The 102,500-nt window shown below is 43.6% G+C and overlaps 2 protein-coding genes across 2 annotated transcripts in view; one reads left to right on the plus strand and one right to left on the minus strand.

The window, feature by feature from the left end:
- itpka (inositol-trisphosphate 3-kinase A) overlaps positions 1-17,194 on the plus strand; it is a 22,192-nt gene extending 4,998 nt beyond the window's left edge. Inside the window, exons 2-7 of the mRNA XM_083634397.1 lie at positions 7,821-7,920; positions 8,078-8,291; positions 11,418-11,622; positions 11,759-11,860; positions 16,720-16,791; positions 16,889-17,194. Of these exons, the coding sequence (XP_083490523.1) occupies positions 7,821-7,920; positions 8,078-8,291; positions 11,418-11,622; positions 11,759-11,860; positions 16,720-16,791; positions 16,889-17,161 (966 nt within the window). The 3' untranslated portion in view covers positions 17,162-17,194. The remainder of the gene's footprint in view (positions 1-7,820; positions 7,921-8,077; positions 8,292-11,417; positions 11,623-11,758; positions 11,861-16,719; positions 16,792-16,888) is intronic.
- A 3,919-nt stretch (positions 17,195-21,113) lies between these two features.
- Positions 21,114-92,145, minus strand: ltk (leukocyte receptor tyrosine kinase; the record flags this gene model as incomplete). The annotated part of the gene is made up of 29 exons (XM_083632984.1): positions 21,114-22,181; positions 22,399-22,489; positions 23,169-23,303; positions 23,498-23,599; positions 23,870-23,962; positions 24,981-25,078; positions 25,240-25,369; positions 28,410-28,474; positions 29,194-29,284; positions 29,442-29,628; positions 34,800-34,937; positions 36,045-36,197; positions 41,464-41,562; positions 41,704-41,889; positions 45,341-45,497; positions 46,138-46,266; positions 46,435-46,585; positions 47,873-48,047; positions 50,266-50,367; positions 53,560-53,654; positions 53,892-54,052; positions 54,434-54,534; positions 55,334-55,483; positions 56,964-57,098; positions 59,602-59,741; positions 64,681-64,909; positions 65,657-65,809; positions 66,626-66,724; positions 92,094-92,145. 29 exons carry the CDS (start codon positions 92,143-92,145, stop codon positions 21,114-21,116), a joined length of 4,665 nt encoding a protein of 1,554 aa, XP_083489110.1.
- Between the last annotated feature and the right edge of the window lie 10,355 nt (positions 92,146-102,500).

Raw genomic sequence — 102,500 nt, forward strand, 5'->3', positions numbered from 1 at the left:
ACACACAACAGTCATGACACTACAGGGTTCAAGACAGTCTATACACACAACAGTCATGATACTACAGGGTTCAAGACAGTCTATACACAACAGTCATGATACTACAGGGTTCAAGACAGTCTATACACACAACAGTCATGCTACTACAGGGTTCAAGACAGTCTATACACACAACAGTCATGATACTACAGGGTTCAAGACAGTCTATACACACAACAGTCATGATACTACAGGGTTCAAGACAGTCTATACACACAACAGTCATGATACTACAGGGTTCAAGACAGTCTATACACACAACAGTCATGACACTACAGGGTTCAAGACAGTCTATACACACAACAGTCATGATACTACAGGGTTCAAGACAGTCTATACACACAACAGTCATGATACTACAGGGTTCAAGACAGTCTATACACACAACAGTCATGCTACTACAGGGTTCAAGACAGTCTATACACACAACAGTCATGATACTACAGGGTTCAAGACAGTCTATATACACAACAGTCATGATACTACAGGGTTCAAGACAGTCTATACACACAACAGTCATGATACTACAGGGTTCAAGACAGTCTATACACACAACCGTCATGACACTACAGGGTTCAAGACAGTCTATACACACAACAGTCATGATACTACAGGGTTCAAGACAGTCTATACACACAACAGTCATGATACTACAGGGTTCAAGACAGTCTATACACACAACAGTCATGATACTACAGGGTTCAAGACAGTCTATACACACAACAGTCATGCTACTACAGGGTTCAAGACAGTCTATACACACAACAGTCATGATACTACAGGGTTCAAGACAGTCTATACACACAACAGTCATGATACTACAGGGTTCAAGACAGTCTATACACACAACAGTCATGATACTACAGGGTTCAAGACAGTCTATACACACAACAGTCATGCTACTACAGGGTTCAAGACAGTCTATACACACAACAGTCATGCTACTACAGGGTTCAAGACAGTCTATACACACAACAGTCATGATACTACAGGGTTCAAGACAGTCTATACACACAACAGTCATGACACTACAGGGTTCAAGACAGTCTATACACACAACAGTCATGCTACTACAGGGTTCAAGACAGTCTATACACACAACAGTCATGACACTACAGGGTTCAAGACAGTCTATACACACAACAGTCATGATACTACAGGGTTCAAGACAGTCTATACACACAACAGTCATGACACTACAGGGTTCCATATTCAAGATTTTTATTGTCACTCCGTGTGAAATTCCTATGCTGTGGGCTCCATTACAGACAAGGTGCAGTAGGTAAATAGGTGCAAAATCACAGCAGACAACAAATACAGTAGGGCACAACATCACAGCAAACAACAAATAGGGCAATAAGGCAACAGTTAAATAGGGCAAACCATGTAACAGTGTATGTAAAGGCAAATAAGGCAAACAGTAAAAATAAGAAAGGTGATAAAGTATGAAGTAATAAAATATTAAAATAGAATAAGATAGAATAAATATGAAAAAGTGTTCACAGTGTCCAAAAGTGTCCACTTGTCAGTGTAAGTGTGCAAATGACAATAACACAGCCACACAGGTTTATTGCACTGTGTGTGTGTGTGTGTGTGTGTGTGTGTGTGTGTGTGTGTGTGTGTGTGTGTGTGTGTGTGTGTGTGTGTGTGTGTGTGTGTGTGTGTGTGTGTGTTTATTTATTGAGGAGTCTCGTGGCCTGTGGAAAGAAACTATTCCGCAGACGGTTTGTGCGTGCTTTCGGGGACCCTGTATCTTCTCCCTGAGGGCAACAGGGGGAACAGGCTGTTGTTGGGGTGGGTCATGTCCTTGATGATCTTCCGGGACTTCCTGAGGTACTGCTGAGTGTACAGATCTTGCCGTTTTGGCAGCTCACATCCTGTCATGTGCTGGGCTGCGCGCCTCACCCTTCTCCCTTCGCCTTGGGGTCCATGGTGGTGCAGTTCCCGTACCAGGTAGTGAAACAGCCGGTCAGCAGGCTCTCAATGGTGCCTCTGTAGAAGTCCCTGAGGATTTTGGTCCTCAGGCCAAATTTCTTTAGTCTGAGTCTGTGTAGTCACTGTTGGGCTTTTTTGACGACAGTGGTGGTGTGGCTGGCCCACGTCAGATCCTGGTGGATGTTGACTCCCAGGTACTTGAAGCTGTCCACCGTTGATGGTGACTGGGGGGTAAGTCCCCCTCCCCTTCCTGTAATCCACAATGACCTCCTTGGTCTTGGAGACGTTCAGGGAGAGGTGGTTGTCCTGGCACCACTGTTCTAGGGCATCCACCTCTTTCCTGTAGGCCGTCTCATCGCCATTGTCATTGGCAAACTTAACGATGGTCTTTGAAGTCTGTGTCGCCACGCAGTTGTGGGTGTACATGTAAAGGTCGCACCAGAAGGGGCTGCAGACGCAGCCCTGGTCAGTGGGGTGGAGGTGCGGTGGCCAAATCTCACCACTTGTTTTGGCGGTCCGTCAGGAAGTCCAGGATCCAGTCGCACAGTGCTGTGTTCAGGCCCAGATGCTTGAGCTTGCTGACCAACCTGGAGGGCACTATGGTGTTGAACGCTGAGCTGTAGTCCACTGTTAGGTGTCCCTGACAGAGTACGTGTGTACACACCAAGTGCAGGGTGCTTATAAGACACCAGCCAAAAAACAAGCATTATTTATCTAAAAAATGTGTTTCTTGCAAGTCTGTCAGAGTGTGAGAGTCCAGAAAACTTTAAGCACTTTGTTTTTTCCCTTCCCCCCGTGTACCGTACTATGCTTTTAGTCTTTATTCAGACACATATTGATAGTATTCTGTTACATCACCACACGGCCATCTTGGTAGGAAAATAACAGTTGATTGTAATCAATTAACAGGGGATTACAATCAAGTGACACAAACAGCCAATGAGCTGTGTGTATTGTAGCGCTATATTGGTAGGAAAAAGCCTGTGACATCATGGGGATACTATGAATAAGCAGTCTGTTAAAGAGCGTGGTGTAGGTGAAAAAAATAATAATTTACAGTTAGGACTCAAGATTCTTATCTTACCCCAAAAAAACAAAAACAAAAGAGAATCCTAATTGCTACATAAAAGTCCCACATATTAATGCAAAGTGGTGTCTAACCTGCACCCATGCTCTTTAACGTATGTCTTTAACTCAAGTTTTACATAGGCCATAGAGAGGGTGAGAACAGTATTCTTCCAAGTGTTATCAGTTTAAACTCTTGTGGTTTGTGTCATCAAGGCTGGTCATGACTTTGGCATTTGAACAAATACATGCTGTTTCAAAATCAGATTATGTATGAAAAATATAAATGTTGGTCACATTTTAGTAGAGAGCTGCATGGCTATTATGTTTACATCAAAGCTCAGTCCTCAGATAATAGTTTCCATTCTCTCACACCCACTGTGTCGATAAGACACGACCACACCTGTAAGAGAGTAAACAAGGGAGATAGGCACAATATATTAGCTATATAATCTCTAAAGTCTAAAGACAATCAACATAATCACAGGATCAGGGACATGCACAGATAGGTGGTGCCTCAGGCGGTGCCCAAGCACCTGCCCTTTTGCCCTCTGAAGGGTAAGTGCCCTTTTTGCAAGACACATCCGCGGCCGACATTACTGTGTTTCAGAGGCTCTAGCGCAGGGATCCTCAACTTGCTTTGCCCGGGGGCCAGTTTTGCAAAATGACAGGAGGCCAGGGGCCAGTTAATAAACAAACAAACACTAATATTCTTTTTTCTGTAGCGGATTGTAGGTTTTTGGGGTGTTAGCCGGAGTTTAGTCTGACAATTTTGTGCTTAGGTTAAGTTAACTTAGTTACCGTAAATTCCGGACCATAAGGCGCACCGGTATATAAGCCGCAGCAGCAAAATTGACTGTTTTTTACATATATAAGCCGCACCGGACTATAAGCCGCGGGCGTTTTGATGTTTAATTACCATATGTAAGGGTTCGTACACAGAGGGGATTGTCGGGAAAGAGATGGCTGTTTGGGGAAGCTCCCATTTATTAACATTTCAACAAAACAAAACAAAAGTCAGGTCACTAATCCCCAGACAAAATCACACAACAATAGGCTATATGTGCAGCAAACGGCTGTAACCAGAGAAGTCAAGTCACTAATCCTCGTCTTCCTCTTCTTCCTGCGTACTGAAACCACCAAAGTCCTCATCTTCAGTGTCGGAAACGAACAGGTTCAGGGTGGCTTCGTCAACCACTCTCCTCTCTCCTTCATTGTCACTCAAAACCAACGAACTCCTCTTCGATTGTGATTGTGGATGTTTTCACACTCCTATAATATTCCGTGATCTTCCTTTGTGTGAATTCGCCGAAGTTTGTGATTTTCTCCTGGTAGTCGGGAGGGAGTTGTTCAGTAGTTCTCGCCCGGACGGACAGTCCCTTTCGTCTCATGAATCGGAAGCACCAAGATGGGCCACCTATGAAATGTTCAATTTTCATTTCGGTGGCGACTGTTTTGGCCTTCAGTCGGATCTGCACCGTGGAAACGCCTCGGCCGTCTGCTCTCTGGGTCAACACCCAATCTTCAAGGGAATCTTCAAGTTCGGGCCATCTGCTTTTATGACCTCTGAAGGACTTTTTGGTCTTCTTGCACTGAGACAGTTCCTCCTGCTGCACCTTCCAACGCCTCACCATTGACTCGTCGATGCCCAGGTTACGCGCTGCTGCTCTATTTCCCTCTTTTAATGCGAGATTGACTGCTTTCAACTTGAAAGCTGCGTCGTGTGAATTTCTGCGTACCTTCCCCATGGTAAGTGAGAGAGAGTTGCTTCTACTGCTCGTCTTGTTGTGATTCCGGGCTGCTGATGAACTTTGAACCGGTAGGAGTAACCGGTTGATTTCCGCCAATGATGTCAAATCTTTCATACACAAAGGCAATTCAAGGTGCTTTACAAAAAAATAATCGAAAAAACAAGCAGCAAAGCAATGCACATAAAATGTGCTGATGAAGCTGTGTAACCTGTAAAATCCATCGATTTTGGAGGTCACCGAGTGGCCGTTTGCTTACCGTAATTACCATATGTAAGGGTTCACGCACAGAGGGGATTGTTGGCTGTTTGAGGAAGCTCCCATTTACCGTATTACCGTAACATTTCAACAAAACAACATAACACAACACCACCTTTGTTTATTTTTACAGTGCACACAGTGTCCGCGGTGTGGTGAAAAGAGGGCAAGAGAGGAAATTAAAACAGAAGTGGATTTATAGTTAGAAAGAGTGCTAAAAAAGAGAGATTTTATTTGTATTTTTTTTTTTTTTTTCTGAAAAAATCCATAGATAAGCCGCACCGTTATATAAGCTGCAGGGCCAAAAAACGGGGAAAAAGCCGCGGCTTATAGTCCGGAATTTACGGTAGGTTAAGTTAAGTTGGTTAACTACATATAAGTGCCTGGGCGGTGATATTTTACAATTTAGCTGGAGCTCAGTCAAACTTTATTTAACATTGGTTTTCATTGTGACTTAGAAAATGGTCGGGGGTACTCTGCACCCTATATCGCGGGCCGCATCTGGCCCCCGGGCCGCAAGTTGAGTATCACTTTTCGAGCTGACCCATTTTTAAAGCTAGAGTGAAGATACTGATATTCTCCGAACTAGAATGCCTACTGCATCAGCTATCTCATGCTAGCCTGGGTAAACCCATCCCCCACGTGACCTGCTCTCAGACCTGTTCTCAGTCTGGGAACTGAGAGAGCAGGTCACGTGGGGGCTGGGTTTACCTAGGCTAATCTCATGCTACCTTGTCGGGAAGGGGGCTAAATAATGCTCCAAAGTTAGGCTAAATTTTGATGAAGGAAAAATTGGCATGGCCATTTTCAAAAGGGCCCCTTGATCTCTTACCTCCAGATATCTGAATGAGAATGGGTTCTATGGGTACCCATGAGTCTCCCCTTTACAGACATGCCCACTTTATAGTAATCCCATGCAGTTTTTTTGGGGGTGGGGACATGCCATTTTATTTGCATGCAGTAACCTATACATTTGTTAGTTTTGCCTTCTATTTGAATATTTCTGCCTATGGGGTCCGTAACAAGTCTTGGAATTACATAATTTGGGTGACTGGAAAGCCGAGACTCTTGTGGATTCAATGAGCCCAATTGTATGAATCTGTGATGATGTTAGTCCCCATAGTAGCCTTTTTATTTTAGTGAGATCATTTATCGAAACTTTTGTTTCTATTGTTTTATTTACTACATTGTGTCTTACATGTTTCTGTAGTATGTGTGTTGACCCGGTACCTACTTTAGCAATAAGTTCATGCAAGTGGCCTTGCAATGGTCTTTATTGCTATAGTAATTACATTTTTTACATGTAAATTGGAAGTAGGTGGGAACTTTAAGTGTGGTCACCCAGGGACACCACACCGTATTTTTTTAATATAAATAATTATGAGAGGGGTGCCCTTTTTCTCACTTGACCACCTGCCCCCCCAAAATGTCTGTGCATGCCACTGCACAGGATTACTCACAGCATTTCACTCAAATCCTATTCAAATGAGTTGATAAATCTGTTGATAACATTGTGAAAGTATTGATGAGTACCATAAGTAACTTATTACCTACCTACCTATTGTATGATAAGCCAATAGAGTTAATGATCTAATAAAACAAATGTTGTGTGGAAGTCAACACCTACACAGTGAGATATTATGGGTAAACATTGTGGGCCAGTTAAGCCACAGTAGCAGCAAGTGGAGCGTATCAGCTGACATTTCAGAGAATCTTGGCTGGCTACAGAGTTCTGCTATTCATACGGACGGCCAACAGAAGACCAGAGTCCATGTTTCACTTCCTGTTTCAATCAGAGCGTGCAGAATAAAAGGACCCCTCACTCACTATAGGGCCTCCAAGCCTCTCACTATACGAGAACTGATCCTTTTCCTTTCCCAGTGACCGGGAATTAGTTTAACAAAGGGTTTTTTCCCCCATTTTGAGAAATATAATCATGTCAAAGGTAAGTAAGTGGTATTTGAGATGTGCTCAAATTTCTTGGAAGGAATACAGCAGACAGTTCTGTATCATCTCCTAAGTGTGAAGCATTTCAGTGTCTCTGTGAAACACACAAGCTGTCACTGTGTGTGTGTGTGTGTGTGTGTGTGTGTGTGTGTGTGTGTGTGTGTGTGTGTGTGCGTGCGTGCGTGCGTGCGTGCGTGCGTGCGTGCGTGCGTGTGTGTGTGTGTGTGTGTGTTTGATTTGCTGTAAGTATAGTCTCAAAAACATCAGTGAAATCTAGACACCACTGATGGAAATTGAATAGGAGTTGCAGGGTCAAAAGCAACAGGTTTAAACATTTGAATGATTATTTGGCATAAAACTTTACTCAAGATACTTTAAGGTGATTTGACCAAGAATGACAAATTATACATGGTTGTACCTTTGACTCCCATCCATTCAACAGGAGTGTGTCTAGATTCTAAAGCAGGGTATTCCCTTTATGGCTGGACGAGGTCTGCAGCTGTAAACTCATGGTCATGATAATGATTCGTGTTGCTTTTAGAAGACTTGTATTGGCCTGGCGACTGTCACCCCCCCCCCCCCCAACCCCCCCACCCCACCCCCGCTACACCTAGCTGGAGGTGCTGAGTGGAGATGTTGAGTGGAGATATGAGGTTCCACAGAAATGGCATTTAACTGACCTAGATTGCAATGGAGAGTCAAGGCATGTCATCAGTTTTACAGTTTCGGGATGCTTATGTGAGCAATTCGCATTCAGAGTGACTATGAATTTAGTTTCTATCTGACCTACGTATCTGTTCTATTCTATTCTATTCTATCCTATTCTAGCACAGCAAGCCCTGGTGGAAGTTAAAGACGGTCGTCCACTGGCCCTTCACTGCCTCCCAGAGAAGAAGACTAAACTGGGTTCAGCTCGCTGGACATAAAGGTTTGGCCTGCTTTCCATGACGGATCACAATCAAAACCCTGCTATCACATAGTTTTTTCTGATATGCTCTAGATTCCCCTCAAAGCGGTCTTTCCATGCCAAAATGCTTGAAATCGTGAATCCAAAATATTGGTCTGTGTCTGTGTCTCATCTCCAGGTAATTTCAAGGCAGCAGACGAGGGAACTATTCTGAAGAAGTTCTCTGAAATCGAGATGCAGTGTTTCGAGCGGCTGCAGGGGGATGCGCTGCTACCGTATGTGCCGGATTACCACGGCGTGGTGGAAAAAGACGGAGAATCTTTCCTCCACATGACCGACCTGCTGGTGAACTTTGACCTCCCCAATGTCATGGACTGCAAGATGGGAGTGAGGTAATGTAATGAAGTGAGCAGTGTTAGCGAAGCATACATCAGGCTTTGTCAGCAGAACAGTCATAAACCGCTGCGCCCAAGAAAAACATTTAGTGAATTCTTCAGTTTGTTTGTTTTTAAGAAAAGAGAAGAAAATAAAATAAAAGCCAAACACATGTTCTAGCACTGTAATATTTGACCCTCAGAACTTACCCAGAATGCATTATTCCATGTGTTTTATGCACCAAGCTGTTATTGCCAAATAACAGATTATAATCTGTAAAGTACAGTTTGGAGACTTTCCATCATGAAAGGAAACCATTATTGCCTGGGTGGGTCCAGACCTTTGAATCCACCCACTCCACGGAGTTGAGTTTGTCACGAGTTGACAATTTAGTCTGATATCAGGCTAAAAGCATTAGTCATTAGAAATTGCCAACAAAATCAGTGTTTTGAATATTAAGTTGTGTGGGAATTGCAAGACCACCTGCTATCATAATATCATTACTGTGATTCTTAATATTTTGCTGTGCACATTTTCTTCATTTTGATAGTGCCATACAGTATATGAAATTATTCAAATGTTCATTTGAAGTTCCAATGTCCTGTTCCAATTCCATAGTCTTTCTTTCTCCTTTTCTTCTTCAACATTCATGCACAATTTCCTCATTTATAATTATGTGATTTTCAAAAATACATCACTTAATATCAACAAATCAATACACTAGTGTGTAGGAAACAATTGCAATTTCATGCTATAAAGATCCCCCCCAGTAGTGTGTAATAACACTCTTAAGTTAAGAGTGAAACACTTCCGATGACCTCAGAGTTTCCTGCCACAGTAAGTTGTGACTCTGATGACATCAGATAATGACGGTGTATTTATATTTTCATATGTTGTGTGAACACGAGACATGCTAATCTTGTGTTGGGATACAGTAGATGATGTGATGGTCTGCAGTCTGCAGTCAGACACAGTGCTGTGCTGCTTTAATGTTATGTTCGCTCTACAAGGGAACACCTGTTGTAACTGCAGCCTGTAGGCTTGGCTTCCTGCCACAGCGGGCGGGGTGCCTCACTGTATCACACACGCACACACGCGCACGCACGTACGCACGCACGCACACACACACGCACACACACACACACACACACACACACACACACGCGCGCACACACACACACACACACACACACACACACACACACTCACATCTCAGAGCTTTATTTTCCGTTTAAACAATCACACTCACAATCACACTCAGACACAAAGGCACAGACACCAACATACACACGCGCACGTGCACACGCACGCACACACACGCGCACGCACACACACACAACTGATTGCAGTGTCTGCTCAATGTTTGTGTGTGCCTTTACTGTATATTTCTGAAGACACACACACACATACACACTTGTTGATATACTTTGTATACACACACACACTTGTTGATATACTTTGTATACACGCATGCACGCATGCGCGCACGCACGCACACACACACACACACACACACACACACACACACACACACACACACGCACGCTTTGACACAGGGTGTCCCTGGAGAATCCCCTTTGTCAAAACACACACACACACGACCACAAAGCTGCAGTCGAGCGTTGACACAGTGAAGGTGCAGCCACTGCTTGCTCTGGAGCACAGAGGAAGTTCAGCTCAGAAAGTGAAACTGAAATTCACATCTGTTGGCCCGTCATGCTCACTATGAATATGCCAAGCGTCTGTACTGTGCAAGAAGAACCTTCACAGTGATGCTAACACAGTATACAGTATGTTGTTCTCTTCAGTCAGTTCAGCTCAGCAACAGTATTTTATGCATTGGTCATTTCACAGCACACAGTTACTGTAGCTCTTCTGTCTGGAGCAAAGGGAAATGTGTGCTCTGCAATTCACAATCTAGTTAGTGAGAAGAGACCTTTGAAGAGGAGAGTCATTTGTAAGTTATTGCTCTAAAGCAGGGGTGCCCAAACTTTTTTAGGATGAGAGCTACTTACAAAAAATAAAACTAGTCGCAAGCTACTTCTTTTCCCCCGTGCCCAACAAGTACATTTAGCACATTTTAACAGTATTATTATTTATTTAACATTATTTAATAATGTTATCATGTTACATACTGTAGATACTGAGTTCGCAATGAGTGGGATTTAGTTTATAATTAAAAATTAAATTAAATAAAAATTATAATTTTTGGGTTAGGGTTAGGGGTTAGGGTTTCTTTGCCCTTTGGCAAGATACTTATTGATGGCCTGAGATCTACCGGTAGATCACGACTAGGGTTGGGTACCGAAATTGGGACTTTTAAGGGTGCCGACCGAATTACATTGGTACTAGAGACTGAGTACCTATTCAAGTAAAATCTATCGGTACCTCATTTTGGTAAAATTGTGTGTAAAATGTTCTAAATAAATAATGTTGACGTTGATAAGTTTGGGCTTATGTTTTTACAACTGAAAATAGATGATGTTTGTAATTACGGAAAAAAGGTACCGTTGGGTCCCGGTACCGAATTACAAGTACCGGTATCGGTTCAAATGTGAACGGTACCCAACTCTAATCACGACGCCTACTCTAAGGTTTTGCTTCTGATATTGACAAAGTCTTTCTAGATTCTAACATACAACTATACATAAGTGATTTAGGCTTCACAGAAAGAACAGTATGAGTTTCCCATATTACTGTAATGCCGCCATTCCCAACCTGTGGGCCGCAAAGGGAAAAAAAATAATTTGCAAAACATTACGATCTTTATGGGGGGGGGAATAATTGTTATTATGTATGAGAATGCATTCCATTGTTGAATGAGACCATTATTTTACCTTGTAATCAATTATTCATTAATTAGGCTGTTGCAGACAGCCCCTCACTTTTAGTTTCTGATTTATGTGTGGTGCTGATGGACAGCTCATTTTATCATTAAAATAAAACCTGCTCTGACATTTTCGAGTGGGCCATGAGTGGAAAAAGGTTGGGAAGCGCTGCTGTAGTGCAACATCCCCTCAAAGTCCACAGCCTCTACTATCTTTAGCTGCAAATGCAGACTTTTAGTTAATGACTTGAAATCCTCAATCATGTGAAAACAGAAACGTCTCCATCTGATGGATTCTCTCACCCTGCTGTTTCAGGACATACTTAGAGGAAGAGCTGGTTCGGGCGCGGGAGCGTCCCAAGCTGAGGAAGGACCTGTACGAGAAGATGGTGGAGGTGGACAACGACGGGCCGACCCCCCAGGAGCATTCTCAACGTGCCGTCACCAAGCCCCGCTACATGAAGTGGAGGGAGACCATGAGCTCCACACACACTCTAGGCTTCAGGATTGAGGGGATCAAGGTAGAGGGAGACAGATAACAGACACACACGCGCACACACACACACACTGCAGACAAACCACAGAATGAATGCCCAATAGAAGTCATTATATTCAATATTGTGTGATCCTCTTATGCAGTCCCTCTCTCCTCTCTAGAAATCTGATGGAACGTGTCGAACGGACTTCAAGAAAACCCGGTCGAAGGAGGATGTCACGCAGGTGTTCACAGACTTTGTAGGAGGGAACGGCAACATCATGGTATGTGACAGTCAGCTAGCTACTGTACACGTCACACATGCTGAGACGTAGACACATTATGTAATGTGTACAAGGCAAGCACACATTACCTCAAAGATGACACCAACTACAAACACACCTGTTCTGTCAGCTCTCACATCCGTGTACATTCATGTTTCACCTGAAAGGACTGATTGTACAATAATAATGATGCTTAGTCCTTCTCACATTTGAAAAGGTCAAACCCAGTCTCAGGATAAGCTTTCAGATGTTTGAGTTGCATGAACTACAAATAGAGTAAATCCAGCACAGGGTACAAAGTAAATGTGCACACCTGTACACTGTTTGAGTCTTTATGGCAGGAGGCACCTGGACCTGCGCTGTGAATGTCACATTATATGAGAACTGTATCTACTTTGGTGAGTAGGAGGCAGACATTCAGAGTAAAAACTATTTAAAGGTATACTATGCAACTACCTCATAGGAAAAAAAAATATATATATATATACAAAAGTTTCCCCGCAAAACGATCACTTCTGGCTCATATAATAGTGTGGCTGTCAGATATGTAGAGGTGTGTGACTGTGGACCCAAATGCAGACACAGGAAAGCAGCCAGACAACAGACGAGGTTCAGGTGCAAAACAAGACTTTACTGGAACTTTAAAATACAAAAATAACAAAAAACCACTAGCTCACAGCTAGGCCAAAAGCAAGGTAAGACAGAGGGTAACAAATCACATACCATAGACAGAGAAGTCAATATTAGGGAGTTTAAGCAACCACGGCTTGGAGCAACGGCAACGGCATCGAGACCGACTTTGCGCATGCGTGATTCTATCTAGCCACCTCCCCCCGTTGTAGCCCAGCTGTAGACTACGGGAGAAGGAGTAGTTTGACGTACCCCACAGTGCGCCGAGCTGTTAGCAGGTAAATTACAAGTTTTCACAACATCAACAACACAAACTCCTCGTGTGATATTAAATTGTCCTCTAAGCATATTCCAAATGCTCTCGGGCCACTTTCAGAGACCTTTTAGCCTAAATGTTCAGAGCAGCAACGGTTTCAATGAGCTTCTGTGCTCTGTCAAGTAGCCGTGTGTTTTGGTGTCGCATGGCTTACTGATATGTGCTCCTGGGACTACAGCAACCCAGTTGGAACCCTGTCGCCGTCCTTAAAACGTCACTGCTTAAACTCCCTAATGATGCGACAAGGGCTACAGACAGACTGAGACAATATATTCACCTTATCATTTGCCCATATCAGGACACTTCTGCATAACGTCATTTTGTAATCGTTATTTGGACATTTTTAATGAACAGCGAGGACTGAGAGCGCTGGCTGTGTGACCGGTCGGACTATCTAGTATCTGTCAACCCCTACTGTACTGGAAGTGAGAAAACACTGTCGACGTGCTTTTGTAACTAACGTTAAATGCCGACCGGGTACAGCCATCGGCTCCTCGCAGCAGTATGAGCATGTAACTGAATGTTGCCAAACTTCATTCATAGTTTACAGTTTACAATGCAACCGGCTGGCCGGCTAACGCTGAACCGGAAGAACAAATACAATTGCGTCTAACACGGAAGATAAAAAGTGGGCGTGGCAACATAAGGTGAATAGACACAGGTAACTAATGAAACATGAGGGACAGCTGGGAAGGCAGGAACACAGAGGGCAAAATGGGAGAACTGATTGGTGGGGAGAACTCAGGTAGATGGCAGACAAACGAGGGAACATGGGCAACAGGTGGGGGGACAGGCAGACTAACGAGGGAACATGGGCAACAGGTGGGGGGACAGGCAGACTAACGCACAAGGAATATACGTAAGGGATAATGTATATTGAGGCGGTGATTACGGGGGAAATAATGACCGACAGGTGGATTGAGCCCGACGCGTAGCGGAGGGCTTAATCGTTCACCTGAAGGTCATTATTTCCCAGTAATCACCGCCTCAATATACATTATCCCGCTTAGAACACGGTCTACAACTAAATCATTCAATAATCTGACAAAAATAATTATTCAAATATATTTTTTATTAGCGTTTTCAACGACAAAGCGGTTTCATTCGTAATTGGCACACAAGACACCACAGCTGCAACTGGTTGGCCTAATTAGTAGTGGCTTGCTGACAAAAGGCTCTTATCAACTGATTAATCCAGGTGTGGCAGAGCAGCGGTCGGTTGTCGAGAAATAATGACCGGTGAATATTGTTGATTGACCAATCAGAATCGAGTATTCAAGAGAGCCGTGTTCTAAATAAGAACAATCACCTTCCTCTACAGTATGATTAAAGGTCCACTGAGTCTTGTGTCAACATGCACTGACAGTTTGTTTCGGACACAATGTACCCAGAGGCCCGCATCTATCCCAGCTCCTATGGAATTACACACAGGATGACAGAGGGTGTTACAGTGGCAGTGTGTTTATGTTGAGAGACACTGCACTCTGTGTGTATTTTAGTGATGGGGCATTGTTGTTGTGTTCTGTGTTTATGTGGTCGAGCGAGGTTGTGTTTATGTGATTCAAGATTCAATACTTTATTGCCATGTCAACAGAGTTGATAAGAATTTGTTTCAGTGCAGCTCTAAAAATAGACATACATAACATAGAAAAAGACATAGGTGATCAAAAAGAAATAAGAACAGCAAGTTATATAAACATACCAATATGGTGAGAGCCGTTATAAAGTGCATTCTGCTACAGCATACATTAAGGTGGGTGTTGCATACATGAAGGTGTGTGTTGCTTTGTGCAGCTGCTGTCTGCAATCGAAGTGCAGGTTTATGTGGAGAGAGAGAGCGAGCGCCGGTAAACCGTTCAAACGCAGGGATTAACGTTATTCTCTGATAGTTTCACAGCGGTTATGCTATAAAAACACAAATAAACACACATACCTTCAAACCATCGAGGGATGAACGCCAAACAGCTCTATTTCCTGGTTTTAGTCTGCGCTGACTCTGCTCTTCTTGGGGATTCCTCTGAGAACATCTTAGCGATGCTATTGGCTGGCTGTGAGCGATGTTATTGGCTGGGCGTTATACAGCTCCCACGTGGACCTCGACACAATGTATCCACCCAAAAACATCCCGGAAAAACAAAACATTGTCAAAAAGGGGCAGATGGCACTGTCCCTCCATGTAAAAACACCCCCACACAATTCCAATGGGCCATAAGTGATGATTGATAGGGGAAACTTTTGTATGCATGTATATTTTGTTTTTTGATGAAATAGTTGCATAGTATACCTTTAAAATTAAATACTTTACCAGTCAAAAGGATGGACACACCTGCTTGAATGTACAATGTTTTTCATTATCCTCAAGTGATTTTGATCTAAAGGCTTATGCTTAAATGTTTGAAATGTTTTTTTTGTGTGACAAATATAAATAGTGAAGTCGATGCCGATGTACAAATTTCTTTCCAAAGCAAAAGGCGGCTTTAATGCATCAAAAATATAAGATTGTTATGATTTTGTGTGTGTGTGTGTGTGTGTGTGTGTGTGTGTGTGTGTATATATATATATATATATATATATATATATATATATATATATATATATATATATATATATATATAGTATGGTATGGTATGGTATGGTATGGTATGGTATGGTATGGTGTTTATTCTTCATCCCCGAGGGGAAACATGGTTTGCCACCAGAGCGAGTACAGATACACAAACAGGAAACAGTAACATACAGTACAATACGAGTTACATAACACAGTAGAAAGAGAGCCTCACAATGCAGAGCTAGCAGTGTTCATTAAAGAATTTTACAGCAGCAGGAACAAAGGACCTTCTCAATCGCTCAGTAGAGCACCGAGGCATCAGAAGCCGATCACTAAACGAGCTTCGCAGAGCATCAAATACATTATACAAAGGATGGCCTTCAAAAGAAAGAATAGAGTTCAGTTTCGTCCTTGTTCTCTTGGCTATAGTGATCTCCAAGGAATCAGTGGGGGAAGGCATATACAGATCCTTTCCAAAAAATTTGAATATCACGGAAAAGTTCGTTTTTTTCAATAATTCCTTTCAAAAAGTGAAACTTTCATAGATTATAGATTCATTACACATAAAGTGAAATATGTCTAGCCTTTATTTGTTTCATTTTTCATAATTTTGGCCTACAGCTCCAGAAAACCCCCAAAACAGTATTTCAAGAAATTAGAATAGTGTGAAGAAAATCAGCAGTTACTTCTCAGTTTCTTCCCATTGTTATCCCCCATTAGTGCTAATTTTAATTTATTTATCCTGGTTGCTGCTCCACCCTCTGCCGATCTGGGGAGAGCCGAAATTGGCTCCAGGCTTCCTCCGAGACATGGGCAGTAGCCAGCCGCTTCTTTTCACCTGACAGGGGGAAGTTACTTCTCAGTTATGACTGACTTCAACCTGAGTCCACTCCTTCTGAATCTCCGCAAAAAAAAAAAATCGTCTTTGCTTGACAATCCGCTGAAGCCCATGGTTATCCATGTTATTTCCATGATATTCTAATTTTTTGGAAGGGATCTGTATATATATATATATATATATATATATATATATATATATATATATACACATGTATCCTTTATTTAACCAAGTGAATCCCATTGAGATTTTCATTTCTTTTACAAGGGAGCCCTGGCCAAGAAAACAGCAGACAGAAGTTACAGCAATACAACACAAAACCACAAAATAAAATAATGAGGAATACATGCAATTATACAAATTACACAGTGTACAACCTCAAGTAAAACAGCTGCAAACTTTTCAAAGTTTTTAGAGACTGCATCAGACTTTTAAAACCACCCAGAGGGATGAAGCGAGCAGTGTTCATAGTCTTGGTAATCTCAGTATTTTAACATAGATATTCATCTGTTTTGCTTGTCATACAGAAGTCCTACCTGAGCAGGCTGACGGAGATCGAACAGGCCCTGAAGATGTCAGAGTTTTTCATGAGACACGAGGTGAGATCGCTGGAGTCCGGATGGATCAAGAGATGGACAACAGGCGAGGAAAGCAAGACAAAGGCTAATAATAACACATCCTTCTGCTTTTCTCTAGGTCATCGGCAGCTCTCTCCTTTTTATCCACGACCACACGGGTCACGCTCAGGTCTGGCTCATTGACTTTGGCAAGACCACGGCGTTACCAGAGGGTCAAACGCTGAACCATGCCATTCCCTGGCAGGAGGGCAACCGGGAGGATGGCTACCTTTGGGGGCTGGACAACCTCATCCACACTCTGGAGTCTGTGAGCAATGACGGGACGGGGGAAGCAACCTGTACCTCAGTCACCACAGAAAATAGCATAACTAGGGAAATAGATGGCGAATGACTGTCGACTTGTTACAGGAACTCAAACTATTTATACTTGACCCTAAATGAGGTCTAGTATCGGTCAATTTATTTTGGGAACTTTGGGAGTGGTGATAAAATGAGTAAAGCACTGCTGGAGGAAAGAAGCCATGAACGTGTTGTGTCGCCCAAGAACTAGGTTCCAGAGCTACCATTCTAAACAGTAAGTGAAAATGTTGAAATGCTTTGATATTGACACTGACTAGGGCTGGGTATCGGTACTCCACTCAATACCTTTCAAGCCAGGTATCGACTGAAATAACCCAGTACCAAGTAGTATTGAAACTTCTCCAGTCAAACGATATTCAGTCCTTTTTGTACACAGATCTGGATAAAAAGTGTATGGTTTTGCTCGCAGCCAATCACTGCAAGTGTTCTTCAATTGAATGGGATGTGTGATTGGCCCACTACCGCAGCAGCTACAACCCATACAGTCTGTGGTGGTGTATGTGAGCGAGCTGGCAGTTCAGCATGCCGAGATACTACCAAACGTTCAAAAGTATGGCCAAAAAAAAGAGAGTATCGAACGAAGTACTCTATTGGTATCGGTATCAATTTAAGGGTACTGGTATTGATACTGGTATTGATACTGGTATTGTCATTTTTTAAACGATACCCAGCCCTAACACTGACACAAATCAGAGATGGACATTGAACAGAGGGAGCCGGGGTCAATGAGTCTGACACTAATGCCACTTCATATTAAATGAACAGAAGTTGAAAGTGTGGGAGTTCTACATTTTACTTTCAGGGATGTGATGTTAGATGTGGAGGAAATGCTCATAAAATGGATAATAAAAGAGTGAAAGTGAGCAGCCAGTCACAGGTCAGGTCACAAACTCAATCTCATATATACATTATTGACTTTTTAATGTCGCATCCCTGTGAGTTAAACGTTAAAGGAGAAATTCTGTCCAGCATGAAAACTTTGACTGGGTCAATACTGCATATACACTGACGAGTGTACTGTATTGTGTCACCACAGTTCATGAGTCTGACACTTGTCTTTCAATGTACAGTATATCATCATCATGTATAGCCCATTTCAATCACCGAATGACATTTTAATTCCTTTAATCAAACTTGTAATGATAGTTACAATCTTGTGCTCTGTTTCAAAACCTGTTGGACAAAGATGCTGCACTGTATGTTTCTGGGTCTTATTGTTCCTCAAAATCTGACATGCCAAATGTGTCATGTAAATGAAATGAACGAAACATATAAGTATATGTATATGTATAGGGTATAAGGAATTAAATGGGAAGATACTTAAAAAAGTAAAACACTATTGCAGTTCCTATTCATTCCTATTAGAAGGGCTGGGATGTTCACTGGGATATCAAACAATAAAAAACATTTAGATCACTGTGATTCACTCGTTTTCTTTTTCTGTCATTAGGACGATACACAATTATGGCTTATTATACAATAGGCTATAATTTGAATTATTCTTAATAGTTGGCTTAAAGATATTTAACTGACAGCTGTTTAACTGGGTGCAGCAAACTTGAGCCAACTACTGTAAAGCAAATCCAGAAACACAGTCATACCAACACAGTTGCACTTGATCATTCATGTAATGAGGCTTAGAATTGATCCAAACACACAAAGATCAATATATGTTCATTTATTTGGGACACAATGAGGGTAGATGGAAATGTGAAATGAAGTATATTGCATAGAGTTGATAGTCTTAGATTGAGGCGTAACAACTTGGGCTACACAAGGGATGCAGTTTTCAGTAAATGTGAAATAAAATGCATTAAAAAAAACTTCATTGTGAACAAGACAAGCAAGTGGATGGGGTCAGCAAGAATGTTTCAGTCCATGCAAATTGTGTACAAGAAATGTCACAGTATAACAACTAATATTTCTAATATCACACACATCAAGGCAAAAAAAAAAAAAAAAGTCTTCAGGAAACTGTGAGCCTTTTGGTTATTTATTTATCTTTAAGACGTACAGAGGTTTAACTACTGTAAAGTAACAACCAAAGTAAACACTTGTAATATAAATAGGCCATAAAAACATACAGTAAGCCTACACAACCCTTATCCAAATTTAACCATTTAACAACTTCTCAACTATTAACATACCGGTATTTAGGTTTAAAAAAAATCTAATACAGCTACCAAATGGATTAAATTAGAATAATCTCAATAGAGAATAGAGATTTCCACTATTTATTCTTTGATTATAAGGTACCTGCAGCAACCTGTTTGGTATTTCAAATGTGAATACCTCCCCCTGCTGAGTAAACATAGGTACTACCAGCACTACATCTGAGTAGATGCAGTGTTGGTGTATCTAATGGCAGTGATCAACTACAAACGGATCCATTATAAACACAGAGATTAACAGAAATACATAATAAATGGAACAGTCAAATAGCTACAAATGCTATAGGTTAGTCCAGTGTAAGGAAGTGTATACAAAAATAGCAAAAAACAAACAAAAAACATAGCTTATATCCTTCTATGAGCTTTTCTTATGATACCTGCAGTCAAAAGTAAACACTAGGACATGAGGAAAGAGACATGTTAGTAATTTCATATATGCAAAGCCAAGAAAGGGGGAAATTAATAAAAAGAACAACAAAACAAAAATAATTTCCCAAAAAATATGCTGGAAACAAGTTGGATGTGATTGTGTTAATCACATAATTTGAAATTGGGGTGAAAGCAAATCAGTTAAGTATGAGCAGATTTACTCCCATAATTATGAATTAAGAAGCTCCAAAATCATAAAACTATTAATGAATAAAATGCTGCATTCTTCATTGGTGATTCAGAGTCACTACATGGATTTAGTTTATCTGATAAGGGCCATGAAATTTGGAAAACTTTATATCACTCAAGTTCAACCACAAAGTTATATTTCACAGTAAAGTAAAGCACGCATGTGAAGATTCTCTTACCCTCGGTTCACACCAGGTGCTATGCAGAAGCAGCGCTTAACAGAAGCTGAGTGCCACGCTAAACCGGTCACACCAGAAGCATTCTGTTTTCCTCAGGGCCTCGCTCGGTGCTGAACTCCCCCGCTCACAACTTGCATTGACTTCATGCCTGGCAGCTCGGGTGCAGCGCACTGCACACTTTAAAAAATAGAACAGAAGCTGAAACTATCGCTGCAGCATGGCTTCAGCGTGGTGTGGCGTGCGGCTGGTGTGAACGGTCTCACCTGTTAACAAGGACGCCGAAATGAAACTGCCATAGTGCTGCGTAGCTTCAGCGTGGCTTCGGTGTATGGTGTGAACGAGGGCTTAGCGATGGCTCTAACTAGAGCAGTTCTTTATGGCAACAATCTCCAGTGAGGTGGACATTTAGAAAGCCATCTCCAGTGAGGTGGACATTTAGAAAGCCATCTCCAGTGAAGTGAACATTTAGAAAGCCATCTCCAGTGAAGTGAACATTTAGAAAGCCATCTCCAGTGAGGTGGACATTTAGAAAGCGCAGTGAGTGTTTCAGTGTTCTGCTACCAGTGTACTTGAAGCCCAGCAATGGGCTTCGGCTCCAGTGTCGGCTTTTCCAATCACAGTGTTGAGGAGCGTTTGTGTGTGTGCATGTGTGTGTCTGTCTGTGTATGTGCGGTCAAGTAAGTGTGCGTGTGTGTGTGTGTGTGTGTGTGTGTGTGTGTGTGTGTGTGTGTGTGTGTGTGTGTGCGCACATGCGTGCGTGCGCACATGCGTCCCAGCATTCTAGGAACTCTATTATTTAATGCTGTGGTTCTTCCACTATGGGAGAACCTTGTGGACACATTCTGTGTTCCAGAACTCCAAACGAGTGTTTCAAAACTCCAGATGAGTGTTCCGGGACTCCAGAACTCCAGTTTTGGTTTGTGTGTTTGTTAGAATCCAGAGTCCCACAGTGAAAGGGAGCTCCAGACACTATTCCAGAGTTTTAATCTAAATAAGAATCCCTGTTAGCTGGTTGTCAGACCGGCGTGACGCTGAGGTCTTCAGACAGAGAAAAGCCAGAGTCTCGGTCACGCGTGGGTTTCTCAGCTTTGGTGTGTCTCCTCACATCCTCATGTCCATAGCTGGCGTGGCGCTTCAGCAGCAGCTTGGGCATACAAGAGGAGGAGGTATGGAGGCCAAGTCCCATGCCAAGTCCCAGGATAGACCCTGAGGAGAAGCTGGGGGCAGAGCTGGTGCTTGTGCTTCTGGCTTCCGGGGCTTTTGGCATAACTAAGGGCAAGCTCTCTGCCTCGTAGCTTTGCTCGTCATAGGCATAGTTGACGTTGCCGCAGGGGAAGCTCTGGAGCTTAGCCAGGTCCATACTGGCTGCCGGGGCTCCAGTGGTGGTGCCCCCTGGTGTGGTCTTATGGGAGGACGTGCCTGAGGCAGGTTGAGCCTGGCAGGAAGGGGATGGAGAGGAGGAAGAGCAGAGGGCAGAAGGGCTGACATGGGTGCTGTTGGCACTATCGCACCCAGCGTCAGTGCATTCTGAGGTTGGGCTGCAAGAAACCTGGATGTTGGAGGTGGTGGAGGAAGTAGAGCTTGAGAGAGGCATGGACTGAGTGTGAGCCAGTGTTTTCTTCCCCCTGCTGAAGCTGTCCAAGACCCATGAGCCGTAGGTGGGGTTCCACAGGTTCTTAGTCTTGTTCTTCAGCCTCTGGCTCCCTGAGGAGGAGCTGTTTCTGGAGCAAGGTCGGTGGTGGAGAGGCTCGGGGTGGAGCCAGGAGCCTGCTGCACACACTCCTGTCGCCGACAAACCAGGGGCGGGAACAGGCTCAGCCCAAGATGGCTCCAATGCCTCACGGTATGACGTCACTTCCTGGTGGATGGGTTGGGTTCTCTGGAGGAGCAGACGGGGTTTGGTGGGCTGTGGGGGTAGTGGGGTGGGACCCAGGCCCACAGAAGAGGGACCCAGCTGGGATGAGGGGTCCTGGGACACCAGGAGTGGAGTGATGTGATCAGAGGGACGGATTACTGGGCCACCGTCCTCCTCCATGGTGGGGCTGTATTCCACTGGCAGGGGAGTGTTGATCACGTCTGGGTCCTGTTAAACAGAGAAGATAATTAAAAGAACAACAGAAGGAAGGATGGAAAAAAACAGGAAAAACTAAGGAAAGAAGGGCATGAGGAGGAACAGAAGGAAGGCAGCAATGAAGGAGGAACATAAAATGTATTTGAACAATAAAATGTATAGAACACAGATGGGAAATGTAGACCTGTGTAGAAATGTGTAGACCTGTGAAGTGTGCAGTGTACAGTACCTGAGTGCAGTAGTTGATTCTCTCAAGGATAGTGGAGAAGTTGGGCCTGTGCTCTGGACAGTGCTGCCAACACTGGGTCATGATCCGATAGCTACACACAGGTGAAGAGATACAGGGCATGGCTATTTAAACTGCACTGTAAAAGTAATACCCTGAAACAAATTGCATTATCATGGTATGATCATAACTGTCCTTGTTCTCACTGCTGAGAAATTGGGAATTAGGTTAGTTAGAACCACATTTTTCCTCAGTCATTAGTCACGACCCACATTTCTGAATCCCCCCCTCACAAAAAACAGTGCAGTTATACACAATTTCTTCATGCACTGTTAAAAACATTAAATAAACAAAAAAGTGAAACAAAAAATATACTGGTGATGTTCATCAAGTTTCAATAATCTGAATTATTTCACTAAAACAAGTCAAGACAACAACATTTAGGGATTCCCCCCCCCGGACCACGTTTGGGCCCCGAGCCACCAGTTGAGGAACCCTGAGTTATTGGAAGGTTTATGATCCATTTTGCATCATTACGGCATTCTATCTTGGGGTGAGGAGGAGCTCCCATGGTTGTCTAATTCACTATGGTGTATACTCTAATACACTCACATAACTCTGCTGAGACTGTGAAGATATCTCAAGTGAAGTAACGGTGCAACTCAGCCGGGCCTAGTCTAGCTCAAACCAGCCCGGTTCTGCCGTGCCTGGATTACATCCACTCATCCAGGCCCATTTCACTTGATTCATTCCCAATATGTGCCAGTACTCACACAGGCCCTGGGCAGCCTTTGGGTGGGTCCATCCTGCCGCCACTGGTGACAAACTCCAGCACCTCCTGGTTGGTCTTGCAGGGATACGGCATGTATCCCAGGGAAAGGATCTCCCACAGCAGCACTCCAAATGACCTGCAGAGGGAGACACAGATTGAGGAACAGAATTTACAGTAGAATCTTACAGTAAGAAGGATGCACTAGTCTAGTATGGTTGTTCTACTTCTTAACAAATATTGTTAACTATGATTTTAGCTCAGTCCTACTTCTTAAACCACCATCAGTTACAACAATCTGTATTTATCTCATGCAGTCTGCATCATTTATACCAAGTGTCAGTCTTGCAGGTGAAGATGCCTTCCATGAAGGCTTCAGGTGGCATCCATTTGACTGGCAGCATGGCACGGCCCCCTTTCCTATAATAGCTAGCCCTGGAGAAGAAGAGCAATGCTATCATTATTAGGAAAAGACATTTATTATCCGTTTAGAAGAAGAGGTAAATATCACAAGGCCATGAACTCTCTAAGTAAATTTAGAATCTAACCCCATGGAGGAAAACTAGATAGCATTTCATCTGCTCACCCATTTACCATAAACAATCCATTGTTGATCCTGTCTTTCTGAGACACATAATCATAAACTATACTTGAAGGATTTACTGTGTGGATTGGCAGTATGATGTTGCAGACTTAGCTACACACCTGTATATGTCCCGTGCCATACCAAAGTCTCCAATTTTGGCCACTCTGTTCGGCCCAGGGCAGGTCAGCAGGCAATTCCTGGCAGCAATGTCTCTGAAATACACAGTATCTGTTACATCGATCCACTAGGCTCTATGGCACCAAACTCTTAAAGCAGCTACGAGCAAGATTTTCGATTGTTATTAAACAGTATAATTACAATATTGATGCATCACATCTTACCTATAATAGTAGCTGAGACCAAAGCCGTGTGAATCGGAGATTGCTCTCTTGATGCTTATAGAGTCTGTGTCTGTCTAACCTTGCGTCACCAGGGGGCTCTCTCTCTCTATCTGTCTACCGGCGGGCCGGATAAACCCGGAAGTGAAACGAAACGGTTCACGTCAGCTGCCTGCCTTCCGCCGTTTCGCTCTGCCTAGCAACAGACCATAAACAAGAAGAACGCCATGCAGGGGCTTGCTACTCTCGCGAACATCTCTCGTTATATTCTAACAGGTTTTTTGGAAGTTATTTTGTGGTTATGGCCGAAGTGACTGCTGCAAACCGTTTCATTTCAGTTCCTGATCTGCCCTGGCCACAGACAGACTAACACTGGCCGATTCACTCGGGGTTCAAGCGAGACTACTCCGCGTTGGTCTCGTCTACTATTAGAGGTAAGATGTGATGCATCGATATTAAATTTAGACTGTTTAATAACAATCGAAAATCTTGCTCGTAGCTGCTTTAAGACCCACCAAATTAATTTATGGCATGATATGAAGTGTTTTTGCCATTGTAGCAGTGGCATCAGCTCCAAATATCCTCAGAGCCAGCATTTGACAATAGTCAGGGTTCCCATGGGCTTAAAAAATCCTTGAAAGTTTTGAAAATTAATAATTGCCTTGAAATATTTCACCAGGATTTCTTAACTTGACAAGACTAAAAGATGATATGATGTCTAATTTTGACCAATGTCATGTCTTACACCAGAACATGCTGATTTGGAGTCCTTGAATTTCACTAAACAACAAATTGAAAGTCATGGAAAAGTCCTAGAATTTGATCCTCAAGTGTGTGCGTGAGTCCTGTTGGTGCTTGGCAGCAGTGAGAGTGTGCGGCGCCGGCATTGCACCTGTGTATGAAGTGATTTTCCTCCAGGTAGCGGCAGCCAAAGGCGATGTCTCTGGCCATGTGCAGCAGCTCCAGCATGGTGAGAGATGTGGCCTGGCCCTGAACACAGCACAGCATGTATTAGCATTCGAAACACACACAGACACACGCACACACGCACGCACGCGCACGCACGCACGCACGCACACACACACACACACACACACACACACACACACACACACACACACACACACACACACACACACACACACACATACAGCTCGTGGTCTGTTCTGTCTCAGGAAGCTTTTCAGGTCTCCGCCCGTCATGAGCTCCAGCAGGATGAATCGGGGCAGGATGTGCAGACTGACTCCGATGCAGCGCACAATGTTCTGGTGGCTGAACTTACTGCACGGACAAACAACAACAACACAACAACAAGTCAACAACACACGGGTTAGCATCCCTACACTGCTCTGTGTACATTTTGTACAAGTGTGTTTGTGTGTGTTTGTGTCTGTGTGGCAGTGTTGCAGTCAAGTCACTATATCTCAAGGCCGAGTTGAGTCTGGTGTCCCCAGTGTTCGAGTCCGAGTCTGAGTCACCAAAGAAGAGTCCAAGTCAAGTCCCCATTACCTGAGTCCAAGTTACTGAATCTATGTAGGTGGAACAAACGTTTGTTCCTTCCCTTGCATGAAATTGAATAATGTCACAGTATTCAAACTGTATAGCTATAATATCCTATGGCAAATTATTAGGGCCTATTAAAAAAACACAAAGTAACAGTGTTTATCAAGTCCAAGTCCTCGTCTCCAACTTCCGAGTCCGAATGCATGAATGCTCGAGTCCAAGTCCAAGTCGAGTCACGAGTCCTGAAAATGAGAGTCCGAGTTGTGGATTTGAATATTACAACAATATTACAACACTGCTGTGTGGAAGTGTGGGTCCACATTATTCATGTCCTTGTGGTTATTTTTGTGCTTTTGCGTGTGTCTGCATGTGTAAACATGTTTGCATGTGCTTGATACTATTATAGCCTACAACTGCCAGTGAAGCAGGGTTTGGAACAGAAGGGACAAAAACATTGAGCAATTGTGTATCAAGGAGTTGCCACAGCACATTAAAGCTGTGTTTCAAGCCAGCTTTCCAGACACGGATTAAGTCTTGTCTAGACTAAAAAGATCTCTCATCAAAGAAAAACTCCTCACAGATGTGTGGAAATATTATGAATACTATCACTCAATTCATACAGTAAACCTGAATTAACTGAATTACAGTCTATCTGACTTAGGAACATAACCCAAAATACATCCCTGCACATGACTGTCTTGTGTTGTCCACTAGTAAACCTAGCTGGGTTGTGTCTTGGCTTGAGAGCTATGATGCTACATTTTGTCACTGCTTTGATTTCTAGTGAGGAGTAGGGGAGAGTGGGGTGAGTTGTGCCACTTTTTACTTGAGGTGTCTTTAAAGTGAGGGCATGACAGTAATGCCTCCAACTACAATATGTACATATATTTCAGGATGTTGTGCACCACTGGGAACACTCCCTTTGGATCTTAAATAAACTGTTAAAAAAATATGGCTTTCTTAAAAAAGTGGTCTCTTGGCACAACTTGCCCCCGGTGCGGGGTAAGTTGTGCCTTTGGAGAGAATACGTTGGGGTAAATTGTGCCATTGATTACTGAAGTAAAACAGAACATTTTCATCTCATATACTGTAATGCTATATCAAAGCAAGACAAAATAAAGATAACACTAAAGTCCAGTGTACTATAACAGGGTTAAACAAGGCTAAACGGTAGCAGCAGTTGACCTACATATTTAACATTTTCAGAAATAAAAATGATGTTCAAAATGAACAAAATCAACTATCATAGAGCCAGGCTACACTTGCCAATACTGCAATATTTCACTAAATCAACTGCAACTGCACTGGCACAAGTTAACCCAGGCCTTTTGGCACAAATCACCCCATCCCCACCATTTTAACAAACTTGTATCATATAGCTGGTTTGGAGCTAACATCATGCTAACAGTATAGCCTCATATTGTAGCTTACTAAAACACTAACACATGTGTGAAATGTTTTCAAGCTTGTCTATAATTGTTCAGACACAACAATCAATAAACCTTGATCATAAAAAATGTACTTTGAGAGGCAAAAAACAGTTTTTTGAACTTAAATGTGCTTAGCTCTTGTGCCATCTGCCTCCCTTCTTTGCAGAGTGAGTAAAATGGATGCCTCTTCAAAAATGTGTGGTCACATGACCAATTTCTTCTATGGTTTTCTAGATACAAGGGGTGGCACAACTTCCCCCCTGGCACAACTCACCCCACTCTCCCCTATCCCCACAACCAGCTCCAGCTGTCACACTCCCCTCTCCCCTGACAGACACAGACACACACACACACACACACACACACACACACACACACACACACACACACACACACACACACACAAACATGCGGTGAATTAGCTAACTCGTCATAACAGAAAGCAGCTGTAGGATGGTTACCAAAACAAGCAGCCCAAGGAGAAGAACGTGTCTAACTGTGAAGCCAGCTGAGCCGGTTGACCGACGATGCATTTGTGTTTGTTTGTGTCTTGTCTGCGGGGCCTGCAGCTTCGCACATGTGAGGGGTGTGTTGGGAATCGGGATGCCTGAACTGATTGTGTGAACCTGCAGAGAAGTGCTACTCAACCTTGATTCTATTGTGTGAACCTGCAGAGAAGTGCTACTCAACCTTGATTCTATTGTGTGAACCTGCAGAGAAGTGCTACTCAACCTTGATTCTATTGTGTGAACCTGCAGAGAAGTGCTACTCAACCTTGCCTACTCAGGAGCCACATTGACACCAAAAACTTGCTGCAAGAGCCGCAATCCACAAAATTCCCTTTCCTACTTTTTTTTTTTTTTTTTTTAGATTTTTATTTATTTTAAGTAGGACTTAAAAGAGCCACAACTACCCATAAAGGAGCCGCATGTGGCTGTAGAGCCTCGGGTTGAGTATCACTGCATGTAGAGTGAATGATGTGTGAGTGCGGTGTGATGTGAGTGTATGATATGGGGTCTGGTGTGATGTGAGTGTATGATATAGGGCCTGGTGTGATGTGAGTGTATGATATGGGGCCTGGTGTGATGTGAGTGTATGATATGGGGTCTGGTGTGATGTGAGTGTATGATATGGGGCCTGGTGTGATGTGAGTGTATGATATGGGGCCTGGTGTGATGTGAGTGTATGATATGGGGCCTGGTGTGATGTGAGTGTATGATATGGGGCCTGGTGTGATGTGAGTGTATGATATGGGGCCTGGTGTGATGTGAGTGTATGATATGGGGCCTGGTGTGATGTGAGTGTATGATATGGGGCCTGGTGTGATGTGAGTGTATGATATGGGGCCTGGTGTGGGGCCATGGGGTGTTCCAGCCCGGCCGGCGCACCTCATAATCAGCGCCTCCATCAGAAAATCCATCTCGTCCTGCTCAGAGCAGATTTCCGGAAGAGTCTGTGGAGCAGAAAGAAACAGAAAAGGAGAGGTAGGTGTGTGTGTGTGTGTGTGTGTGTGTGTGTGTGTGTGTGTGTGTGTGTGTGTGTGTGTGTGTGTGTGTGTGTGTGTGTGTGTGTGTGTGTGTGTGTGTGTGTGTGTGTGTGTGTGTGTGAAAACGGCTGTGAACACTACAAATTGCTCGAGAGCTAAGGTTGGGTCATGGGCTAATCAACAGGCTATTGGAAAGCAGGCAGACCCATGTGGAGCAATCGGCAGCTTTCTCTTTCTCTAGTATCGTTTTTATGCAGTTGTCAGAGGATACTGACTTAGCAAGTTTGCACTGCTGTTATATTTATTATATATATATATATATATATATGATTTAGTATAATCATGATGATGCTGCAGTGCATTATTCCACCTTTGGTATGATGTTAAGTTATTACACAACAAACCATATCACATTTTCTGCTGGGATAATCAGATTGAAGCCAACAAAGCATCATTGTGGAAGTTGAAGCATTAGAAAACCTTGTCATCGGAAATCCACCATGAGAGCATGACCTTTAGATAAAGCAGTGAGAGTGCTCCTGTGGATAATGAACATGACTCAGAGTGAGATGCTCTCAGCCAGCATTTAGGTTTGTCTTCCTGTGTGTGTGTGTGTGTGTGTGTGTGTGTGTGTGTGTGTGTGTGTGTGTGTGTGTGTGTGTGTGTGTGTGTGTGTGAGAGCTGACCTTTATGGCCACGTGCATGACACTGTTATCACCGTTCATCCCCAGAACCTGTCCTTCATAGACTTCACCAAAGGCACCGTGGCCAAGAGCCCTGCAAAAAACACAGAATAAAAGCAGGAAAAAAAAATCAAAAATCACTACTTTCATACTAAGTGGGTGTAATAAACAGCACTGACAAAGCATTATGCTCTTATGCAAGAGAGCCAACAGAGCCCAGAGCTCATACTCTGTGTAGCTTTCCGGTGTACCTGAGAAGTGTGATGTTTTTGCGTGGCACTTCCTTCAGTTCACTGAGCGAGGCGGCCTTGCCTGCAAAGCAGTAGTTGGGGTTGTAGTCGGTCATGATGGTGGAGGAGCGGATCTTACTCAGCTTGTACTCTGGACTCTGCAGACGCACCCTCACTGCATGGAGCTGGTTCTTCTTACGGTAGTAAACTGGAGGGGAAAAAAGACCAGACGAAGACGGAGAGAAAAAGCTTATTTCACTTCGTAGTTTCGTACCTTTTAAAAATCATAACCCTAACTGTGAACCGTGACCCCGTACCTGCATGTAACCTCTAGAACAGCCATTCCCAACCTGTGGGCCGGGGGCCCACTGGTGGGTCGCGAAGGTATTGCAAGTGGGTCACCAAATCATTTTCAAAACATTATGATCTTCGTGACAAAAAAATAAGAATTATTAATATGTATGAGAATGCATTTCTCCATTATTGAATGATACGGTTATTTAATTTGCAATCAAGTATTCTTTCATTAGCCTATTGCAGGCAGCCCCTCACTTTTAGTTTCTGGTTTCTGTGTGGACAGGTCCTTTTATTGTTCAAATAAAACGTGCTCTGAGAACGCATTATTTGGCCTCCGTACTGTTTATGGTCAGATGTGAGCCATGAACATTTTTAAGATTTTCTATGAGTCAGAAAAGTTTGGGAACCCTTTCTCTAGAAGCATCTTATGTGCTACTGTAGGAGCGGTAACACAAGGAGGGGTCAAGCAGCATCATGTTGGTGGATGCTTTTGAATGTAAAATACATTCATGTGGTGGAGTGCTCTGATGTGGGAGAATAATAATTTATGCTGGAAATTGAGACTGTAAAGTGTATTTGAACTGTCTTCATTTCTACAAAAAGATTTGTACAACAGAAAGTTTTGACTGGCAAACCTGTCAAACCTGGCTCACAGGCATTCGTGACAGATACGGATATGGATGTCCATTAATTTGGACTGTGATTCAGGTCTCAAGAAGAGGCATCCCTCCACATAAAACACAAGGCTTTGTGAGATACATAGCGATGGCTGTTTTCCTCTCCTTGGTTACTGCTCCTAGACTATCTGTGCCAGTGAGTTTGGACTCACCCGCCGCAGAGGCAGCCCGCGTCCCCGATGCAGGTTGGTAGTCTGCCAGGGAGGGGGCGTTGCGTGCAGGTAAGAGGTGCCGACGAGCCATCGCCCGGTGCAGATGCTAGGGACTAGGTGGGGGGGGGGGGGGGGGGGGGGGGGATGCGGGTGAGACAGGGGAGGAAGCTGGAGGAGGAGAAAAGGGAGGGCGAAGGGGAGCAGGAGATGGGGCACCCAGGGAACAGACTACCTCCCTGCATGGGGGAGAGCTCAGGTGAAGAGACACCGTTAACCTGTACGCTGGGGATGTGTGTGTGTGTGTGTGTGTGTGTGTGTGTGTGTTCTGCATGCAATCCTGTTATTAAAAGCCCCAATATGAAAGTATTTTACCTTAAAACACCTTAATAATTTTGATGGTACAATGACTTGTAATAATTATGGAGAATGACACCTATATCATTCCCACACTCCTTCACACATCTTCTCACACACTCGGAGCAACGAAGTTCCTTGGATATAACTCCATTTCCTGCTGCATCTCCTTCATATTAAAAGCTTTCCGCTGACAAACTAACGAGATGCATTATTGTGAAGAACGAATGGGAAGTGGAAAAGCTTATTGCTCTGAGTTAGCTAGCTTGACTAGCAGCGCTATTCTGGGATAAAACATGTCGACACAACATTTGTGGATATTTGGAGTCCCCCTCCCCAGCGAATCAGTTATGAACACTGCAGAAAGGTTAGGAAAGTAGAGTGAACAAGCAGAAACAGTCAAATAAAGCTGATATGTGAACGTACAAACAGGAAAGTAAGTAGCATAGTTAGCAACTGTAATTGCAACTTGTGGCAGCAGAGGCCGCTGTTGCTGCTACTCAACAGATGTCTACATATTGGGGCATGAGAACCTATGTAGATGAATCTGAAAGACAACATCTTCCTTTGAAGAGAACGAAAGCTACATGCAGGTAATACACCATTGTAACATTGAGTAATCAGTCTTTGTTTTACTATTTGATTTATTCAAAACTGGCAAATTAACACAGAGTTACACTCAATGCAGTTAGTGCATGTATCACTTTGTCATAAAATGGAGGTGGGCACCTGTCCAATGTGAATGTTCTGCATGAAGGTCAGTTCAGTTGCACAACATAATTATGTGTTTGCAAGGAAGACCATTTCAGGCAGCTACCGTACACTCTAGCTGTTTGTTCATGACTGACTGTAAGTAATAGAGTAAACAGAAATCTTATTATCAGCAACTAATATCATTGAGAATCTGCTGATTACAGTAAACAGAGTGAATCCCTGTTTAACTATATCTAGCATGACATTTTTGTTTTGTTTGTCTACCATTCTTTTGTCCAAAGCTTCATGCAGATACCATCTTTTCTCCCAAAAGCCCAATTAATAAGTTCTAAAACCTGTCCTCCACTTTAATGCATTTCTAATTTTTCCCATTGACAGACATGTCATTGAAATATGAGAGGTTCTTTCTACTTCATCATCTTTCATCTCACAGCAGGAGACTGCTCTCCTACAGCATGATGTGAGTTCTGTTTGCATTGTATGCGTGATCTCTTAGCAGGACGGACATGTTTTCAACATATTCTATTGTTTATACAGTTGTAAAGAACTTAACAATAACAATAACAATAACAATATACATTAGACTCATTGATATTAGCAAAGCGATCACAACCGATATCACTATCATATTTCAAGTGGCGCTCAGTACCAGCATACACATAGATACAGCTGATACATCTGATTGAACAAGATTCAAATCTCAACAGCATCTCCGTATTGAATATAATTCTCCTATAATTTGTTAGACCTTACATCACATGCATTTTAATGAGTTAATTGTATTAGTCCAATCAAAACACCCTAAACTGTTTTGTTATGACCAATCTTCTTCTCAGACAGTGTACATGCCCAGAGAGTTGAAAATATAATTGATATTTTACAGAAAGGCTGTTCAGATCCAGCCAGAGGCTCTTAAACAAAGTATGGATTCACCAAAGCTGTGGGAATGGGAGTCTGCCCACAACTGAACTCCACTTCATATTCAGCACTCTCGAATTCAGTGAATTGAAAGAGACGAAGTTAAGGAGAAGTTGACGAGAGAGGGGACAACAAAAGAAGAGAGAGAGAGAGACACAGAGAGAGAGACACAGAGAGAGAGACAGAGAGAGAGAGACAGAGAGAGAGACAGAGAGAGAGACAGAGAGAGAGATGGCGCGAGAGAGAGAAAGAGAGAGATCGGAATTCAAATAGGGTCACCTGAAATTTCTATAAAAAAAAGACACCACACCACACACAATTTAAAACTACTGAAGATGATTAAGGTAATTTGCAATATTTTCTCTCTCTCTCTCTCTGTTTACAGTGATAATCTCTAAGATTTCAGTTTTGTTCTCTTGGGTGACACCTATGGCGAGGAGTGGTAATTGCAGGTGAGATCCAAACAGTGTTGCCTTATGTGACAAGACTGCAAAGGCTTCCATCAATGGGCCATAGCCTCAATCACCATCGTGTGATAGAATTCTGAGTTTAATGTCAGATTTTTTTTTTTTTTTTAAGTCTGAATTTTTAGATTAAGTCAGGATTCTCGGATTAAAGTCAAAATTCTGAGGGAAAAAATAAGTTACATGTGACATCACTGATGATGTCACTGATGATATTATTGATGGTGTACTGGAAATTTTGTGACATCAAAATCGGGTCACGAGCCAAAAAAAGGTTGGGAACCCCTGGATTAGTGGCTCGACTGAAATCTCAGGATTCCCTTCCCATTTCTCCGCAGGCAGCCGATGGTTGTCAAAAAAGGTGACAAGGGTGCAAAACAAAGATAATATTAGCTGTATAATCCCTCACTGTCCTATATTGCTGCAACAAAATCCATATATTCATCTCAAGTGTCTGCGGTTAATAAGGCCAATGATGGTTTAGTAAATCAACATTAAATACAGTATATTACATAGCAGCTTTTATACGATACTAATCTTCTTGAGACCAAGTTAAATACTAATGCCATTACTGTGATACCATCACATAATATTGTAATATAATCATAAATTAAATCATGGCTCTCTCTTATCCCTCAATTATCTTCCTTTCCTAGAGCATGATTACCTTTGAGTAGTAAATTAAATGTATAAAAAGTGGTTAATTGTTAATTCCCTAATTATTCCTTGTTTAAGCCATTTTATTTGTGCAAGAATCAGCATTAAATCGTTTTATAGCATTTTAGATTAGAGTATAATTTGAAACTAATGCAAATAATGCCTAGGTGTGAGAGGACACTAATGACAATATGTGTATGTTACAAACCACCAAAATCCCCCCCCCCCCCCCCTTCCCCCCACCACTTTCACAAATATATCACAGTGTGTTTGAGCAAGACCTATAGTGTGTGGCTGGAAAGTGTCACATACCAAATCTTGCTTTTCCCTCGAGCAAACACCTCTTTATAACACACACATGCTCAGAGAATCAATCAAAGTCTATCTCCTCTATCCTAAGATGGTCATGTTAGAGAATCCATGCCCGTCGGTTCAGATAAACCCGCGTTTGTCACTGTCCATTTCCCGAGTTGAGCGAAAGGCTGATCTTTCATGTTCTCTTGGCTCTATTATGTTCCCTGAATCGTCGACATCTACGCTTCTGTATAATCACGATCACTTCTGTCTTTTCAAAGCCATCTCTGAACAGCTGGATCATACAGTATGGTCTGCCATCCTCTCCCTTCTCATCTCATTTATCATGATTACACGTCTCCTGCTGAGAGAATGCTTTGAAACCTGCCAAGTAAATGTCAAACCCTTCTGCCTGTCCTTTTTATAGCCCTTGTTAAAGCACTCCAAATGCATACTGTACACAACATCCTCCACGTCTTCTCGGGAATATAGCATATAAACAATATCATGTTTAACTGTAATTACTTACTTTATCGCATTTCACATCTCTATCTTGTTTCACATTCTTTGGCACAAAAACAGTTCAGATGCAGCCAGTGGCAGGAGAACACGGCCTGACATAAGTGCTTGTAATCAAACTGTTCATAATGTCGCTCTCTAAATTTGCCAGTGTCCCACCACAGCGCCTCCTATCCTGCAGTTCCCTTAATCATCTGGTTGTCAGCCAGTGAAAGCGACATTGACGGAGCGAGTTGACGGTACTGGTGTCAGTGTCTGTGTACGGGGGCTGAGCTCACAGCCGGTGGAAGGTGGAGGGCACAGACTGCACACAGAGCTGGAAGAGTCTCTTACTGAGCGTGAGGCTGGCACAGGTCAGGACGATGCCCGTCACCACGGTGGACGCCACTACGGCCAGGATCAACGACAGCGATAGCTGGCCCTCCGGAGCCGGGCCCTGAGGAGCTGCTGAGAGAGAGAGAGAGAGAGAGAGAGAGAGAGAGAGAGAGAGAGAGAGAGAGAGAGAGAGAGAGAGAGAGAGAGAGAGAGGTGAGCCAGAGACAGAGGTGCACTTTGACTTTCACTGCAAAGAAAATATGGAAGTACAGTATAAGAAGGGCATATTTTTGACCTATTTATTTTTAGGTGAAATGCAGTTCCTGAATTTGATCAAAAAGCCTACCTGAAAATCATCAATTAGAATTAGTTCTAGGTGACAGAAAGACTGCAAAGTACAGGCTGTTCTCCTTTTGTTGGGATATTGTATCTGTTTGTCATAAAGTTCAACTTTATGGTGGGAAAACTATTCTATGGCAGGACATAAAAATGATGCACACATCCAAAAAGGTGAATCATAGGTGCTGGACCGGAGTACAAGTGAAAAGTGAGCACACTAGATACTGCTCCCATGAGGAACATTTATTGGTATACGACCACGTTTGATGTTTCGGGCACAAGCCCTTCTTCAGACATGAAACAGATGCAGAGACACACCGTACAAATACTCGTCTCATTCATATGATTATACAATGGTGAACCAAAAAGACAAATAAATACATAGTGGGCCCTGTAAATATGTACAATAAACCCTGTATGTACACAATATTCTAAACCACCTAGATATCCTATAACAGAATCATCAGGTGACTAAACCATCATACTTTTTTATACAGAGGAGAAAACATACTCAACACGTAGTAAACCATATAATGCGTCACACGTGGTGGTATATCAATAAATGTTCATGGGAGCAGTAGTGTGCAGACTCTATTTTTCTATATAGGACATACAAATTAACCAATAGCTAATAATTATCTTCAGGGCTGTAGTGGTAAATACAGAGGTGGGTAAACGATCCAAGGTGAGTAGTTTACTGTACCCACCTCCTTTCCCCTCATTGATTGATACAGAATTACAGATGATCTGAAAATAGTTGAGCAAATTATCAGCCTAATTTCAAAAAGGTGGATAAACTGCATTTACTTGCGTTTACCCTCCATTACGCCCTTGCATACTGAAAGCTATTGTCCAAAACATCTAACGGGCGGAAACGTTGTCATCGTTGTTGTTGCAGTTTGTCTGGGGCGTTTCCATAGCTACCTGTGCATGTGACGTTGTCGCTGGCCAGCACTTCCTCGTTGTGGCAGAGGCAGAGGATGAGGCGGGTTTCCTCGTCCCGGGTGCAGCTCTGCGTCTGGCAGTGACTGCAGTTCAGCTGCACCTTGATCTCACACTCACCATGACTCTCCATTGCTGAGGGGGACAATGCACACCACACATTAGCACAGGCATGCAAAAGACACGTGTACAAACACACTCATACGCACACACCAGGAGATATGTATTTTTCATTAACTTTTACATTCTTGCTAAAATAAGCTTAAACAGCACTGAGTCTCCCTTTGAACACATAACATATTGTCTCAAACCTGATTTCTGTTCTAGTACATGTGATAAAGTATAGTCTATAAAGCACAATACCAGGCTGCTCTTTGGAATCTTTTGCTTTTTTATTAAATTACTAATAACCATTTTGTGCTAATTCATCACAAGTGTAACCTTCTGAGTGTACTACAACGTACAGACACCTCAAACCTTCCGAGCATTGTACTTTAGAGTAGACACCTGATTTGATTTGTTGATTTCTGTACCAAACGTTTGTTTTTATTCCTCACTCGCTCTGTTTTTATGTCCCTTGCTTTTATATTGTGTTTTATATTTTGTAATTGTTGTTTTAATTTTTGTTAAGCACTCTGTACATCCGTGTTGAGAAGGGTGCTATATAAATAAAGTTTTACTTACTTACCTCAAACCCCATGAAAGTCATCACATTTGATTAATGGCTATGCTAACCTCTGTTCCTTGACGCAACATGTGAGTAGAGGGAAGAGAACGCTTGTCCCATGCCATACATTACAGTAAACATCATGATGGAGTTAAAGATGAGAAGATATTTGATAACTACATAGCAGCAGTCTTAAAACTCAATTTTCATCATTTTTATCACTCAATCAAGCACTTTTTTTTTTAACTCATGTCAGCTCAGATCTAGCTGTGTTTCTCTGTCTGAACATGACAGAGGCAGCTGTTAGGAAGCGACTGCAACCGTGAGCGACAATCTTGCACGAGAGAATGGAGCTGTCCGACATCAGCGGGAAGGAAAAACGCTGTGGCGCCAAAGGCAACAAGTTCCATGAGGCTGTGAATGAGTTCAATGCCTTTCTATTCTCCCTCTGTCTAAATAATGAGAATCAGATGGCAGGTGCTCTCACAAACACACAAAACACAACTACACACAGATAAAGTCACTGACACACACACAAACACACCCTCACATACACTGGAGTAATTGGTCAGATAACACATTGCATACAAATCCAGGCTTGAATCTTCAGGATGATAATGCCTTTGCTGTGGGAATAACACGGTCACTGAATTTGAGGCAACTTGTTTGTGGAGTGAATCAGGGCAATGATGCAACTTCAGCTTGTTCAGTATGGCTCAGAAATAGGCAGCAAATGTCCTAGTTTTCCTTTAATGATGGGCAAAATCCCCCCAAAATGAAATTACCATGAATGAAAGTAATGTTACTAATGAATGAAAGTAATCTGTTACTAGCTGTTACTTGCTGTGGATGTCCAAGTTTTGTTTTTCACTGTTTTATTTTAATTTTTATAAAAGCGCCTGTATTTTTGCAATTCTAGCCATCTTGTTTGTCATTTTTTCTGAAGAGTTTTTGAACCATCGTTTTCTTGACCATTATGGAAAAACTACTGGTTAAATTTTCATGAAACTTTTGGCCCAGGAAGAACCCATTAAATGTTGAAGCAGATCCGTATACGAATCATGAACAAGCAATAATAGCACAAACCTTGGTGGAGGCTGCGCTCTTCAAGTGCCCTTCTGGACTTCCACTGTTACACTGATGACACTCAGATATACCTCTGGACCAAATCCCCCCACAACCCACCCATCTCTCACATCAACTCCTGCCTGTCTGCAATAAAAGTCTGGATGCAACACAATTTTCTATAATTCAACAGTGACAAAACAGAACTCATCGGCTCCAAGTCCACCCTCAGTAAAATCAACAACCCCATACTCATGATTGATGGCACAACTTTTCCCCCGTCCTCCCACGCAACCATGGCGTTATCCTTGACCCCACCCTTTCTCTTGAGCCCCACATCCGCCAAACTGTCAAATCCTCCTCCTTCCACCTCCGTAATATTACAAAGATTTGGTCCTCTCTCACGCGCCCCTCTGCTGAAACACTCATCCATGCCTTCATCTCCTCCCGTCTCGACTACTGTAACTCACTCCTCCACGGCGTCAACGCCAGCCACATCAACAGACTCCAGCTGGTGCAGAACGCAGCCACCCGACTTCTCACCCACACCAAATCTTGGCACCACATCACCCCAGTTTTAAAATAACTTCACTGGCTTCCCGTCGCCGCATTAGTGTGTAATGTGTTAAGTGATTTTAAGTTCTAGAAAAGCACTATATAAATGCCATGTATTATTATTATTATTATTATTATTATTATTATTATTATTATTATTATTATTATTATTATTATTATTATTATTATTATTATTTATTTTCATTAAACTTTGTGGAAGGTTGCAACATGGGCCAACCAGGAACCCATAACATTGTGGCATCCGATAACACGAACACGCAATAATAACACAAACCTTGGCGGAGGTCTGCACTCTTCAAGTGCACTTCTAGTTTTTTATTGTTTTATTTCATTCCTTTATTTTTGCTACATTAATGTTCATCTATGATGAAGAAGGATGATCTTATTGATTTATCATTGTTGTTGTTGAGGTCATTATTCCAGAAGAAACACTCGACAGAGTGAAAATGAAAATGAAGTGAGAGAGAAGCCATGAGAGGTCAGTTGGCCAGTGTTCCCTCACAAGAGGCTGAATCACTTCTGACACCTACTCAAAATGCTCAGAGGGAGTTTCATTAGTATTTATTAGTCAGCTGTGGTTTTCACATGCAATATTCTATTCTGAAAAAGACTAAGGGCCCTATCTGAGCAAAAGCGGTAATTTAGCTGCTACGCTAAATGCCTGTGCGCTCAGTGCTAAAGCCTCAAATGGGCGTTGCAGCTTTTAATTGATGCAATTCGGATTCTTTGGTTGACTGGTAAATAGAAACGTGTTTGCCATGAAGAAACAGGGACATTTGATTGACAAAAATAATTTTGCAAGTATAGGCTATACAATGTCTTGTGCATTCTGCAGAGTTTAAATGCTGGTTTCTCAATTCATTTTCCACTCCCTCTTTGTATTTGCTCCTGCTTGTTTTCAGAGCACATCTGACAGGTTTCATCTCTCTCTCTCTCTCTCTCTCTCTCTCTCTCTCTATCTGGCAGAAAAAAAAGATACTGACAATTCTCTAATGAATTGCTGGACGAAACAGGTCGGATTTAATGTAAATAAATCTATAGAGAGTATGCACGTACGTCACTTTCCCACTGGAACACGCCCCCTCAATCAGGACTGAGTGGCAAAACCTATATGGGCAAAACATTCAGCAGGTTCCTCTCTGTTGTTTGCAGCAGCATGTGTCATTCATCTAGGCTGATTACTGCATTCAAAACCAGTCTTGCTGCCACTCAGTGGGCGTGACCACGCAGTGACTTCTGCTTCTGTGACATCACGTGCATACCCTCTATATATATATATTAAAAAAAAAGAGAGCTGATAATGAAAATTGGTGCTGGTTGAAAGACATCAAAGAGCGGCTGCTGTGTAATTATTATTTAGTTATTTATTTATTTATTTATTTATTTATTTATTTATTTATTAATATTGATTGCTTTTTTTTTTTTTTCTCCTCTATGCCATTCTAAACTATTTTCTTCTATTCTATTCTAATCTAATCTACTGTAATCTAATCTAATCTAATCTAATCTATTTTATTCTATTCTCCCCTCTTCGTTAAAGGAATTCACAATAGTTTGTGGGTTGGGTGTTGGGTTGAGAAATCTAATCCAAGAATCGCAAATGCGTGTGTCCTGGCCACTCCGAGGCAACGGTAATGGTGAACTCAAGCACAGTGGGGGTTTTTAGCGCTAAGAGGTGCTTTTCAGATGTTTTAGCGCAAAGAATACCATAAGGCATGCATTTTGTGGGGAAACGTCTGTTTTTTTTTGCATAAGAGACACCCACAGCAGCATTAGCGCACAGACCCCGGTGCAAAACTGAATGGTATCGTCACCGGCCTGCAAATTACCTGCGTGTGGTGGCCGATCACATAAAACCCGCTTTAGGACACGCAAAAAAGCAAATAGCGCTTGTATGACGATAGGGCCCTCTATATTCATATATTCATATTATATTCATTCATATCCATAATTTCAGTCATGTTAATATTCATGTTACTAACAGCATGAAGTCATGTATATTGATTGTTTAGACACTAGGATTTTCTTTTATTTCTGTATTTGATATGTACTATGTGCGCACAGGACTCTGTGCGCCCAGGGACTACAGATGCAAATTAGCTCTTAGCTATCTCTGGTGCAATATGTTTATTGTGTACTGTCCCTGTTCAAATAAACAATAAAGATAAAGATAAAGAAGACGTGAAATGTATTCCAAACAGTGTATGTTCCCCCTCCTCGCCCCGAAAAGACGATAATGTTATTGTTCATTTTTACTGAGCTCTTGACAGACACTTTCTTTTAAATAAATCTGTTTATTGAGGGAGTGAAGCAGTGACATTAGTATAGAGAGTGAAACAGATCTCCATTTTCTTTGAAAAAAACCAGCAACAACAAAGAAAGGAAAATATGACAAAAATAAGCGCAGCGAGCCCGCGCAGCCGGCGAGCCTAGGAATCGAGTGCGCATAGCGCGCGAGATGCCTAGTACAATTAAAGCAAACAGCACATCAGTACTCATATCCACTCAGAGGAATCAACAATTAAATAAGCCTGCCAGTACGCAAACATGACCAGAACCTCAACCAAACATTAAAAGTCCGGATAAACCCAACAATAGCAGCAAATAGCAAAAGGGGTTCCAGTTTCACTTCTCAGATTTTCAAAATATGTTATGAAAGGTTGCCACTTTGAATAAAAACTTTTGATTGACCCTCTTACCGTGAATTTGATGTTTTCAAGCTTAAGAAAAGATATACCGTCTTTTAGCCAGGTGGCCACAGACGGGGGAGTGGAAGACGACGGGCAAGAAGTGACATAAAAGCAATAATATCAGATTTATTCTGAGTTACTGTTAGGATCTTGTCTGGGATACCGAATATTGTGATTAAAGGGCAGGGTAGTAGTTCCATTTCGAGGACCTCAGACAGTGTCTCAAAAACAGATGACCAGTATTGGTTCAGTTGAGGACAGGACCAAAACAGATACTTTTTACAGATTAAATTAGTAACTTCTATTCTATTCTATTCTATTCTATTCTATTCTATTCTATTCTATTCTATCATCAGTGCCATCACATCTTTATGATATTATGTGATGTGTAAATCAGTCTCACCTGCCAGTGGCTGCAGAAAAATCTCACTCATTGGATGGACAAATGAGATTCCATCCTGACCGTCAGCTGTGATGTCATCAGTCAGCGCAGCATCACCTCCTGGGAGTCAGATGAAAGTCAGATATCACAGTCATTACTAGAAATGAGGATGTAAGGAACACGATCTGTGGACAGACCTACACACACAGAGAAACACATAAATCGAGAATGGATGACAGCGTACTGTGACAACCACTTTACCTCTGTACCCTCCTCCGCCTCCTCCGGCTGTGCAGGCCCCACCTCCGCCCCCGAAGCCCCCATAGGTGGCCCAGCTGAGTTTGGACAGGGCCAAGGGACACGAGGAACCCCCCTCGGCACCTTCCACCAGAGACCTGCCTGCCGTTGGGTAAGGACTGGGGCTGTCCTTCCAGCCGCCACCTCCACCTTCCGGAGGAGATAAACATGAACCCACGATTACACACATTTACATTGCACATTTTAGGCAACATAACCAATAGCAGGGAGTGAAAGGGTCTGGGCTGTGGTAGGACTCCAGTGACCACTGAATGGTCACGTATGAGAGAAGTGATAATCAGAGTGAAGGACAGAGGAAAAATTGATTTGTTGAGAGCAATTAGAGTGGAGTTGAGAGGGAATATGATTGAGTGTTAGAGGAAATTATTGAACAGATGTGTTTGCAGCACATGGAGTGCCTCTGCCGTTCCCACTGAAATGAAATGAAGTTCATTCCGCCGTCAGGGAGCGAGGAGGAGATGATGATGACTGCGCCACAGGGAAGGGAGAGCGAAACGGCCAGCAGCGGCAGAACGCAGAGGGCGGGCTGGTTGTGTAGGGGCTGGACCGCATCTTGCAGATCCCTTTGCTGCCTTGTACACCAGGTTTCTTAATTCAATGCAAGCAGCCACAGGAAGCCAGCGGAGGAAGCGCAGAGTGTGTTGAGTGACAGGGAAGAATTCGGGTGAGTTTGAACATGAGGCGGGCTGCCGCGCTCTACATGAGTTTAAGGGGCTGCAGAGAATGTCTCGGGCTGCCGGCCAAAGAGTTGAAGTAGTGCAGACGGGAGACTGCTTCAGCTTGAACAAGGCGCTGGCCTGAGTCCCTACTGTGCAAGGTTTTGACATATGTTGTCGAGCCCAAACCTGCAGGATCGGGTTGTAGCTGCGATGTGAGCATCTGATGATAGTTGGGAAGCAAGCACAGAGGTCTTGTCAAAAGTGATGGAGAGGTTTTGTAGAGAGCAGGATGTTCCATGGAAAGAGAGGAGCCCAGTCTTGTTGAGATTGATTTTGATGTAGTGAGCAGAAATACAACTTACACAGATGTCAGCAAAACAAGCAGATAATGTACAACTTGAGGGTCAAAGGATGGAAAAGACAGAGTAAGAGAAAAATACATAAAAGTAGAGTCGAGTGTCGTCAGCATATGGGAGAAGTTGCGCGTTGACAGGGCCAAGTGATTTAAGAGGGAGAAGAGGAGGGTGTCCAGGACTGAACACCATGTTCAATGGGAAGATGTAGTAGACCATGAGACACCCATGTCTCATCTGATTAGCAGATAAAATCCATTTCAACTGGTTGACTAAAGCACTATAAAGAATAAAGAGCAATTCCAGGCACAACACCTAAGCCCCAGCGCTATTCAAAAACTGTTACTTATTTTCCAAGTGACAGAAGCTTTGCTAATTCCAAGAAACACACACATCCTTATAGCCTTGGAGCCAAGCTTGCAAACTGAAATCCTTTCGTGTGAGCCAGCAGTAGAACGATAACATACTAGTTCTAGTCTCATGTGATGGCCGACCAGAAAGAGGCTTGTGATCCATTTTTGTTCCCAACCCACACTTTAAACATTGCCAGACACAGTACATAAATGCGTGCAGATATTATTCTCACACACGTAGGCCACACACACACGCGCACACACACACACACACACACACACACACACACACACACACACACACACACACACACACACACACACACACACACACACACACACACACACACACACTTCTAGCGCGAAGAGGCACATATTACCCCCCACTCTCAGATTTTTATCTAAACAATCTCACAGTGGTTTCAATAAGATGAGCTGGTGTATGTTGAGTCTCTGTTGGTCAAGGAGGATTTACTGAGAGCGTTTCTTGGAAAAGCAGAGAGACCTTCTGCGTTATATGTCCTCTTCTCAAAGGTCAAAAAATGTGCGTGTGTGTGTGTGAGTGTGTGTGTGTGACAAGCTAATCCACTCCTGGCCTTCACCTACTTTACCATGTTTGTGTGAGCACATTTTAACGCTACCTTTGAGAGAAATGAAAGCCATGCATAGCAGGTATCACACAGCAAGCAGCTCGAGCTCTTTCACTTTCAAGGGTAAAAAGGTGTGGGGTTAAAATAGAGAAGTAGTAGCCCATCATGTATGTTGTATGTTGTATGTTTAATTAGGTATATGCTATTTGCACCTGTATGTCAAATACGTCGAATTTAAAATGTTTAAGCACGTCTAAAGTATGCACATGACATGTGCACCTATGTGCAGTGAATATGCCACTGTCTCTGACTTGTCTTATCACTCTACTGCCTTATTGCTGTCCTGCTCTGAAAACAAGCAGGAGCAAATACAAAGAGGGAGTGGAAAATGAATTGAGAAACCAGCATTTAAACTCTGCAGAATGCACAAGACATTGTATAGCCTATACTTGCAAAATTATTTTTGTCAATCAAATGTCCCTGTTTCTTCATGGCAAACACGTTTCTATTTACCAGTCAACCTAATACTGCTGCATTAACCCACTCTGCTAACATGTTGCTTTAATCTTGAAACACGACGTGAAACACTAAGTGAAAGTAAAAACCTCTCGCCCCATGCAGATGAGCAGCGTTTGTCAGCACGGGTGGCGGAGAAATTCAAGGCAGATTTTCCACTCCCTGGCAGGTCGTAACGTTCAGCTGACAGCCCCACACACAAGCGCCTTCCACATGGATTCTACTGAAAATATCATTTTCAGTAGAATCCATGTGGAAGACGCTTGATCTGTCTAAACACTGAGCGAACGTAAAAGTGAAATGCTTGTTATATTTCCATGACATGAATGCACTCGTGGGAGGAGGCACAGGCGCGGGTCCCTGTCATCATGAATGCTGCCTGCAGCTGCTGCTGTTGCTCCGCCTCGCTCGTCCTCGTCACAGTAGGCTACACCGTTTTTTGTTGTTATTTTGTAAAATTAATGAAGAGGCAAGGGCGAATGTAATCCCGCCTGTAACGTCGTTACTATACCCCCGTTACTGTAATCTAGATTACACATTTTAAAATGTACTGTGACAGATTACAGTTACCGTTTTTTTGTAATCAGATTACGTAACGGCGTTACATGTAATCCGTTACTCCCCAACCCTATATGTTGTGCTGTTCTGTTCTACTCCATTATATTCTTTTTTTCTCACCCCAAAAATCGTCAGTAGAATGTGTTGCAGCAATCGAGACGTATCCTATCTGTTCTCAAACATAACATAACCATCAACAACAACAACAACAGCAACAACAACAACAACAACCACCCTGCATAGGGAAAACTGCAGTTATTCTCTTCTCTTCTGAAGCATTTTTCTAAACCTTAACTTGGGGTCACAATATTAGAATAAATAATGGAATCTGTAAAAAAAAAAAAAAAAACTAATCTCAAATCTCTCATTTCAAATGTTCTTTACATCTTTGTAATAAATGCCCTTTCTTGTGAGTATTTGCAGACCTCATCGCTTGCTTATTCCAATACTGAATCATCACTTTATTTTTAGGGGGGACATGAGTCAAAAAGATTGAGACCCTCTAATCTAAACCATTACCTACAGTATAGAACTATATTACACTATAGTACCTCCAGCACCGGTCCGACCGCTGGTGCTGGCTGCTACGGTGTCGTTTTCGTACTGCTCCAGTGGTAGCTGGTCCAGACTGGACTCGGGGTCCTCCAGGTAGGCTTTTCCTCCTCCACCAGCCGCGATCAGCAGGGGAACCAGCTCGCCACTTTCCATCTAAGACAAAAAAATATATATACAGTATATTTTTTGTTATAAAATAAAAATCAACAAATGCTATTTATTCCTTTTGAAAGTCTTAGCTGATAAAGACTGTGATGCACAGTTGGTTTCTCTACTGTTTACAAAACTATTGTAAGTCGCTTTGGACAAAAGCGTCTGCTAATGTTAATGTAATGCTAATGTAATGTACTGTAACAGTGTCACAGAAACACTCACACACCCAAGGTTTCTTTGACACCACACCCACATACTCAACATTTCAGTGCAAATAGAACAGAATTAGTTCCCCCCCGCCCCCATAGCGCAAAACACTTGAAAAACTGACATTTTATTACAGAAGGAAAGATCTGAAAGCAGAATACAACTACAGGGGCAAGTTAACATTCTTTTCATGCCAATTCTGTGATACGATGGCCTTCTGACCTCTTGTATGTATCTTATCTATATGTAAACCCGTGGATTCTCAAGCTGTGCTAAATTGTTTCAGCATGCCTGTGGACATTTTTTGATGTTTATCGGTAGCCTATGTACGCTTAATCTGCTGGAGCTATAGCCGCCTTGCTGCCGTAACTGTATCACACGGACCCTCGGCACACAAAATGTAAACACAACTGCAGTGTATTTTAACTGTCACCTTAAAGATGTAGGTGGCTCCTCCGCCTCCGCCTCCTCCGCCGGCCCACTCGGCAGGCCCCTCCCCTCTGAGGTCGTTTTCAATGACCGACGACTCGCCCAGGCAGATCTGCTGGGTGAGGGGGTTTCTCTGCACCCCAGGGAAGAGAGGTCAAAGAAAGAGATGTGGGGGGGGAGAGAGAGAGAGAGACAGAGAGAGAGAGAGAGAAGTCAGTTCCAGTCCCCCTCGTCTCCCCTCTCGCTCCCAGTAGGACATCACATACATCAAAAAGGCTGTCCTTCCTCTCCTCCTACTCACCCCTGGGCATGCATCCTCTCCCTGGTGGCCTACCAGGATGTAAAGGATATCTCCTTTCTCCAGAGGAAATATGGCGGATATGAAGACCCCATGCGAGCGCTTGTTGTGGTTTTTCGCTCCTTTCCCTCCTGCGGCCCCATAGGCGGAGATCCTGAGAGCGACACACAGTTCAGCGTGAGCCAGTAAAGCCAGAAGTATCATTACAACCACCAACCAACACTGTGTGACTGAAAGAAATGGTTTCTGGCTAAATACCATATTGGACAGACTGCAATACGGATATAGATTTCCTTCAGAACATACAGTATGAACCAGTAGACACTCTATGCTCAGTCACCTGTGGTTGTATGTAGATTTGCTCTTACAAACAAATTCTGTGTTGATAATGTTGTTGGGGGGGGGGGGGGGGGCTGTTGTGTATATTTTAGCACAAGTAGTACTGTAATACCATATAAATCCAATCATCTATTCCCGCCACCTCCCTCCTCCTCTCCCCCCATCTCTTTACCAGCCCATGTCGGGGGCGTGATATTGAAGTCCCATGACTGGCTCCACAAATGCAATATAAAACAGCTCTGAGTCTGGATCTGGCAGGCCCGCAGCTGGTTACACTGAGGACAGCGACAATAATCGAGTCTCCAAGCACACGCTCACACCTCTCTATTCTCACTCAGCCCTGCTTGCTGAGTCACGCATATATCAACACATGTGGATGAATGTTGTTTCCTCAATTACTGACCTCCTGGGATTTGGGAACCACGGATAACAGTGGGAAAACATCCTCTGTGTATAATAATTGACTGGCCTCTGATATTGATGTGCAACCACAGGAAATCTCTGGAAAAACGCACGGCTCAGATCTTCCGCTTTACATCTTCAGCCCGAGGCGCCCACATTAGCACAGAAGAGCCTGAGAACCACCCCCTCTATCACTTACATGTATCTGTTAGTAGAACCACCCCCTCTATCACTTACATGTATCTGTTAGTAGAACCACCCCCTCTATCACTTACATGTATCTGTTAGTAGAACCACCCCCTCTATCACTTACATGTATCTGTTAGTAGAACCACCCCCTCTATCACTTACATGTATCTGTTAGTAGAACCACCCCCTCTATCACTTACATGTATCTGTTAGTAGAACCACCCCCTCTATCACTTACATGTATCTGTTAGTAGAACCACCCCCTCTATCACTTACATGTATCTGTTAGTAGAACCACCCCCTCTATCACTTACATGTATCTGTTAGTAGAACCACCCCCTCTATCACTTACATGTATCTGTTAGTAGAACCACCCCCTCTATCACTTACGTACATGTATCTGTTAGTAGAACCACCCCCTCTATCACTTACATGTATCTGTTAGTAGCAGAACCACCCCCTCTATCACTTACATGTATCTGTTAGTAGAACCACCCCCTCTATCACTTACATGTATCTGTTAGTAGCAGGGACCCTCCACATTTGGACTCCTTTAAAGGGGCTGTCCTTCCCCACGGTGACGCTGACATTGGTGTTCCTGTAAGCGCTGTCGCACTGGGCCTGGGTCGGGCCCCGGGGCCCGCTGGCACCACAGGACGTAAACCACCATGTCATCAAAGAGACCTCTGCAAAGATGGAAAATAAATGGGGACATGAGGAGGACGAATGGGATTGAAGGATTGTTGAGCGTGTCGGTGAGTGTGGGCGCATTCATATAGATAAAGGAGTTAAAGAAGGAAGGAGGAAAGGAAGCAAAGAAGGAAGGAAAGAAAGAAAGAAAGAAAGAAGAGCAGAAGGAAAGAGAAAATCTGATACAATCAGAAAGGTAAAGTAAGGTTGCAACATATGGGACGACATCATCTGCTTGGAGAATCAAAGGAAATTACATAAATGTACCGACACAGCACCTGAGGGTGTTTAAATATTGTGTGGAGAACAGATTAAAAGTGTTCTGTTTTCAAATCGAAACAACGCAATCCTCCATCCTTCTCTCGCTGGGTCAGAGATGTCATGTATTTCTTAAAGCTAGAGAAAATGTAATATACACTTCCTGAAATGAATGACTCTCTGCAGGAACCCCTGGATAAAAAGTAGGGTTAGGGTGGGTAGGGAACACATAATGTAAGTCCTGTTACAGTAGGGTTAGGGTAGGGAACACATAATGTAAGTCCTGTTACAGTAGGGTTAGGGTAGGGAACACATACTGTAAGTCCTGTTACAGTAGGGTTAGGGTAGGGAACACATACTGTAAGTCCTGTTACAGTAGGGTTAGGGTAGGGAACACATACTGTAAGTCCTGTTACAGTAGGGTTAGGGTAGGGAACACATACTGTAAGTCCTGTTACAGTAGGGTTAGGGTAGGGAACACATACTGTAAGTCCTGTTACAGTAGGGTTAGGGTAGGGAACACATAATGTAAGTCCTGTTACAGTAGGGTTAGGGTAGGGAACACATACTGTAAGTCCTGTTACAGTAGGGTTAGGGTAGGGAACACATACTGTAAGTCCTGTTACAGTAGGGTTAGGGTAGGGAACACATACTGTAAGTCCTGTTACAGTAGGGTTAGGGTAGGGAACACATACTGTAAGTCATGTTACAGTAGGGTTAGGGTAGGGAACATATACTGTAAGTCCTGTTACAGTAGGGTTAGGGTGGGTAGGGAACACATACTGTAAGTCATGTTACAGTAGGGTTAGGGTAGGGAACACATACTGTAAGTCCTGTTACAGTAGGGTTAGGGTAGGGAACACATACTGTAAGTCCTGTTACAGTAGGGTTAGGGTAGGGAACACATACTGTAAGTCCTGTTACAGTAGGGTTAGGGTAGGGAACATATACTGTAAGTCCTGTTACAGTAGGGTTAGGGTGGGTAGGGAACACATACTGTAAGTCCTGTTACAGTAGGGTTAGGGTAGGGAACACATACTGTAAGTCATGTTACAGTAGGGTTAGGGTAGGGAACACATACTTTAAGTCCTGTTACAGTAGGGTTAGGGTAGGGAACACATACTGTAAGTCCTGTTACAGTAGGGTTAGGGTAGGGAACACATACAGTCCTGTTACAGTAGGGTTAGGGTAGGGAACACATACTGTAAGTCCTGTTACAGTAGGGTTAGGGTAGGGAACACATACTGTAAGTCCTGTTACAGTAGGGTTAGGGTGGGTAGGGAACACATACTGTAAGTCCTGTTACAGTAGGGTTAGGGTAGGGAACACATACTGTAAGTCCTGTTACAGTAGGGTTAGGGTAGGGAACACATACTGTAAGTCCTGTTACAGTAGGGTTAGGGTGGGTAGGGAACACATACTGTAAGTCATGTTACAGTAGTGAGCATTCTTCCATAACTCCAACATTTCCTTTTAGTTTTTCTGCTTTCTTTTCCTCTCCCTTCATCTTTTTCTCTGCGTAATTTATATGATTATTCAATTGTCTTAGTATAATTGTCAATTCTTCACCTACATGTACTCCAGAACCTGTAACCCTATGGGTGGGTGGGTGGGTGGGTGGGTGGGGTGCTAGGGATGGGAATTGGGAATTTAATTTGTCGACATAATGATGTCTAGGGCTTCTTTGTATTTGAGAAATGAATAGGTGTACTGAAGTCAAATATACGTTTTGTATTGTATTTTATATTCCTCAAGTGGGATGTAAACTTGGAAAATCAATTATATATGGTATATATATACGCACGCATGCACGCGCGCACACACGCACACACACCTACACACACACACACACACACACACGCACACACACACATACACAGTGTTCTGTTCAAGTGATACGGCAGATAAAAGGATGCTCTGGAAATTCTCCAGGTATCCACAGTGGCCGCACGGTACCTGAGGCCGAAGGCTCTGGGAGAGGGCTGAAGAAATCCTCCAAGTCCCCCATGGACTCCATGCTGTGGAAGAATCTGTGGCTGAGCAGCAGGGAGTTGAGATCTGAGAGAGACAGAGAGAGAGAGACAGAGAGACACAGACAGAGACAGAGAGAGATAGACAGAGAGACACAGACACAGACACAGACAGAGACAGAGAGACAGAGGGAGGAGAGAGAGAGACTCATCCATCATGCAGAAAGTAGACCCTACATTTCTTTGGATTTTGGGTTTGATTTATTGGGCATTCAAAGCAAATACAAATACAAATACAAATACAAATACAAATACACATCAAATATAAAAATACGTGATAAGAGGCACGGAGATCACAAGAGATGAATGCCTGGATAGCCCATGAAGTTGGTAAACACCTGCTTATTTTCAATGGGCCATAGAAACTTTTACAAAAAGGAAAATAGACTAGACAAGACAAGACCGTAGACTGAGTAGGATAAGGTGAGAGTTAAAGGAGACAAGTTTAAGATGTGTTATGGCTTACAGGAGGTCCAAACGAACATAAACCACAGCTCTGGGAGCCTGGAAGGACCCTAATATCGACTAGCAATTCTCGTTCCAGCTGGCGCCGAGTATCTGCGACATGACCGCCGCAGTCTGTCATCACTGTGCTTCTCTCCAGGCATTCAGACCCCCCCCCCCCAACTCACCCGCAACCACACACAAACAAAAACCCAAAGACAGACAGACTCCCATTTGTCAACCGATGCAGTGAAGAAGTTGATCAAATTTACTCTGTATGAGGTCTATACATTACATTACATTATGTCATTTTTTAGCAGACACTTTCATCCAAAGCGATTTACAATATCACATTTTGTCAAGAGTACAGAAATCAACTATGCAACAGTCACTGACAGCTAAGACCTTTGATGGACTAGAGTAACACGTTGTAGAATGTCATAAAGAGTAGTAGTAGTTTGAGATGGAATAAGTAAATTTTTCTTTAGTTTTTTTTTAGAAGAGGGAGAAAGATGTTCAAGAAGGGCCCAGGTGTAGCCTGAAAAGGTGAGTTTTTAGTTTCCGCCGAAAGATGTGCAGAGTATGGGCAGAGTACAGTATCACACTAGAATTCACCATGGTGGATGTATAGGGCAGAGCAATAAAAGACATATTGTAATGGTGCTGGCTCTGACTTTTTGGCACATGTTTTTATTGTCAGTTTGCGGCGCTGCCTCTGCAGCAGAGTATTCCCCATCGGTTAGCCTCCACTCACAACTAATCAAGGAAAGGCTGCATCAAGGCAGCAACAGGAGACCACTCCAGCTCCTAGCAAACAACAGCGCTTAGCGCTGTGTCAGTCCTCCGCATGTCATCCATAAGGGGTTTAGGGATTCTATGAAGCTGACGAATAATTGCAGTCTAATATGGTAGTCTTCAACTGTGGCATGCAAAAATCATGAGTGATGAGAAAACACAGCGCTGTATATCTGGAGCGCCGATCCTGAGCAGAATGCATCATTCATATAGTATAGTAGCTTATCTTGTAATGCCGTAGAATTGAACCATCAATTTGTCCTGGGTGCAACTGTTATGATAGCAATGATGAGGATGCAACTGATGTCTAAAATTAATCTCTTTGCTACTTCTTCCCTCTATTGAAAAGACAGAGTGGTTCCACACATATACAGAAGCTGCAGCCTGCCTAGAAGATTTTAAATAGCTTACAATGGGCAGCTTTGGACTGAGGCAGTCTAAAAGCTGAATAAAAGTCCTTAATGTCAAGAAGAACCTACAGGGAAAATTACAGCAAAGAGGCAGTGGTTTACAGTGATTGGTGAATCAGAATATAGCTGTTGTAAAACAGCTATATTCTAAGCACGTACAAGGGCTTAGAATGGCACGCCCCGCACACTGGAGCCCTGCACACTGGAGCCCTGCACACTGGAGCCCTGCACACTGGAGCCCTGCACACTGGAGCCCCGCACACTGGAGCCCCGCACACTGGAGCCCCGCACACTGGAGCCGTGCACACTGGAGCCGTGCACACTGGAGCCCTGCACACTGGAGCCCTGCACACTGGAGCCCTGCACACTGGAGCCTGTCAGTGAACCTCAGAGATCTCTGACTGTACCCAGAGAGGCAAGTTGAGGAATGAGAATTGGTACAACAAATGCAAATTGGTTGTATCCGTCCGATCCTAATACACCCATTCATTCCAGTCTGTGCTATCAAAATGGAAGTCATGGCATCATCAAAAGGTAGAGGGCTCTATTTTCCCCCTGGCCTTAAATTTGCGTTTATGGCTGGGCGCAGCGCTATTAGTGGGTGTGGTCACGCGCATTACCCACATTTTTCCTTGGCGCTAAAAGCCAGAGTGTGCGGCACTAACCATTTAACCACGCCTTTTTAAGCCTAGATTTATTCACAACTGTGGCCATTGGTGATCTCCAGTAAACCAATCACATTCTTCCCTTCCAAGCTCCGATCCACGGAGCGACTCCAGTCCGGTTGCAATCAGTCAGGCAGAGGAGCAAACAGATCAGACAGCTTGAAGAAATAACGGCATCTCGGCTCACATAAGTGGGCATCTGGTCATCTTCCAATTGCCAACCAGAGAGAATGTGAGATATGTTAAGTGGAGGCAGAGGGCTGAGGTGATCATTGTCTGGGTAAGAAAAGCCCTAGAAACAAAATCATGTAAGTCAGGAGGGGATCAGAAGATGACTGGGAAAGATGTGAAAGAGAGAGCGAGAGAGGGGGAGAGAGTGAGAGAGAGCGAGAGAGGGGGAGAGAGTGAGACAGAGACACAGAGAGAGAGGGAGTGAGAGAGAGTGCAAGTGAGTGAGAGAGAGAGAGAGAGAGAGAGAGAGAGAGAGGGAGAAGTCTGTATCAGACAAGCATGCAGACACAACTGAGAGTTGCTTTGGAAAGGCATGTCCGCAAAATAGGATAACGCCGTGGGTGCATCCCCGGCGCACTGAATAAGGCCTGGTTTTGAAAAGCATTAACCACAATATTAACGCACGTTGGGAAGATCGCTTTAGGCTGGTATTTAAGGCCGAAACGCCCATTCTGGCCTATTCTGGTACTGCGCCACGCCTCTTCAGCGTAAATCGCATTTCGGGGTGTAAAAACATGACGGTATCTTCCCGAGTGAGTAGTAGGCAGGCGTAAAGCGTGTTTTTTGTGTTTAAGGCCAGTTTAGCGGCTAAGGCCACTTTAAGGCCAGGGGGAAAATAGAGCCCAGAGTCTCTGTTACGGTCTCTAGTATCTCGTGATGTCATCAACACTTTACCTGTGTCAAAGCAGGCTGCCCCAACTGCAATGTCATCAAGAGCAATGTCAGCGTTGGAGCCTCTTCCCCACAGAGCCGTCACCTTGAGGTGGAACCTGGAGCAAAGCACAGATCTTTGCTTTAGGGACAAATTGCATCCAACTACTGAAGATGGTCCTTATGTGACAGGAAGCAGCAGTCCAATCATACAGTATGGGTACAAAAATAGCTTGTAGGAAAGAATAATTCACACAAAATTCCAGGTGCAAAAATCGATTTTCCTCTTTGTTCTCATCATCAGCCATTGTCCTCCTCATCATCATTACAATCACCACCCTTCCTCCTCCTCTTACTGATGATGAAGGCCGGCCAGCTGCAGGGTTACGTCCTGCCAGTTGTCTGTCCACTGACTGTTCTTCTCCCACACCAGAACAGAGGCGGTGGTTCCATTCTCCTCTATAGCCACCAGCACCGTCCCGTTAAACTCCCCAAACAGGTACAGAGAGAAACGCAGCTGTGTTGACACAAGCAATGTAAGATAAGGAAGAATTTGAAATAATCAACATTTGATTAACTGACTGACTGATTGATTGACTGTGATTGACTGATCCACTGCTAAACACGTATGAATCAAAACTTTATTAGAGACCCCGTGAGATTGCATATGTCCTGGATTTGATGCATTCAAAAGTCTAAACCAACAGAATATGAGTGAGGGAGAGAAAGGGAGGGGTAAAGAGGGGCAGGATTGTACAAAAAACGGATGGTTTTTATTAATTCAAAGTTTATATTTACAGCATGAGGTCACCATTAAAGAGACTGCGTTTAAAAGCAATGGGATTCCATTTCATGGGGACTTTAAGCAACTGTCTATCTAAGTAACTGGTTAACTGACCTGACAGGCATTGGTAGAGACAGGAGGAGGGAAAGAAGTGCTCTGGATGGACGCCTCCTGAAGGGAATAACTCTGTCTGACCCGCAGGAAGAGGAAGTGTCCTGTGGGTGAACAATACAGTATGTGACACAGCAGAAAGGGACATAGAGTGGGTGTCAACAAGAGAGTGGATGTCAGCATTAGGGGTGGGGGGGTGGGGGGGGGGGGGATGGTTGAGCCTCTTTAGTCCTATACTCACTGAAGCTATAAATTCAGAATATCAATTTAGTGCTTAAGGAATGTTGGACCAGAACCAGCAAGCCATAAAATATAAGCTCTGTCCACATTGGCTGGGAATCAGTTTAGTAACAGTAGCTTTAATATAAAGCCACTTTGAGCCGCTGCTTGATTAGCATTCAGATGTTCTGCAGCTGGATTCAAACCATCTAATGTTATATGAACTCTTCAAAGTCATGTCATTTCATATGGCACTAATCTCACAAGGCATTCCTGCTCTAATCCTTCAGGCATATCATTAACGTTCAGAAAATATAAATATCAACGCAAAGCCTGGCTTGGGACATAAAAGAAAATAATGGCTTTTGACACTCAGCAATGTGAGAATCGTGGAAAGTTTTTTTTTTTTTTTTTACATCCATCTCTAACACGGCCCAACAATTCTTCACAATGGCACTGTATGGAAAGAGGACACCCAAGACAATATATACTTATCAGGAAAACACAAGTCCAGTGATAAAATCAGGTTATGATGTCTGCATATGCTCGTTTTTGCACGTAAGTATTAAGCGCACACACACACACACACACACACACACACACACACACACACACACACACACACACACACACACACACACGCACACACGCACGCACGCACGCACACACACGCACACAAACAACCTGGTGTGCTCTGTAGCGTGATGCCCTGCGTGACTTCTCTCTCCGTCAGCTCGTCTCCGGCGACCCTCCTCCAGGCTGACGGCTGGCTGGACACGGACCAGCCGCACGCGTCACGCTCAAACGAGCAGTGTGCGCCCAACGGAAGAGCATCTGGGGGAGAGGGAGACTTCTACGTTATCATATCACACTGGTGGAAATATATAGAACATTTTGCTTGCTAAGGAGTCCATCTTTGCCGTTCTCCCAGTCTTTCTCCTCCAATCTGGAGACAATGGAGACAAAGAGAGAGGAAAAACCACCCCAACAACCCACTCAGGATTTAATAGCAGATATGGTATTTTACAGGCGGTTATAGCACAGAATTTACCAATGTTGCCACTCAAGATATTACACCTCCACTGTGGCCCGCCTCCATTCCCCCAGGGAGCCACAGTTCAAGGCCTGTAAATAGCTCTGAGTCCATTGATCCCATTACTGAGGGAAGCGGGACCAGCTAGTTCTCCGCCTGAGGTAATATTTTTCTTTGCACTGAATGATTGATGTTTTGAGAGAGAGGGAGGGAGAGAAAATTGAAGAGTACGGCTCGTCACATTTGAGCTCGCAAAGTGGATGGAAATGATAACCAGTGATTGACTGTCTTAAAAACACACACATTTTCTCCACTGTGTGTTTTCAAAGCTGGGCCTTTAAAACACGAATCAAGCCCTAAGGAATGCATTATTTTGTAATAAATCGTTAAACTATCTCAAGTTCGCACAATTTGACAGCATGATTTCAAGACGAATACTGTAAAAACAGGATATCAAATTCCTCAAAATACTGTCTAGGAATTTCTGGCTAATGAAATGGAAATGTAGCTGAGGAAAAGACCTTGGTGCAAGTCAAGCACAGAAGCTGCACTCAGCACATCAGGCTCCACAGTGTAAATGTCAATGACACAGTGACTCTCTCACACACAGTGTAGTGGAGGCACTTGGCTGCTTGGCTAATCTGGTGCCTCCAGTCAAGGGATTAACAATTGATCCTGGCCTTAAACTTTAATACCGCTAATGCTGCAGATGGAAGCCAGCCTGCCAGTAGCTCCACTTCCTGTCCTTGTGGACTGCAGTACACCTCTCCAGCCACAGTCACACAAACTAAAGCACTCACACTTACACTTCTACCTAATTGCTTTTTGTTCTTCTCACACGCTGTCTGTCACGGTCTCTCTAATGGTGCAAATTTATAGCGGGCCAAGTCAAATTTGAAATGGTTTCTTCGTTGTATGAGGGACACTTGGGTAAAAATTCGGTAGTCAACTTCAAAAGTGCATTTTCATGAACAGCATTATTAAGGATCAAATTTCATTTCTATGAATGGACTGGACTGTTGTATAGAATACTTTAAAATGCCCTTTAAAATGAATACCTCCCATTTACCCATTCCCACTCACATTCATATACCGACGGCAGCATTTAGGGGTTCAGTGTCTTGCTCAGGGACACACTGCTGGAGGAGCCAGCCTCAAAACGGGAACCTTCCGATTCCCAGGCGGCAGCTCTACCTCTTGAGCTTCTGCCGCCCCTAAAATCTAAATAAGAATCTCACCACAGATAGAGCCCTCGTCCTCTCCTAACAAACAGAATCTCACCACAGATAAAGCCTTCGTCCTCTCCTAACGGACAGTCGGTGTGAAAGTCACAGACTCGGCTCTGGTCGACGCAGCCTCCGCTCTCACAGTGGAAATCGTCTCCACACTCTGCGCTCGGCTCTGCATCCTGGGGTCCTGCATCACAGCAAACACACAGCAATTATTCAACATTTACACAACATTTATACACAACTACTACCATGCTGAACCAATAATTACAACACTGTTGTTAGATAATCTACTATCTTCACAGTCAATTAAGTTAGTTATTGATATTGATCATCTTACAAAGAAACTGAGGAGGCAAATCGTTTTTTGTACAGAAACAAATCCTGTTTTTCATCTCGTACCAGAAACAATCCCTATTGTCTGTCCTTGATTACGGACATGTTGTGTATGATGCATGCATGCCTCATCCAGCATCCTGAAGACGGTTGATGCCGTGTATCACAGCGCTCTGCGTTTCACGCCGCTGTCTTTTGTATGAAAAGGTGGGCTGGCCCTCCCTGACAGCTAGAAGAGAGCTACAGTACACTGTCTCTTATTTATTTACAACACTCTGATTGGACAGCTTCCTCTGTATTTGTCCTCACTTTTTATTCACATCAATAACACTAGTTATCACACACGCTCACGGTCTCACATTAGATTGTCTATCCCACGTGTGAGGTCTGAACAGGGACTGCATTCTCTTTCTATGCCCACGACAAATGGAACAGGCTCCAGGACACTTTCAAATTGGAGCAATTGATCTCTCTGGAGTCGTTTAGACTAGAGTACTCATAGAGGGTACGAGTGTTCGTGTTTTACCTAAAATGTTTTTATCATCTGTTCTTACTGTTTGTTCTTATCTTGTCTGTCTGTAAATTTGTAACTTTTATAGATGTTCTTCTGTAACAGGGTGCTCTTGTAAATGAGAGCTCGCTCTCAAGGGCCATCCCTGTATAAATAAAGGCAAAATAAAATAAAATAAAATAATAAAATAAAATATTTTTCTACATGGAATTACCACCTGTTTTCATACATTTTTTAAAAAGACAAAGAGTGAATATGAAAAAAGGGGGGGAGGGGACCCATAAAAAGCATCCATGCTGCTCACCTGGCGTAATCCAAGTCTCCACATTATTTACACCCTGTTTTTAGCTGAAATATAGCCTATGTGCAGCTGGAAGTGCTCGAATTCTTCCTCGAGCTCCTGGCAACAGTGCAGATTTGAGCTAAAAACAGGGTGTAACTTACATCAAGTCAACTTGGCATCTCAGGGCTTGTGGAGACTTGGATTACGCCAGGTGGGCAGAATGGAAGCATTTTATGTTTTTTTTCCTGTTGTTCACAACAGAAAATGCCCGTTCACACTCAACAGACAAAGACAGCTCTACTTGCCACTGACTGGTGGCAAGTACATCATACAACCCCACAACAAAAAATCCGAACTATCCCTTTAAGGTTATTTTGCAGTGTACTGTATACTCAAAGAGAAGCAATTTGAGACGTGCAATCTGATTGGACAAACTGTCTTTTAAATAGCAACTTCCACAGAATTACAGCACCTTTCACTGGCTACATTTACATGCATGGAGTAGGCTAACTCAGCTATTTGCCATATTCCAGTTAAGCTTTTTACATGAACCTTTGATACCTTGTGATAGAATATGTCTGTTGTCATCAATAAAGCAATTCACAGAAACTTCCTGTCCACCTGTGGTGTCCAGCTACCCCTCCCCCTTTGAATCCATAATAGGTTACTTCTAATACATGGGCAAGAAATAATGATCCTAGCTTGTGTGTGATCTTTGTGACTCTGCAGACAGGCTGTAATACTTTAGCCAAATTATTCATCAAAATGTACACACAATGGAATTGGGTTGTCTTGCAATGCATTGGAGAGCAGAGCAATGGAGAGGGGGCATAAAAAAGGAGCAGAGAATAGTAGGACAACATGTATTTGGAAGCTGAATAACTGCGTATGTATATGTATACTCTGTGTATGTAAACAAAGCCAGTGTTTCCTCTTGTATCATATAGCTGGCTTGTCCATCCTGTTTGGAATGGGCCATTCATTTATACTGGTTTCTGTGGTGAGTTTTAGTGCCATATTATGGTTTCGAAGAAATTTCCACATAATGTGAAAACACTCATGTCAAATGCTCTAAAACTGAATTGTGACAAAGAATGTTTTAATCCCATATGAAGGCGTGATCTGGGAACCAAACAAGGCCAGGAAACATTTGTTTCTCAGCATGTGTTGTGTGCCTTTTTTCCAGTCTTGGCTGAGCACATGCTGTGGGGTTTGGTTGGAAACCTGCAGACTCTCAGGCTGCAACAGCACAAGGTTGAGAACCCCTGGTCTGTACCAGATGTTGGACTCACCCAGTTCACAGTCTGAACCCCTAGTCTGTACCACATGTTGGACTCACCAGTTCACAGTCTGAACCCCTAGTCCGTACCCAGTTTTGCCAGATACAGCTAATGGTTTCCAGCCCAAAGACTGTGCGAAAAGTGCCAAACTGCAGACAAACCATGGGAATAAGTGGCTCTGCAAACCCGCCCAAGCCCATTCCCCCCCGCACAACGCATCCCAAACCAGCCTAATTAGGCAGAAAAACCGCACTGTTAATGTACCACATGTTGGACTCACCCTCTTCACAGTCTTGGAGCTCCAGAGAGTCCAGAGCCACAGTGGCTCCCTCCTCTCCCAGACAGGAGGTGTAGAGCAGCGTCACATGGAAGGGCTCGTCCACCTGGCCAATCACAGCCTCCAGGACCTCCCACTCAGCCCTTCATTAACCAATCACAGAGAAGAGTGCGTGTTTAAAGCCATTTGCCATATTGATCGCTTATAACCCTATTTAATTAGTCATTTAGCAATGGCTTGCCCTCCTTGACTTTCTCTCGGTACTTGGTGATACGTAGCAGCATATGTTATGCAAGCGACCCCTTGCATTCTGGGCCAGATGCACTGCTGAAGTCTATATCGTCGCTCCCTCGCCCTGCAAAGGGTCGATCTGGGAAAGTTCACATGAGTTATCTGAGTAATGAAACGGCACGTCAGGTGGCAGCAGGGATTCCCCCAAAGAGGGAAGAGTGCAAAGGGGGAGTCAGCGAGGGCTGGTTAAAATGACTAATGGAGCTTGTGTATTCAAAGGGCGCTATCATAGGAATTCAAAGTCAAAGGGCCCTATCTTCGTACAAGCGCTATTTGCTTGGTTTGCATGCCCTAACGCATGTCTTATGCTATCTTTCGCGTGTCTTATGCAAGTGTCAATTTGCGATACCATCCAGTTTTGCACCGGGGTCTGTGTGATAACGCAGCTGTGGGTGTGCCCCATGCCAAACCACACGTTTCCTCGCAAAATCCTTGCCTTATGCTATTGTCCGTATGCGCGCAATTCTTTGCACTAAGTCAAGACGTTTGAAAACCAGCTCTTAGCACAAAAAAATGTCCCGCTGCCCGTGAGCGCACCAGTATCGTTGCCTGCACCCAGGACACACGCACATCCACTCTAAAGGTTTCAACGGTCCTAAAAAAATCGAACTCGACCCAACCCAACCCCCAAACTACTAACCAGGAGGAAGGGAGAATAGAATAGAATAGTTTAGAATGGAATAGAATGAACACCTGTGAATAATTCTTGCCTTACGCTACGTTCACACAGGGCACCTACGCCTTGCCTTGCCTCAACCCACGTCTACGCCTACATACATGTTCAATAGTATGTTTAATTAGGTATACGCTATTTGCACCTAACAGAATGTTGTTTAATTATGTTTAAAGTATGTTCATGCCATTTGCACTATGGGCAGTGAATACGCCACTGTCTGTGGCGTGTCTTACTGCTTTATTGCATGTTGCCTCTTGTTTTTTATTTATATATCTTTTATTTTTTGCACTATGTTGTAACGGAGCCTACAGCACAAGAATTTCACACGTGATACTTGTACTACGGAGTGACAATAAAAATCTTGAATCTTGAATCTTGAATACCTTGAGCTGGGCGTTAACCTATTACACGTTTTTGTGATCACACCGCACGCCTATTGCACGCTGAACCTGGAGCCGAGTCACAAGCGCCTCTCCTCTCTCCCGACTGTATTTTTTCACGTGTGGTCCCGAATTATCATGGGTAGGTAAAATAAATCTGATATATTTAATGTTCTATTGATGCTGGATATGTATAACCAGGTCTGACTATAGTCGGACTTTTTAGAGAGGTAATCTTGCAAGAATATGTGCTGGCACAACAACATTGTCCATCTTGCTTCTTCGGTCGCTATTCTCTCTCCTGAAGATTTGTTTGCCGACAAAAAAACATATTCCCTTCCTACCGAGAAAATTGGGGGCATCAGAAAAAAAACTAACAGAAAAAACGCCCATTCAATGCTTTTGCGTGGAGCGCACAGGCATTTTGCGGTGCCCCCTTAAGAAGCAAACGCGTTTCCCAATTGCTTCTTAGCCTAAGATTATCTTTCGTTACGAAGGCATTCGTTTCCCAAAAGCTTCTTAGCGCTAAGAAGCTTCTTTGACCCTTCTTAAGGCTCCCGTAAGAAGCCAACGAAGCCAACGCGTTTCCCGATTGCTTCTTAGCCTAAAATTATCTTCCGTTAAGAAGGCTGCATTTCCCAAAAGCTTCTTAGCGCTAAGATGATCTTTCGTTAAGAAGGTTTTGTAAGAAGGGTCTGGGGCATTCTTAACACCTTCTTAATGACGAAACACTGGCAGATCCAGCCGCGTCAGGCAAAAGGAGATACTTGTGTCCATTGTTCCTCTTGTGTTTTTCCCTTTTTCCTTTCTTTCATGCACCCTTTAGTGTTTAAAATTGGGGAACACTTGAAAATCTCCCCTGTACTGTATGTATGGTTACTTGTGTTTTAAATGTTTTACCGTAGGCTATATTCCTCTAATCAGAATGGATTCCTTTTATAATAAGAATGTTGTGGATTTATATAGCACCTTTCACAGAACCCAAGGTCGCTTAAATTCTGTAGTGTTTCTCGCAATTTTGTTGTATGCTGTGTATATAAAGCAATTTGAACTGCAGTCCATGTCTGAAATAAATAATGTTTAATAGAAGAAGTTCTTGTTTAACATGACCACGATTAGGTTATTATACAACAGTGTTTCTCAACCACTGGGTCGTGGCCCACTGGTGGGCTCAGAGTGCCATCTAGTGGGCCGCAGAGGACCTCTCACATCTCACATTATAGCCTACGGTAAAACATTTAAAACACAAGTAACCATACATACAGGGGAGATTTTCAAGTGTTCCCCAATTTTAAACACTAAAGGGTGCATGAAAGAAAAGAAAAAGGGAAAAACACAAGAGGAACAATGGACACAAGTATCTCCTTTTGCCTGACGCGGCTGGATCTGCCAGTGTTTCGTCATTAAGAAGGTGTTAAGAATGCCCCAGACCCTTCTTACAAAAGCTTCTTAACGAAAGATCATCTTAGCGCTAAGAAGCTTTTGGGAAATGCAGCCTTCTTAACGGAAGATAATTTTAGACTAAGAAGCAATCGGGAAACGCGTTGGCTTCGTTGGCTTCTTACGTGAGCCTTAACTCATTGAGTGCCAGCCACTTTTGGAGAACGGACGCTCCCAGTGCCAGAGTTTCAGAGCGTTTTCAGTGATTTCTCGAGGCCCACAGAATATTGTGTGATATTACTATGTAAACACCGAACACGCACAAAGAACGAGCTGACTCTATTGTATCATCAGCAAAAAAAAGTTTATTGATACCATTTTCCGTTCTTTAGTTATGAGCCGGAGAAGATAGGTCGTTTTGAGCAAATACAGGCGTTTCAAATTAGAAGCTGAGTTATTCCGCCTTTTGTGAAATTAAGCATTTCAAGCACATTCACTGACTCTGAAGATAATATTTTCTGATGTAGTGACGTGGTGTAGTTGTGTGGTGCCTGCGTGCCCCACCCCCCTCTCCCCCCCCTCAGCTGCAAACTCCTCCCCACACTAACACACAGCCTAACACGCACCCAGTCTATTTTCGGAGCCTCCGTTTTTGTGCGCCGGCTCCCAGCGCGACACGGAAGAGCCAAACCGGACTGCTGAGAATGCTTTGGCCCTTCGGCGTCGGGTGCTGCTTTTCTGGCGGCTAATCGTGTGGAGAAACTATACAGCAGAGACAGAGGGGCTGAGTTGTGGGCGCGGATTGACTGCTGTTCGCAGCCAACGTTAACTCCAGACAGAGCAATCTATATGGCTCTGGCTGCAGCATGAGCGGTTTCTTTTTCATCACGGGGCTTTTTCCTGCTGTTTTCCGGACCTTTCTCTAATCTGGAGAGCACTGTTGCCACCTAATGAGTCCGTAAAATAGGTTATACACCTTCAATAGCTACAATATTTGTACAGGAGATGCCTGAGGCTTTGATCCACGTCCCACCGTCAAAAAACGCATTTGACGTCGATCGACGTCCTTGGCACTCTACGTCACTATTTACTTTGACGTCGATCGATGTCCTTGGCACTCAATGAGTTAAGAAGGGTCAAAGAAGATTCTTAGCGCTAAGAAGCTTTTGGGAAACGCATGTCTTCGTAACGAAAGATCATCTTAGGCTAAGAAGCAATTGGGAAACCCGTTTGCTTCTTAAGGGGGCCTTAAGAAGGGTTAAAGAAGCTTCTTGGGGCTAAGAAGCTTTTGGGAAACCCAGCCATTTACATTTTCTACCTTCTACCTTCTACATTCTACTTAATGGCACATTCACTAAGCCTAACCTCACCAATTAGAAAGCCACTTATCTGAGTCCATTTCTAAAAGGACTCACTACTTCAAATGTAGGCTACATTTAGGGGAATGGGGAAGTGATTTTTTATGGGGCCTAATAAGCAGTTGTATAAGTGCAGTATATGGAATTATAATTATAATACAGTGCAGGTATGGCTGTTACTTTTCAACCATTTCCCGGTGGAGGGGTGTGGGGCCAAAGCCTGAGCTCAATTTAGCGGTAGTTGCTTCTGCAAACAGTCTGTCCAACTGAAGCATCATGGCAGTCCCAACACACACAATACTACTGCAAATGCTCAACCGTTAGGAATGCAAAGCGATGTCAGTAGCGAGCCTTTACACAAGTTACAAGTTAGCCTGGGATGAATAAGAGTCTGAATAGATGGAACCATGCCGGTTTTTGTTTTTTTACTGTCTGTGGCTTCACTAAATCCTCTCGTAATGGAATTGCCCAGTCCATTACTGCACAGTCAGTAACAAAGGCCATGTACAACCTTATCGCATATGCCCATCCATCCTTCTTCTGTCCTAACCAATTATATATAAATTCATTTCCAGGGTCTGCATGCTTTTAGCTGCTCTAAAAATGGCTGTGCTTCGGCATGAGATCAATAGAATACCTTTCCCGAACAATAGATAGAATCCTAGTCTTCTGTTCCACATCATGCCACATGGCCTATCAGGTAAGATATATTTTCTTGCCATAACTTTGGTAGCCGACTGCAGAGGGAAAAGATTGTGTGCCCTTGCTGCGTCCTGAGGCCTGTGTCACCTTTCATTCAGTCACTGAATCTGAAGTTCACAGACTAAACCTCGACTTGACAACAAGCACTTCAATCAATCAGTGCAGACGGGAGGTTTTGAGATTGATGTTGCGTCAGGAAACTGGCATGTTGCGCAACATGAATAATAAATACATCAATAAATAAATGACTACTCTGTTGGGTATTTAGAGTAAAGCAGAGTATGTGTTGGCTGACCTGCCGCTATCTTGCCTCCTGTGGTTGAGGACCATAGAGTTGACGACTGAACCCGAGAGAAGTGGCTTGACCAGGAGGGTGAGGTCCCCCGCCAGCGGAGCGGCCGCGTACAGAGCCAGACGCAGGCGGCACAGCCCGCCGCTGCCTGGCAGCAACGGACTGCTCAAGCTGTACTCACAGCTCCCAGAAGCCTCTGCGGCAGGGGAAGAGCTCAGGAGCAGGAAGTGACCTGGGAGGAAAGAAAGAAATTGTCAATTTGACAGCGGCCTCGTAGCAGGCCCTCTAACTGAATACAGCTGGTAATTACATTTACTCAGCTTAGTGTAATTGAGTCGCTTTTCTTTGTAGGCTACTTGTACTGTTCTGAGTAAGTCGGTAATATTACTCTTACTTAAGTACGTTTTTAAAACGCATTCAAACCAGAGGACCCATTTCGGTATCTCCATAGAGATAGAAACCGCACCAATGTACAGTAAACTGGTCAATGTTGGAGCCAATCACAGTGAGAAGAGTAATCTGGCTTTAGTTTGTGGACCTTATTTTGTAATTTATCATTTTTTCAATTAAAAGAATCAAGAGTCAAATTTGAACTATTTATGCATGGATGACAATGTTCTCTTTCCTAAAAAGTAACTTTTACTCTGATTATTTTGAAACAAGCTTTTTACTTAAGTAGATTTTTCCAACAGTACGTTTACTTCTACTTAAGTAAAATATCCACACAGTACAGTAACAGTACTTGAGTACACTGGTGATCATTTGAATAATACTTGAACGCTGGAACAAATCTCAGAGTGGAACTCTTTAGCACACTTTCAGCTCTCAGTGGCGAAGCATGGATTGGAAAAGCTTTGCGTGTTTGTGCCAAACGGAAGACAGGAGATGGTTCAAGCAGTTTTCCAAAACTCTAAACTCCTCTCATAAAGAGCATAAGTGGATGAGCAGCAAGCTGCAGCACCAAGGCTGCCTCTCTTACCTTCAGAGTTTCCTACTGAGTGGTCGGTGACGGGCGTCATGCCGGCCTGGGCGCTCGCTCCAGGTTGCCGTGGCGACGCGACGCTCCAGTCACTTTGAGCGCTATGATTTGATAAAGTCCAGTGGCACAGTGATTCAAAATCACAGAAGGTAACTGCAAGAGGTACATGCAAATAGAGATTTGGCAGTTAAGCATAAGGTTGTAAAATGTTTCTGAGATGTTGTTAAAAAAAGAAAAATAACCAACAACATGAGAGAGTCCTCCATCCAAACTCAATCCAGATTGACTGTACAGTGTTTGATCGAGTAAATACTCCAAGATGTGGCACTTTTACAATTATTAGACTAAATCCCACATATTTTCAGAAGGGTCTGTAGAATAACAACAGAGTGCCATTGTTTGTCCTCTAAGCAAGAATTAAATAGTTTTACGGTTTGTAGAGTGGGGTTAAATGGGAAACCTGTCAGTTTTATAATAAATAAATAAAATCTTATAATATACTTGCTTATAATATACAGCACTGTACAATCAAGTGATCATTGTACAGTGTAAGTCTTCATCATATTTGTCCCAGAAAGATCCCCTATAAAAAGTGATGATTTAAATATGTTTAAGTAAAAAGTAATACAATCTTTAGTAATCATAGCCAACTTGACAACAAAACATTGGAGAGAGAAAAAAGGCACTTATGATTCCAAAAGAACAAAACAATGTTGAAGTGTTGAAGAAGGTGAAAGCAAAATGGAGAGGAAGCGGAGGGGGCAGCGGGTAGGAGGGAGAGAAAGATGAAAGGATGGACAGAGAGACAGAGGAGGAGGCATCATGTGATGGTTGGTTGAGCCAACACTGAAATGGAAATAATGCAACAGGAAACCCTCTGGGCATAAAGGACACAAATACCCCAGGCTGAGATGTGTAGAAAAGTATCATTCAATTATTCTTTTATTATAACACACTTCCTTTTCTTACTTTGGTTGTCATCCTCTGAGTCCAAATGTTGAGGAAACAGTTCATCTGTGAAGTCCTCCTCCAGAAATTCATCCAAAAGAGCGTGACTGGCTCTGCTAACTGAGGATCAGAGGGAGGGACAGACAGACAGACGGATGGACGGACAGACGGACGGACGGACAGACAGACAGACAGACAGACAGACAGACAGACAGACAGACAGACAGACAGACAGACAGAAACGGTTACCGGTACTTGTTTCTGTCTGACATAATAGACAAGCAGCTGGGATAACCACAGTCTAATAACTCATTAACTCAAATCAACTCTCAATAACTGTCAGTTATTGAGAGTTGATTTGAGTTAATGAGTTATTAATTTGAGTTAGTGTGGACCAGTGATGTCACTGGTCCACACTTTAACACTCAATAACTGTCAAATTAAATGACAGACTTCAAAACAGTTTACAGTTTTCTGATATACTACTGATGTTCTAATGATACAAAGCTGGTTGAAAATGGGCGGAGTGTTCCTTTAAGGGCCAAACAAACAGACTACTGAAAATACCACCAATATGAGTGTTATGCTACACAGTGGATGAACTTCCTTCATTTCATTAGGCTGGACAATACAGTAGGTACTTTAGTTTGTGTGAGCAGTCGCTCTGCATATTTGCGGTAGATGAGGCAATGTGGAGGCAATTTGCCAGCTGATTCCCATGGTACATTTGCGCCCCATTGCTCATGAGAGCCTGTTATCGTTATCATGTAACTTATTACCCATGTAACTGCCCTTATTACGCCTAAGTGATGATGTCATAATTTGGGGATCATCATTCATTCACTCCCACAGATCTAGAGTTGCTACAGTAAACCTGCTCCCCAAAAGCTGTTGTATGTGAGGCAAGCAACTGAAAATGATTTAAAGCAGATTAACCACAGAGTTTATGGAGCGACAAGGTCACTGCATCAAACAAAGATGTTGGCGTGACAGAGTTTGTCTTTTTCAGCTATGGAACATGGAAAACATGGCTGCCAATCGACAGCCTGAGGGAGGATGGACAGGGAGGAGGGGACCTTACACGTGATGTCACATTCACCAAACCAAGCAGCATGACCAGTGGACAATGAAAGACGTGATGATGATGTCCCAGTGGGTCAATGCCACTTAACCCCTGCAGTGGCCTTTGAACAGGGACATGACTGTTCTCTGATGGCCGCGGGGCACGGGCACACTGGTCAAGCAGGACAAATTTAGTTACTAAAAAAGAAAAGTTTATTAAAAGCAGACAGCGATATTATTGAGGAGGTGGGGGTTATGTAGATGAATGACAGCCAAACCATTCATTGGTAATTATACAGTAGAACAAAGGCAGCTATGGATAGATGTCTGAATATGGAAACCAGAGAATGGAATGCTGAAAAATGGGGGTAAAAAAAGATTAACAGACTATTATTAACATAAGATGCCAAAAAAATATTGGGGAAACCCCCCAAAATCCCCAACACGTCCCCTTTTTTCTGGTTCCAATTCTGGCCAACTTAGAGATTGAAAAAGATGAAAAGCAGAAACCTAATAATGATATTCCAGTCTGTGGGAAAAAATAAGATGGATAAGGATCTGGTGCATCATTATCCAGTGGAGCAACTAGCTACTCTGATGATGGTCCAGCCTGGTGGCTGCGCTGGTGGTGCGCCACAGGCTTTTGCCAGAACTTGATTCTGAATACAGTCAGTAGGAAGACAGATGAGGCTAAACTGTTGCTGTATCCTAGACCACTGACTCTCAATCTTTTTTATATGAAGTACAACTAATTTAGTCCACATTAGGGCCACAGACCACCATTTGATGAGATGTCTCTTGAACCCAAATCTGACATGATTTTGTCAGAATTACAAGTCCATCTTTATTGTAGGCACTGGCAGAGAGATACTGTAACAACCACCATTCTAAATTCCCTAATTGTGTCAACTTCTTATACATTAGTTAATTGTGAAGTTTAACCCCCTGGAACCCTCAAGGACCCCTGGTGGTCCCATGTTAAGAACCACTGTCCTATAGCTCAGGCCAGAGTTGTATTGTGGGCTGAACTGAGGGTGCTGGCTGCATTTGAGACTGGTTTATGGTTGTATTGCAGGTAACGTGCAGCTATCAGTGTGGCTAAGGACCAGGGCTGGTTTAAGTAAAGTGAGACTGTCGAGGCTGACGGCTGCTGCTAGTCCTGTTGTTCCGAGGTTTCATTCTGGAAGTTGCAGATGCTGCGTAGCTCAGGAAACAGAGCGTAGCTCAGGAAACACAGCGTAGCTCAGGAAACAGAGCGCATCTGATGTTTTTGTGGCAAAAGACACAGCAGAAAAGCTTGGGCTGCTTTGTCACTGGGCTATCACTCATATTTTTCCCCGTCACCATCGTCTCTCTCCCTTCAGTTTCCCGCTCACTCCACACACAATTTGTCTGACAGAAAGAAATCGGGGTCCCTGCTCACAAAGCTTCCTGGAAATGATTGTTCCCTGAGAACTGACTGCCTTGTCATTAGTCGCATTACAATCAAACACAATGGCTTCAGAAGTAAACATGCCTCAGATCAGAACTGTGATTTTTAGAGGCCCACACACTTGCACTTTTATTTGCAAAGCCAAATGTACTGAATGCTCTTTTATTCTTACGGTTATTTGATCTGTTTCAGCCCCTTAAAACCATCAAATACACTCTTCCTGGGGTGGCAAGAATGTTTTATTATGAAGTACTGTATCAGCGTTATCCAGTATCTGGTTTGGAGAATATTTTTTTACAGGAAAAACAGCAGTTTTAGTTGTGAGTCTAGAGTAAATGGTATCCTCTATAATGAGTTACTGAATAAAAACAAACATAACTTGTCTCTGAGACGTTTAATTAACTTTACAAATCACTCTGTCACATTTTAGGAGACATGAGCGTTTTTCACTCAGTAAACAGTGAAGAAAGAAATCATACCGACAGCAACTCAAAGTTCAGGGTTGCCTCCTTAGCAAGTGCTGTAATTGCTTTGCCAAACACAACACTGAACATGTCGATAAAACATTTCCAACGAATCCTGAACGTACGTTACGTACGTACGTACGAACGAACATATCGAAAGTGTAACACAGAAGCCTAAGAGGCTAATAAACCCAGGCCCAGAAATCATCTCCTTGTACTTTATGTTGAGTCATCCTCTGCTGGGAGCTAAGCAATGTCAAGAAACTCCTGATCACGGCCTCCAATCCATCATCCTCTCCCAGTTCTTCTCCCTTTTCCCACCGCGGAGACACATGACAGCGGAATTGACTATAGAGAGAGCCATGATCTAAAACATCCAATGACAACTTCTCAGCATCAGGTACAGACAGATGGTGGCTTAGGAGGGGGGTACAATGACATGGGAAACAGAGAGAGAAAGAGAGAGAATGGCACAGACAAATTACAGATACACACAGTCACACGTGCGCGCACGCAGAGACACACACACACACACACACACACACACACACACACACACACACACACACACACACACACACACACACACACACACACACACACACACACACACACACACACACACACACACACACACAGAAAAGCAGTCCGCCACATTCGGGGGAAACTTCAGTTCAACTTCTCACCCAGTTCCATTGTAAAAGTGATGATCCTTGTTACAGCAGAGTGTTTGAGTCTGGTTCTAATTGCTTGCATGTGCACTTTTTCATCTCACACCTCTCTTCTGAGGGAGAGACAAAAAGCCAGATGCAATAAAATAAAGCATTTTTCACCCACAAAACTTTGCTATCCATTGTGGTCACACACAGGCACAAACAGATTGGTCTCATAGCATAATATGATCAAAGTACTGGCAATATGCTGTTGTGTCTGTCACAAAACCAGACCCTCAGCATATGTTGAAAACCTAAGCTTTCAGAGGCAGAACCTCAATGAAATGCCTTTAAAGTGTCCTCTACCTGAACAAAACTGCTTACATATTCAAAGGATGAGTGTGTCATTTTCGTGACACTGTTAGGGAGACAGATGGCACCGCCGTGACAATCAGCAGAGATGACGTCAAACTGAAAGTAAAATGACAACACTGCCCCGGTGCCACAGCTATTGAGGTATAGAGAAGAGCATGTGCGTGAGGAGGATACAGTTAGATGCTGCACTCTTTACACAATTAATGACTCATTCACAAATTGGTTTCAGTGAAGCACATTGTAAAGAGACGAGAGACAGGCTGCCAGGCAGATAAATAGACCACGCAGAGGTTCAGTGACCTGCTTGCTTGCCTACAACATACAGGGCATGCATTAGCCGAAGGACCAGACAGGCAACACTTGTCCAACATGAAAATGACACTTTCAATGATGTTCACGAGATGGATTGAGAGCTGATCCTCCACGGTGGAATTACATGCAGTAGCTTCGACGATGCATTCACAGTTCAACGAGTAGTGAAGCTCGTCCCACAGCTCAGGCTCACTTATCAGCGTGATTCAACAAAGGAAGCCGTTGGAAAGACCTCAGAATTCAAAGGAAAATGATCAAGAGTTGAGTGAAGTCAAAATAGCCTAAACCGTTTAGAGAAAGAAAACATCACTATGTGCGAACAGTCAAGATGAATGGGCCTTGACAGGTACAGTATAAGAGAAACTCAACAATTAGATCCAAAGCTTTACTCTACATGTCATTCTTGTACAAACTTTGGATGACACACTGGTGCATATGGAGCTTGTTAACAATTTCCAGGACTTACAAGTTTTGATTACAATTCTTACAATACTTTGGCAAAACAAAATGACAGCATCTCTTCAACATAATTATGCTGATTCATCTGCCCCGCCCACGGGCCAAGTACAGTAAAGAGCTTCATTCAGCCAATAAAACCTACTCAAAGAATGAGATCACCGTGATGGTCTGGATAATTACACTTGAGAAATGACACTGGCAAGGATCCACTTTACTACCCAGAGATTCATTGCAAACTGGAGAACCTCATTGTATCATTATTAAGATAGATAAATAAATAAATAAATAAATAAATAAATAAATAAATAAATAAATAAATCCGGGCGTCTGGGTTTAAAGCACTCACCTACCACCACAGGGACCCGGGGTACAATTCCCAGCAGCGGTACTTCCGGCTTGGTCAGACGTTCCTACAGACACAATGGGCCAGTTTCACAGCAGCCATTTTGTATCTAAAAGGCAGGGTAAACACAGTTGCGGGCCTCAGCACTGGAACACAAATGGATTGGAAACCCTCATGAATGTTGTGGTTGCACCTGTGTTTACCCTGCCTTTTAGACACAAAATGACTGCTGTGAAAAAGGGCAATTGACCGTGCCTGCGGGTGGGAAGCCAGTGGGCTATGAGTCCTGGTCGCTGCACTAGCGCCTCCTCCGGTCGGTCAGGGGACCTGTTCGGGTGGAGGGGAACTGGGGGGAATATCGTGATCCCCCCATGCGCTACATCCTGCCGGTGAAACTCCTCACTGTCAGGTGAAAAAGAAGCGGCAGGCGACTGCATGTGTCGGAGGAAGCATGTGCACAATGACCAGGACAGCAGGGGGAATTGGCCAAGTGGAATTGGGGAGAAAATGAGAGAACAATCGAAAAAAGAAAAAAAAAACATCTATCTCCATTAGGGTATGTTTGAAACAGGAAATAACTGAGTTTCTGGGTTCAGAAACATGGGTCAAACATTCTGCTTGCTTTTCAAAACAATAATTTAATCCACGTATCAACTTTGCAAGGCCAAATGTATCAAGTGCAGTTTAAATGCTCATGTAGTGCAGTTTTAATGTTCATGTAATGTCGGCATATCACATTTGATGTGAAACCTAAGCAGTGCCATTATGGTGGACCTTGGATATGAACCAACTCCAGTGTGAGGCTGCGCTGGCTGGCTGAGACCAGATGGGAGCTGCTCTGACTGAGACACAGAGAAGCTCAGCTTGGGAGAGTGGAGATGCTTTCCAGATGCAGACAGTGGAACCACTCCTGTACAGACTGTACAAAGACGTGTGTACACAGATGCACAAACACATATACAGTGTACACACACACACACACACACACACACACACACACACACACACACACACACACACACACACACACACACACACACACACACACACACACACCTGGAAGAACAGTTGGATTTCAGTTTGGCAGACAAATTCTGGCAATGTCTATCACCAACAATGCATATTGTATATATTATATGTAAGTCCTATTTCTGGATTTCAACTAAGCTTTGTCCATCTGCAACAACATGAAACATAACTCTGCACCCACTGCAGATGAAACACAGTTACAAGAAACGTCTTAGGGCCTTACTGACTGACTGACTGACTGACTCCCCATTGTTGAAACATGCATGTGTGAGTATTAAGCAGCGGCAGCAGCAGCTCGGGTCTGCCTTAACTAGGCTTGTCTAGTCTTGTTTATATCATATTAGGCCGTATTATGTTGCTCACTAAATGTTATTGCATCCACAATGCCTCCTTGTGTGTGTGTGCCCCATTATGATATCACTGATGACATCATCAGTGTGTGTGTGTGTGTGTGTGTGTGCCCCCCATGACATCACTGATCAGTCTTGTCACAATGCCTCCTTGTGTGTGTGCGCCCTTATGATATCACTTTTGACATCATCACTGATGACATCCATCATTAGCTAATTAGCCTAATTAAAAAATCCGGCTCCATCAGGTCCCCCGCACTGGTGCCCTTTACACATCCTGAAGGTTTCAGCCCAATCGTATGTAAAACGGCATAGCTGTGGCCGAACACAGAACGTGAAACAGACAAAGAAACAAAGTCCACATACCAATTGTATTATAATGTCATATAGAGCTTTTGGTGTATTGGAGTATTTCCCAATTCATTTTTCTCAATCAGTTTTCGAAAAATCCTTATCGAAAGAGTTTTAAGCCTGGAACCAAGCCCACCGGCCAGCTAGAGAATTGTGACCATAATTAAAACATTATTCAGAGTTGAAAAAACATCGAAAAACGAAAAGAAAAAAAAAGGTGCTGGGTACAAGAGTGTGTACATCATCATCAAATGGGAGAGCACTCTGAGCAGCAGTGGGTGGGACCAGTGGTCTTCAAGGTCAGCCATTACATATTAGCTCCATGGCTAACGTTATTGTAGATAGACACATTTCCGTGTATTAATGTGAATGAACCATCGAACGGATTTCAAAACAGGTGCCGGCGTTGAAAGCAGCAACGTGACTCATAATAGCTTCGATAATATACTTTCCGTCACTCAGTGGCAGTTTGAGGCCCTTTATTCAGCAAGCTGTGCCCTACATTCGTAGTAGCCTAGCCAGAGATATTTCAATAGTGCTGTAGTACCCAGCATGCTCCACCAATCACAGAAGATCATACAGCGAGCTCCACCAATCAAAGACGTCGATATTACATTGTCGAATTGTGGGTAGTCTAGTACTTCTCCATGAAATAGAATAAAAAATGAATGAACAAGGATGATGTCATACAGATTTGTGGCTTCTACAGGAACATATACCATCGTTTCAGCACTGTAAGACCCGTGGTAAGTCTACCTTAGGTGGTTACGACATTATGGCTAATAAGCAAAATCTCATTGCAGAATATGAACGGGGAAATAGTCTTCCGGAACCGTGATGTCACGGAACAGTGACTGTTGAGCTCTCTATACCTGAGAAGATGTAGTCTAAGATGTAGATGTCTACAAAGCTTTCAAACTGCATGTAACCTAATTTAAGCGAAGATGTCTAATGTGTCTTTTAAACAGCTAATCTTTGGGGGACCAGTTTGGCAGAATCTGCAGATCATGTCTGGACATCAGGGCACCAAAACAATGACGTGTCTTCTCAGGATGATGTTACATGTGAAATGACTATTTCCAACTTGGTTGTGTTAAGTCAAAATGTGTTGTTATTGACTTGATTGGTTATTTGTTTACACATTTGTGAGACTTAAGAGGTTAAACTAAAGTCTTAAAGCGGATCTTACTAAAAGGTAATATTATTGGAAAACAAAAGTAAGCCTGTTTTCCTTTTCCCTTCTCTTCACCTTTTCTTTTCTTCGGTTGCTTTTTCAGGAGTCCTTCTTCATGCAGATCAGAAATGTTGACGCACTTCCAGTATTTAGCACTTACTCACATGTGCTTCACTGTGAAGCGGATTAGCCAATTAGTTCCTCTTGTGAGGTGGAACTGACCCACTAGGAAAACATCGTCCATCTGGATTTTTCTCTTGTTCAGTCAGTTATTAAAGGTCTGCCACTTTTTAACCATTTATCTCTGTCTTTCATGTCATGTAAATCCTCTCAGGGATTAACAAAGTTCAATATAATTTAATCTAACTCTTAAATGCATACTATAAGTCATTTGTTATAATCAAGTCAATTCTTATTGGTGCTGATGCCAGATGTTACACACACACACACACACACACACACACACACACACACAAACACACACACACACACACACACACACACACACACACACACACACACACACACACACACACACACACACACACACACACACACACACACAAGCATGAGGGGTCAGACTTGTACATTTTCAACACTTTTTGTTTGCTTCTCATGTGTCTCTAATTGTATCGCAGATGCCATTTGCAATTTTTTATTACCCCCTTCCCCCCCATTTATGGCCAATTATCCCCTGTCTAAGCGGTCCCAGTCGTTGCTCCACCCCCTCTGCCGATCTGGGGAGGGTGTAGATTCTCACATGCTTCCGACACGTGCAGTCGCCAGCAGCTTCTTTTTCACCTGACAGCAAAGAGTTCCACTGGCAGGATGTAGCACGTGGGAGGATCACGCTATTCCCCCCAGTCCCCCTCCCCGCTCACCAGGTGCCTCGACCAACCAGAGGAGGTGTGACTGTAGCGACCAGGAGATATACCCTAACTGGCTTCCCACCACCCGCAGACATGGCCAATTGTCTGTATAGGGACGCTCGACCAAGCCGGTGGTAACAATGGGGAGTGAACCTGCAACCCTCGTGTTGGTACTTATACTTCTTAAGTTGTTATTAGGAACTGTGAGGAATCAAGACCTACAAGCACACAGATATCTCTTCCCTGTATAATCAGTACTCACCGTATGCCAACCCACCCTACATGTCTCCTACCAACCAAAGTTCTTCCGGCCTACAGCATCTACACAGGCCAGCCCTCTTATTTAAAATAAAAAAAAAGCCCTTGTTTTGCCCCCTGCCATCGGGCTCTCAAAATCTATCGTCTGAGTTTGACACCCAAAACAATGCAGCTCAAAAGTATTTTAATCTGTCTACCAGATGGAAGCAGCTTGTTTATACTGATGCTCTGAAGAGGATCAGGCAGAGATGCTTCATTGGGAGCATGTAGAAGCATCATCCGGTGTGATTATTTCAGTTTACTGTTTATTTCATTTACCGTAATTAAGAACAAGCCACTTAAAACACATCTGCACTCTCATCTGCTCTCTAATTACGGCCTCAGAGGACCATCCAAAAGAAGCGAACACTCCCATCACCTCCAGAAACTTCAGCCATTGAACCACACACACACACACACACACACACACACACACACACACACACACACACACACACACACACACACACACACACACACACACACACACACACACACACACACACACACACACACACACGCATGCAAGCACAAACACACACACACACACACACACACACACACACACACACACACACACACACACACACACACCTGCAAGTGCGTGCGAGCGCAGATGTAGGAAACGACTAGTGCATACCTACATGACTCTCAGCCATAAATCTAACCATAAATCATTGGCAGTGTGATTAGAAAGCAGAGGTCATGTAGACAGCTCAAAGGTCAAACCTCTCTGAAGTCTTCTAAATTGGCTACGATGTGTTTTTTATACAGATCTGACATCTAATGGGTGGTTTAATGCAGTTGCTGACATCCTTCATTACGACTGGAAACGCAAGCTAATGCTGCTTTTTTGCTTGGGGTTCGGTTGCAGCCATAATAACTGGGCTGCTATTATGGTCACCCGGAAACCCCCAGACCAGCTAAACCACCGGCACCTATTGTGTAAGTGGCTGTTCACACCATACGCCGAAGCAACGCTCACCCTAAGCTCAACCTATGCTGAACCCATAAGTTTCATTTAGGCGTCCTTGCACGCGTGTCATGCTCAAGGCATGCTCAAGCCTTGCTCATGCGATCGTTCAGAATTCAGTCGTATTTTCCAAGCGTGACGTGTGAAGCTTGAAGCTGCCAGGCATGAAGTCGGGTTGTGGATGGGTTCAAGGCTCGCCGAGGAGGCGCTGAGAGGAAAAGAGAAGGCTTCTTGTGTGAACGGTTAAGCGTCAGCTCAGCTTTAGCCTGCCTCAAGCTTCAGCTCTGCTTACGTTAGGCGTGTGAACAAAGGCTAAACCCCAGACCAGCTAAACCAGCTACTATGTCTCTCTAAACCCCAGACCAGCTAAACCACAGGCACCTACCGTGTCTCTCTAAACCCCAGACCAGCTAAACCACCTACTGTGTGTGTCTCTCTAAAACAAGACTGTCTCTGTTTCAACCAAAAACAAACAAAAGACTAGACAGACCATCTTGTAATGGGATCACACGACACGCGCGACTTAAAACGAATGTGGGCCAGGGCCGTAAAGTGGGGGGCCCAATGTGGGGCAGCCAGTCGGTCCCCTTGTTCGGATCACAATCATTTTGATGTCAACTACACACCTGTAAAGTTTTGTGACTGCGTCTTGCACGGTTTTGACACTATCGCATTCGCAAAATCTGTCCACAGACAGACATAACAGACAGACAGACAGACAGACAGACAGACAGACAGACAGACGGACAGACTCAAAACGGCTTCTGTGGGCGTTCCCGCTACAATAGGTGTCAGGATGCCACATTTTGCCATGACAGACACACGCACGTGCGTGTAAGCACGCACACAGACACACACACACACACACACACACACACACACACACACACACACACACACACACACAGAGAGACACAGACACAGACACACACACACACACACACACACACACACACACACACACACACACACACACACACACACACACACACACACACACACACACACACACACACCTAGCTGAGAGCACCTCATTCTGTCTGAATTGGTCTGAAAGTTTTTCACTCATTTTCTCACAAAACCCATGACAAAAACCAACAATGGAAACAACAATGCAATTCTGATTCCTATTTACTGGGAACGGTCATGGATTCCTCATTTCTTACGGAAATTTAAGAATTTCACCATGAAATAGCCATCTGCATAAAGGCTTTTGAACTTGTTGCCAGAAGAGTGCCTTGGACCTTTCTTCTTCTTTTTTTTTTACATTTTATTTAGCAATTAAAAAAATTTAGAAGACAGAAAAACTAAAAAACTAACAAACTCAGATACAGGAAAAGAAAATAAAGAAAAAAACCTACATACACTAGTGCCACCAGTTACATACAGCTTGTAAATGTATATAAATTGTGCTTGTAAATATATATATACATATACTGTATATATGAGTGGGATCCCACACAAGGGAGAGAGACCGGCCGGGCGAATCACCCCGTCACCCCTAACCTCGTCAAGGTAGGCCAGAAACGGGTCCCAAATAGTTTGAGATCTCCCAGGTGAGTTGATCCTCAAGAACCTGAGTCTCTCCATTCGTATAACAGAGATCATGTCCGCCAACCACAACTGAAAAGAGGGTGGAGTGGGGGACTTCCATTTCTGCAGAATGAGGTTCTTGCCAACAATTGTCCCGTGTCAGAGATTGCTGCACAGCTGTAGGGAAGTCCAGAGAGGATTCCGAGCAGCCGAAGATGGCGAGTTCTGCCTCCGGCTGAAGGGTTACCTTGTAGGGCTTAGAGTACCAATCAAATATTTTGGCCCAAAATCCGGTCAGTAAAGGGCAGGACCAGATTGCATGAGACAAAGTGCCCTCCTACTCTGTATTCTTCCTTCTTCCATTTACAAACTGCACATCCAGAAGAATTTGTCAAGGAAAGCACCTAATGAAAAGAGAAATGTGTACTGTAGCAGTAAGTGTGTAGCAGTAAGTGTGTAGCAGTGCGTAGCACTAAGTGCGTAGCAGTAAGTGAAGATGTGTGCTGCCTTAGTTCGTCTCTTCCATGACCTCCTTTGTGTCTCAACTCAGAACATCAGCAGTGATGTGTGTGTGTGTGAGAGAGAGAAAGAGAGAGAGAGAGAGAGAGAGAGAGAGAGAGAGTGTGTGTGTCATCATGGCAATATGTGGTCCTGCAGACACCTATTGTAGCGGTAACTACCACAGAAGCTGTTTTGACTACTTTGCCAGGTGTCTATACGTCTGTCTGTGGACATTTTGTCACAAGATGCAGACCTGAAACTTTGCACGTGTGGAGTTGACATTAAAATGAAGGCCAAGTTTGAAAATGGGTGTGATCCAAGCAACGCCATGACCTTCTCCACTTTACGCCCCTCCCCACATTTGGGGCACGGGTGTCATGGCTGGTCTGTCTGATCCCATCGCATTCGCAATATGGTCTCTAGTTAAGTGTTGAATTTTAGGTGTGTCAAAGTTGTAGTTTTGAAATAACAGAACTGATGTGGACAAAGTCACTGGACTCATCAACAATACCAGAAAACTGGCACAGCACCCGGAGGAAATACAAAATCTGGTTATCTCAGTTTGAAAATGAAACACCTCTTGTTCTTGCTCGACTCAAAATATATTTTCAGATCACTCTCACCCAATAGCTGAGTTTTCGCTTTTGTGTGTCCTGAGGTTTTTTCTCAATGTGACAACCCAGACGTATGAAAAATAACCAGAGGAAAATCCTTACGTAACGCTTTTATCTCACCTGTCATGTTTATATCAGTTTCTTCACTAAAACAATCCCTATAGCAGCTTCAGAGATGCTGTGCTGATTGAAAACTACTGGAAGTGAATAATCAAGATGGAAACAATGTATAGTATGTATGAATGTATAGTATCCTCACTTGAATTAATTCACACTGAGTCACTCTCTCTCTATGCAGCCAAGGCGATCAGCAAAGACTTAAACTAAACAAAACTAAAGAAACGACTCCATACCTATTCACCCCATTAGCTCTGTGTCTAGGTGGAGGAGGGCAGGAGGTTCATTCCTTCTTGGACAGAGACTCCATTATATCACAATGTTGATAAGGGTTAGACTAGACTAGAGCATGTCCACCTCAAAATATGTGTATCGCTGTTGAGACCATAAAAATGTCTGTCTCCATCTAGACACACTTCTGAAGACCTATTCATGTGCAGTGAATCAGGCTTTAGGCATTTCCAAAAGAATTAAGCCCCATAACTCAATTTATAATTTAATTGGTTGCAGCTTGACTTGAATTAGATGGTAGCCTATAACATAAGCAGCCGCTTCTCGGATATTCCTCTTTCAACAAAAACACCCTGCAACATAACTCTACTTTCAGACATCCTGTCTTGTGTTTCCCCTTCTCTGACACCCTGCAACATAACTCTACTTTCAGATATCCTGTCTTGTGTTTCCCCTTCTCTGACACCCTGCAACATAACTCTACTTTCAGATATCCTGTCTTGTGTTTCCCCTTCTCTGACAGCCAGATATGAAGATAAAATGCGGCAGAACATTAACTAATAGGCATTTTATCCAAGGTGACTCAGGACAGAGATAGCACATGGTACATGTGATTAGATGCTTAGACTCAGTGACTCGGGACACAGATAGCACATGCTACATGAGATTAGATGCTTTGATGAGGGTTGCATTGGATAAAAGCGCAGAGCGATGCTAAACGGCTTTCAGTCACATTCATCTGTTTGCGGGGCCTTTTTCAACCTTGTGTGGTGTTTTCTTGTGGTGAAGCACTAGAGATTTGTAAAAGAGCAAGCCGTTACTGCCACAACTGTAATAGACTAGAATATAATCAATTGACTGCATTCATACAGTGCTTTTCTACGACCATCCAAATCACTTTACAACAACGCCTATATTCACCCATTCACATACACATTCATACACAGATGGGCGGCAAGCTACCACACGGAGTGCTGGTGCTAACCTGACTCAGCCAGATGGGCGGTATTGAGTTCACAACGCCACCACAACATGTCGTTTGTGAAACAGAATGTGAAGCAAACCCATCCATCTGGCAGCGTCAGGTTATGCTGGTGCAACCATCGGGGGTAATTTGGAGTTCAGTATCTTGCCCTAGGACACTTCTGTCATGCGGACTGGCGGAGCCAGGGATCAAACCACGACCTTCTGATTAGTGGACTACCCGCTCTACCTCCTGAGCCACAGCCACCCCATAGAATAGAAAACATACGAGTTGTCCAAATGTGGAAATTTGCCTTCTGCTTCAATGTGGTTAATAAATTAAACCGTAAATCATAGTAATGATAAGACAGAAACAAGGGCAGCACAGCAGAGCTTTCAGTCATTTGTCACAACAAGGTGATTATGTGGAAAAATAATAAATATGACTGATGAATTACTGTGTGTAATAAATATGACTGATGAATGACTGTGTGCAGTCATGCAGTACAAAGAAGTTTGTCATTTTGTATAGTATTGTATAGTGTGCATTTCATGAGACAGACCGTTGTAGCTGTAGTCCTGTGCCAGTGCATTAAGAAGGGCACTTCAGCAGTTTTGCATGAATACATGAATTGTACCAGCTACAGTACCAGAGGCCATACTGCTGCTGTAGCACCAGTTTCCCTCTGGTACAGTTGGTGCACTACAGCTCGGGGTTTGGAAGAGGAAGCCGCAGAAGTGATACTGAATGCTCTAGTTCCTCGAATGGCCACTTGAGGCTAGACCCAAAATTGAGTCGTTCCTTCTTGTTGAGTTGTTCCTTCTTCATGTTAAAATGCCCCACCTTGTGGATTAAGCTTGTTTACAGCCTATACAGCTAACTGCACCTTTCATAGCAACTGTATATATCTTATATCTTATATCTCTGAGTTACAGAGATATAAGAGTTGCATGATCTCAATTCACTCCAATGGACCAGTTTTTCCCCCTTGCAATAGTTCCCGGAAGTTTCTGGATTAAGTGCTGTGAGCAGCAGAATGGAATGTTTGTGATGTACTTTGAAAGGCTAAGACGTTTAAAGAATCAAATTGAATAATATCAGCTTTATTTTATGCATTCAACATACTTCCTAGAACATACTCCCCCACACACACGTGAGGTGCATTCCATTTAAACTGGGAGCGAAGGATTTCACAGTTGAGTGACGTCACGGGAAACCAGCCAGCGTTAGCTCATGCTAGCATTGGCAATAACAGTTGATAACGCATTTCACGGTATTTTGCGCATACAAACACTGCAGCAACATGTCCACACAGATAGAAGTTAGACAGTGCTGCGTCACTGCGTGTATGACTGATTTAATGGGACACAAAAAATACATAAGTGCTAATAAACAGTATTTACTAATATTTTAACTACTGTTGATGCGCGGAGCAGCCATCCTGGATTTTTGGGGAGTACAGAGTACAGGTGATGTCATGGAGCTCATGACCTTTGAACCGTCACATTCCCGTTTCCCAGTTTAAATGGAACGGCCTGTAATAGCTACGTGAGTCACATCACATGACTTTCAAGCATTTTGTGTATGTTTTGGGGGTGACTGAGAGGTCGCCCCAGTGGTCGCGTAGCTTGCTGATCACGGACAAATAGCAGGTGGAGCTTCAGCTCTCAGAAAGCCCTTGTCTCGTGCTGTCTCGCGTGAGCTGCGCAAGGCTACACTAGGCCTCCAAACGGGAGTCCAAAAAACAATGGTAGGCCACGTCCATATACATACTGTCAATGGATACAGTATATGGATGGAAGCACAGGACAAAAATAGCCCCTCCCTCCTCTAACCTCAAAGTCACACCCACTCAATGTGAATGGCATGTTAATCTGCCCTCCTGTAGTGACCTGTCAAGCATATAGTACTAAGACTAAAGTAGCTTACTATACATTGTATAGTACTTTAGTCTTAGTACTACAGTATACGCTTGTCACAGTGGTTCCCAAATTATGTGCCGTGGCACACTTGTGTCCCATACGGCAGGGGTTCCCAACCTTTTTTGTGCCAAGGACCGGTTGTCAATTTTAATGGTTTTAGTTACATATATATTTACTCACCAGGTGGTGACAAAGGGTAAATAACAGCCTTTTGTGTTGTACTGTATGTAGCCTACAGTATTTATGTTTTTGTTTCAACTACAAACATAAATAAACGTCAACTTGAAACTATGTTTCAACTACCACACACAGCCTATAATATTATAGCCTATGTTTTTTTTTTGTTTTTTTTGTTTGGACTGTGCTCGCGGCCCGGTACCAAATGCGTTGCGGCCCGGTACTGGTCCGCGGCTCGGTACCGGTCCGCGGCCCGGTGGTTGGGGACCACTGCCATACGGCAAGTCCAGGTGTGCTGTGGCATTTTGTGACAACCAGGGGTTAAACTGAGCTGCCTGGGACCATCAACTAAAAGGGGACTCAGACAGCTATAGATTTACTGTATTATGAAACATATAAAATGATGTCACTATTCTAACTGATGAAAACCTCTAAATTACATGCAAAAGGGCACAAAACACTTAAAAAAAAAAATTTTTAAATCTATGACGCACCAGCATTGTCAGAGTGCATTTCAAACGATTTCAAAGGGAAAAAAGGTTAAATGTAAAGCAATCATTTTACTTTCACTTTTGTCTCTTGTTAACTGATCCTGTCCCCCCAAACCCCCATGAAAACAGAGAAAGAGAATGATGATGACATAAGAAAAAACTGCATTCAATAAAGAGAGTCAACTAGCATCCTATTGTCAGTCGACCAGACAGCACAGATGGAGTATTTTTTGATGTTTTTTGTACAGTAGATGGAAAGGTAGGGAGGGAAATAGGTCCGAAACTTCCTTTCCTTTCCACTCCCTCCATGACCAATCTGTCTATCTCAAATGCCTGAAACATCATCATCAACAATGCTAGCTCGTTGCTACACGCTGAAAACGATTGGATCTGGAATGTGCCTGCTTGGTACTTTCGGTATCCGGAGCTAGCCTGAGAGACTAATAAAAGCTACATGTTACAGAGTAAGCTGACTATCAGTACGTAATTGCACGCATAGGCCTATATTTATATTTAAATGTTTAGCAAAAATAAAACTAGAACGACTGCACCGCAGATATATGCCTCCACTAACAAGTCAGCAGTCAACATGCATGTCGACGTTTGAGCCAAATTGGAAGAAATTCCATCAAGCCGTTCTTGAGCTATCGTGTTAACAAACTTGGGAATGGCGTTCGTGAGGTCACAGTGACCTTGAACTTTGAACAACCTTTGACCACCAAAATCTAATCACTTCATCCTTGAGTCAAAGTCAACATTTGAGGCAAATTTGATGAAATTCCCTCAAGGCGTTGGTCAGATATCGGACACAGGCCGGATGCATTATGGATTCCATAATGCATCCGGCCTAGCTATCGCCGGCGGAGGCATAAAAAATAGAAATAGAAGTATGTCAGTGTTTCCCCCTGAACAGCTGAGAAAGTGGACACTGTAAATAGTTAGCACTGTGAAGATGATACAATTCAGTAGGTGGCGGTAATGCATCATTTAAAGTCGAGCTGAACCCAAAAATTACTTATTTTATTTTAGTTCAAATACCTGGGCATGCAGTGCACCTATTTAACAGTGTATGCCAAAAACAAATCACAAAAATATAATTTCTTTAGTTTTTCACACTTTTTCACATCAAAAGTTCATTTTTCAAGATTTCATTTATAACAGTAATCTACAGTTTGCTGACGTCACCTAGTACTATCAAATTTCTACCCCATTTAAACCAATCATATCACGACATGGCAGCTGTCAATCAAATTTCAGGATAATTTTCTCTTCCAAATGAAGGAGAAAATGGCGCCTAGTGCCTGTCATCTGACATAATTTCTAGCCCATAAACTAACTACTAACTTGGCCAATTGTATGGAACATACTAAATAAATCAAACGGTAATGTCTGAGAATGCAAAGAAATGTAACTGGCTCGTTAAAACTCACATTCCAGGAATATTGTATTTATCGCAATAGCGATAATGCCCCTGAGAGCCTGGTTGTCAGGGGTCGCCCCTCGGAGATTCCAGGCGGGCGGGCAGCACCCATGCATCGGATTGTCCACTCATTTCACACAGAAGTAGCTGGCTGCCTGGTACTCGGCGGATCCCTCTCGCGTAGCGAGATCCCACACGCTGAATCCCACTGGATTTGGGGTGGAACACGCCAGGATTGGCCAATGCCAAAGCCAGTCCCCAGAATTGTCAAATCAAATCATCGACATGCTATTATGACCCGCCTCTCAACCTGTCATCTCAGACAAGTTATGTTTTCAGTCTGAAATGGACTCCGACCCACACGTCACTTGGGCTCCGAACGGGTTCAGTTCGACTTTAAGGATGCCAACCTCCATAAAACACAGAAGAAGAAGCGGAGAAAAAGGAAGTGCTGTGGTGTGCTGTGTGTGTTGCGCTCTGGTGAAAACCGTCTATACCAGAGTGCCAGCCAGTACAGCCAGACTCTCCCCCATTGTAGGGAGAGAGTCTGGCAAGAGAGCCTAGTCCGAAACTGGCAGGTTTAATAACAGAATGTAAATGTAATGTGCTCTGATATTCTGCTTAAACAATTCATTGGATTGATTAAATGGTGTGTTGCTGCATTGATGTAAAAAAAAGTTTCAAATTAATTCTTGAATTATTTTAAGTAGTCTAAATAAGGTTAAGTAAAAAATAAAAATAAAAGACTACAGACAGACCGGAGTGGACGCCGTCTCCTGTCCTCTATGAATCACTGCTGTTTGCTGTTCTGGACATGAATAAAAGCTACTGCTGCTCACTCAGTAACTGAATGGTGATTCTTTTGGACATAAGGCAACGTTCCCAGAGACGGGAAACCAATTGAAAACACAGGCCCAAATCCAAATGTTTCTCCTCCTGATACCAAGATGTTCCTGTGTTGTTTAGGCAAGAAAGCATCTCGTTCAGCACAGAGTGTGTTCCAAAAAGACGCGCTGTCTATTGGAGATCAACTGGACTCTGTTTCTCTGAAGGGCTGTTTCTAATCCGCTGTCTGCTATTGACCAAAACCTATTATAACAGAGTAACAATTATAATACACTTTAGTCATGAATCATAATATTGGCGTGTGACACAAGTTGATAACACTACAGCACACACTGAACTCTGGTCACTGAAGCACAATGCAGCAGCAACAAACAAAAAAACATGTACAACTTTGAGATTAATCACCATGGGCACGTTCCTGACAGAGGCCTCTGTTTTCATTCAAGCATGTCAACTTGCTCCCCAAGTTATTTTGCACCACATGTGCAGGAGGGCCCGTGAAATGTGAAGCATTTCATGACTATAGCTGGACTTCAGTCACTTCCTTGTTATCTCAAAAGAATAAGAATGAAACACACACACACACACACACACACACACACACACACACACACACACACACACACACACACACACACACACACACACACACACACTGTGGAGGACAGTTGCACAGATGTTAGAAAACGCAAAGGACAGAGCCAGAGAGAGTGACGAGCGTCTCTGAGCTCGCACTAACAAGTTAGACATAATGATAAACATCCTATTAACCTATTAGTATCCGCTTCTCTTTAGCTATTCTGTGCTATTAATTAATCAATTTGCGTTGATTGGTCGGTGCTTTTTCCAAAACATTTACACTGTATGTGAGTGATATAATTTCTTCAAGCTGAATTAATGTTTTTCCCACAGCAGGTTAAGAAATGTGTAATACATGTTTATAGATTCATAAACAGTTCGGGAACAGAGACCACGCCTCACACTCATTCCATTTCCGTCTACAGAGTACTTACTCAGCCACTCCTCTCACCTTCTCAGCTTGCAAGCCCCTCCCACCCTTACCCCTACTATTAAGCATTTTTCTCTCCTACAGTATGTTTGAACACAGGAAGTGGGGGGCTCATGCCATCAAGCCAATAGCCATCGGTCCGTCTGACCGATGGTCCAATGAGACAACTCCCCCCTCAGTCTCGACCCTCCCTCTCAAACCTCGACCCTCATCCCGCGTCCCTCTTCCCTCTTCCCCATCCCTCCCTCCATTCAACATCTCATCTCAATTAATATTATCAAACTATTTCAAACCATATTCTTGCTGGGGTGGTCTGTTAGTGAAAAGCACCTTGGATCACAGATTATTTGTCTCTGTCTCTATGTCTCTCCTCTCAGTCCCTCTCTGTCTCTATGTCTCTCCTCTCAGTCCCTCTCTGTCTCTATGTCTCTCCTCTTAGTCCTTCTCTGTCTCTGTCTCTCTTCTCAGTCCCTCTTTTATCCCACTTATACTCTCTGTCTCGTTTATCATCAGCGCCCCAACAGGCATTTGCATATTGCGCGTGATTCTTATACATCGTCCTCACTGCCTCAAACCAACTTGCGCAGCTCCAATATGCAGCAACTATTGGGCATTGCCTCAATAAGTTCACCCACTGAGACACAGAAACCTGTCCTCTTTACCCGCTGAGACACAGAAACCTGTCCTCTTCACCCGCTGAGACACAGAAACCTGTCCTCTTCACCCGCTGAGACACAGAAAACTGTCCTCTTCACCCACTGAGACACAGAAAACTGTCCTCTTCACCCGCTGAGACACAGAAACCTGTCCTCTTCACCCACTGAGACACAGAAACCTGTCCTCTTCACCTGCTGAGACACAGAAACCTGTCCTCTTCACCTGCTGAGACACAGAAACCTGTCCTCTTCACCTGCTGAGACACAGAAACCTGTCCTCTTTACCCGCTGAGACACAGAAACCTGTCCTCTTCACCCACTGAGACACAGAAACCTGTCCTCTTCACCCACTGAGACACAGAAACCTGTCCTCTTTACCCGCTGAGACACAGAAACATGTCCTCTTCACCCACTGAGACACAGAAACCTGTCCTCTTCACCCACTGAGACACAGAAACCTGTCCTCTTCACCCACTGAGACACAGAAACCTGTCCTCTTTACCCGCTGAGACACAGAAACCCGTCCTCTTCACCCACTGAGACACAGAAACCTGTCCTCTTAGTTTTCTCTGTCAATAAATCTCAGGAAATTCATTCCCAAGCAGCTAGGCACCACTCACATTTTCATTTCAGCTAATGCAATCCAGCTATGAGGAATGGACACACTGCGCATGATCTTCGGTTCAACATATTCTTGTACTTGGCCAATTCCCCCTGCTGTCCCGGTCATTGCTTCACCCCCTCTGCCAAACTGGGGAGAGTTGTAGACTACTAGCACATGCCTCCTCCGATACATGTGCAGCCAGTCGCTTCAGTGAGGAGCTATTCCCCCCAGTTCCCCTCCCCCTCGAACAGGGGCCCCGACCGACTAGAGGAGGCACTAGTGCAGCGACCAGGACTCTAGTGTTACCCCACCGGCTTCACACCACAGACACGGCCAATTGTGTCTGTAGGAATGTCTGACCAAGCCGGAAGCACCGCTGCTCGGAATTGAACCTGGGTAGGCGAGTGCTTTTACCTCGACACCACCCAGACGCCTGGTTCAACATATTCTGTTGCAAAGTGGCTTTCAAGCTTCTCCAGTCCACCTGTCAATATCCACCATAATACTGGGATCATATATTCTGTCACTTTGGATTTACTAAGAAAACAGTCACAATTAAAGAAAACTATTAGACCCGCAGACTATCTGTGAATTTGCTTAACATCTCAATTATAAAACAAATGTGAGGAAGGAAAAAAGATGTTTCCCTTTCAACTGTCAGTAAACGGTGACATCTGGTGCTTCCCTGAGTATAAAGTATGACCCTCTGAACATGTCATGTTCAGCGTGCATGGAACTGATTTTCTTTCGTTTGATCTCTTGGCTTGAACGTGTCGTCAGTTTGGCCTCCTGACAACACAAAGTGACACTTTGCACTCTGATCATTTCTTGCCAAGCCTAAGATCTCACACTTGTTTTGGATTTCTTTGCCCATCTCTCTCTTTCTCTGTCCTCTCTCGCTCTGTATTCTTCTTCCAATATCAAGAGTTTAATCAAACAAAACTTTCAACACCGCCTGACCGGCGTTGTCCTGACCCACCGTTGCCCTTGAACATGTGTGAGAGACGCACAGCTGCATGCTCCTCTGTCTGTCAAGCAGCCAGCAGAGTGCCGCCCCCGAGGCACAGCTTTGATCCGCTGCCTCTCTCTGATCGCAGACTGCGGGCGCACTACTGGCACTGCACTCCAACCAGACCTGAGCAACAGACCTCATGCAGGCACTCATCCAGAATCTGCACTACAAGGACACACGAGGAGGTACCCTCTCCTCTCTTGTCTCTCGGTCGATTCAGCAGGTGGATCAGAATAAACATCGGTTGCAGAGGCACCTTTCCAAACATCTGCCAGAGAAATGCGCCCTGAGTAGATGCAGCCTGAGGAGCACCAGCAAAGAAGTGATACATGTGGCAGGGAAAAATGAGAGAAATGCAGAAGCAAAAGTTTGCACGTGATAAAAAAAAAAGCATTTTGAACTCAGTGACCGTATTCACATGTAACAGGCCAGCAAGACTTCTGCTGGTGCCAAGATATGATGCTGGAGCGCAACAACAACAATTATTCTTAATTCCCTGCCAGGTTTGAGCCTAGGACTAATCAATTTACCCCAAAAGCTTTAGGCTTTATTTGCTTTCCAAGAAGAAACAAATCAATAAGGTAGAGTATGTTAGCAGTTGTTATTTAATCTCAGGGTAAATTTCATACCTAAATTTCAACCAACAGAATTAAATTGAGTGAATAGAACATAAAAATATTTGAGCTGTGTGTGTGTGTTTATCCAGAGACATTTCACAGCATCAACTCTAAAAGGTCCACACTCAATAAAATCGAATTACTGACCTGACGAGGCGAATCACTCAATTGCTTTGATAGCTACACCAGTGTGCTCTATTCTGTGCACTGTCATCATGAATGCCATTCAAACAGTGATGGTTAAGTGGAGATCAGACCCTTCTTTCACAGAGACACTCAGGGACTGAGAAGAGTAAAACATAGGCTATAGAAACGCTTAGTTTGAGAGGAATGACGCACAGAGAAATGTTCATACTGCCATCTAATCAACAACCACAACACAAAATCAGACTGTTCAGTTATTATAAGAACCAGACATGTTGACCTTTTCAGTGCATACTTTGATTTCACTGCTTCATCATTCACTAAGAGCCTTGCTAGCTTCAGAATGAATTAGCGCGAGATTCACTGACGTAACCCCAAATCAGGTTTGGAGTCTCTGTTCAGGCCAGGCAAGATCCTCTTCAATAAGACTAAAAGCTAAAGTCCAATCAGAAACCGGGACCTCTAATGCCGAGTCTTACATTGAGATCCATGGATGTCATTTCTTGTGGTCTCTTTGAAAACATGATTTTATCTGAAGCTGCCGCAGTGCAACAATAGGGTTGCATAGCCTACTTAAAAAGTACACAGTGAAGTGCAGACACACACACACGCACGCACGCGCGCGCGCACACACACACACACACACACACACACACACACACACACACACACACACACACACACACACACACACACACACACACACACACACACACACACACACACACACACACACACACACACACACACACACACACACACACACACACACACACACACACACACACACACAGAGGCCCAGAGTGATGGGGTGGGTTTTGCATCTTAGGAGGCTACTGTAATCATTTTTCATAATTTAAGATGAATCCGTTTAGGAGAGCAATGCTTTCTTTGCCAGTACTTACTTTTCGGAAACTGGCAGCAGCTTCCTATGAAGCTGAAGAATGTGCAAAGAAACACTTTCTCTTAAAGAGTAGCTGCATACTCAAGTTTTGGCTCTTTTCCTCTATGCCATTTTTGAAAGAGGCAACAGTGCAGGTTTGGCAGCTTTGTTGGAGCAGGGGAGGAGGGAAGAGTTTATGGAGAGAGTGGGGACCGTATCTACTGTATGGCATAAGATTGGACAGATATGTTCCAGGGGCTTAAAGTTGGCTTCCTATAGAGTGTTTGCATTCATTGCTTGTTTTTATCTTCCTCACAACACAAAGCAGAGAGTGGCAGGAGGAAGACGTATCAATCCAGGACTCTGACTGCCACCTTCTTCAGCTGGGTTTATCAACTTTCCAGAAGGGTGTAATGGGCCACTAGAGGGAGCAACAAGCTATTCTTCAAAACAAACAATAATTACCATATGCACAGATATGGTGGAATTTTTACCAGCACTGACCTCTTTCAACAAACAAATGTGATATTTTGTAATTTGTACAAAAATCACTATGTGCACCAGGCACCAGCAGACAGCTGCTGATAATTTCTTAAAAACTAAAGTATTGGCATAAAAATGTAGTCGTCAAAAACTGGAATGAACATACAGTACATACAGGATAATGAATAATGTGTTCCATGTGAATATCTAAAGCCAGATGGGCCTAATGGACCAGCTATGGTGAATCCAAGTGAGCTCATATAATCTGTATGTCCAGATGCCTCTGAGGTCTAACTTGCTGGTTCCAAACAAACACTGCAGTCATATGACATGATGCTTACCCAGGTCTGCTGATGATTTTGGCTCAGTAAAAGATTTTTTTCTTCTTCTTAAGAGTTGAAAAACAAATTGACAAATTGAAGAGAGACCAGAGCAGTGTTACAGTGCCAGCTGGAGGTCCTGACACGTGAAGATAGTATGATGGTCTTAATGTGCTGATTGTCATATAGCCAACATCGTTGTTTCCCCTCAGTAAAAACAAAGATGGGACAAACTTTCAAGCACATATTAAAGGAAACACAATTATTCCATTGATTCACTCTTTAAACAGTAGCCTATGAAACTGCAACCCAGCCAACTTTGCACCTGGACTGTTGGAGGAGAGGAGAGCTGTTGGAAAGATTTCAGAGAACATTCCCTGCCAAGACTTGCTGTTAGGCTGCGATGTAAATGTGAATGTAAACCGAATGCCTATCCCAAGAGAATATGACACCTTGACTGATTTTCAAAGTGGATGTGTAAACCCCTGCCCAGTGTGTCCACCTTCCAGCAGGAGGTGTGTGCATGGAGATGATGCGGTTATATTCACAGCTACTCAAATGAAATAACCTGCAATAGATTCAGTCTAATTGGTCTAATACTGAACTGCTGATACTAATTAATTGAAGTGGAGTAACACGATAAAAATACCCGTGTTCTGCCTGTGGGCTGCAGACAGTACTACTCTGCTGTTCTAATCTAATTTGACACATTGTTAGCAAATTGATTCATTCAACCCTTCACGGGAAAATAAAGAGGCAACTTGGGAGAGAACAAACTTTGAGAGCAGTGCAATTTACTTACTTATCAAAATGACGATGACGAGATAACTGGTGTGACTTTTCACATAATCCATGGCTCCACTTTCAGTGGATCCTGGTAAAAAAGAAGTGTCCCTGTAGTTCAGTCGCCTTTAGGTCCTCATGAACACGTTGAGCACGCCGCCACAGACAGGCTGGTAGAGAGACATTTATTAGCAGAAACCACAAACACACGCGCCTGGCTGCCGTGCCGTTAGTCCAGTTGCGTCTGCGAGTTGCGCACTGTGTTACTCATTCCTGTGATGCTGATGCTGCTGCAGTCTGTGGGGGCTCCACTCTGACGACAACTCTCTCTCTCTCTCTCTCTCTCTCTCTCTCTCTCTCTCTCTCTCTCTCTCTCTCTCTCTCTCTCTCTCTCTCTCTCTCTCTCTCTCTCTCTCTCTCTCTCTCTCTCTCTCTCTCTCTCTCTCTCTCTCACTCTCACTCTCTCGGCTGTGAGTCACCAATACCGCGGGCACTTACATAGACTCCTAGAGACGTTCATTTTCTCAGTTCTCATAATGTCAAAATGTTTCCCTTTTTAGTTTTGTAAACGTGTAATCTTGGTGCTTGGGCTATATAAAAAATTAACTTTTTGGCACATGAACATGAACACACAAGAACAGAGACAAATTAAACACAACAGGAAAAAAACAAACTTGAAAAAAATGACCACTTCCATGTTTTCCCCCCATGATGCATGTGTCTGCCATGTGTTTTTAATTGTGTGGTGTCCATGCATGTCACCTCTGCTTGCTGTCAACAAAGATCAAAGCAGACAACATGCAGTCACTTAAGATAATGGAGGCCCTGTAAACGTATTACACTCACAACATGTGTCTTGGGTTATCTCATTTGAGATAACTTTGGAGACATAATGATACAGTCGACATATAGATTGCAGACTGATAGCTGAACCACTGCTTGAGTCTGTGCTGCACATTGCCCACATTAATTAGAGTTGGGAGTCGGGCCCTTTGTCAAATTGCCTTTAGCTTTATTTTGACTGTGAGGTTCTTATTACCACACACAAAGATAAGAATTTGGCTCTTACAGTTATACAGTGAGTAACTGCTTTTTTGGCGTGGCTTTATGTTCTTCTGGGAACCTGTCAGTCACTGGCAGCTTGAGTAAATTATATTTCACTCTTCAGGATGCTTCAGATAGCAGAGTGACAGCAAACCCAAGCTTGGCCTGTGAGTAGCAGGAAAATAGCTTCAGGATAGAGGTAACAACTTAGAGGATGAAAAATTACACTATGGCTTCACTGAGGTTATAATAACCAAATGAAGAAAAAAAACATGAGAAGAGCATGACTTTGACGGAAGATACTGTATAGGAGGAGACTGCAGGTGTTACAGGAATCAGAGTGACGTCACGACACTGCAAATCCCCGGAAGTGCGGCAGTTAACTAGTATGAGTTTTGCCAAACAAACATTCATATCTCAAAAACTATAGGCCCTACATGACATCGCTTATATTTTGACATTCTGAGTGAGAGCAGAAGTAGCTCAAGTGTCTGATGTATAATATATGCATGTCGTGTTAAAGTTGTGTGAATTGTCCCAGTTTTTAAAATGTAAACAACATAGCCGGGGCTAGAGTGAGACATTCAAGCCAGCTCCATAGGGTCCCATTGCCGTTTCCTCCCCAAAACGTGGTTTACCAAAATGCTGCTCGGCTGATCCCTCGTATATCGCTTATATGAATGAAGAGTGGCATGGTGGCACAGTGGTAGCGCAGTCGCCTCACAGCTCAAAGGTCCTAGGTTCGATTCCACCCTCCCCTTTCTTTGTGGAGTTTGCATGTTCTTCCCATGCTCCCCTGGGCCTCCTCCATTATATAACCCCCCACCAAAAACATGCATAAGATCGTCTCTGACCAGCGGCGGTTGGAAGAAGTTGGTTGCTGGGTGCTTCACTGCAGCTGCCCAACGCTCCTGGCCTGACCATGGAGGATGAGCCAGGATGGGTCAAATCTTCACAGTGCTTCCAAAGCATGTGTGTGAGTACTGGCTGTCATGCACGTGTGTGCATGCCACGATGATGTTTGTGACAAATAGAGACTGGGTTTGTACGTCTGGTTTAATCTTTAAACCACATGTTTTTCTGAGGACGGCATGATCAGTGCTTAGCACTGTTGCCTCACAGCAAGAAGGTACCGCGTTCGAACCCCGGTCCTTTCAGCGTGGAGTTTGCATGTTCTCCCCAAGTTCGTGTGGGTTTCCTCCAGCCATCAAAGACGTGTAGCCTATGTTAGGGTTAATACACCTGTCAGCATTGTAAAGCCTAACAATGGAGAAAAATCCAGTTGGGCTTGTCTGCTCAGTTGAGGACGACCTAATCAATCTGCTCAGGAGTTGCCAGAGAAAATGCTTTTAAGACAGCGTAAAATATTACTGGACCTTGAAAAGGAATTTTCCAAATCCCTCTTCAACAGAAAACAATGATTCCACTTCATTCATCATGATGATGATGATCATATGATGATGAATAGAAGTTACCTTTTTTTTCTCGATGGAAACTTAACCATCTGAATTCCAAGGCAGCAAAGAAGTCAGTTCTGGGCATCCTGGTGGCTCAGCTGTTGAAAAGTTATCTTAAAGCCTCAGTATTCCCCCAGACTCAATAGTAACAGACTGCTACAATCACAAGGATATTCAATAACATACCCGGGGTGGGTTTATATTCCTCGAACAAAATAAATTGGCCATGTGCTTGAGGTTGCTGAAAGAATGGCAAAGGTGAACATGCTAATTCTTCAGATAGATGGCAGCGGTGGAAATGTATCTTGATGAGCACCTATACAAGGCCTGAAAAAATACAGGCAAATCAAGAAATTGTCTGGAAAAAAGTTAATTGTCTAGCCTTTGTGCACTGATGGAGAGGAAATAGAAACTATATTTTCCCAAACAGCTTTGAATAAATGGCCTTCCATCAATAAATATAATCCTCTCACCGCCATATGTGGTACAGTATTGCAAAGACGGGACTAAATACCCTCAAAGGCTGAAGTGAGTGGGCCAGACTCACATGTGTCAACAGCTACAGATTCTACTGCAGGTACGCTCGTCACATCATTTATGGCCGTGAGCGATGATTCTGCAACATCCAAAGCTCAAATGAGCGAATCAGCCTCAGAGGTCACCTACTCAGCTGGCACGTGCTTCAGCAACCAACCCCCTCTTTAAATCACCACATTTGTTGTTGTGAAGGAGGACTAGTTTAGTTTAGTTTGACACTTACTAAAACCTACATGCTAGACAAGACATCATCTTAAAAAAATGCATCTAAAAAAAAATCAGGGATATCACAATAAAGTGAAATACTTGTTTCCATTGTGGTCCTAACAGACAATATCAAAAACAAGCAACAACAAGGTTTTTCTCACTTGGTGTTTGCAACCAACCAGGCTGCCACAGCCTCTGCCAAGATCGACATTAACCAGCCCGCCTTCACATGCTCCTGCAACGGGAAGAAAAAGCATACAATAATGACTGGACAGCTTCTGATCACTCTTTGGTCATATGGTCACCACATCTTTGATATCAGAATTGAGGATTACACAATTTCCAACATCAAGGCTTTTGAGGTGGGTACCGAGTCTGCCAAAACAATTCAGTATGTGCTGGCACTGGTAGAGTGTCTTATGCAGCTCAACTTCTCTGGGTCGTCTTGCCACTGCATATCTGCCAGCAAAGGGGATTCCAGGTCCTAAAGCTGGTGGGCTGAAATCTTCAGCAGGTTGTGTACCTCACTCCCTGAGCCCTCAAGAAATGCTCTAGCGACAGACGCTAGAGCCCATGGGTTTTAGCCTCCTATAGAGCGCCCACCTCCCATACCGGACGTTCCTGACTTGATTCCCAGCTGCGTTGTGGTGGACTTACACAACGCAGGTTACACTACTAAGCAGACTGTCAAAGAACACCATTGTAAAATGCCATGCTCTGTGGGATCCATTTGCTACCACAGCCTTAGAAGTTGAAAAGGTTCCCACAACTACAAGGTGTGGATTGGCTTCATGGTTGCTATGGACTTTATAGCAATCACAAGGTCAATCCACACCTTCTAGTTGTGGGAACGTCTGTTCTATAATATAGAGCGTGCTCCTACGCTACAGACCAGATGATAATTTTCCATCTCTACAGCTATGGATCAAGGACTGCTAACAAGAGTAACAGGCCCGGATCACACCTCCAAAAATAACACCTGAAATGTGTCTTTGAGCATTTAGCCTTTATGACTGTGCTGTCATGATGCAAGCCCAGATATGTATATGCTTTCTGTTGGCTGAGCAAAAATATTTCATTTTATTACTTCAATGAAAAGCAAATGGATGAATAATGCTCAGTCACTCAATTATTATGGTAATTTGGGCTGTAGGCCAGAAGGAGTCAGACAAAGGTGACCCAGGCTTTGCAGTTTAGGCTTGGAAACTTTAAAGTTTGGGCCTTTATAGTTGAGGGGCTCTATTCTCCCCCTGGCCTTAGACGCTAAACTGGCCTTAAACGCAAAAAAACACGCTTTATGCCTGCCCACCGCTGACTCGGGAGAATACAGAGTAGAAAATATGCTTTACGCTGAAGAGGCGTGGCGCTGTGCCAGAATAGACCAGAATGGGGGTTTCTGCCTTAAATATCAGCCTAAAGCGATCTTCCCAAAGAGCGTTAATTTTGCGGTTAACGCTTTTCAAAATCAGGCCTTATTCAGTGCGCCGGCCCCAGGAATGCACCCATGGCGTTATTCAATCACTCTCTCTGCCGCTATCTCACTCTTTCTCCCCCCTCTCTCTCTCACTCCCTCTCTCCCTCTCTCCCTCTCTCTCTTGCGTCAATTTCTGCCCCTATAGCGCACTGCAAGCATCAGATCTGAAATGTAGGCTGCACCACAGAATGACAGAACCATCACTATTTTGGGGGAAAGGCCACAAATTTATATGTAGGCACTATAGGCAGGCATAATGACCGATGACAAAAAAGTTGTTATACCGTAGTTTTGAGCCCCTGTCATTCAGGGGCTGTTGCATCATCCTACCTGTCTGCCGTGCAGAGGGGGAGAAGACAAGGCAGCGAGAGAAAACGATGCAATCATTCTGTCCAAACTTTCACCAATCTAATCTCATCATGACATCCAGGGATAGGCTATATTTTTCTAGCCGATGCGTTTAGAACATTATTCTCACTTTTCTCTTGCTATAGTGTAGCATATTTACATGCTTGCTGTATTTAAACTGCAGCGAGATTTGTTTGAGGAGCATATGGAGACAGACAGGGATGAAAGTGGGCAGAGAGGGAGGGGGGGAGCTAAGAGCGGTTTCGTCGGGCTTTTCTGACCGGACTGGATCGCTCCGTGGAATCGGAGCTTGAAAGGGAAGAATGTGATTGGTTTACTGCAGATCACCAATGGCCACAGAATAATTCTACGTTTAAAAAGGCGTTGTTAAATGGTTAGCGCCGCACAATCTGGCTTTAGTGTCAAGGAAAAATTTGGGAATGTGCGTGACCACGCCCACCAATAGCGCTGGTCCAAGTCATGAACGCAAATTTAAGGCCAGGGGGAGAATAGAGCCTGGGATCTTTGAGGGTTTTCCTCCATGCCATCCATGTTTTTGCTGTCTTCCTCCAACACCAGTCCTTCCTCTGGGGTCTCCTGCACTGTGTGGCTCAGCTACAGTCTTTGCCTTGCCTGATGTGTATGTGTATGTGTATGTGTATGTGTATGTGTATGTGTATGCGTGTGCGTGTGCGTGTGCGTGTGCGTGTGCGTGCGTGCGTGCGTGCGTGTGTGTGTGTGTGTGTGTGTGTTTAACCTTCTCTGTACTCTGGAGTGCTTTTTCAGGTTCTTCTCAACATCCAACTGAGCTCTCCTTTTAAGCTCTGAGGCCATCTTCTTGGTTCAGTGGGTTTTGTTGTTTTATTTCTTTGTTGTGGTATTCCTCCAGTGTCATGCAACCCAGAGCTATAGAGATGTAAGAGTTGCGTCATCTGAGGAAGAATGATTGAACATAAGTGGGTACATTATGATATGTTACAGTATTATAATATACAGTACGTACGAAGAATAATGAACGATCAAGTCAAGTCAAGTTTATTTATATAGCCCTAATTCACAAGCATGTCTCAGAGGGCTTCACACAGAATATGTCTACCTAATTCTAGCTGACACAACAGTAGCAAATTACAGAATAAAGATAACACATTGAACAATTGATAGAGAAATATAGAAAATATAGAAATATAGGAGAGAGCAGAGGAGACAGCAGGAGAAGGGAGGAGAGCAGGGGGGATGTGAGAGAGTGATGGGGTGGGGAGGGAATGGGAAATGTTGGAGAGTATAGGAGGTGGGGAAGGAGCAAGGAGAGAGCAGGAGAGGGGAAGGGGGGGGAGCGGGGGGTGTGGGGGAGAAGAGAGCAGGGAGAGGGAGGAGGTGGGGAGAGAATGGGAAATGTGGGGGAGGAGAGAGTGTGTGGGAGAGTATGGGAGTATAGAGAGAGTATGGGAGACTATATGGAGAGAAAAGGAGAGAGCAGGAGAGGGGAGGAGAGTGGGGGGATGTGGGGGAGGGGAGGGCAGGGAGAGGGAGGAGGTGGGGAGAGAATGGGAAATGTGGGGGAGGAGAGAACGGAGAAGGAGAGGTGGGAGGGTGCAGGGGAGGGAGAGCAGGGGGAATGTGAGAGAGGAGAGAGCAGGAAGTGGCAGGGAATGGGGAAAATTGGGGAGGAGAGGAGGAGGGGAGAAAGAGGAGAGAGCAGGAGAAGGGAGGGGGGAGAGTGGTGGGATGTGGGGGAGGAGAGAGCATGGAAAGAGAGGAGGTGGGGGGGGAATGGGAACTGTGGGAGAGGAGAGAACAGGAAGGGGGAAGTGGGGAAGGAGCAGGGGAAGGGGGGAAGAGAAAGAGAGGGGGGGGGGGATCAGACAAACGGACTACTCTAGACATTAACCAGAACTAACTAGGACATAGGGGATCTAGCAAATCTACAGCCTAGTCTGGCCTGTCCTATTCTGCTCTAGTCTGATCTTAGCCTGAACACTATCTAACACTATCTAACAGGTCTACAGCCTATAGTTAGGCTGTAGCTAATCTATTGCCTACCTAAGCTATTCTAACCTACCGGCAGCCCTCGACCAGTGATGGAGAGCACCGATGCCCCCCGCCCCGGCCCCCGCCCCCACACACATAAGGCGTGGGAGAGAAGGCCAGGCCGGGACACAGCGGTACCCCCTCACCCCCAGTGAACGCAAGAAAACCTTTCCACCATATGGTGGCAATCCACCACATGGATTGCCACATGGATTGCCTCAGTGACTTGGCTGAGGAGGAACCTTGTGAGGCCGATGTACTGTAGGGGTCCAGCTATGGACCCCATCTGGGGACCCCCCTCCGAGACAGGCCGAGAGATGCCGGGCTAAACCATTTACAGAGTTTCAGATTATGGAAATAAAATTTACAAAAGAACAGAAAATTGAAAATGTAAAAAGGAGTCCAACAAAAGGAATACGAAAATGTAGTCTTTAAATGATCCTAAGATCAGGGAAGAGAGTTGAAAATGTAAAAAGTAGAGTCCAAAAATAAATAGAAAATATAGTCTTTAAGGGGCCCTTTACACGAGGACAGTTTCTGGAAGAAACGACACAATAGCGTTTCCTTCACACCTTTTCCTTCACACCTTCTCCCTGTTTACATGAGCGCTGTTGAATTGAAAAACCCCCCAAACTGTTTTAAAGTTTTAATATTTGTCGGGTGAGAATGTAACATACTGTATATGTGACCAGTTTATCAGAATAACGCCTATTGGAAATCTTTAACGAGCAGCGAGGACCGGGAGCGCTGAGTGTGCTATCTGTCAAATCCTACTGTAGGCTACTGGCAGTGAGAAAACACTGTCGACGTGCTTTTGTAACTAACATTAAATGCCGACCGGCTACAGCCATCGGCTCCTCGCAGCAGTAACGTTATGAACATGTAACTGAAGTTGGCCGCAGTGTAGCTTAATTCTGAATGTTGCCAAACTTCATTCATACTGACGTTTCATTTTGAAAATGGTTGCCAACTCGCGCATGGCTATGGCGTAATCGCATGTGTCGCATGTGCAGGCACGTCAGAGTTTCTGAAATGTGCCATCTTCAAGCGATTACATGGAATGATCAGTGGGAAGCGTCTCAAAGAATTCCACTCTGGAAGGTGGTTTCAAAATGTGTCATTTCCTAAGCCCAAATTCGCCGTCGCCGTCTAAAAGGGAGGCACTAACGATACAATAATTCCCCGTCACCATAGGAAACTGTCCTCGTGTAAAGTGCCCCTAAGTGTTCGTAGGTTCAGAGAATACTAGCTAATTAGCTAGGTGAAAAAGCGACTTATCTACGGCTGTAGATAAGTAATGTTACTGCTGATATGGCAAGGGGGGCAGGGTATAGGGTGTCTTGTCTTGGTTCTGTTTTTTTTTTGTATTTGTGTGTATAATTTGTAAATGTACACAGAGTTGCGTCATCTCCAGTTTTTTTTTAAGTTTTTTTTTTAACCTATGCATTCAACATACTTCCTGTAACTCTTCCCCCGGCCCTGCACACACTGTTCTATGTGAGTCACGTGACTATCAAGCATTTTGGACTTCCATTGGGGCCACTCTCTCTCTCTTTTTTTTTTATAATATTTTTTTCAGATTTCCCCCCCATTTGCTCCCCAATTGTACTTTGTCCAAATTCCCCCTCCTGCCCCGGTCGCAGCTCCTCCGTCTGCCAATCTGGGGAGAGCCGTAGACTAGCACCAGGCTTCCTCCAACACATACGCAGTTGCTAGCCACTTCTTTTCACCTGACAGCGGGGAGCTTCACCGGCAAGACATAGCACGTGGGAGGATCATGCTATTGGGGCCTGCAGGGTGTGGCCTATAGCTGGAGTCCTCCTCCAGCACCGTGGCACCTAGCCGTGGTCCCTTTCTCCCCCTGCCCCTCTGACCTCCTTGTGACTAGGCCTACCATCTCTCAGGATGATCTCAAATCTAATCATGTGATTTAATTCAATTAGCAGACCTCATTACTTTGAATTGACTGCAGAATTAAGGCTTTGTCTCAGGTCCCATTATATGATTTCTCCTTCCGTGAAAAGGGGCCTGGTTTGTGGGAAGGAGGCGGAGAGAAGATGAGTAATGGAGGGGGAGAAGGAGCAAGAAAAGGGAGGTTCCAAAGAAGGGGGTCTTTCTTTAGCAAACGCAAGAAACCCCTTTTTCTGATTAGAAGAGTATGATCCATCTGACAGCCACCAGACGTCTCATAGCTAATTACTGCCAGACTATCAGTAGAAATGAAGACCATTTTTATATGGGCCTTCCCTCTGTGATATCAAACCTTAGTCTACAATATACGGTCAATTTGTTTGTTTGTTAATAATGTGTATGGCCTTTATGAAATGATGTATGATGATATATGACATAAATATACCTGTGTATTTACACACATACAAAATATACAAGTACACAGTGACACACACCAGTGTTTCCCTTATATGCATTCAGCAGCAGCGGCCCCCCGCTGCTGAATTACACTGTGAAATAATACTATAGGAATATGATAGGATTACTATATGAATACTGTAGATCCCTATTCTCAAATACAATTGTATTGACTGTATCTCCTACTAGAGACGATTAAGCACAGCACGCTTTCCAAGCAAAATACATTTTTTCTGCAAAACATTTCATGCACGCACGTTCACGCTGCTACAACTCCATCCTAGGGAAAACAGACATATGTATATGTACATGAAGGTGGTTATATCTGTGTTCATGTGTGGAAGACTGAACTTGCATGACACCAGCTCAGCATGCGGTTTCAAACGTTTCAGTAAGTCACATCTGATTATATTGTTTAGACCAAACTTTGGAAACATGACTGGTTTATTTGGAGAAAATCCTCCCAACTCAACGCAGTCGATAAAATGTTGGCAGTTTACATTTCTACAAACCACTGATAGGTGACATTCAACGTTTGCGAACCAAAAATACTTTGCATATCAACATTTTAAATTAACCAACATTTTCCAACTGAACTTGAACTAACAACTTAATTGGGTTAGGGTTTGGGTGAAATAACAAAAATGTCAGCGCTCTTATTGGCCACCATGCTTTTTCAATAGCAGATTCTGTGTATAACGTTGATACCGTATACATGTATCGAGAAATGTTGATATGCAACATATTTTGGTTCACAAATGTTGAGATTCAACATACCAGTATCCATGGTTTGCAGAAACATAAACTGCCAACATTTTTCAGGCTGTAGGCAGTCCAACCATTGTACATTTGAAAATGTGTATCATTTGCAAAGAAAGTAAGATTGTTACAAGTCCTTTTCTCATAACACCACCACACTGCCTAGGTTTTGGGATTGGAACAGGTAGACCCACAAAAAACAAAA

Source organism: Poromitra crassiceps (genome assembly GCF_964638095.1).
Source record: "Poromitra crassiceps genome assembly, chromosome: 3".
NCBI lineage: Eukaryota > Metazoa > Chordata > Actinopteri > Beryciformes > Melamphaidae > Poromitra > Poromitra crassiceps.